Source organism: Mugil cephalus, chromosome 6, assembly GCF_022458985.1.
Source record: "Mugil cephalus isolate CIBA_MC_2020 chromosome 6, CIBA_Mcephalus_1.1, whole genome shotgun sequence".
Classification (NCBI taxonomy): Eukaryota; Metazoa; Chordata; class Actinopteri; order Mugiliformes; family Mugilidae; genus Mugil; species Mugil cephalus.
In genome coordinates this window covers 4,828,560-4,943,838 of record NC_061775.1, presented here as the reverse complement: position 1 = coordinate 4,943,838, position 115,279 = coordinate 4,828,560, and the positions used below count along the sequence as shown (strand labels likewise).

Below are 115,279 nucleotides of genomic sequence, written 5' to 3'. Positions count from 1 at the left end.
TGTGGATATTACTTAGACATGTACAACCCACCTAGACCAGAGCAGACAAGACACCCCGTCCCCATAGCAATGACACTCCTTGATGGCAGCAGGATGCAGCCTGACACACAGACACACACACACACACATACACAAACGGTTTAGGAACAACTCAAGCACAAGGTGTTGACCTGGCCTCCAAATTCACTAGATCCAAACTGATCAGGTATCTGTGGGATGATCCACAGAGGCCCCTCCCCTCAACCCAAAGGCCCCCACTAACAACAACCTGTTGCCAGGCACCACAGGCCACCCTCAGGAGATCGATGTCCATTCTCTGATGAGTCACAACTGTTTTGGAGGCACAAGGAACACCTGTACAATATTAGCAAAGTGGTCATAGTGTTAAGCCTGATTGGTGTATGCCTCAGCCATCATTCTGTAATCAGGATACTTAAACATTAGTGACCAGTGTGCTTTAAACTTCAAATAATGGAGACTGAGACCAGCTCACATTTCAGCAAATAAATGTTATACAACTTTGCCTCCTTTTCCTCCATAACTGCAACGAACACAAGAGTAGAGTCACTGAGAGACCACTAATGCTGTCCTCCTGTAACAACGCAGCTAACGCAAGATTACAGGTTGGGAGTTTTGGTATAAAAGACATCTGATGTATCTTATGCTCATGTCCATCTTCAAAAAAAGTCTCTACATCATATTGTCTGTAGCTCCACTGGTCCTGTGTATTAATGTCTATGTTTGTGTGTCGATGTCCACTCCATCACATGTTTTTAACTAAAGACATTAAAAGTAGTTAAAATATCGATCTGTGATCTGGAAGTGTCCACCAGTAAAGCCAGGACAAAAACAATCACGTTGTCCCAAATAAAGACACACAGACAATAGTATAGTCTAAAAATACATTTCAGTCATGTGATCCATTACACACTACATTCAACAAAACTATTTAACTACACGTTTTAAGATGGTATATTTCAGACAGCTTAATTATTTTTTTTATTGGCCACGTCAACTCCCAACAGTCAGTTGTCCCGTTTTATTACATTGCTGCTGTTTTTACTTTACATTTGCTGGTTCAGTCCACTGTTTAAATGAAAGAATTATCCTTTACAGGCCGATAGAAACTATGTCAATGGTGCGCGTGTGTGTTGCTTTTCAATTTCAAACCCGAGACTGGCTCTTGACAGGTCTGACTTGGATGTTTAAAACCCAAAAGAAGAAGCATTTGTCGAATATTTGTTTAAATCTTTACAGTCAGGGAACCCCACTCTCACAGCGAGATGCCAGAAAGCATCTCGGAAATGCTGAGATGAAAAATGAACGATGTGAACGACGTGCTCTGCCTCTGCTCTCCTGTGATGGAGACATTTCGCTCTCTCCGAGTAAACACAAAGCCTCTCTTGTCAGCATCTGGATCCTCAGACATGTGAGAAAGTGTCTTGGGATTCAAACCCACAGCATGAGCAAGTTATGATTCACAGCTCCTTTGTGACTGGAGCGCTGTGTAAATAATGCAGCCATACGGTTGTGTTTTTGTGCAGAGCTCGCTCGCAGTGTGGTGAGACAAAGGTGAGCTGCAGTATAATACGCTGTTGGATGGATTATAATAGCAGTAATGCCCAAAAGGGAGTTCTTCAGTGATTACAGGTGTCGTGGTGACTGTGTGAGAAGAGAACCTGAAACAGAGAGAGGGGGGGACAAAAAAAACAAGTGAAGCATTCATCGTCTGTCTAAAGTGGAGGGCTGTTGGCGTACTTGTAGATACTAATGCTTCGTTTAATTTCTTCTGGTGCAAGTCTGAAATGTAGGCTCTGACCCCTTTTAAACCTCAAATACTTCTGCTAATACCCATAATCGCATCAGTGATCTGCCTCGGGGCTATTATGGCTGTTGTATGGTTCCCAACTAGTGTGAACAGTGTAATGAAGTATTAAATAAAAAAGACTGGATAAAGGGAAAACATCTGACTAGTGCTTTAGTCATCAAGTTGAAACTTTGTGTTGGATTAATAGTTTTCAGTGTGTGATTAAAGCGGTACGGAGTAGGCCCAGTCTGCCGGCGATGCAGCAGGATGTCTCACTGGGGCTGATGACGTACGGTTTTTTGATGGAGCAGCTCTCAAAATATGCAGAAACTGAGAATCTCATTCTGCCAATTAAAAAACACAGCCTTTGAAGAGATTTGGCATGTCTGCTTTATCTGTTTTAAATTTATGCCCAGTGTATCGGCTTCTTTTTAAAATTCTAGGCATGTGGAAATGGATGGATGTAAATGAGCTCCAGTATCTGCTTTTTTTTTTTTTTTTTTTACATTTTTGATGTGTGCAGCATCTCTAAAGAGACGAGAAGAGACCACCAACGCTGGTCACACTCCAGGGATCAGAACCGGTCAGTGGGTACCCAGTGTTTAATGAGTTGGCCTGTTTTGCCTTGTCGCTGTGGGGAGGGCGTCATTTAAGTGAAACTGTTTTTCAGAGTGTGAAAGTGAAAGATTGACAGATTGTTCGGGGAGAATTGTTGGACATAACTGGTTCTCCATGTTGAGAGAATAAAGTGTTCATCTCTGGTTGTGTGGATTTTCCTTCAACGTCACATCGGCAACTTTGATGAAAGGAGTTGTTAAAAGTTAGGAAACCGAAGAGAATCAGAGATAGTGTCAGCTCATGACTCTTGGTCCACTCACTAAGAAAAAAACAATATCTGCTTTGCAATACATGCAATTAAATAAACAAATTTAGCGCAGCAACATTTTCCATCCAGTAGTTGGTGGAGACCAAAAAAAAAAAAAAACGAGCTAAATGTTTATTTATTTAGGTGGCAACGAACACTTTAAATGACTGATGGACAACACTGCTCTGCTAGTTGTGTCAATTGGCAACTGTTTGACTACAGCTTCAGAATACTAACTTCATTTATGACATGGTCCTGACTATCTGTCATTGCAGGTTTAAATTGATAGATTAGCTAGCATGTTGCTCAGCATGTTTACCACATTCTCTCTTCTCATAACTCAACAAGTCCAGTTACGTTTTTTGAAACACTTTTTGGTTTCACCAGCCTGGTTTATCTTGTTAGCACGCTAAGCATCACATCTTCTGGAATCATCGCATATCACAGCCGTTGGTCATAAAGTTGTCAGCATTCACTGTCAGCCACATCATTAAAACCAGGGAGAAGTGAAAGGAACATTAATAATCATGTTGCAATGCAATGTTCTGATGAGAAGCCCACAGTCCACCTAAACGTTACTGATCAGATACCCCTACCATATGACACCCCGGCAGGACAATGCAGCCTTCCACATCGCAAAAACTGAACAGTTTCAAATGACAATGAAAAATAGTCCAAGCTTTTAACTCCCCATACCCTAAACTGATCAAGTATCTGTGGGATGATCTGGAACAGGCCTGATCCACAGAGGCTCCTCTCCTCAACCCACATGTCTCAAAACCCAGACTTGATAGGACTCCTTCAGAAGGCCTGTGTCTATTACCCCGTGCACTCAGTCTTTGTGGGAGGCAAAGGGGGAGAACTAAGCAGTATTAGGCAGCTGGTTGTAATGTTGTGGCTGACGAGTTTGTAACACTTGAGAGTGGACCAAAGTCGCAGACTAACCACCACCCCACAGTGAAATGACAAACAAAGCAGACGCATGAAAGGATGAACACAAGTTTGGTTTATTTTTCACATATAGTATTTCTTGTACAGCACATGGGAAACGCATCAGGAGGGAAGACACAGTGCAATAAAAAAAAAAGTTCCTTGGCTTTTTAAAAGAGAAACCAAACATGAGCTTGTAAAATAAAAAAAAAAGAAGAGGGAAAAAAAGTTTTTACACTGTTGGAGCAGAGAAGCACAGGCAGGGGGAGAGATGTTAGAGATGTTGCAGAGAGTTAAAGAAGAGTATCAAATACAAATGTCCCAAATATTCACGCTATACCACCGGATGCATAGCCATTATACAGCGTCATTTTGAGTAGTATACAAGCTTGTGTATGAGGATATCATTTAAGTCCGCCTGTGGCTGTCACACAGAAAGGGAGAGAGGCAGGCAAAGGCATTAAACTGTACAGATTATCTCTGAGGCCATGTTGGCTCAGCAGCCATCACAGAAGTCCCTTGTTTTTTTCTTCTACTCTGCGTTAGTGCTGCAGCAAAAAAAACAAAAACAAACGAACAAAAAAACAAAAAAAAAAAACATGGACAAATCTTGCTTACATTTTGTACAGTTGAACTAAATTGCATACTGTTGTGTAAAATGTCCTTTCTTCTGTAAAACGGTGAGCTGTGAGACCATCCACGGTACCTGCTGATTATAATCAGCCTCATTTCTTTCTACCAGCGGTGGAGCTTTAGTGCAACGAGCATGCAGTAACAGTGGAACCTCTTCAGTGGCTAAATCTATATCGTCAGCCAATGCCTGCTGTACACAGACCACAGACTCAACAGAAACAGAGTTTAATACTACACAGTAAGGACTGAAAGACTGAGTAAAGTACGCTTACTACCACTTTTGAAAAAGGGGAATAAAATAAAAACAACAAACAACAGACAGAGGAGCTTTTCTCCCATGTTTTGAGGGTCTCATTTTTTTCTTTACATTGGATTGATGGTGTTTTACGTCCTCTGCCTGTCACCATCACCAAGGATAAAGGTACATATTAAACAAACAACAAAAAAAAAGGGGGGGGGGGGGGTCCAAAAAAATATTTTCCCTCCTGTGTTCCACTTGATCTTTAGTGTCTCCGTGTGAGCGCGTCCCTCTCTGTTTGCTTCCCTGAACCCCAAACACAGTCATAGGCAACCGCAATACATAAACATGTCATTACATAAGACGATCAATCACTATTCATAAAAAATGCTGAAATTAACGAGAGATAAGAAAATCTGGAAATGTGCCTTTTCGATCTACACACTGGTGACGCATGTCCTACAGAAGCAGAGAGCTCTGATATAGAGTTTGGCTGCCAGTTTGGAATATGATACAAGGAGGATTCAAAAGTACAAATCCAGTTTAAAGAATACATTTTTCTGAGTCACTTTCTTGCCAAGGATTAGAAGGAAAGAAACAGTACCCCTCTCATGTCCACATAGTAATCATGAAGCTGGTTAGCTAAGCTTAAAAGCAGAGCAGGAACGGGAAAAGGCAGCTGGGGTGACTCTGGCTGAAAGTTAAAAATGTGTCGCTAATTAACTGCTTGCTTCTCATTTGTTTAATCTCTGAAGAAAAGTGTAAAAATAGTGATTTGTCTTTTTGCTAAGGTTCATGAGCCAGAATGTTCCTCGCTTTGGACTTCCTGGAGTCTTAGCTAGCATGAGGTTTGCTGTTTCCCTCAGTTTTCAGTCTGTGAACGATGCTAAGCTAAGCTAAGCTAGCAGGTTGCTCTAAGCAGCTTCAAACTTACAGACACGAGAGCAGCACCAATCTTCTCATCTAAAATTTTGGTGGAAAAAAAAAACAATTTCACAAAAGTTTTACTTTAAGGTGTTTAGCGTCTCAGTGAAAATAAATCAATAGCTTATCAAATAGGATTTAGCCGGAGCACTTTGAGCACTAAGACATCAGCAGGCAGGCAGAGATGATAGGAGGCGATTAGAACTGATAAACATGGAATCTCTTCCGGTTTGCAAGTGAAAACAGCGACTAGTTGCATAAAATCGGAATCGGATTAGTCGCTGCTTAGTCGGCTGCTGATGATGGCGTAATCGCGTGGTGTTAATTTGCCCTCTTGTGTACCTTCCAGTGAAGCTGGCGTGCTGCTACTTCGTCTAGCTGACAGTGCCTTTAATGAGAGTGAGTGCAGCGCACGGTGTCAGGAGAACAATCCAGAGGAATTAGAAGGAACAGCTCGGCTGATGTTCTCTGTTTGTGTCTCTGGGCCCTGGGAGAATCCCATTGACTCGGCTGCTCATTAGACGCTGCCTTTGTCAGACCAAAATAAAATAGATATTAAGCAGTGAGACAGGGAGCGCGGCGATGAATGTTTAATTGGGTGCTGTGTGTGTTTCTGTCTTCATACAACTACCTCGAGGGGGTGTAACCGAGTGTGTGTATTCTTGCCCGATGACGTGGGGGCTCGTGAGAGTGTGTGTGAGCAGGTCTGTGTTTCATGCTGGTGTATGTGGATATCTGAAACAGCCTAACCCCCCCTCCCGCCCCCCACTTCCATCTCGGAGCGTCATCATTCCCCAGCTCCTGACACCTCTCGCTGGGGAGAACGAGATGCGGCGTCAGCCTCATTAAGGCTTCCACTGTCTGGCTAATGAATCGATTGTGTGGTATCAGTGCTCCTGGCTGGCGCTCCCACAGTGCCGCTCTACGCCTCCTCTGGGGGCCTCCCTTCCACTGAGCTCTTAATCAGGAAACAGCCCTAATTACCCTGCCTCCCTCTCCCCCTCCTCTTCCTCCCTTTCATTTCTCTTCCTTCCGCACTTTCGGTTTCTCCTCTCCTCGTCTTTCCCTCTTTCTCCTCCCAACTTTATCTCTCTGCTCCACCGCTCTTTTCCTTTGTCCTTCTTATCTTGCTGCTTCCCATGCTGCCTTTCTCTCTGCTATCATGCCTCATCCTTGGGTTGAAAGTGGAGGGAGCTGAGGGGAGGGGAAGGGAGAGGAGGGGAGGGGAGGGGGCATTTGGGAGCTTCAACGGTAGCTTATATCACAGCAAAAAGGGAGGAGAGGGGGTAATGATTTAGGGGTGAGGGTCGGGAGCACTGAGACGGAAGTGATGCAGTTGCTGATGTAATTAGGATCAGGAGTGGTCGGCAGGGCAACTACCCCCCCCCCCTCAAATAGAAAAAAAGAAAGAAAGAAAGAAAAAGAATTCTCCGTCTCTTCCCATCTCGTCACGGCCCTCAGTACACCACCTCATACACCGTGGCCTTCTTGTCCCCGGAGCCCGTCACTATGTACTTGTCGTCTGGGGAGACATCACAGCTCAGCACAGACGAAGACTCCTTGGACTGGGACCGGACGAGAGACAAAGGCACACACCAGGGAGAGAGAGAGAGAGAGGGAGAGAGAGAGGGGTGCATTGATGGATGGACGGAGACAGATGGAGAGGAACAAACACAAAGAGAGACAGAAATGTTAGAAAAGATATGAGTCATCACTTAACACTCAATCATACAAAGACATATTTGCATTTGAAAACAGTCGACAATTATTTCCAAACAGACAGCTCCAGGATGCTGACTCATCCGGCTGCTGCACCGTCAGACACGCAGCTCTTTTTTTTTTATTTTTTATTTCTTTTCAGTGTCTGGTGAGACGCTGCCTCATTAGCTGCAGGTTTAAGCAGCACAAGTCTGACGGCCCGCGTGAACTGGCAAAAATCTTTCCCTTTTTTATTTGCTTCATTTTATCCCTCTGTGTCCGAGAGCCATACCTGGACACCTGGCTTTAGATGATCTAAAGCTCCGTCTACTAACCCCCCCCGAACCCCTCTCCTCCTCCCCCCACCGAGCGCTCCGTCATCATTCATCTTCCTTCCTTTCGTCCCAGGCTCTCCTCCTCCTCCTCCTCCTCCTCCTCCTCCTCCACTCCCCTCCATCGTCTTTCGCTGAAAGCTCCCCTTTCACTCAGTCTCCCTCTATCATGTCGACTCGTCCTCCTCCTCCTCCTCCTCTCTAAACTCCCCCACCCTCGCTTCCCCTCCCTCCCGTGCTACAAGGCACAGCGGGGCTGTCAATCATCAAGGCGCCGGTGAGAGGCCATTTCACACAGGATCTCTCATACTGTACCAAGATAGCAAGGGAGGGAGAGGATTCATGAGGGAGAGATGCAATGACAGGCTAAAAGATGAGTTTAAAAAAGAGGAAAGTACACACAGGAAAACACTGGGAAACTTGGGAACAACTTATGAGTGAACAACACATTTGAACGTATGGGTATTTATGATGTGTTTTCTTCACTTTATACACTGGAGAGAAAACAACTTCATTAAATCTTCTTTGCTTAATGCGAGACCTTGAATGTGTGTCTAAAGACTGCTGAAAAAAAATGTACCTAGTGGGGATTTAATTTGTACTTAAACATCACTATCAACCTTCTGACCACTATAAACACCTTAGTATTGATGAAGCAGACAGAGGCACACAGAGATGATGACGTTTACTCTGTCGGCTGAAAATCACTGAAGCAAGTCCTCACCTTGGAAGAAATTACCTCAAAAGTATCCCAGCCTATGAAGGCCCTACAGTTCACTGACATAACTACATCTTTCTTTGTTTTTGCTTTTTTTCCCCAGTTCTGCAGATGATGAGGGCTGTATCTTAGAAGCTGCAGCACACGGCATCTGAGACAGGAAGCGGATTCCAGCAGAGCGCCGTCACTGACCACAGATCGAGCTCATCACCGTCCCCATGATACGTCCGCTAGCTAAGGCCACATGCAAAGCCACAGTTCTCTCTCTTGGGAATGACCAGTCTTACATATAAGGCGCCTATGTTGTGAAATCAAAGAGGAGTTGGAGGAAAAACACAGCTGAAATGCTTGGGCAAAAACACTATTCAATAAAGCAACTATTAGAAAAACAACTTAAATGATCATGAGTAATTATCTAAAAATGTTGCTGATCGTTTTTCGTCATTTCGGCTCCACTTGATGCCAAGAGCCGCCCAGGCAACATGAAACTAACACAGTGGTAACCTAGAAAACTTCAAGTGAACAAAACAAGCTTCACTTTCTCATTAAACGCACTAAAATATGTTAATCTAAGAAAAACTATTTCTAAAAGGAAAAAGTAAACACCAAGTGCTGGAGATGAGGAAAAACTGCTCTTTTGGCTGCAAAATAAAGAAGAACAAAAACCTCATGAGACCAACTCATTGTTTTTCTGTTTTCTGTTACTCGACATATGTTCATAAGCTTGTACTGTTTATGGCATCTGTCTTGTTGTAAATGTTTGAAAATAACGAGAACGAAACAAAGAGAGGATAAAGACCAAGATACCACAGACTGAGCAAGGAATGAACAACGGAGGAAGGATAAGGAAAACATGAAAGAAATAATTATTTTAAGGCATGAAGACACGAGAGCGATAAACAAGGTCAAAGAAGACAGTGAGGGTTGAGAAAGATTTGCAGGAAAGATAAAAATGATAAAATAAGCACAGAGAGACAACAGTAAGCAGAGAGACGAGGCGAGAGAAAGAGAGATAATGGGAGCGAGAGAGGAGTGGCGGTTTGAAAAGAGGAGCACGGAGACAGAAACAGGAAAAGACGGCGATAAACCAGAAAGGAGGAAGAGGAGACTCTGTACAGCACAGTGACAGGAAGGAGGTTTTTGGCAGGAGGAACGTTTGGCATTTGGATTACAAAGCCAGATAGCCAGCATTCTGCTTTCAGTCCACAGGGAGAGGCAGGATCCGCCAACCCTGCTGCCCACTGTAGCTTACAGAAATATGACAGGCACACTGCGCCCCCACCCCCCACCCCCCATCTCACACACACACACACACACACACACACACACACACACACACACACACACACACACACACACACACACAACATGCTCAGCTTAAACATGCCTTCATCTCCCCTCTCGAGTTTCATTCACACCCAGATGTACTGGCTAAGCTAAAAATACTGCATCCCTGCATATTCACGTTTCCTCAGACGGGGCAACTGAACTCGGCGGAATGATGACGTTTTGTGTGCTTTGTGTGTTTGACGGGTTGCGCCCTCTGATAAACCTCTGCAGGTCACCTTGGATCAACAAATGTGGAATTTTAAAAATGTTTATCGTTGCACTCTCCCTCTTAAACCCCGTCATCACTTCCGCCTCGAGGGCTCAGAGAGTGAGCGCGTGGTACAGGGAGAGTGTAAGTGCACGAAGAAGACACTATCCATGTCTCCGCAGATGCAACGTATGTTTTGAGATATGACGATGAATGTGCATATCCTGTATATGTATACAGAGAGAGGAAGAGAGCATAAACATCCCCAGAGCACTGCACTCATCCCTCACCTGGAAAATACTAGCTCCATATGGTGTCCTCCATGCATTCAACAGATTGTCTTTTCCTGTGCTCACGAACCACTTCCCTGAAATAACACACACACACAGTGCCACGTGTTAAACAAAGAAAGAGGGACGATGGAGGCGGAATAAAGTGCAAAAAATGTCCAGGAAGTGATAAAAGTGTGTGCTCGTACCGCAGTAGGCGAATTTGAGGGAGAGAACGCAGCTCTCGTGGAGGTGCAGCTGGTACTTGTCAGGCTTGGAGACGTGCAGGACTTCCACATTACTGCTCTCCATTCCCACAGCCAGCCACTCGCCTGTCGGACAGTAGCCCAGAGAGAAGATCTGGAGATGGCGGGGGAGGAAAAGGGAGGAGAACCAAAGGGGATGGGAGTGAAGGCAGAAAGTGAAGTGAGAGGACGAGCACGGGGCGCAGAAATGAAAACAAATGTGGAATGAAAAGAAGAAGTGAGGGGATGGAGGATGAGGGAGGAAAGAAGATAAGGTTGATGAAAGGAGAACAATGGGCGGATGTAGGGAGGACAGATGGAGGGATTAAGTGGAAATGAAGGAATGCAGGTTATCAGAGAGAAGAGATAAAGATGATGAGTGAGAGCAGGGGGGAAAGGAAAGATGGTGGAAAGTTGAGAAAAGCAGTGGGGTAAGGTAAACAGGGTAAACACGGAGTAATTTAATAAATAAAGTCACGAAGGGAATGAAATAGACAGAACGGGAAAGGAGAGAAGAAAAATGGTAGACGCAGAGAGACGGAAAGTGAGAGAGAAAGTCATTACACGGTGGATCGAAACTCATTTGACAACAGTGGTCAACTCTATAGGTCTGCTGTGACAGTGAGGAGGGGACGAGTGTGTGTGTAAACCAGTAAGGTGAGATCATGCTGGTGTAAGGCCAGGTCACGGTGTGTGTGTGTGTGTGTGTGTGTGTGTGTGTGTGTGTGTTTACTGTATATTTGTGTTGACTTGTCAGATATATGTCAATTTGATGCATGCCTGTAGATGAAATGAAGAATATGTGCGTTTGACCATGTTCTGCAAGTCTGTGCTTAGCTACTGGATGATATTATCTGTGCGCATGAACTATGTGGGTACTTGTATGTGTGAGTGTCTCGTGAGTGTCTTGTGTGTGTACCTGCGAGGTGAAGTCGTGTTGCTGCAGCTGGCGTCCCTCTCTGAGGTCCCAGCAGCGGACTGTGTTGTCCAGGCCTCCCGTCCACAGCTTGGTGCCGTCGTTGGAGATGTCGATGCAGCTCGCTCCGTCTGTGTGGCCCTGGAACTGCCTGCCGGGAGGACAACACACGAGACCTTCTGAGAACAAACACACACACACACACCTGCAAATACACACGAGCGGCAGAGTCTGCCTCCTGCGCTTCTTTTCTTTTGGATGTGTCAGAACAAATATATTTTAAAGCTTCCCTCCCTGCAGCACCCACTGCCCTCAACCCACCCACACCTGATCCTCTTCCCTCCCTTGCTCCCATCTTCCACCTTACCACTTCTCCTCCTTCTTTAAGCCCTACCTTGCAGATACCTTGATGTTTTATCCTATCCATATCCCCTATGGCTTGTGTATCCCCCTTCTTTCGACCTGACCATGGGGTTAGCTGAGGGAGCCCCGGGCTGCAACGATTATATCCATATTTTACCGTCTCTTCTCTCTTTTCCTGATTTGTCTTGAAGTTCCTGAAATATCCATGCTCCTTTACCTTCCTTCCCCCTCCTTCCTTTCTTCTCTGCTGACTACAATAAGTCTGAGGACGTGAAACATCTAATTTATGAGTCTCTCCTCTTACCTGACCAGCGTCTGGTTGTGAAGGTCCCAGACGACGATGTTGCCGTCGCTGCAGCAGGAGAAGCAGACCTTGTTGTCAGGGGAGATGGCCAGAGCATAGCAGGCCGGAGCGGACGACGTCAGCTCTGCCTTGATGCGAGGAGTGGGCGTGGCCAAATCCCAGATTGACAGCGTGCTGGCCTCCCCACCAACGATCAGGGTTCGGCCATCGGGGAGGATTTTACACGAGCGGATGTAGTTATCCCTGTTCTGGTTAGACAAGTTAAGGAAACAAGTTAGATTAAGTTCATGAAGCTTTTCTCAGGCAGATGGCGACACTGGAGACATTCAGGAAATTAATGTGAACATTTCGATGTCAGTTACCAAAACTGTGGAGGAGAAATGCCACAGCCAATAACAACAAATCTGCTCAGTCAGTACATTGTACATACACACATTTGTTTGCATGGACGTCTATGTGGGTGTTTGTCTGTGTACCCATCTCTAGTTTCAATGTTGGTGTGTGTGTGCCTGTCTCCCCTCTGCCCTCACGTCTCACCAGACAGTCCAGCTGGGCCATGGGGCTCTTGCTTCCTGGTTGGCTGATGTCCCACACCTTGACGCAGCCCTTGCCTCCGGTGTAGACGTGACGCGTGGAGGTGCTGATGGTGACGGCACACACCACCTCTCCGTGGTTCAGGGTGTGGATCTGACGGGCGTGACGGGGGATTCCTGGACCGAGCAGAGCGTCGGGGGGAAAGGGCACCGGCTGCATCTGACCGTCTGCACTCACATGGAACGAGTAGGCACTGAGGAGAAGACGGAGGGAAGGGACAACAAACGAATTGATTCTTCAAAACGACAGAGCATGAAGGAGACTGAGAAATATGATGAAAATCAATCCATGAGAAAGTGAAAGCAGAGCCATAGATACATAACTCACTAACATGCACACAGATGTCAGTGTGAAAGTCGTGACGGCATCATAATGGCCTTGAAATGCCAATAGTTTAATTATATCTTTTCCCAAATTCTGGCAATTACTGGGCTCACTGTAGCTGTGGGTGGGAATGCATAATGGCAGATTGTATTACAGGGAAGAAGCAGTGCGGCATTGCTAATGGCTGATCAATACCATAGCGGTTGGGAGCCAGGGTTGTTTTATGATTTCAAATTAGCGCTGCAAGAATGAATTACTACTCTGCAACAAACGACAAAAACAACATAATTCCTCAGTTGGCAAAGGCAGGTGAAAATGTGCTAATGTCTCAGAGTAGCTGCTGTGGACACCAGAAATGTCCCGGTTTTTCAGGTATGTGGGGTTTTCAGGTATCAAACAGAGTTAATGTGCAAAACTGTAAACTACTGGGTACAAAAGCTACTAAGGATTTGGATTCCCAACTGATCCTAATGTTTTTGGATTATCATTGAGCTAGTACTGAAGTGTGTGGGGCCATCTGTGCCGTACTACTTTTCTAGCCTGACATGATCTTATCCTGCTCGGCTTTCCTACAGCTTTGGTTTTTTTTTTTTTTTTTTTTTTTAAATCAACATCCTAATCTGCTATGTATGTGTAATATATACATTACGATACTAATAGCAGTACCAAGTAAAGATAATATGCAGCTTTTATCTCAAAATGAAAAAGTGTATGCTTTACTTGGAAACAGAAACACGTTGTGTCGTGATATTCTGGTAATTACATACTTTTCCTGTCCACATATTCTGCAACAACTGTGTAAATGTAAATGTGATACAGAAGCATTAACGTACGGCTTGCCACCAGAGGAACCAGGGAGAGACGAGGACAGCCCAGGGGCCCTTAGGTGAGACCGCGAGTCATACGCCACCTGGTGGGAAGTAAAGAGTGGATGAAGAATTAACAGGAATACCTAAAGTGTACCAGCAGATTTCTAGGTAATCGTCATCAAAAGGTGTAACAAGTACAGAGAAAATGAGAAAAATTCATCTGACTCTTTGGACTCTTTGGGCTCCTCCATGTTTATGTATGTACATGATTCTGACGTTTGGCATGTTAACTGAGACTGAAAACAATATTCTGAAAGTTAAGGAAAATCTAAGTTTTCTTTAGTAGTGCTACTCCACTCTAAGTTAGAATTTTGGATTATACATTTAATAACCTGCAAAGCTCCTCTATGACTGTCAGGCCCTAAATTAGAGAATGTAAACATGAACATAAACTTTGACTATACGACAAATGGAAAGCACTGCTACTGACAATGCAGAGTAGATTCATCAAGTCCTTAAATAGTGCGATGACAGTTGCAAGGTCGAATCTGGACAATAAATCAAACTTTGATAGAGAACTTGGCCTTTACTTACCATGGGGCTTCGGGAGTAGGCGCTGGCTGCTGCGCTGATTTGTGGGGAGAGAGTCAGAGCCCCACCGAAACCTCCTGGGCTGGCCAGCTCCCCATTCAGTCCTGCGTGGGACACCACGCCAAAATGAGCTGGGTATGAACCAGGGGGCACAGACATGGGACTGCGGAGAGCTGGGGAGGGACGGAAAGAGGAAGGAGGGATTGAGGATTGAGGGATGGAAGGAAATAAGGGACAACAATACATAAAACACAATCACAATCACAGAGGGGTTGAGAAGAAAGGGAAACCTTTTCTTTAATAAGACTATATCAGTTCAGACACCAGCCAACCAAGGTTCTGACTGGGGAGCTATCAAATTTCTTTTCTTTGCTCGTCACAGATGCAGTTAGCAACTTTGCTTAAAAGCACGACAGTAATGTAGTCAGAGAACCGTCATTTTTCATGGAGTCTTACCATTTAAAAAAAAAATGTAAACGATGCCTGCATGACTATGACTGTCACAGCATTAACAAATGTGGACATGGAAAAACTGAGGGACAAGAGGATGTATGGAATGAAGGACAGAGGAAGACTGGCTGCAAATATACTCAGTCATAACACTCAAAACTCAAATCCTTAAAAATATACAGAGTACTGCTTTAAAGTTTCTGTGCCCTGAAAATATGAGTGGATGTCCTGAAAGTAGACAAAGAGAAATGACATATTGTACTTCTTGTTTTATTTATTCAAGCATTCAAATTGGTTATTTGTGCATATCTGCAAACGTGGATGAACTCTTCTAAAAAGTATCTCAGTCCTTGTTTTTCCGACCCCCTTGTACTGCAATAACAGCCACTAAATGTCTACGGTAGTGGCTTCAGCTCTGAGATGTTGGTGGGTTTCCTCACATGAACTGCTTACTTCAGGTCCTTTCACGATTTTTTTATTGGATTAAAGTCCATGAAATTAACTTATAATCCTAAAAGTGCACAAACTTTTTAAACTCGCAGATATGTAATATTGACTCGTTTTCCCGAATAATCAAATGCTAACAAACACATTTATTAAGGGTTGTCATATCAAGGCCGCATTTTTAAAAGTTTTCAATTTTAGCTCAGCCAGTCAGACAAGTCTCACCAAGGGGGTCGGCACTGGTTGCTGCTTTGCTGACCAGGCGAAGGCAGGAGGTGCTGGGACCTGGAGCTCCTGGAGCTCCTGGGGCTCCTGGGGTAAGGGTCTCACGGTGGGATGGGGATGGAGTGCCAGACTTAGACAGTGGAGACTGGGACTTGTCCATCTGCAGGGAGGTGAAACAATTAAGATTAATTAAATTGAGAATTAAACACATGCAGTAGGGCGCTGCTTACACTGAACTATAGAATTACAATGAAACAGCTTGTTCAACAGTTTAACAGAATATGAATCATCTATGTGTCTGTCCTACCTGTGCAGAGTCCTTGGCTTTCCCTGGGGTGGGGCTGCGGGGATTTGGGGTGGAGGGGGCATCGCCGGTGCTCGAGGAGCCTGGGAGCTCTTTCCTTAGGGTAGGGGCCCGGTCTAACCCGTTTCCATGCGGCGAATGAGGAGGACTCCCGGCAGGAGAGTTAGGCTCCTGAATGACAAAGAGAAAGGAGGAAATGATTCAGAGTAAAACAGTCCTCAGATGTGTCATTCAGTCTCTCACCACACAGTGATTAAACCACTCTGGTGTTTGTTTTATTACTGATCCTCATTGTTATACTGGGACATTTTTACACTTTATACTGTGCAACATTTAAATCTCTACAGCCACCAAACAAGGGGTATAAACACATGACGAGTTGGTGTCTGGTTTACTTTCACACATTCATTAGGACAAAAACCAGCTACCAGGACTATAAGCTGTGATCATAAGATGTACTCTAGTTGAAGCAATAATGAAATACATTTTGTCACAACTAAGCAAAGCAATACCTATTGGTTACAAAGTTTGAAAATAAACTTAATTATGGGAGAATCTCTCGATTCTCTCGATGGATCCAACGTAAACCCTGGTCACAGACTGCGCTGTGATCTGTAAATGGACTCAGAGTTTAGGAGACATTACAGGAAGCGCCGGAGACTGTCACTGTTGCAGTAGTGTGTGTGTGGACCTGGAGATAATGTTGCTGTTACAGAGGCTTTCATCACTGGAGCTACTGTTGAGCCAGCGCTGCCTCCCCCGGAACAGAGTGCTGGAGTAAGCACTTCTCTCTGGGTCACAGTGATCAGCACAGACATTTTAGCGCTTATACACACACACGCTCGGACGCCCGCGTGCACACACACACACACACACACACACACACACACACACATAGTTCTTCTGCTTCAACTCCTCCTACAACTACACTAACTACACACACAGACATTTGGATGGTGTGTACATGTTAATCTCCATAGAAGAATACAAACATATGCACCCATGTATGTTTCAACACATGCATGTTTATTTTCTGTGTAACACACACACATACACACGCACACGCAGTTCACTGGAGAGCTTCCCTCCTTTTTTCTTCTATTACCCACATTTGTCACATTTTCTCTCTCTCTGCCTTTGTACCACTTTCCAAATCACACAAGAGACCAGTTCCGCTTTTGTGTGCAATATCAAAATACAGCGGGCTTGGGTGAAGCATATTTTTGGTACACTGCGTGAAGTATTTAAAGAACCAAAATATTCCAGAGGCATAAACGGCTTTGCATATATTAAATGAACTAGACTGCAGTTATCTAATGAGAGGAAGGAGGAGAAACAGGAGGGGAGTGGAGCGAGGTGAAAAGAATGGGAGAGAGGGAGCGAAGGTAAGGGACGCGGCGGAGAGAAGGAAGTGCAGAGTCTTCAAGAGTATGGAAAGAACATAGATGGAGGTAGATGAGGAAAGTAAAGAGCAAGAATCGGTTAGTGTGTGTATTTGTGTGAACAGAGGCAGCTGATAATGAGCTTACATAGGAGCGCTTCCTATTTACTAGGAAACTGCAGTGGAAAGCTGAAATAGCTACATACAGTACCTGCTGACTCGTTTAGCATTTCACACACACACGCACACACTGCACATATCCACACATGCACGCACCAAGGTTACTATACCTGAAAGACACTAAAACAGACACTAAGACAGCAAGTTTTTTGTGGTCAAAGGGATTGTTCTATTAATCTGAAGGATTTTCAGATTAATTTCAGACTTTTTGGAGCGCAACAGTTGGAGCAAATGAACTGAATTAAAAATGAAATAAATAAATAATCAACACATTTTCTATTAATATTAAGCCTTTCAGTAGAGTAAGACTATTCCTTAGGCAATCATCCAATTATGTGTACTCGGTCTAAAATGTAGCAAAAAATCTAAGCGAACCGAATGAAAAACTGCATCGTTCTACGTACGCAGACACACCAGCACACAATAGTTGTGAACGGCTGAAAGCCAGACTGACAGGGTTATGCAGGGGCTGAGGCAGGTTCCCAGCTGTGCCCAGTAAATCTATAGTTACTCTCAAGAGCAACGCAGGTCCTCTCAACGTTGGATTCATGCTTTATTCATGCGTGGGATGCAACACGCTGTCAAGAGATTATGTTGGAGGAAGTCTGCTTCTAACACGTGGCTTTGTAATGCAATCAGAAATATTTCTCTGTAAGAGAGGTTTGCAGCTTTTGCACAAGGACATGCAGTATGGGGGGGAGTTTAGTACTTCTCATAGTGGAGAGGGAAAATCCCAAGTAAACATTGCATGTGAGTATGGACTACTTGAAAAGCTGAGAACGGTATTTATCATTCTGTGGAAAATTTTTTGCTTTGACATGTTTATTCTGTGCAAGTAAGACTGTCCATGTATATTAAAGTGTGTGAAAGATTGTATGCCCTCAAACATAACACTGAAATATTTTTATCATTTCAGTCGATATGGTAAAACTGTTAGATGACAGTTCTCTGTTTTGACTCTCTTTTAGCTCTGATTTTGTTCTCCACCTCCTAAAATATCTGGGGTTTTTAACGGCTAGAGGTTGCTATAAATTCATAGGTTAATGGTTTTTTTGTAATGTAAGACGGGACAGTAAGATTTTTATCCACTGAGAACAGCTACCTATTACTGCCGAAAACAAGGCTGATGAGAAGGAGACTGAGATAAAACAGTAACAACTGAAATAAAACCATAGATTATGGCCACATCAAGTACAAGGGTCTCAAAAATCAAATAATACAGACCTCATTGGAGACGTCCACCACAAGATTGTCTTCGCTCTTGTCTCCATCGCTGTCCTGAAGAGCAAAGAAGACATAAGAACGGTAAAATGTAACATTTCTCCGTGTCCGTTAAGATTACACCATTTATTTCCTCCATCACTCACGAGGACACAACGTGTACTGTACGTGAACATGGAGTACTGAAATAATGAAGACCATAATAAAGGCAGCACGAGTGCACACACACAGATCGATATGTCAGTTTCACCGGCTGCTCCTTACTTTCTTCTATCCAGCATTCAACATTTAAGGCTGAGATACTGTATATCATATAGTCTCACCAAGCATCTCCTCTGTACAAACACTGATTCAGCCTCTTTCACACACACACACACACACACACACACGCACACACACACACACACACACACACACACACACACACACACACACACACACACACCCGTTGCTCTTTCTCCACCGATGGCACATTTTTGCTCTTCGCCTAGACATCTCTGTATCTCTCTTTTTTTTTTCTCTGGGGTGAGAACGATGGTACTTAGTCACCATGGCAACAGCGCTTTGATGTGATCATGGTCTGATATTTCTATTGACATCAGTGTGTGGAGTGACATCAGTACCTAATTATGCAGAGCCAAAACAGGACAATGGCTACAACCTATTTCTAGAACCAAACTAGGAAAACAGGCAGCGAGAGAGAGGCAAGAATTGAAAGAGAAAAGGGAGAAATAAAATTTTTTTAAAAAATGAGTGGTGGCATAAGAACTGAAAAGGAAACAATGTGAAGGCGAAGAGAAATTGAGAAACGGTGTTAAAGAGGCAGAGAGAGAAGAGATATGGAGGAGCAAAAGGCAAACGGAGAGAAATGGGAGGTGTAATACGGCTTGACAGACAGAACGAGAGGAAAAACATTCAGAAAGTGGAAACTATCCGCGCTCGCTCTCGCTCTGAACTAATGGGAAGATTTGGACTGTTGTTGTTGATGCCAAACTGATTTAGCTGGAGGCCGTCTTGCACAGACAGACTCCCGTTGTCAATCAATCCTCCAGACTGCAAACACATAGCCATCTAATTCATTACAGCTATCTGCCTTGGCCGTCTCTCTTCTGGCATTACATCGCCTCTGGCTGCTTCCTCCTCCCCACCGGGCCCATCCAAACCAAACACGACTCTAATTGGCCACGGGCCCCCGACCCCCGTGTGGCCTATAATGTCGTAGACAATGTTATATGTACACGCACACAACAGCAACACAGCTCCTCACGGGGACTTCCTGACATCTTGAGTACATTTATGTTTCTGTTTTCCTTCAAATGACGCACATGTGCACCCAGATAGCACATTAAAAGCACTTAATTAGAATTAGGAGCTGCATGTTTATTGCTGATTTACAGGTCCTCTTTATGTTTATTCTTCAGTTGTATCCTCTTTTATAGATTTTCTTGCAGACATTTTTGCCTTCAATTCAATATTGCACTCTTGAGATATGGACTATCAAAAAGTCAAAAAAGAAAAATGTACAATGTAGAAATATAAAAAAATAAATAAACAAAGGAACTGATAGGTAATAACAAAATAATTTAGGCATTTTAATTTATTTTCATGTGCTTATTTAATTACAGAAAACTATCTTTATTTATTTATATCTTTAATATGTTTAATTATTGTCGTTTAAATCATCTTTATTTGCACTTTGTGCCTTAACTCTTCATCTATCACAGCTTTCCTGTTCTCCATCCTGTATGTTGCTGCAAGTCCAGCTTCCTCTGAGGCATTATTTAAGGCTCGGTTAACCAGGCTCGCAAAGCACAAACACCTACATAGGAGTGTGGGGCGAGGGACTCTTTGTCTTCACAGCGCCTCCTCTTGGCCTCGGCTCCTCCTTGCGAGGAGGAGTAACCTCCTGACGGGCCCTGGCGCTCCTCAGCGGGCTGGCTGTCTGTCGATGACACTGACTTACTCTGGAGAAAGACGAGGACACAAACAAAAGCATGAACACACAAACAGTATGTCATATTGCAGCAACGTCGGTAACAAACACATCAACTTTTTACACACCCGGCGCAGTGAGATACATACACACATACATACGTACACACAGTTCTGCCAGTGTAGAGGTAATGGTGTGGAGAAACACAAACACACAGTCACTCTGCAAACAGAAGCTCAGGTAAAGACAAGGAGCAGCACACTGAACGGCCACAGGACCAGCAAAGAGAAAGCGCCATAAAAGCACACAGGACAACGTTAAGCACTCACACGCAGCAAGAAGAGCAGACGTAAGCACAGGTTAAGGCGTCGTCATAGCAGCACACAGGACAGCTTATAAAGCTAATTAGTGCTCTCCCCTCGACACACCAGTCCTCATGTAAAATATGACTCTCATTATTGGGCAATAAAGCTGTGCAGGCACATTTACAATGCAGCCTGTCCTGGTGCTCAGCACTCAGAAAACCCCATCAAAGCACTGCGCCGTTTTAGCATCGGGGCAGGGGCCAGAGGTTCGCTGAGGGCCACTTGTCATTCTCTGTCCCCCTGTGGGGAGGACAAGAACAGCGAGGGTTTTACACACCAGTGACTCACACAGGAAGGGGCCCACGGGAATGACAGGAAGGAGCACAACAGAGGAGAGGAGGAACCACACAATGGACCTCAGTGCAGCTCAACAAACTTCCCTCTCTTCTTTCTCTTACTCCTCCACCTTTTTCACTCTTTTAAAATTCTGACATGTTTTACCAGTGTGGGACTCTGTGATAAATGCCCATTGATATGCATCACTCCCCTGCTTTGCCTTTCTCCCCTCCTTTCCTGAATGCTGTAATGCTTGGCTAAGTTCAACCTCAACTCGCTCGTGAGAGAACTGTTTTCCTGGTGGCGCTCAACAATCAGCATTGTTTTTAGCAGTTAAATTATGCTAAGGATTTCACTGCGGATGGAGAGCTGCGGAGGGGAAAGTAAAGGCGGCAGGGCTCTTAAATCATTTTCATTTCATAATAAAAGCCAGAACAAAGACTTGCTGATATTTTTAACAGCGCTCTCCCGCTTCTTCAGCTTCAGTCTTCCTCGTTTCCTTTTTCAATTTTCACCCCCCACCCACACACAATTGTGTTCCCGCCGCTTTTCTACAGGGTCACATAGGTCAGTTTAATAGCAAAACGGTGGCATGATGAAAGAAAGTCCAGCAAAAGGGAAACTATAATGTCATAATGGCTTCCTGCTTTATTGTCTATCCGGTGCACAGAATGAGTTTTCATTAGGAGAAGGCGCAGCACTAAGGCAAAATGAAGCTAAACGTTACATTACGTACCACAGACTACAAGCTCAGACTGTTCATCCATTCGGGGTGAGCAACATTTTACTTTTCTGGATCAGTGATTTTACTTCACCACAGCAACGCGGTTGTGCAACTGTACGTTCAATATTAACTGCGGACTGGATTCTGTTGGGAAACATCTAATGAAATGGTTATCTATGGTATGTCACTGACCTCAGATATTTAAGAACCTCTGCTCTAGTTATTTGATGAATCGTATAGGAATTTATTTTGATTAGGATTTTTTTTACAGACGCTGCAATATTTTGGGCAGTATATCTGGGTTATAATCCTTTCACTTGTTCTGCAAGTCTTCCTAGATTAGTAGAACATTTGTGGTGCTCACGCGCAAACTGTTGCTTGTTTATCCATTAGCTCAATTTGTACATTCTTCCTGATACCAGTAAAACGAGTAGCGCTCCCATAGTTACTGTAATGTGGAAAACCTTGAGAGGCTGAAGGTTGACGGTGATGAGCAGCCATCGTGCTGGTGTTCAGTGGTGCTACTCCTGGCTGAGCTCCAGCAACACACTGTCTTTTTTTTTTTTCCAGAGGCCACTTTACAGCGCGTCTCCATTTCCCTCAGTTTATCACTGTCACATATGCACACGCACAGCGAAATGTGGGTGTAGAAAACACTTATATCAACGTACGCACACACACACACACACACACACACACACACACACACACTGCTACTCACCCTGCTGGGTGCTCCCTCTGGGTTGGGGTGGAGAGAAGGAAGGAAAGAGAACAGAGCAGAGAAAGAGGGAGCGATAGAGATGAGAAAGGGGAAAAGAGAGAAAGTTTGACGTCAGTCCTGATAATAATAACAGTCCACAGTGAGCCAAGGTTAGGCTGAACTATGACGGCTCTTCTCTAATAAAGATACAAGCGTGCTATTGTGCCCGAGTCTCCTCTCCCCTCTCTATCTTTTTTTTCTGTTCCCCAAGCAGACAAAGCTGGCTGTCTTCCCCTGCTGCCTCTCTCAACACTCGCTATCTTTTCACTCATTCTTCCTCTCATATGTAAGAACAGAAACACACACTGCAGCGGACACGCATAAGCTCTTACACAGATGCTTAACACGACAATATGAAGGCATTGATCTCTCTATCACTCTCCCTTTCTACCCTCACAGTTTTTTTCCTTTCCTAGCTCTCGCTTTACTCATGAGAAAGTCTCTCTTGGCTCGGTGCCTGAAACAGAGCACAAAGATAAGATATTCTATCGGGGTGAATGGAAGTTCACGGGGAGAAAGCGTTTCTTCCGCATTTACTCAAGCGCTATGAATATATCTGTCCATATTATGACAGCAGTCTAAACAAGAAAGTTCAAACACAGTCCAAAAGGTGAGATTCTGTACAAATTTAAACAAAAAAAAGCAGCTTCCTGCCACAGATGATGCATTGTATTACTTTGCATGTTGTGTGCTCAGAAATGATCTATTCCTCATGGGAACGGCTGTCTCATTCTCTCCCCTGATTGTTTGTGTCAGTTCCAGGATCAAATTAATTCAGTTGAAATAAACACGAAAAAGCACTAATGTAAATGCTGAAATGCAAACATTTAGGGAGAAGCTAATTATTCCTCCACGCCTGATATCCGACACTTGCATTCTGGAGAATTTCCCAGAGCCTTTTAGTCTTCCTCACTTGGGCTGAACTTGATAAACATCGTCTCAAAATGCTCAATAATGCCATTGATTTTCTATAAACAAACATTTTATGTACGCTGACCTGGAACAAAATCAACTGCACAGATTTTTCACAGTGGAACAATTATGGTACACTTCAGGGCTGTAGGAGGTTTAAGGGCAAACACATCCACATTAAACAACAAAAAAACAAAAAAGTGCTGTGATAAAAACACACTGTGTGTTTGGTAATATTATGCTGGGTCTCAGACTGATACTGCCTAAAAGCTTATATCCAGAGGTTCTGACAGTGTTTTTTATTGTCATTATACAGATGTATATCTACGTAGCTTAGGCGTTCAGAACCACACATAGTGCTTAAATCTAGTTTAAGAAACAAAACTGAAGTTCTGAAGTTCTTTACCTCTGAGATGTTCAGGGTCAAGGTGGTTGCGGTCATCTTTGGAGGCAAGGTGTGCTGAGACCCCCAAGGCCCCGGTCAGTGCCAGGAGCCCTGAGCCCCCTGCACCCAGGGACAGGCCTGATGGGTGGGGTGTCAGGGGGATGCCGGGGGCGTGGTGAGACAGGTGCTGGAGCTGCTGCTGCTGTGGCCACAGGGAAAGAAGGGAGTGGGGAACGGGGGGGGGACAGAGGGGAGGGACGGTAACACACAAGGGGGTGGGTGGTTAGAAAAGACAAAGTAAAGAACAAAGGCAGTGAAAATATTCAGGAGAAGGTGACAATAATAAACAAGAAGGAAGAAGTTTGGGGGGAGTCGGGGAGTGTTGCGGTTGGAAACGGGGGGAGTGAGAGAAACATGAGAAAGGGAGAAGGTGAATGTAATGAAATCCACATGGAGAGCTCGACAGCGAGGGAGGAAATTAAGATGAAGGCGGATAGGAGGTGAAAGAGATTAGTGGATTAAGAGGTGAGAGAGACGGACACCAAGGATGAGAAAGAGGAGACGGAAAGAATGGGAGAAGGCCATTGATTGGTCAGGGTACAGAGGGAAAGTAAAGGCAGGAAGTGATTGAATGAAAGAAGGAGAGTTGTTGAAAACAGAGAGATATTGAGGCAATGGGATTTATTATGAAAGAAAGGCACGAGAAGAAAGGGGTAGGACAGGGTCAAGGGAAAGCAGAGAGGGAAGAGAAGTCAGAGAACAAATGATGAGGAGACAGAGAGGGAAATCATTGAGGAAGCAGTGAAAAGTGAAGGAGAATTAGAACAACAGAGGAAGCACGACACAGGGAGAGTAAATGAGCGGAAGAAGAAAGAAAGTGTGCGGCGGAGAGAGCAAAAGATAAGACATTAAAAAAAAACTCAATGGGAAAGGAGAATGAGGAGGATGAGGACACAGCTAAAGTGAGACGAAGAGAATGATAAAAGATTACAGGAAAATCCAGAAAGCAAATGAACAGAGAGAGAGAGAGGCAGAGAGAGGAAGAGGAGAAAGATGAGGATGGAGAGAGTGGAGAGCAAAGGAGCAGCTAAAGATAAAGAAAGGTTATTATCCTGAGGAGAGCATTATGGTGTTTTTGTGTGTGTGTGTGTGTGTTGTTTTGTCAAGCCCGGCGTATTAGACACACGGACTCACACAGAAACGCACACCTTAGAGACAGCGGTGTTTGTAGTGCTGGGAGGAACAAAGGGCTTTAAGTAGACAGTAATGTGATCAGTGCTCTTACAAGCTGCGGAAAGCCCCATCTACCACACAACTCAGGAGCATCACAGTGTGAGTACATACTCTACAGCATGTATATAATACAATGTGAAATTGCTTAGATGATGTGCGCTATTACATGGGAGGGTTTCATTATGGCGTGATGGTCTGTGTGGTACCTTCCATTTAAAACAAATAAAGAGTTACATGTTGTTCGGATGGAGCTGTCGAACTAAGGTCCGTAACTAAGTTGTAATGAATGTTGCCTACAGCACTATTCATACAGCAAGTATGAACAGCTACTGCCACCTTTCAGAAATGAAAAGAAGGGACGCCCACCACAGCCAGAGGACCTGCGGGGGACCTGGTTTGTTTTATTTCCTGCGAGTGTTTTTAGTGAAGGGGTGATCAAGAAAGCAATTAGTCATACTTAAAGCATGGAATGCTTTATTACCGATAAACACGTTTCTGTGCAACAGATGAATATTTAAAATATAAACTAAATAAATAGAGAACTTAATGTCAATTTTAAAGTGCATAACTGTTTGTGCTGTGGAGACTCTTTGTGAACCTCGGGGACATTTTAAAATAGAGAAGAAAAAAACACTCCCAAACTCTGATTATTCAAATAAGATAAAAAGTGCAAAATTCAAAACACTCCTTCCCTCAACAGGCTTGGATTCATGAGAAACTCACTGAGTTGCTTCTTTTCCCATGTGTACTTCCTGTTACTCCTCACAGCACTGACTAACTCTTTGTCTGCCAAAGCACAGTGGTAAAGCTCTGAACAGGACTGCTCAAAGTTGAGAGTGATCAGGAGCTCTGTCCTCATGAAGCATGCTGTCTTATGTCAGACAGTCCACCGTGCGCCACTGAAAACACTCGCCTACACATTTTACAGTTTGCTTTGTGATCGCCTCCACTGACACTGTCCAGCCAAGGATGTGCCTCTTCCCGCTCGGATCGGTACTTTTGTACAGCGTTTTCACTTTTGGAGTGGGTGTGGTGGACACTTTGTAAAAGGAGCGAGTGTTGTGAGCAACGCTGATGACTGCTAACTAACACACGCAGGTAGCCAGGCACAGAGGACCGGAGAGGGGGCCCTGCATAGATCCTGTCATGACAGTTTTGCTGGCCTTAGTTTTTCCTGTGTTTAATTTTGTTCGATTTAGTGTTGAGGTGTGGGTGTGGCAGGCGTGTATTGGACATTTATCAAAATACAGAACAAATCGCGTTTCATTACGGAGGACAATTCCATATTTTACGGGACGGGCAGCAACCATAGCCACTGCTTAAAAAAGAGACAAGAGAAAAGGCATTGTGTTAATATACTTCGCTGGACGCCTTTAGTTAGCCATTTAAGTTTCTCATAAGTTAGCCATTACAACTTTATAAGTGGTTCATCACATCTAAGTAAAATTATACAAATGGGAGCAGATGCAGCAACAAACATGCCTTTAGCGAATTTAGTACAGCAAGATAAACCCCTGTATGGTGGGTGGATGCGACGCAGCTTAACATCTGAGTCTTTTGAAGTGAAGACGTTGGCTCACTGAACTGAGATTTGTCAACAAATACTCTTTTATTTTTTATGCCTTTATTGGATAGTTTGGTAGTAGAGAGAGACAAGAAGTAATTGGGTGAGAGAGAAGGGACGACGTGCAGAAAAGAGTTAGCAGACTGGAATCGTACGTGAGTCACAACAGAGGGGACTATATTCTCTGTTTTTGGCGCACTCCATTCTAAACTTAGCAGCTCTGATGTGTTCTCTCAAAGATTTACCGTTAAGTAAATGTCATTTAAGACACTATCTATGTCTGAATGAAATAACACAAGGGTTGCTGAACCTAAGGCCCTCTAATGAAGGCATAGCAAAGTTTCCATATTTACATTATTGAGAACTGGGCGTCTTTGGCGACATTCCTGGGGAAAATGCTGTATCAAATTACTGCTAATGTAATCTCTCTAAACACATGTCTGGATATGAATGCAGAATGCTAAATCATAGTCAGGTGATAGCTGATGGGGTTGGGGATTACCGCGAATGCAAACTGAACCACCACGGCTGCAGTTTCACATTAAAAGCATTTCACCGACAAAACATGTGTCAGCTTGAGGTAATCACAGGAAATCTTATGCTATGCAACGATAATCTATCAAAATTTGTATATAAAATATAACGACAAAAGTCAACTTCTTTTTTTATGAATCAGTCAAAAATAATTGGAGGGAGTTGTGACGCAAAAGGGAGCTGCCACAGTGAGCTGGTGGATGAAGAGCTCCCATTTCTCTGAGAGGTAATCTACTCTTTTCACAGCCCTGCTGCTGGTAGACATGTGTTATGTTCACCAAAAAAACAAATCACACTTCATTACAGAATAATAGGATCTTTATCTAATTTTTTATAAATGAGTAACACATTTATCATATTTTTTGTTAAATCTTTCTGAATTGATGTGTGTGTGTGTGTGTGTGTGTGTGTGTGTGTGTGTGTGTGTGTGTGTGTGTGTGTGTGTGTGTGTGTGTGGTAAATAAAGGTGACTCACCCCGATAATGGCGTTGAGCTCAGCCATTGTGACCTGCTTGGCCCTCTCCACGGCTTGGACCACCTGTTGCTGATGCTACACGTATGCGCACGTACAGAAAGCAAAAAGAATGACAGGTTACACTGTATTATCGTCAATAATCCATGTTACCACATCCAATGTAAACATAATGTACAGTATAAAGCATGTACAGTCAGTGAAGACAGGAGGACCATTACATTAGCCAAACTTGAAAGAGGGGTTGTAAATACAAATGTCTGGGTTGGGCAACCATGCATTCACACAACCCAAACACAGACAGAAAGCCACACAAACAGAAGCACACATTCTGTAGCCACACGCGCACAGATGAATGTGCACATCTACACACACACAGAGACACACAAACTGAGCTGCACGTTAACTAAAATCTCTGCCCTGTTTACTCAAAATCCCAATGTAATCAGGCACACAAACGCAAACATACATGTGTGCGATGGTGCTTGCACACATCCACACACAGTGTCAATATTGATCAAACTGACAAAGCTGTGACCTTGCTGTCTCCAGGTAGCACATTCATCAGTGCACACTCACACTTACAGACAAAAACAAGTGTGTGTGAAGTAGACACACACACACACTTACAGGTTGAAATGAAACTAATAGAATTAGTTCTATTGTCTTGCCCAGAGTCCTTTAATTTATTTAGGTTTAACTGAGCAGGTGTGAAACGTACCTTTAAGAAGTGATTAGAGGAAACAAAACACACTTGGAGAAATACTGATAATGTGGCTTAAAAAGCACTTAAAAGGTAGATAAAAAAAAAAGATAAAAGGATCTAAAAGTTCTGGAAAACAATATAATCTATTAGTCTTAAAGGCTTTTCATTCCAACTCTAACTCCAAATCCGTTCTGACAACCTTGTACCGTTTCCCTTGGATGGCTCCTTCAGTCAATCACAGGAGCATATATGAAGGTGACAACACCTTCACATCATGGCTTTCCTGTTCCCTCAAAGATCATCTGACAATGAGCGCAGCCACAGGGTCTTCTTCAGAAACCAAACTGGTTTCACACACATGCAATATGTAACTCAATCTTTATTTATACCATGCTTAGCCAGTTGTTTTTGTGCAACTTATATATCATTTGTTGGTTAATTTGATTTTTTTTTTCAATAGACAGGACTAATTTCCTTCAGAAGCAATTGACAACAGAATACCGAAAGCTAATGAGCTGCGCCATTACCAATACGTATGCTTCTAAAGTGCTTTAATATGTGTGTGCTTTGTATCAATTAACACTTTTATGCGGCAGTTTAGAACAACAGGGCGGAGTGTCTTTTAACACGGCTTTCCATCCATGACATATTCACTTTTTTATTGCTCAGCCTGTGGTGTGGGCCGCTGTCTCCCGTTTGTGTGGGTGCATATTTTGTGTACATGCGTAAGCGTGTCTGGCAGCAGTGACTCTTACCTCCTGAGAGAGGAAAGGGATGATCTGAGCACAGATGGCACTGAGACGCTTGACAATCTCCGCCTGGGATGGAGAGAGAGGGAGAGCGGGAGACAGACGGAGAGAGAAGGAGATGATATATAATCGTGTTGCATATTGTAAGACCATAAGTACACAATGAACGCAGAGCATACGATACACCTTTACAGCACATTAAGCCGGCGCTGCATTTAAACGCCGTCTTAATGAGCGAGGAGCTCTGTCGGCGACGACTGTGAGGCTGCGAGAGCAAAAATGTTGGGAAATGTGTGAGTGACAGGCAGAGGTGGAAGTGATAGCGGTAGTAGCATTACAACTTCACTCATCATCTGGTCTTTTAGCGCCTTCACACTTCAGTCTTCCCTTGTCTTCTCAAAAACACACGATATAACAAGCACACACTCACAGAGAGCAAAAAGAATGTGTCGCCCAGGCTCTGGTCACTGGTCATTGGTCATTGTTCGGTGACATTATTTTTGAGTTTTATTTCCTAAAGCTCAGACATTCATAAAACTGCTTTCTCTCGCTCTGAGAATATTGAATAACACCTTCTCTTTCTTAGACTCTGTACCCATTCACACAAACCAAATACTCATCCTCGGCATACAGCTGCCTAAACGCAAAAACACATAAAAACAAAAGAACACACACACACACACACACACTCTGGCTGTGTCTCTCACACACAAACACACACCGATCCTCTGCGGTGTGTCTAATTCTATCTGTCTGAGTGCCCTCAGCCTCATTTTGTTCTCTTCTTCACTCAGCCGTTCTCTCTTTTTCTACAACAGCTCTCACACTGAGCCATTATTACCCTATTCATCCTCTTCCTCCCATCCCACTCCCCCGTCTCTCTTTCTCTCTCGCCTCCCTCCCCTCGCTCGCTCGCTTTGTCTGATTTTCTCCCATCTTTCTATTTTTCTATATTATTTCCTTTCTCTCTATTAAAATGTATCCTGCCCTCTTTCCCTCAGCTGCCCTCTTTTCTTCCTCTATAACATCAGCCGCTCCCATCAGCTTTTTTTCTATTTGCTACTCAGCCGTCGCACTTTACCACGGACACAGCTTCATATATTTTTTTTTTCTTCCATCTACTGATCTTGCTTTCTCTCATTCTCTCTGCACCACCCCATCCTGACTAACACATGTTCCCGACACTTGAGGATGCTGGAGAGGAAGAGAAAGAGGCGGCAAAGGGGACAATGCAGAGCAGCATTGACTGACAAGAGACAAAGACTCGTTCGCGCACACACAGACACACACAGACACACACAGACACACACAGAATCAGCCAGCCTGTCAGTTACTGTTACCACTCTCATCATGACTTCATGAACAAGCCATCACCAGACACACAGCTCTGCTCCAAGGACACATACAGCCTCGTCACACCATGCATGTGTCAATGTACACGTGTGCTCCTCTGTGCTGACCGCAAAGAGTGACAAAGAGAATGTTGCCAATGTGAAACTTTTAGTACTTTAAACGGAAGGAAAGAGCCTAACAATGGGCAAGTTAGCTTTAACACTACCCAGCTCCCGTTTGACCCGACCTGAACTGCAACGCTTAGAATTGAGAAAGGATCTCTGATCTGTCCAACATCACAGTCTGTTTGGAGGAAAATTTGATCAGCAAATTGCTCATCTGTTAATCACCTAAACCACTGATCTGTGACAAACAGGAAAAGTGTGTACATACAAGGCAGACATTCGTTTACTTCCATCTAGTTTGAGTGCACTGCCCTTCTCCTGTTCTATCTCAGCAGCTACCAGATTGACTCCCTCTTCCCACAGATCAAATTACATGACCTGGCTCAGTTTTGGCCAGAAAAGAACGAGCTGATCGGGACTGATGCTGGACCATATGTCTGAACTGGCCTGAACAAGGTCGGTCGATGCCTCGGTTTACTGTTTCTGACTGAAAACCATGTGCACAAACCTAACTTGACAGACACAACAAAAGGTGAAGAGGAAAAGGGAATAAAAGGTACAAAGAAAGAAGTCATTTGGCTTGAAAATGTTGATGATATAACAGCATACCAAAGGAAGTAATCAATAAGTAATAACTCTTTCCTGTGTGACAACAGAAGAAAAATCAGGCTCTTTCCGTGGCCTTGGCAACTACAATAATATCCAGGAACAAAATACATTTACTCTTAACATCAAAGTGATGAGTTAATTGACTCCAAAGGGACCAAATATGTATCTGATACAGATGAACTGAAAGTAAAACGTGAAGACTGAACAGTTGAGTTAGTGCCCAATTGATAATTAGGCATAAATCTGTATTGGGGTTTTACTGTTGTGCAAGGCAAATGCAGATTAATCTTCCTCAAACTGCTTGGAGCTGCAAAGTTGAACCCTTTCATATTATATATTATCATCATATGGTTTTATTATTAATAATATTAGATTTTATCATAACAAAAATATCATCCCAATAACTGAATCTACAATTGATTATTTATTTATTGCATAAATGTGGAACCAGAGCCAACACAAGATTGAAGAGTCAGTTTCAACGCCACAGCAGCATCTCACCAGCTCCTGTTGAGAGGCACTAGGTGTTATGAGCACCAGCAAGACAATGAGTTTTACTACTGAATGAGCTGAGCTGAGGCAGACCGAGCCGGACCAGGTGTCACAGACACAACAACACAACACAGTCTCGTTCCACAGCTCGGCCAAAGCACAGCCACCAGGGAGCACTGGCAAAGGCTGGCCGGATGGAGGGAAGAACGGATGGAGAGATGAATGGATGAGTGGATACAAAGGGGAAGAGAGGGGGCAGGTCAATAAACACCTGAGGGCAGATACGCTGCCAGCTGGCATGGAGACCAACAGAGACACACAGAGAGGGAGAGAAAAAGAGATAAAACATAGGTGAGGGAGAAAGTGCGCATTGGCATTTAAATTACAAGAGCAAAAAAATAAAAAACAAAAAACAAAACGAAACCCCCTCCTAAACAGAGATGAAAAAACAATGAAGACAAGGAAGAAGTAGAAGTGAATGCAGAACAAGGACAGTCTGTTCCCGAGGTTGTGGTGAATATTAGCCTGTCAGAGCCTGAGGGACACAGATACACACATGCTAGATGTCTACGTATCAAGTACACACACACAGAGGCAGCCTGCTCAGACTTGCCATCTCGTCAGATCACTGACAGGATGATAATCATAACCAGTGAAACGTTTACGATTACAGTGCCTCGTTGCTGCCGCATAATGATCCAACCCGAGACGTGTAAAAAAGATAAAAGTTGTGCAGTGTTAAAGTCTCTGAAATCTTATACTCGCACCAATACTTTCCTCACAGAAGTGTTTTTGCAACTGATTAAGGATAACGGTCAAGGAAACTAACATCTACCTTCAAACCACATTAAAGAAATGTGGATCCAAGAAAGTGATTGATTTCAAATGATCACAAGGGAAAAAAGTTCTGTCTGTGAACATCTTAAGAAACAGGAGACGAGTGTGTGCACGAGCAGTGAGAACACACCCTGTGCACGTACGTGTGTTAGCACGCTGTGTGTGCTACCAAACACACAGGCCTGGATGTGAAAACACTGGGTAACATCAAGGCAAAACATAAGAGTCGGATCTGAATTACAGAGAAGTTCACAAAGTAAACATCTTAAATACAGAAGCCTGCTGCAGGTGGTCGCGTGTGCTGGCACAGAAATCTCTGGGTCGTTCGTATTATTGCTGCAGTACGGGCAGTAGCAGGCGATGTCGCGTCATGAAGAAAGGCATTCATATTACTTATACAGTTAGAGTAAAACAAATGTTTTTTGACTTGACATTTTGTCCTCGTATTTAGCTGTTAATCAAGAAGAAATGTGGGTGCAGTGACAGTTTCTTCAACATTTGGTTGAGTGGACTAAAATAAGGAGCTGCGTTAATAGAAGAAGAAGAAGGTGTAATTCACGGTGTTCAACTGAAAAAAGAAAAAAAACTAACATTTACTTTCCAATTGCTATCGTTAATGTTGATGCTTTCTCTCTCTCTCTCTCTCTCCACCCACATGTTTAACCCGAAGTTCAAATGCAACACGTTCTTGTCTGATCTGTGAAGGCTGTCAACAGGCATTCTGGGAAATGTAGAAAATGACTAACTGAAGTCTAAATAGTCGAGACAGGCAGGTAGATGAGGCAGTGGGATGTGAAAACCCACTAAAAAAGAACACTCTGAAAACAAGTATTTCCCATGACGTTGCACCAGTGTGTCATTGTTTCTTTAAATAATGAGACAGTCTGATTGTTCAAAGGCAAAGCCTGAATCAGAGGGACGGGGTATTATTGGAGTAAGATCTGCCCCCCAGGTGTTTTTCTTATTAGAATAACATGACATTCTTCATAAAGCAACTGGATCAAACCAGGCAGACTAGCAAAAGATAAAATGTGATTATGGACGCTCACATGTGAACTACAGATGATGTTAAGTGGAGAAATGAAGTGACAGAAAACAAAGTCATGTTTTTCCTTGCACACTTTTCACTCTTGACATTAAAGCGAACTTGAACTGGAGCAACGGGGAAGCCACTTCCCTCTGAAAGATCAGCATTGTATTTGGTCTCCCAGCATGTCGGCGAGCAACAGTGACGGCGTTCATGTTGCCAATAAAGCTCGGTGCATTTGAATGTGATGAGCGTGGGTTGAGATTGGCAAAGGAGGAGGAAGACGGTGCCCAGTGTGTTCTGGCAGTGCCAGCTGTGCCAGCCTCTGAATCTCACAATGACTGAGCAAGCCAGCTTCACGTGTGCGTGCGCGTGTGTGACGAGTGATATTCCTCTACTCACAGTAATTGCTCTCCACAAACATCTCTCTGTTGCTATTCCTAGCACCTATCTCTCGCTCATTACTGGAATAGTAGCTGATTTGAATCCTTGGACGTCAGTTGGCAAAAAAAAGAAGAAGAATCTAGCTGCAACAGACTATTTCAAAGTGAATGCATTCCACAGTGTGAATGTAATATTAATGGGGGGAAAAAGATGCAGTCAACTTCACCTTGATAAAAATAAAACTACAAAATGGGTTTAGCAGCGACAGAAAAGGTGTGCTGATGCTCTGATCCTTTGTACTTCTTATGACTGGAGGCTCGTCGCATTAGTGTGATCCGAAATGAAATCTTATTTTATCACTGCAAAATGCGAAATAACAATAGGGTGAACTTCTACACAGTTTCTGGTGATGTAAGTATACGTCGTGGGTGCTTCGGTCCACCAGCCGCCTGCGTCATCCACTGATACATTCTCTACTTGACTGACTATTTGATCAACGGCAAATATGTGACCAACTGCTGCATGACCATAAGATTGTCATGGGACATTAATCAAGACCTTTCTGCGTAACCTATAATCTCCATCATCATTTTAGCCAGCCACAGTTCAAGACACAGCAGCTCACAGCATTTGTATTTTGTGCACATGGCTGTAGAATAACTTCCCCTAATTTCAAGAGCCAGTGGGCGTGTACATCACACAAACACACACACACACACACACACAAACACAGAGCTGCAGTTTATCTCTGTCCCCTGCTTTCTAATTGGACTGCTCTCCCCTCTGTCAACAGTTTAAGGTAAATATTTGTAGCTGGTGACGTACTAATCACCTACTGATTGGGGTTGCAGACACAGAGCTGTTCAATGAGAACAACCATTCCTGAATCCTCTCTTACGGCACGGCACCTCCTCCCCTCTTTCCTCTTTCTCCCCGTGCAATCAGCCTTCTTCTTCCTCTGTTCTGCCAGCTCATTTTAACACTTCCACCGTGTCTCCCTCGTTCTCTATCCGTGTCCTCTCACTCCATTTTCCCTCAGTGTATTTGGCCTTGCTCTTTTGCTCTCTGTGCCCTCCTTCTCGTTCTCTCTCATTTCTCCCTGGTTCTTGCTCCATCTCTCTGCCCTGCTTCTTTCTCAGAGCCTCGCTCTCTTTTCTTTTCTTGCTCAGTCTTGTTTTTTGCTCTCTTTGCTCTCTCTCTCTCTCTGTCTCTCCTCTGGGCAGCATGCCAGCTCCTCTTCTCTGGCGATGAGCCAACTCCTCTCCTCCACTTCGCCTCCTCCCTCTCACTCCCTCTCTCCCTTCCTCTATCCCCCTTGCCTCTGATTGATGGCCCCTCTATTCTGGAAGGAGAGGAAGGGAAACAGAGAGAGGGAGAGAGGAAAGGGGAGCAGTAAAGGACACACACACACACACACACACACACACACAACAGTAAAAGACTCACACATGTGCATACATGTATGCACACTGTCAACTGTGCACACACATACATCTACGCACAAGTATGCACACAAAAGCTACTGCAAATACTGGTTTTCTGTGTACACTTTTTGCTTGTGTGTGTGTGTGTGCATTTGCACACACACACACAAGCAAAAAAACAGTCCAAACTGAGCAGAGGGGAGCACACACACAGATCTGTGTGCAGAGCAAGTAGCCTCCCAGCATGAGACCAACAAGCGCACACACATGCACACGCATCATCCGACACACACATAAAGACACTGATTCAACCTTCAGTGCAGAACCAATACAAGGCAGGCAGTGGACCAGGCAGCAGAAACATTTACAATGAAAAATATGGACAGACAGCTCACTTCTACTCTCTCACACAAAAACACAAACATGAAGTTGGAAACAATGACTTCACATAAACATGTGTATGGATTTAAGGACACTGATGCAAGGTGCTTTTGAACTATACACCCACACACACACACAGAAACACGGGGATGTTACCATGGGATACAAGTTGTGTGCCTCACAGTCAGGGTTGTAATTTTATATTATATGTTTTCAACATCTCTCTCTCTCCGACTATATTATACACTAAGCTATTACTCATATTCACACAGTGCCAGCTCACCAGCTTGCACTGACAGACTGCATACGGCTTCAAACTCATGTCGTCCGCAATGCAATCAGACACAAAGTAGCCACAGTGGCAAAGCTGGCTGCACAGTATGCATGCATGAAAAAGTGTTCACACACACTGACACACACACACACACACACTAGTGAATGCTGTTGTTGTTATTACACAGCTCATTGTTGTTTGTGCCTGAGAGAAGCTGATACATGCGCACACTGTGGTGCAGGGCAACACTGTATTCTTGTCTGCTTTATGGCCACAGGCAGTGCACACACGCACACACACACGCACGCGCACACACACACTGGGCACATACGTTTCTGAATGTAATTACGTGGCAATTCCTCTAATAATTTTCGAGGCGTTTCGTCCAAAATCATGAACCTTGCGATGAGTGGGAGACAGACACGGCCGTCCCTCGAGCCATGCCCAGCTTTGTATCCTTTAACAATACGCTTCCAGCTGTGAATGGGTTTTACCATTTTAAAAAATAATGACTTGCTCATATGCTCTTTGTGAGAGTCCTTTCGCACGGCAGTAGATTTCACCTGTTAAGATAAAAGCCACAATTTGGCAACCTGTTTGCTCCAGCTCAAGAAATGGCCACGAAGCACAGCACCACGTGGACCAGCTCTCATATGCGCATCACATCACACACAGATAAGTTCTGTGAAGCCACCCAGCGCTCCTCTGCTCGTGACAAAGCTATTACGCTAAAAGGCTAGCTCCCTAGAAATCTAATCACCTCTCACCTCTTTCTCTCGCAGTTTTTTTTTCTCTCAACTTATATTGCATCGTTCCTACATTACACACTACTATCCAGCTCTTTCTCTCTCTTTCTCTCCTCTTAATTCACAACTGAGCTGTTACACGTGTACGTATAAACACGGGCTGAAGAGAGGAAAGGAGAGAGAGGGAGAGACATCAAAGCTACACACAGCACAGATGTGACAACATGTGGAAAGCGGCACTGCCTATACCGCTGATCGGAGGGAGAGTAAGTACATACTATAAACACCCACACACACACACACATATAGAAAGCAATTTGACCTCTCCAAAGGCTGTTTTAGTTGACCCACATATACAGCCTCATCTTAATCTTTTAAATAAAACCAAACCGCGACCATGAGATTATGAACCGACTGGGTGGTGGGAATGAAAGAGGGCAAAAATACGAGGCATATGAGATGGAAAGAGTGAGACTGAGAAAAAGGGCAGAGAAGCCCAATCCTATTATGAACCAAAGCAGTGAGTTGAAGATGAAGGCATCTCTTGCTCGCGCTCTCTCCCTTTCTCATTCTCGTTCACTGCCTACCCGCTCCCCAATGAGACGAGGATTCAGGTCACAACTTCAGCCAAATATACCAATCCACACGGCGCACACATATCTGCAAGCACATGCATAAAAAGGCCAGACAGCTCAGGCTAATTAGACAGGAGGATGAGCGCAGGCACACGCTTTTATACAACGCAAGCAGATAAACATTCTCTCATGTGATCTCGCTCTCCTGCACTCTCCCTTAATCTGCCTCAGTCCCTCCCTCAGTTTTATTCCTTTTCTCAGTTTATGTCTCTGCTCTATCTCTTCCACGTCTTTCTTCTCCGCTCAATTCAAATACATCCGTGGGCTGCCAAGAAAATGCAAAAAGTGTTTGCTTTATAATGTGAACTATCACATAAAAGGGAGCCAAAAAGAAAAAGAAGAAGAAAAAAAAAGACAGTGCAGCTCACTGTTTTTTCTGTCGTGCAACAAAACACACACATATACTCCCACACCCTCAGCCTCATATGTGTGGTGGTGAAATGAAAGGAGGGAACAGGAAGGAAGGACAGCCAGCTGCTTCATCTGTCCTCAGGAGTCCACAGGGGAAACAGTCTGGCTGCCGAGCATCCTGACTATCAAACACAGCCTCCTATAATATCCTGCCTGGTCTGTGAGCCACGCAGTCTCTTTATCAAGCATTCTGATACGGTATGTAAAGGCCAAACACTATATGTCCTAAAGACACTGATACTTACATTAAACCTTTCACAGTGTATGTGTAAATGTGTCTTTTTTTACTTGTAGCGCTGTTAATTTGCTGTAAAAGAAAGAACATGCTACACTTCACCTTACTGACTTCTATTTACATCAGTGAGTCTCATACTAAAGTTAAGAACACAAACTCCTGTAAGACAAAGCACTTGGTCTCCGGCCAGTTGGTATTCTACTGTTCAATATAATGTGTGTTTATTATGTTTTCAGTAATCAAATTCCCAGCTGTTAATTTTCAGGCTTTTATCTCATGTTGTTGATACCGTAAATGGCTTAAAATTAGTAACCAGCCAGGGGGCCGCGATCCAGCTCAAGGACACACTGAAACCTTTCACTAATGGAATGCTTGCTCTCACCACTTGGCCACCTTTCTGCATGCTAGCCTGTAAAATTATCGTGGAGTACATTCAAAAACTCAAATATCTGGTGTTGACGGAATTTTATCACTGGGTCAGTGACGCAATAAATGAGAAAAGAGAATCAGTAAGAATTGATTTATTCATGATCAATTAATGTGAGATAGCTGTCACATTTCACAGATTTCAAGTATCAAGTAGTATTAACACCGAAATAACACTTTAATTCGGATTAAATGAATGTGAATGGGTCAGTTTCCTGTTCGTTTACAGATCTTGCTTTAATTTCATTTCTTTGAATGCAGTTGTCAAAGACTTACAAACACGATGCCATATGATATTTAGTCTCCATCTTTATGTTATTACTGTCAATGGTAATGGGCACGAGAACCCTTCTGTTTTACTTGTATTGATTTCATATTGCTCATATATTCTTGAGCAATTCTCCATTAGTTGCGAATACATCTAATAAACTACTGTACTTTTTTATATTAATGAACTACATATTATATTCTTGTGCACGGCTGCGTTGTCTTTTTCCGAGTCTAGCTGAAATGCAAAAAGCTTTTTTGTCATCCTGCAGCTGTTTTCTAAATGCATGTATCCCATCCACAAGAAGGCTGGCAACTTACAGCAAGAACTATTAAAAAAATTCAGCAGTGACCCAGCTTTCAACTGCACAAGCCCCCTCCAGGTTCCTGCTGTTTAATCCTTAATTAACTACCCTCCCTGCCCAGCAGCCTTGTTGCCTAGCATCGTGTTCTATCAAGCTACTAAAATGCATACAAATATACAGTTTCAACCCCAGCAGCCCAACAGTTTAATAACATGAAGGATTTCTCTAGCAGACGTAAAATTGGTGTCACAGCTCAGTGTTTAACCTTGTGTAAAAAGAAGCCCATCATATATTTTAATCATCCAGCCATGCAGGTTTGACTTCGCTGCTGCTTGATTCATCTGGTTATTGATTTCTAAGTAAATCAGGCAGTCATTTATATACACACACCTAAAAGCGGCAATCATTGTATGCTCATAATCATAATGAATCTCCTGTTAGCAGTGATATGATTGTGGACTGACTGTTGAGGAGGAGAGTAGCTACGTGATGCAACAGGAGCTACAGCCACGTATGTTTCGTACACTGCTGGTTCATGCCGGGTATAATTCAGACCCTGAGTTGTGGTGTTTATTTCTGGTAGGAGGTGATATGATGCATATGCAGAGTCTAAGGAATGACCCCCGATCGTTTTTTGTGTTGCATCCTCAGATCCCAGCCCAGTCGTAGGGAAACACTTTACATAGGCAGTTACTGAAATGCTACCATGTTAACTTCCCTACCGGCCCCAGGGGTCTCCAGAGGGACACTGTCCCAGCAAAGAAATAATGGACATTACCGCTGAAATGGCCTCCCAATATCTGTGAAGACGTGCGGTTAATGTGTCAGAATGAAACCTGCACTAGAAAACAGATGGAAGACATGCAAGTATGTTAGCGGCCATATCAGTCTGTTAGGCGTTCAGTAGAATAACGTGCATCAGGACGTACCTGCACACAAACACGTTGACTGTTACAACAATAGAACAAAATTAAATGACAATAAAAATGTCACCGTAAAAGATGAAGTCCTTGCAGAGTGCATAGCATATCTCTGCTCCTGGCAGTGTGGGTCTAAATTGTTCATTTGTCATTATGAGGTTACATGGGATATGATGTCTACTGTATGCACTTCAGCATACCACAACACAAAGCGTTGCACTTTGATACGTCTTCATCTCCAGTTGCACATCTAACTGTGTAACTGTATTTTACATTTTGGAGTTTCCTCAGGAATTAAAGGTCACAAATGAGCACACCCACACATTGCTTTCAGACAGTGTCTGATTAGACCTCTAGTCAGATTGAAGCTGAGTGTGTCTACAGACTATACAGTCCCTCACCCCCTTCTCTCCTTTCAGTGGTCTCCAGATGATAGAAACATCAGTTGTAATGGTTCTTTTGAATGCAAAGTTTCTTTTTTATCTGGAGCATCACAGACTTTTCAGATACATTCTCCGTCCTCCTCTTAGTCGCTGTAGTCTATTCTGTGTCTATTCCTACGGTGGGGAGGAAAAAGTACAGGTATTGCTGTTCTTGTTAAATAAAACCAACTAACTTTATAGTTATCCTTATTTTGAGTGTTTCCTTATTTTATTCTATTTTTAATGTTGGTATATTTTACTGTTTTTATATATTAAGCTATTATTTATTTTATTTTATTCGTATCTGATTCTGATATTGATCTTTTTACTGATCTTTTTGATCCTTTTTACAGTGGGCATCAGTCTCCATGTCCTTTTTCTCGATTCCCTCGTTATATGTATCTTTTGTCAATCAAAATGTAAAGCACTTTGAATGAAATTCATTTGTTTTGAAAGGTGCTATAAAAATAACATTTGACTGATTGATTGATTGGTGTCTGCCGCATTTGGGATAAGATCTAATAATACTTGGAATTGCTTGATCTGATTATATTTTGCCTGTTCTTGTAATTTCCCTGAATTGCAGACAGATGAAGATTCTGTATGAAATAAACATGTGGCTTTGCAGTTATGAAATCTTAGCTGCTGTTGTCTGGTACCGGCTTGACTTGCTTGTTTTCTTGCTCCTGCCAAGTAGTTGTTGGATCTGTTTCTATTCACTCCACGGTCTTCCATATATTCCCATGACGCATTCAGGTCACAAGCGGTTGGGCCGCTGCCGCCTGTTGCTGGTCACAAGTCGAGCAAAGTTTCTCCTCTCCTCGGCCTGTCGATGCAAAACCAGCTTCGATCCATTCAGCACACACCTCACGGCACGATGGCGCCTGATTATATCTGTCAACTGACCCATCCCAAATACTGCAGGCCCACGGTATACGAGTTACAAAGTCACTGAATATGAATGTTATGCATCGGCACATGGCTGGTGATAGAGGCAAAGCTTCCCAGGCCCCAGAAGTGCTATATCAATGAATATAGAACAACCACAGAGAGCAGCATAAAGTCCTTATAGCCCCCCTCAGTCCTCCCGGGGATACAGCTAGTATATATATGATATGATAATGGAAGAGAACCAAGTGAGATAATGTGATGGTGTGTGCGTGCATATGCATACATGTCACTGTATCCATACAGCTTAGGGAGAGAGGGGGAGATGTTATCGTTCTAGTGCCTTCATACTGTGCAGATACAAGATCGGGGGAAGAAGAAGAGAAGAAAGGAGAGAGAAGGGGGGGAAGATAAAGAGCAGGTGTGAAAATTAAAGAGGGGAAGAGAGAGGAAGAGAAGGAAAGAAATCAAAAGCGTCTGAAAGGAATGGTAGGAAGGCAAGAGATGACTGTTACAGCTCAATTAATGCTGGGACATGAGATGGCCCTGCCACTGATAATGACAGAGCGTGTGCTGGAGAAGGAGACGGAGAGAGAGGCAATAGCAGTGATCTCGACAGGATGTTAGGAGGAAGCTGGAGGGGGGGGAGAAAGAGGAGGAGGTGGAGAGGAAATAAGAGCAGATACTGTTAAATCTATTCATGATTCATTATTTCTTGCAGCAGCTCAAAGCTCCCCTCCCTTCCTTGATGTCTCTCTCGCTCTGTCTCTTTCGCTCTTTCTTTCTTTCCCCTTGCTGATCTCTCCCTTCTCTCTTTCCTTTTCCCTTCATTGCTTTTCTTGGCTCTCATTTTCGGCTCTATCTCTTTTTTCCCCCTCGTCTGTTCTATGAGGTCTTTATCCGTCTCTTCTAAGGCTCCATCCTTCCTGTTTATCCTCTCCTCTTTCATCCGTTCAATTAATCTCTATCTGCTATTTTCCTTCTCCTCCCTCCTCTCACACTTTTTCCAACATTAGCACTCCCCTCATCTTTTTTTTTCAGATTCTCCATCTCCCTTTCTCCAGTAATGTGAGCTCTCCTTTTCTTGCACAGAGGTCTCATTTTGAATTATCTTACTTTTTCGAACTATCCCTCTCACTTTTAACTCCCTTAGTAACGTCCAGTTCTCAGTGTGTATTCCTTGTCCACTTGTTTCTCTTAAACAATCTTATCCTCTTTCTACCATTCTCTCTCTTTGGTATAATTTTTAATAGTTGTTCCTTTTTCTACTTTATTGTGTCATATTTCTTCTTCATATTTCTTCTACAAGTAGGCGTCTTTGTTCTCTTTTACTATCCGCTTCACTGACTGTCCTTTCTTTTTCTCTGTTGGTTTCCTTTTTTTCCCTCCACAATACTCAAATAGTATATACTTCTTCCACCTCTCGCTCATATTTCCCCTGTTGGCTCTTCCCTGGCCCCGTTCATTGGTTCCTGACAGTTCCTTCTTCGTCTCGTTCTCCCTTTCTTTAGTCTCATTCGTCTCCTTCTGTCATTCTCACCACCTAGCCTTTCTTCCCCTCTCTCCTTCCAGTCTTCCTATTTTCCACACCTTCCCCTCCCTTGGCCTCCCCTCTGTCATCCTCCCCACCTTCTCCTCCTCCTTCTCCTCCCCCCTCTCTCCATCTCTCAGAGGTGCAGCCAGCTCCCTCAGTCTATTTCTTCTTTTTGGCGACAAGAGCTGACAGACCAGTTCTGCCTGGCTTTGCTGCCAGGCATCTTTCTCTCCCTCTGTCTCTCTTTATCTCCCTTCCCTTCCTGCTGAGTAATACTTTCTCTTCCTGTGATTAAAGTACAACTTTCGACGCATTTTTCTCTGTGGCATTAAATGGCAAGGAAAGCATGAGAAAACAACCGCCTTTAGATAATCTACAATTTGTAGTAGGTCATTTGGTCCTAGATGAATAGCAGGATAATTATTCTCTCATTTCTTATTAAGAGCACTGATTTATAATGTTTTGTATGTTTATCACAAGAGTGCTAATCACTTTTGTATAATCTTAACCCTTCCTACACTTAAGAAGAAACCTCTCGGATATTTTTCTCTGTAGTCTGAAATTCGCACACAAGACAAGTTTTAAAAATGACAGAGAGCATTGAATGCGTCGTCTGAGGTGATCTCATGAGGAAGTAGACGTAAAGAAAACAGAGACTGTGGTGCCACAACCCCCTGTAACTTAGTTTAAGAGGAAACAAAGCAGAAGGCTAAACGAGTGGGGATGGGAAAACAGCTGGGGAGACACAATCAACACAAAGTGCATATTCTTGAGAAGGGGAGAACTGGAGGTGAGATTTTAAGTGTAAATGACTATCCGTCAGCGGTAGCGTGCTAGCGAACGTTGGCATCAAGGACTAAATGTCTACTGTGGATTCAAACCAGCAAGCTGCTCCTTCTCCCTGTAGACTCATTTATTTCATTCATGATTTACCTGATGTAAGTACACATATTTTAAATCCTATAGATCAAACAGGTTTGATGTTAACTGGGGCGGCAGTTCAGGAGGTTTGAAAGCGAATCTGTAAACCCTCACCTCACATTACCAGACCAAAGAAGTCTGGGCCGGAACGTCCGAAAGGAGAAACCAGATTTCTCCTTTCAAAGTTGTGAGGTGCGAAAATAGGCAGACCAGAATTCCTGTAGTCTGAGACTGACTTCTTACAAAAAACAACAGAACCTAAGAGACGGACCAAAGCTGCAGAAATAACCAGAACAGTTTTTGCTCTATTACAATAGTCTGTTTTTCACAGACACTTTCAGAAAAAAAAAAAAAAAAACACAAAATGATCTGGTTTGGACTTTTAATATAGCTGATTCTGATCAATAAACTCATTCCTTATTCCTGACATCAAGTATGACAACTTTAGCCAGAGGTGGAGTCTGAAACAAGTATGTATACTGCAATCAGTATTTGGACAGGAACCAACTGTTTGATGTCTCTGTGCTATAATTACCTTGATAGCTAAGTGACACAATGATTATGAGGTTAAAGTGGAGAGGCTTTCATTTGAAGGCATTTTAGAGATCGTTCCCAACACTGAGATGCTTTCTGGACGTGTATGGCAGCATGCTGATAGATCATTGTACTCACACACTGCCATGACAGTGTGCGAGTCCACCACGGAGAGCAAGTTAGCATGACAGATAGATAGATAGATACATACAGAAAGAGAGAGGGAGACACAGGCAGTCACCTTAAAGGAAATGCTTTTCAACTGGATAATGATTCTGTCTGTGTGCACGGAGGTCTGTCAACACTGCTGAGCAGGTTTCGGATCTGCTGTCTGTCTGTCTGCCTCGACATTTATCTGACTGCGTGTCTGTTTTTTTTTTTTTCTGCATGTAATTTGACTGTCTGCCTTTCCTGTAGCATGACCCAGGCAGCAAATTAGCAGCCAGTGACTGCTCGTCAGTCCCTGACTGCTGACAGAGCACACTGCTCATCAGACACACGTCTTCGCTCCAGAACACCAGATCTCAGCAAGGACAAGTGGAAATGTTACACAATTTAAACTGACCTTCCTTTAGTGTTTTCTACCTGCTGTTTGGTCTTAACATCGCTGGAGATGAACCACCAGGTTGTAGATGATAGCTAATCCTTGTCAATATCCAGCATCAGTTAACCACAGCCTGTCAGCTCTGTATAACATACATTTGCCATGGTAATTGTGCCTCCTCTCCCCTGCTGCAGCCACAGTTTGTTCTACTTCATGATAACCAAACAACACATATTATCATAAATCCACACAATTCAATATATAACGGGGATGCTTGTAATTCAATGCACTTTGCATTTTTTCTAGCATCTTGTTGCACGCTTGTGCATACAGAGTAGTGGGAAGTGATCCTTAATAAATCCAATTTTGGATCCAGTGTAAAAAAAGAAGGTTGACACACACAATGATGAAAAGCAAATGGCGTGTCCGATAAGAACAAAGGCAGTCAGTTTCTCAACATAAAAGTCACATTTCATAGTAGATATCGAAGCTATTTTGTGGCCCTGCTGCATTAGTTTGTTAATTATTTGCCTAGCCATTTTGTTTTTATTTATTTATTTTTTTACATATATGCAGGTATAATGAAAGCATAAGCCCACCTACACAAAAATACAGACACCATGAAATAATACCTGCTCCTTCCCCTGCTTAATAGATTCAACATTTACACAGTCAGTCACAGATAAAGTACACCATCAACAACTGGACGTAAAGAAATCCAAACAGCCTGAATAAAAGAGTTTCTTACCTGTTTGTGCATCTCAATGTTGAGACCGTAGGACATTTCATAATACTGTGGAGACAAACACAAAAGACGGAGCTTCGTTAGTATTTTATTCACAGCACACATTCAGCCTTACACAATACGTCCAATTGAACATCTGTTGCTCGGCGCACTCGCATATGTTGCCGTTTGTCACTGTGGTTTTAATGAAAGAAAGAATAGATGGAGTGGAGAGATGGAAAAGATGGAAAGAGAGCCTAGGTGTGTGTGAGTGTGTAGGTAATGAGGTATTTATGCCTTGGTGTGAGTTATGTGCGATCGCTGTCTCTGGGTGTGTGCGTCAGGGGGTTTCTGCAGTGTGACTGTATGTGTCTGTGCACTGCTGCCAAACGAGCACGGGTTTGCATGTGCTTATGAAAACCAATGCAGGATATCATAATAATGAGACTCTGTGAATGCTTCTTATGCTGTGCTCTGTGTGCGCGGATCACTCTGCTGTGTGTGTGTGTGTGTGTGTGTGTGTGTGTGTGTGTGTGTGTGTGTGTGTGTGTGTGTGTGGTGCATAGTGCATGCTTTTTATCAGCTAAACACCTTTTCATGCCTCACAATTGACTTGAAATGACTGTCTGGAGATTTTAAGTAAAAACACGTGGTAACAAGAGGTGGAAATAAACACTAAATACGATGTGTCTGGGACGCGATCACACTGCCCAAGACACAGCCGGAGTCTCCTGTTGTGAGTATATCTGAGACAGGTCTAAACAGGAAACAAATCCACCAACAACAAGCTGATATGTCAAATAATAGACCACAACGCAGATTCTCTTAAGAAAGATCCAATTAAGAAAATAACCAGCACACTGATGATGTGTAGCGCTATGATAATGTGTCCAGGTCAGCCGTTATTCCGGACGGTAAAGGACACCAGTAACACAACCAATCGTTGCCATGTGTGTCATGCTCCTAGCTGAATGTGCTTTGTGTGTATTCCTTTGTATGTTTGACGCCAGCACAATAAACATATCTGTGCATGTGCGCTTGCGTGCCCTTCCTAAATATGTGGTCCTCTGTGTGCGTGTCTGTGTGTAATGTTCCTGTAATGGTGTTGGCGGCGAGCGGCACACAGACAGCGAGAATCCGTCATGGTGACAAAAGCATCCTCTGCCACTGGATGAGCAACGCTCTGACTGATGAGAGTGAGCCATGGCTCTCTCTCTCCTCCCCTCTCTGTATTCTCTTGCTCATTTACACTCGATCGCTCTCTTCTCTCCATTTATTCCCCGCCTCATTCAGCCCGTCCCTCTCGCTCCAATCTCTATCTTTCAGGCGCTGTCAGTCCGTCTTTTCTCCCTCCCCTTGCCTCTCTATGCTTATTCCTTCCTTCTTTTTCTAGCTGTCAAATGTTCTTTTTCTCTCCATTTCAGTCTATTTCTCTATTTCCTGTCTCATTTTGCTCACTTGCTATCTTTGTCTGCCTGTCTCCATCCACGCATGTACCTCTCCATCTAAATTCACATTCAACATAATTAAATGTAGCACAGCTAGGTCGTACTGTACAAGGTTTGTGCTAAAAATATAATAAATCAGAATAGTAAAAAAAAAAAAAAAGAAGAAGAAAACATGTAGACGTCACAAAACTATATATAAAAAAGAACATCACATTCAGTCTACATTAGATCAAATGAGGATCTAAACAGAGGAAGCAGATGTTGAAGACTTAGAGTACAGTATCATTGTTTTGTCATTGTTTTCCCTCAGCCGTCGTCATGCTCTCACATACTTTCCTGCTTCAGTATAGATTTTGTTTGAGTCTCTGAGAGTGTATGGGATTCTTAGTAGAAACTTGTTTTGTCTTTCAGTTGTATAAAGATGTTTTTTAACTTCAGGAAAAATACATCACTGTAAGCAGAAGTTGATATTCAATACTGAGAGTCAATGTATCAGAATTTGGATTAGGAAAGAAAAACTCAGTCATCTTTACCATTTACCTAAGGGGCTTTATTAGTTTTGCAATGGAAGACGTTAGCCCTGGGGATGTCGTATATATATGTGTGTGTGTGTATATATATATATACATATATATGTATGTATGTATGTATGTATGTATGTATGTATGTGTGTGTATATATATATATATATGTGTGTGTGTGTGTTCTTTTTTTTTAATTCATATATTTTTTAGAATACATGAACTACCTGTCAGTAGGATTATGACCTGTACCAATGTGATGAACACATTATCCAACACACAGTTTCGACACATTTTCTCTCTGAATTCAGTGACAAAGTGTGTCCAAACTTTTGACTGGCAGTGTATGCTGCCACATATGTCATCCATCGGATCATCCTCGCGATTTTGTTCATCTGGTGGTATTGTGCTTCTTTTCTGTTAATTTGGTTGGCGGCACGATTCTTGACATTATAACGGTAAAACATTTAGGAAAGGAGGTTAGAGTGGATGAAATGTGTGTCTCTGTGAGTCAAGCTCATTAAAACCATGACCTGAACCTTAGAGTTTTTATCTCTCACTGCGATTAAACCATACACAAGTCTATCTGTATGTCATTCCTCTGTCGTCGCCCTCTTGTCTTGTCTCTCCCTCGTCACCTCCTTCCTCCTGTGCATTCTCTCACCTTTCTTTCCCACTTCTTTCCCCTATCTCCTCTCTCTCTTCTACACCCTCGTGTTTATCTGCTGTCTCCTTCGTTTCTGTCTCTTGCACCCTCTCCTCTCATTTTCTCTCCCTTTCAGTCATTTCCATCAATCATCTCTCTCCTTTATGTTCTGTCTATTGACATTTTCTACTTTGCTACATTGCTTTGTATATTTGCTCTCTCTCGTCCTTGTCAAGCACTACATCTGTACTCTTTTCACCTCCGCTGTGTATTTAGCTCTCCTTTCTTTCATTTTCTCTCACAGACAGACTGGCAAAAGAATATATAAAATAATGTTCTAGCGAACACAAAAAACATACACAAGCATGGAATCTCTTTCACATGCAAAAACACACGCCAGAAAGCACACATTAAAGCACACGCACATAAACATACTAGAGTAGCTCTTTGTGTTTCCATGTGTGCCTTTCCTCCAGCCCTCTCAACATGAAAGACATGTGACATCTCTCTTTGTTCTCTCTTTTTCTCTCTCTCTCTCCATATCTCATCAGCCTCTCTCTTCACCTCTCCATCATTACACCTCTCCTCGGCCCTGCTCGTCTATTTAACTCAGTTCCTGTCGGCCTCTCCTTATTAATTCTCCCTCCATCGCTGCCATCAGCTTCTCCACCCCTCTGCCATTACTCTCCGTTTATCTTTTCTCCTCACTTCTCTTTCATTCTGTCCTCTCCCTGATTCCCTTTTCGTGTAGTATCACCCCCCCACCCCACCCCCCCTCCCCCACTACACTAACAGCTGAGTGCTATAACAAGGGCACCGTTTTTTGAATACAACCTTGCAAGTCACTACGTAGCTCACTTTAGCTACTAGCCTCAGCAAGGGCCCTACACTCTGAACCACTATGAAGTGGCTGATTGTTAAGTTAAAGTATATGCCAAGGTTTTGGCACCCTTAGGCAAATTGGATACTGTGTTGATTTCTGGAAGAAGAAAAAAAAAAGGAGGAAAGGAAAGGGAAAAGACTAAATATAACCCTGCGGCAAACAGTCGTGAAGAGAAAACCAAAAGTCGAAAAACTTAAAAAATTGTACGCCCATCTACTTGTAAAGTTTCAGAATTTCATTAACTTTGTAGGACTTGTGAGGCAAGTCAAGAAATGTTACTAGCGATTTACAGCCGAAAATTCTGAGGTTGCTAATGTCTCTGACACTTCAACAACCACGGGCTCCTGTAAACAATGGACAGAGGATTTGGAAATGAAGCTAAATGCAAACACATTCAATGCAGAGAAAGCTAGAAACAGATGTCAAAGAGTCTCTTGAAATGCAATGTGTAGAAAACCCCTGGAGGACTAAAGCCCCTTTCACATCGGGTGAAAAACCCGGGTCGACTTTCATCCGATGGGAAAGTGTCGACCCGGGCAATCGACCCTGAATTTTATCAGCTCGGCTTCGATGTGAACAGGACTGCTGTGTCCACCCACTAATTTATATGATGACGTTGATGTACCTGCCTGTCACATCCTGACTCTGTCACTGGATGGCTTGTCAGACTGTGTCATGGTGGAAGCTCCAGGGCTGCGAGCAGCTCAAAATCAGAGCAAGGTTTTGGTCTACCCCTATAAGAGACCGATCTCTGAAGGGCAGAGATTTTTGCCAATCAAACAAATCAAATGTGTTGTTACACAATCGTTAATGGAAGGCGAATTAGCCGTACGTCATGTTCGGGAAATTGCACCTAACAGGGAATGCATGTGTGACTGTGTTTATATAGAAGAGGAGATTGGCAGATATCGAGCACAGTGCAGGACACAGTGATTTATTCAAATATTAGCAGCAAGAGCAGTCCAGTCCATTCCTCAGGTCATCAACAAACTGAAAGTGTTAAAAAAAAATACACCGTGGTGTCCATTGTTTATCTCACTATATAGCGTACTTAAATGTATACTGATGACATTGTGGACGTGATGACATATGAGAGGGAGGAAAAAACAGGCATGCAGCTCTCACAGCAGAAGGTTAGACCTAGTAATACTGGCGATGTGAAAGCCACCAAAGGCGGGTCGACCCAGGTCTGAATATTCAGCGCCAACCAGGTATTTTTCGATGTGAAACAAAACTTTAGCATCTGACTGTCAGCAATGTCTGATCAGCAGAAAAGCAAAACAAAAAATCATCGGAAACTTCCTTGGAATCTCTCTACAAATACAACTCTCTGGACTAAAGTAAAGACTGGGCTATTAGACACAATCACCAAAGGTGGAGAAAAATCTCAATTTGATGATAGCAATGCCTTGACAGCTGTAAACCATAACGGTGGAAGCACCGTCTAAGAGGAGCCAAAAGGTGCCAAGCATACTTTAAAATCCATCAGCGAATTCAAGAAATGCTTTTGGAGTGGCTCTTAAGGCAGCTGACATGAACGTTATTGAACATCTATGGGTGGTTTTATACATGCTGCAAAAACAAGAACGCCTAAAACGTAAAAATGATGAGAGTGGTTAGTATTTCTTTTTAGCTGTGTAGCTCAGATACCTGCTGTGATGCTGCTACACTTTTAAGCAGCGAGAAGAACGGTGGCCAAACGTTACAAGTTTCATGTTTTTTTTCTGCGTTTGGGTCATGACTTCTTTTCACTTCAAATATAAAAAAGAGAATGTAATTTATCTGGTGTGGTCAATGTTTGAAAACATACAACCAACAAGTCACAGAAAGAAATGTCAAAAAAAAAGATGGAAGAACAGCAAGCAGGTTTGACGGTAAAAACTGTCGCTGGACTGAATGGAAAAGTATTAAGTTCAGGTCTGGCATGTTTTGGAGCCTGTTTAATTAAAAATATCATTCACGTCAATGACTTTCACTGTCATTAAGAAGGAGGTTTTTCTAACTCTATTGAAGTGGTGGAATGAAAGTATTTTCATGCGATCTGCCCCCTCCTACTTTATATCTCTACTGTGCACAGTTTCAGAAAGCTCAGGAAACTTGTATCCTTTAGCATTTAGCAACTAAAGCTGTACGCAATGAATAAATCATTTTAAACACAATAATGCAGCATTAATAATTAGCGTGTACAAGTTCTAGAGGGTGGCATGAGTAGAGGGTAGTTTTAACAGATAACAGTAATCTGGAAATACTAAATACTCAATTTTAAAAATGTACTCGTATTTGATTAAAAACAATATTTCCTGTTTAAAGGGTCTTGTTAAGGCAAAACTGGATGGATGTAAAGTATTCCCAGATGTTTTTGACACACAACATTTATAGCAGTGGTGACTGCTGTTATTTTACAGATTAAAACGTATAGGCTTATACCAAGTTTGTAAAATTTGATATATTGCTCAATATTAAAGAATCCGAGAACACGATGTAAATTAAATTGTGTTACTGCAAATTCGGGTTTAAATACAGGTGAAAGAAATACTCCGTAATATTTTACTGACCAATAATGAGCCGAGTTCTAAATGGGCCCAAGGTCAGTGACAACATCACTCAGTTACAGTGGTAACTTACTTCATCTATTAATAGACTCTTAAAACGGGACAAGCCGTGAGTCCAATAATTGGCCCAGGGTTTCCCTCGAAGTGGTAAAAAAAAGAGAAGCCTAAGTGAGTGAAATGTAGTGCCAGTTGTCCTGTGAGTGTCGGCCAGACAGAGGAGAAGTAACTATTTGTGCCATCCGTACAGCACTCTAGTGACGACACTTGCACTCTAATGGAGTCTGTTAAACACACACTGTTAAAGCTCATACAAATGGTGTCATTCTTCTAATACAGACCACTGCTAATGTTTTGTTTTGGTAATATTCAATTCAACCACTTCACAAACAAGCTCAAATATTCTCCATAGGCCTGAACATAGGTTACAATGAGGCAGTATCATATTGTATGGTGCGTGTTCTCCAGTACTAACAGGTGCACTACACAATCCACTACAGCAGGCTCTGTGACTTTGCACTGTGACTAATAACAGTTCTCTCTGCACAGTAGAAATTGCAGTCGTACAGTATGTGTTTTGTCTGCTGTAGTCACATTTTTAATAGGTTCATCCCACCTTAACTGCCAGCTTCCCCAAATCTCCAATTATACCCCCCCATGCCCGCTCCTCTGCATTATATAATCCTCCTGTTGTGTCAGTGCGATCTTATACGACACTCAGTGTACGATTTATGACCTATGTGGGGTTTGTGTATGTGTATAAAGCAGAAAGGCACATGTGATGGATGTGTATCCATGTGTCATGCTAAGCCTAGCAGAGATCTGATGTTACTTACCCGGAACACCCACAGAGCACAGAAAGAGAACACTGTGCGCGCGTGTGTGTGGACAATGTTTTTTTTTTTTCTTAATCTGGTATGTTAAGTAATAACACAATGGCAATGTCAAGGAAGACTGATTCCTCACAAGAATGTGAGTGTTCTTTATAACAGCTTCCTAACAATCTTGAGTGTCAAGAGAAGACGGAGTGAGGTAAGTGAGCATATATCTACATACATCACTGGGAATGTGATTATGACAAGAATACACTGATATCATTTCACTTAGTCAATGCTGAGAACGGTAAGGGGAGGAAGTGAAAGCATGGGGAAAGTGAGACAGACATTTATTGGACTGTTGCTGCATATTTCCTACGTTTGCAGCAGACTGACATCAACATCAACACATGTCCACCAGGTAGTACACAGTGCTTTCAGGTGAAAGCAAATCAATGTAGACATTGCTGGCACCGGTGGCTTTAACTTAAACATGCTACTGTCTGTCCACATAAAAACAATTACATGATAAGTGGAAGTGGCAGTGGAAATGTTACCAACCATCAAGGAAGACTGAATTATTGTAGTGGTTTTCTTCTTTTTAACTTTCAGCGGAGTAGACATGAATTAGCCTATTCAAATTATAATTCAAAGCCAGAAAATCACTCCTAGCATTTATGAGCTTGCTTTATTTAGTGAACTGTTTGGAAGCTACCCCACTTGCAGTATTAGTGTGAATAATATTCTCTTAGAAGTCTACACTGAAGAGGTAACTTTGCTATTTTAATGTCGGATCCATTTCATATTAAAACTGCTTTATACTTCAACTGAACTAATATAATAATATAAATTTTGTAATATATTAAAGATATTAAAGAAAATCTATCATGTGTAAATGTATTTATTGACAACTTAAATTCTATTTTATGTGCACTTGACTTATTATATATGTGCAACTCTGCTTGCAACTAAAGACTTAAATTTCTAGTGCATCTAAAAAACAAAGAAATGGACGCATTTCTTTGCACATTGTGAATGTATACTCACTGGCATCATCATCTCCACGTTCATTGCTTGCTTTTCGGCTCATTATGTCAGCTCAGCAGGCACACTACTTTAGATAAATGGGGTTTTAGTGTAATTCTTGTTTATCTGATCGCAATGTAACATTGCCCTCTTCTGAACATAGTTCGTATCCGACGTCTATATCCTGCTAATAACATACACACTGTACTGTCACCGTGGGGGCAAAACAGACAAAAAGCATTCCTGCCTTTCTCTCAGCGAGCTGTTCTCTCTCACACTCCCTCTTTCTGTTTCTTTCTTGCCTCCCTCGTGTTTCCCTCCTCTTTTCTACTCTTCCATTCTTCAGGGAGTGTTTGCTCTTTCGTTCCCCCTCCCTCCACCCCTACAGTGTTGAGAGAGTGTCAGACCGCGGTGCCAGACTCTCTCTCTCCTTCTATCTCTTCGATGCATTCTGCAAAGAACGCTGGCAGACTTTAAAATGTGCTTTAGGAAGTGGGTCTAATCCAAGGTGATTTATCTAAATGGGGCATTTGTGTGTGTGGGCAACTCTGCACCCATGCATGCGTGGCTTTGCAGCATGTGTGCATTCATACGGTGTGTGTACAGCTTTCTTGTGTGCACTCAGGTGTGTGTTTACTCGAGCATTTATTATTTGCGTGTGTGTGTTCATCGGCATTGTTCATCAATGTCTCTCGGGTGAGCTTGTCTCTTTCATCTGCCCGCCCACACACACGAGCGTACACACACACATACCACCACTGTTAAAACATTTATTAGCACGCTGTGCTAACCCACATCAGAGGTTAGCTTAGCAGACTCTGACTTCTCCATTGTGTCCTGTCAGTGGGTGATGACTAAATCAGTCACAGCAGACGTTCAGGCTCTCCACAGCGTCTCTTGCAGCTAGTTTCATCAAAGGGAGAGACGGCAGGACCAACTGGGTAGCACCGACCTGGAATATCTTTCTATCTATAAAAGTACAGTGTGTTCTGTGAGGCCATCTTTATGGACGCTCCTGTCCTGTTTGTTTTTCCAGCTCCAGACAGTTCAGACAGGTTTAAGACTCTTAAAACAGACTCAATCCTTCCCTACATCTGGCCTTGCTTAAATCCCCTGGCCAACTCCCACTGACGGATGGCAGAGCAACGTTTAGCTTAGCAAGGAGCAATCCCTGTCAATATTCTTTCCGGTTCCTCCCTGCTATCTTACATCAGTTTCATTTCCACTTCGCTCTCCCATTCTTGTCATTTCTCTTCATCTGCCCCCGCCTTCATGCCCTTTTGCTCCATCGTACTCATGTACAAAAATGTGCCCTTTTTGTCTTTGCAGTGTTTCTTTTCCCCCCACTCCCTCTCTTTGTCAGTGTCCTTGCTATTATTTCGTTTTACTTTTCTCTGCTCTCTCTGCCAATGCCCTTGTGCCCCGTCTCTCATATTTCTCTTTCATCTGTGTTTTACTCGCTCTTTTTCTCCCTATCTCACTGTCCCCATCTCTCCCTTCACTTCCCTTCTCATATCTATTGGCTCTCCTTCCTTTTCTCTACACCCTCCATCCCCTTTCCTAAGCAGTCTGTGACTGTAATGTTGCTGAAGAGAACACAGTGTGTCAGCCTGAATCAGACAGATGAGCTGGGAGCAGAGTAAGAGGCTGAGAGCACTGCATTAATCCACACACACACATGCACACATACTTCATTCCTGCCTGGGGGATGGACAACGCGCACACATACACACACACACACACACACACGGATACCACGAATGCACACAATCTGACAGTGTTCCAGAAAATGACCGCATAGCAGGCATGAGATAAAACACTGACTCCATGATGCAATCCCCATACACATGTCATGATACTCACTAAAAAAAAAAAAAATGTAAGCACTTTGAGATATTCAAGTAAGAGTAGTCTACTGGACCACTGATAATTTATTTTAAAAAAACAAAAATGTGACAAAAGAAATCGTATGAGACATGTTTTGTGTTGTTAAGCTTTAAATTGAATGATAAACTGAACAGCACTTATATATATTTACATATATTTATATGAAGCAACAGCAGGAAGCGTAAAGTCAGTAGGGCCTAGCTTAGCTTAGCTTAGCTCAGCTTAGCTTTCAACCAAGGTTAGCAGTTAGTATTACCAGTTCTGTGGATAAATTTCACACACACACCTCTTTTAGAACCTAGTACAGGTGAATGATAACACACACCTTGTGCCTGTGCAGTAACATCCTAAACTATGTTTTAACAAACTGATGTTTATTGGTTCTGATTATCAGACTAACCAAATGTGGTGGTGATATGAGTCAACGTCGCTTTATCGTCTGTTTGGGAGAGTCAGGAGAAAAACATCAAATTTTTCATACTAGCAGGAGTGTGGCTGTGATTTAAAAGAGGAAGCTCCTGAATCGTGCCATTTAATTGCTCTAAACTGTTCTAACTTCCTTGTTATCGTGAAAATATTAATTGAGATGAAAAATGGGAACTGCCGCCTGTGTGCACCCCGTTGACAAGTTGCTTTCTTATTTTAATAATTTCCATTTCTCATCTCACTGAGCTAAACAACCACATCACAGAGCTCTCTCTCAAATGGCTGAAAAGTTGACAGCAGGAGTTTCACAAACACCGACGGTGCAGCACCCACTGACACAACGTTCACCATTGGCCTATACACAGTCATTATATTTCGATCTATGTGACACATGCACTGACACCCTTGACCATTTACAAATATAAACAGCATATCTCACACAAAATGGACAGCTCTATAATTTTCCTGCCAGCAAACAAAATATGGTTAGAAAATGTATAATTTAATATTCACTATTATTTTGTATAATGAAATTTGATACACCAGTATTTTATGTCTTGGCAGCAGCATGGCTGTTCATTAACACTGGACCCCTGCAGCTCCTCTGTACCTCTCTTAAACACACACACGCCCACACAGAGAAGGAGAGGCCACCTAATGTGACTCCCGACTGTGAGCTGTCACCCTCCAGTAGACATGTCTTTTTTATGCTCAGTGTTAAAGGGGCCAGGCGGTCCACCCCCTCCGCCCCCTCCACCCCCTGTAAGAGTTTTGTCTTCTGTCTGACAGTCGGGATGAGAAGAGAACAGTCAAGTCTCTGGGTAAAAAGAGGATTCTGAAGACATTAACTCCTCGAGAGAAAAGAACATTTAGAAAACCAGGGCAGAAGCCCTTAGTTTCCATAGAACCTTCAGGCATAAGACCATCATCAAGGATTTTCCTATTTTACATCAGCAAAGTCCATTACATCTTGGCAAGGGGAACGAAGGAGAGAAAGGAGAGTTTAACACAAAGGTCTATTTGAATTAAAATGATGACTTTGGGGGGGTTTATGATCCAAGACAACAGTTCTATCCTTCCCCTTTTTTTTACATTCCACTGAGCCTCGTGCTAATGTATCTGCTCTTTTCAAGATTCAGCCTCAGTCCAGCAGGGGTGAACGCAGCTCTCCAGGCGGGAGTCCTGCTTGCACTCTGTGTAAGCATATGACCGACATGTCTACGCCCCCTGATTAACCAGGGCTACAATGCAACCTTATTTAAAAATACACAGAGGAATTCCAGGGGAGCAGTGAAATCTGAGAGGCATGAATTATAAATACAACAGCCAGAGAAGAGCGAGACGCCCACAGACGCACTCAATGTGTGTGACTTGACGTCTGTGTGTGTGTGTGTGAGTGTGTTTGTAGGTACCACTGGACTTGCGCATTGCCAATGTCTCTCTACAAATACAAAGAAATGAGCCAGGATAGCAGCGCAGCCAACAGAAAACATACATTCCATCCAAAAAGCTACCGTTAGCGGGTTTGACAAACACACAAATACATATTATGTCCAAACCTGGCTGTGGCGTTTTACTGGGGTTGTGGCATCATCTCTCAAAGTGTGAAATGTGTAAAACTAACCAACTGCCAACTGCAAAATTAAAGTAGCAAATAAAAAAATAATAATAAAAACAAACTTCTGAAATTTGAATGTCACAAGGGGATATTTATCAACAGTGACTTAGAGGCAAAAATCTTAACCAGATACACTATGATAACCAAACAAAAAATAAAACATGTATACAGAAAACTAAATCTCTATAAGTATGATGCTATTACTTTCTCCCAGCACTATTATAAATGCAGTGCAAGTCTTGCACTTGTGCCTCATCCACAGAGGTGCAGACCAATCCGTATCTTGTGAGGTAAGGCTGGAAACTGTGGGTGTGCTTTAGATGTGACGATGGTCAGTCTTTGAGCACATTTTATGAACAAATTTTACTGACATCTGCAACTACAAGCTGTTATTGGCCAGACTGACAGTTTCCCTTCCAATGAATTGTTCTGTTTAGACCAAGCAGCAACCTCTAGGGCTGACAAATGAAGCCAACACAGAAGTGCAAAAAATGCAGCCTTTTATAGCCACTTGAGGCCGGCTCCAAAAGTAACTCGGTCTCCATTAGGATGCGAATTGATTAGATTTTATCAAAATCAATGCCATTGTTGATTCTGTTTGTTGGTCCAGTTCTTATCAATTCCTGATTTTAGACACCAAGCCAGTTATTTTATTATCTCCTACAGACACTGATAAAATAAAACAAGTCTTAACATTTGATATTAAATTAATTCTATTTAACGTTACCCTTGTCAACCAAACGCACACAGTCAAAAACATGGCCTCATTTGAAATGAATGGCATGTCAGGCACACAGCGTTGTTTCAGCGTGTTGCTTGTATTGGCACCCTTGTACTTACTTACTGGATTTGGTGGGAGTGACTCAGACAATTTTCATTTTCACTGCTATAGAGATTCAAATTAGACAGTGGTGGGTCACCAGTGCAGCCAAGTCATATTCTCTTGATTCTTTCTCTCCATTGTTCCTTGTTAAACTATATCAATGTCATGTTGTGTAACACAGAAAGCATTGTTTAGGAGTAAATAATAGTTGGATGCAATTTGGGTGGACTGTAAATATGGAAGGCGGTTCTATGTTTTTTATTCAGTTCTGGACCCTTATCCCAGACGTGTCCCAGGCATGTTAACAGCCTGGTACAAAAAAGCAGTTACGGTCTTTCATTTTTCCTTTTATGGCAACTGTATGGAAATTAATTTTACATAACTCACCTCTTTATGTTGTATCAGTGCTTTAAGTTGTCCATAATTTTGACAGCAGTGAGTGACACTGTCACAGGTTGGTACACTGTATCCGCTGGTAGTCATTTTCTGCTTTAGTCATGGCAGTGTACTTTTGTGGATTACATCAAATTACACATCTTACGCATCTGATTAACCTACTATTCTTATACAAGTGTGTGAGTTAGGTTTCTTTAGGTTTTGTTTTTGTGCGTCTGACGTCTGGCGTTTTCTCCCCATCCCTCAGCCAAAAAAAGATAATCTCACTCCAATTTAAGTTCACAACTTGAGAGCTCTGTTGCAGAGGCTCTGGGGCCGATGCAGACACTTTCCCTGACAGTGGGCGGACCTCATGGTGTCGCTGACGTGCACCTCTCCAGAAAACCCAAGAGCTGTGATTGGTCTGCTTGGTTGTTTCTGTTTTAGAAGTTCTGGCTTCTTCTCCATCTCCCTGATTTTCAAATTGATTGATTTGGATCAATAAAGAATCAGAAATGTCATGACATTTTTTCTGCATTTGAGATTTGAGCAACACACACGCTGGCAATGTGCCACATTATGGAAACACATGGAGGAAGCAAATTGAACCTCTTTTGGATACATATTGGACCCTTGTATGGGACGGCACAGAGGCTCTTTTTGGAGTTTGCATGTTCTCCCTGTGGTTTTCTCCAGGTAGGGCGCTTTTTTTCCACCTCCAAAGACATGTTGTTAGGTTAATAGGTGTGAGTGTGAATGGTTGTCGGTATCTGTGTTAGCCCTGTGATAGACTGTAGCTTTTCCCCCGCCTGTGGCCCAGTGACAGCCAGGATACTCCAACAACGGACACCTTAAATTTTTCATTGTTTAGAAAGTATTTAAATGTATTTAACAACCTAAAATTACATACTAAGTTTACCATGAAAGCCACTTTTCCTGAAACCGGACAATTAGACTATTTGTTGTTAAACTACAGTATTTTACTTTTGGGCAAAGCAAATAATTGACTTGTAAATTAAAAACTTCTAACTGGATGTGCCTTAAATTTAAGTTGTATTAATGTAAACTGATTTCAAAGCATTCAAATTATTACTCAAATCAATTGTGTTAATCTAACTTTTAAACTTAAGCAGAAAAAACGTAATTAAACTGCGTGTTACCAATTGAAGTAACTTTTTTAAGCTGGTCCAACAATTTTCTTTTTTCAGTGTAGCTTTCTACCTCGGCTTTGCCCACCCACAGAGATAAACACAGTTTGTACAACCACCTGTCAAGAATTTTATTTATTTTATTTTTATTTTTTGAAAGTGCTGTTTCCAGAGAGATTCAGATGAACAATAAGCCACAGCCGATGTCATAAGAAGAACCTTAAAAATCCTGACTGATGGCTGGTAGAGAACATGACGCATACAAATTCAGTGTTTTGTCGATCCACTGAAACACTTTCAACCTGAATGAACTGTGTTGGTTTATAAAATCATGCCATGTAGTTTGCCACAGTATTATACAGTAGCCACAGTAGTTTCTTGATGTTTCTTAACACTCGTGTCTTGAACGATAAACGATAGAACGATAGAAAAAAAAAAGTCCTTATGCATCAGTTGTGTATAACCCTGTATAACTATCTCCCTATGTTCCAGTCCCTCGCCCTAGCATTTAAAGAGCTTAAAACTGATGAATAGTAGAGGCAGGAGCAGTGCAGCGTGGTGAGCAGAGCCCCAGCCGGTGGAAACAGGCCTCAGTGTGGATGACAGGCCTAACGAGCTAAATATAGCCTTCTGGGTTATCTCCTCTGTGGGCGCAGCGAGTCCGTTGTTGCTTCACATTATTTACGTGTCTGTGCGTGCACCCTCTTTCTCTCTATCTCTCTTTCTTTCATTTCACGCCCCCCCACACAAACACATCACTATCTCTTTCTCTTGCACTCTGGGTTGCATACTCTTCCTTTTATTCTCTCTCTTTCTCTCGCAGCATCTTTTTTTTTCACCCTCCATCGCTCCTCTCTGCAATTCTGTCCCCTGATATCTCTCACTTTCTCATTTCTTCTTCTCTCTCACTCCTTTTTAGCATTTTATCACTCTCTCTCTCTCTTTCCCCCCCTATTCCTCTTTTGTCTCGTCACTCTCTCCCTCCCTCCTTCTTTTCTCTTTATCTCTGCCTCTCTTTGTATCCCTCTCTCTGCAGCTCCCTGTTTTTTCTGTCTGACACTCTCCGAGCCTTTTTTCTCTCAAGCTATCTTTCCCTTTGAGCCTCTCTTTCTCCCCCCTCTCCCTCTCATTTTCTCTCCCCCTTTCCCTCCCTCTCATTTCTGAGCCATGAAGTAGCATAACACTGTTTTAGTCATCCACAACACCGCAGTGAGCCCTTGTTTAAATAATATAGCCCGGGGTTCTAACTGTCTGACGTGCCAACCTATATGGATATGTCATGAGCATCTGCAGCTCCGTGACCTCCCGCCATAGGGACCCGTTAAGGGCCAGAGTTTAATCTAAATGTACGGTGGAGGATACTCTTCTCCCCCATCCCCAGTTTGCCAATGGGGCAGTGGTCACAGAGGTTGACATTTAATATGCACAAAGTTCAATTAAATGTCACCCATTGCCCCTGTCTATGGAAAGACACAAAAATGCATCTAAGCTGGCGCGCCACTGCTTCTATTGTAAAAGAAAGGGCGGAGAGGATTTACAATAGAGAAGGTGGATGTTTGTCTGGGCTGTTTGCTCCACACTGTAATTCTGTGAAACCACGGCTAAAATGGGGAGTGCCTGAGATTAGTGAAGTGGGTGTTTTTGAAAATCTGTGGCTTTCAGGGTTTTCTTTTCTTTGTGTGTGTTCTCCGCTGCACTGTACCGCATTTATGTACACATGAAGCTTTGTGTGTTTTTCACATCGGGAGGCACAGTAAAGAATTGTTTTTCGTATAATTAGATCATATTTAAAAGATTTGTGTTTACCTAAGGAGGCTTGGGAGGAAGACCTCAGTGTCACAATAAGTGATGATAATTGGGAATCCTGCCTCACCGCCATCCACAGCTGCTCTATAACCGACACCGACTTATACATTTTGAAGTGACTCATAGACTGCATTCCCTTTACCCATCTGTCTCTCCAATATGCCCAAAATGTAAGTCAGCAGAAGGCACTCTGGGACACCTTTTCTGGTCTTGCCCCAAACTACATGTATTTTGGACAGATATCGTCAAGTGCCTCTCTAAAATGCGTGACTGTGTTATTTCACCAGATCCATACACTGGTATACTGGGCAAGTCTTTCAGCTCTAACCCCCCAAACTGAAGATAGTACAATACTGCATGTCACTGCAAAAAGGAATATTTTAACCCTTTGGAATTTTTCTTTTTTTTTTTTTTTAACGCAGCAGTGATTAACATATTGCATCTGGAGTTGATTCGACACAATATTTCTTGAACCTCTGCATCCTTTGACAAAATGTGGCAACCTTTCTTCTTATATCCATCAACACTGACCTGAGCAACTGCACACGTAACTCTGTGAATGGTCTCACTCAGTTAAGTTGACAGTGTGGACACTTATTTTGCGGTTGGAACTAAATACTCTGTTAATGCAACTAACTCGTATTTTCTATGAGCAAGTTCATGTGTTTGTCTTGGTGTGGGTTATATGAATTTGTTGCTGTGCTCTGTATTCTATTAACTGAAAGTTGTATTTATGAGCTCACCAAAACACCATAACCATATATATGTGAATGCAGCCACGTTTTCTGAAAACTGAAGCCGATGCGAATGAAGTGTGCAAAATGCAATACCGCTAAGGTTTTTAACTTCTCTCAAGAAATAGTGGATCCATAAACGTTCTCCACAAGTCATTATATTCACCTCTTTTCATCAGTGCGCTGGTGATCCTTCTCAAAATAAATCCAGGAGATGTCAGGCGTCAAAGAGAGGTGCGCTCGGAGGAACAAATACGTTTCTTGAGGAAGCTCAGCATCAGCAAGCTGACTTAGCAATGTCACGTATGCCATGCTCTCACTACAAGTGACAAACGTTACACAAACCACCAAGCGTGGCCAGCTACATTGTTGGAGAGTCTCCATTGACTCACCATTGTTGCTCAAACACTTGTTGACATTATGCAACTGGCGAAACAAAAACATGATTGGCTTTCACTTCTAACCCATCACTAAATGAATGTGCCCTGTAGACTGTTACTTTTTGCTGTTAATAAACACAGTTATTACACAGCATCATTTGTTAACTTGCAACCACGGGATTCCGGTCTAGCAGAAACCCTGAATGTATGCTTGATCTTAGAAATTCAAGATAAATACATTTTTTTCCTTCTTTCATTAGTTATGTGGTCCCATCTGAATGACTGTGAGCCTTATTAATAACTACTGCAATGCTAGACAGACTTATCACTGTCATCAGTCGCAAAAATCACTTTTAACAACAACAAAACTACAAAGGTATCTCTTTTGGAGGAAAAGTAAATGTGTCATTTTCAAAATATCTGGCACTTATTACATTGACACGGTCCTCATAAAGACACAAGAACAAGAATGTGTGTAAGTGCGGATGAATGAATGAGTTTGCGGTATCTCCTGTGTGTTTGTGTGTGTACGTGTGTTTATCGGTGAGCTTCTATATCCATTTGTCTGCCTGCCAGTTTGCCTGCCTGCTTCCCTCTTTCCCTCCGTCTCTCCCTCTTTCCTCCTATCCATCTGTGTGTCTATCTAGCTTACGGCCCTGATCCTGCCTGCTCTCCCAGGTTTATGAAATGCGAGCAGCTTAGCAGATGGTGCATATCGTATTCTGGTCGGCTCTGTGTGGGTTTTGTACCACAGACGAAGGCTTACAATACATGAGAGCCTTTAGTCGCACAGACACACCGACACGGAGAGCTCAGGCTGGTAGCACAGGAGAGGAAACGCCGAGAAAAACAAGGGCTAAGAAATATAGTATAGGAGGAAGGAGGAATAAAATATGGTGAGAGATATGGAAATAAGTATGCACTAAGTATGCGTTATGAAAAAACAAGACAAACAGTGAGACACAAAGGAAAAAACTCATCACAGCAAATGTTGCCGCGGCTACAATCATTGATATTGAAGATACTGGCCTCTGCATATGACTTGCTTGTAAGTGGATAAATAATAGATATTAGAGATAAGAGCGTTCGTCTACAGACGTTGAGTCTTGTCATTTCAGTATCATTTCATGGAGTCCACTTTTGTCAGTTTATAAAATGCATAAATTAGAGATGCTCTTACTACTTTTGAATGTAGAAAGTAAACTGAAAAGTGAACAGAGAGAGATGCCCTGGTCCTGGGTGTCCTGGTCAGACTAACAGATTTCCGCACCGTAGAATTGTGAATGGACTCACCATGATGTAGTGCCTCTGCATCTCAGTCTTCTCACTGGCCAGCTTCTCACACTCCAGCTTCAGGCTGCGCGAGGACGAAAGAGGACACACACATGGCTTAGACCTTTTATTTGCCAATTCATTTAAATTATTTCCACAGGACTCAAAAATTTCAAGGATCAAACTTTAGTTTAGGGCCCTGGAAGGATTTCTAGCCATAGGGATTAGATATCTCTTGCTGAAGTGACACCTTTATGGTATACCTTGGTCTCTACTACAATTCATCACACATAGTGCATGAGTGTCTAATTCCTTTTATTATGTTTATTTATTACGTCCCTGTGCAAACAGTTTTTTTTTAACTTATGATGAACAATGATGTGGTTTCTGTGAGTTGAGCATAATGGGAAAACCAGCAAACTGATGCAGTATCCCAATCAAGTAGCTTCTTCAATTCTAAATGACTGGTAGGGGACCGGTTGGGGGTCAAATCTGTGGTTGCTGCTCATGAGCAACTTAGACGAGTGGAAAAGCATTTTCGAGAAAACCATCAAGTCCAGTCGCCCTTGTTTCAGCCATTTTTGTTGCATCATTCTTTATTCGTGAAGTAGTCATGCGTTTAGAATATATCACATAATCTTTTGTTCCAATGTTTGAATATCAGATGGTTTATCATAATGTAAATCTATCGCATCATTCTGCATGTGTGTGGGTCCCTCAGATCCACCGGTCTAAACCTTGTAGCAAACTAGGGTTGCTCTTGTATCACAGCAGGCTGTTCAAACTGCCCACTGAGGTGTGAGCAGGAGGCTGGACTGTTTGTCTTTCTTAGCCAAGGTCACTTCTGGTCAGCCATATGACAACTTGATCATCAGTGACCTCTGGCTGTGGGCAATAAAAGACCTTAATCACCTAACAGTTCATTTAATATGATGGAAATTATAGAAAGATATATTTGTTTTATTTTATTGATGGCGGAACCTTTATTGACTTGTCTAATTACAGTATAGATTATAACAGAGGCAAGTTTATAGCTTTAGGTAATGATGGTGAGACTGAATTCAGCATGACAGGCCACAGCTATGGGTTTCCTATGTGCACCCATCGGGCATAACATTATGACCACCTTCCTAATATTGTCTAGGTCTCCCTTGTTCCTCCAAAACAGTTGTGACTTATCAGAGAATAGACATGGGTCTTCTGAGGGTGTCCTGTGGTGTCTGGAAACAGGATGTTGTTAGTGGGCGTCTTTGGGTCCTATGGGTTGAGGGGAGGGGGCTCTGTGGATCATCCCTCAGATACTTCATCAGTTTGGGAATCGAGTGAATTTAGAGGTCAGGTCAACACTTTGTGCTGTTTGTCTGTGTGTGTCGGTGTCAGGATGCATCCTGTTGCTGCCATTAAGGAGTGTCATTGCTATGGGGTGGGGGTGTCTGGCCTGGTATAGGTGGGTGCTACATGTTTAAGTAACATCCACATAAATGCCAGGTCAAAAAATTTCCTGAAAGAACACTGAATTGTCACAAGGTGGTTAATGTTATTTAATTCTCCTGTCAGTGGTTTAATGTTGTGGCTCATGTGTGTATTATGAGGTTTTGAAGTATAGTATTCCGACATGTTTAAGGTAAAAGGACAGCATGATATGATGATTATTGGCTGATATTATCAGCAAGTACCGCTATTATTTCTACAGCAAAGCAAGTGACAATCATATCAATTTCCCCAATGTAACCACATCATGAATGTGTGAATACATTTCTGTATGTACAGAACTGTCTATAACTGTCTCACTCACTTGAGTGAAAATGAATGCACTCTTATATAACAGTCCTGCACTAAATCTTGACTTCATGATTGCTATAATCAGTTGATGCTTAAACCGTTCAAAAAAAAAAAAAAAAAACCCTGTAATTCAACTATGATCATTTTGGAGGATGGAGTTTGTTGTGTAGTTACTGAATTGAGCACATAGGTGTGTCCGTTATTTACACCACCTAAAATGGCGCAGTCAATATAATGGCATAATAACATGTCTTGGCGCAATATAATATGCTTCCATACAGTATAAACCACGACCTCCACAATGAAAACACAGTTGAACAGTTGAGGAGATATGACTTAAGGCAGGTTTGTTGTATTAGGATGCATTCGTTTTCAGCAGTGTACCTAATGAACTAGCCATTTAGAGTTTGTGTCGTGTGTGTGTACCTGTGATATTGAGCCTGGAGGAACTGGAATTCCTCCTTGATACGGTCCAGAGTTTCCAGGACTGTGAACTTGAAAGACTGGCCAGGCTGCAAGGGGACCTGCACAGGAAAAATAGAGAGAGAGAACGGATGAAAAACAGATAATGAGGCATGAATGTGTGTGTGCGCCTGTTCAGGGGAAGACTGTATGCCCTGTGCCTTGTGCTGTATGTCTGCAGGTGCATGTGAACCTCTAAGCACCATACATTTGAGGGTGTGTGCGCATGAGTCTGTGTGTGTGTGTGTATGTGTGTGTGTGTCAGGGAGCAAAGCAAGGGGAGAAAAAAGCCAAGATGAAAGTGAGAGGGAAGGTCACTTCCCCTTCCCACACATCATAAAGCCTTGTCCTCTCTCTCTCTGTTCTCCTCCTCCACTAATGACTCTGCCTCCTTCCCTCCACTGCCCCCATCCTTTCTTCCACTCCCTCTCCCTCGCTTCCACATTAGCATCCTCTCCACTCTGCCAGGTTGCTAATGTATTCCAGCCTACAAAGAGCTGAGAAGGGAGGAAACATCAAATGAATAACTTATAGGGAATCACGGCACCGTCTCTCACCTGCTAAAAGCTATAGAAGACCCAACAAAACAATCCCCTCCCAGGGGTCCACCACCAGCCCTCCATGTCTGTCTAAAGCGCTTTCAACAACAGCCCTCCTCCTCTATAGTCTTCATGAAGTTTGAGAAACAAGGGCACTGTTGATGTTTTTGACGCTGTAGTTGTTTTGTTTGGAATTTGAGATAGAGTAAGCAGCAGTGGTAGGGTGTTTTTGAAATTGACGATTCCCAGGGGAGATTTTTCATGTAACAAAATAGAGCCTCCTTTGCATTCTTCTCCCTCTCCCTCACAGTTTGGATTGGCTAATATCCCCTCCCTGTGGGACTCCCACTGCCAGTCTAGGGAGGATACAGACTGTCAGGTGTCAAAGCCACTTTCCATCAGTAACTTAACTAAATCCAGATCCATGGTTCACAACAGGTGCGACGGGTCCAAAGTACATTTCCTCAGTCATGTCTACAACATTCATTCACTTTGACTAATACATGAGCTGCTTACTCCCAGTCACCACTCTTTGAACTGCACAGTCTCAACACACTGAGCTGCATAATTATAACATGATGCTGACACACCAGCGCCAACGTATAAATGCTTTCACCAGCAAAGCCTGAACAACTTTGATACAGTGCAACTTGTCGGCTTTCACCTTGCAATGTAACCTACTGTGACAATGAGACCTCCAGCCGAGCCAAGAGCATCAGAGCCGGCAACACAACCCAGATTCTTGCAGCAGTGGTGCAAACCATTCTTCCTCTATGTTTTCAGTCTGCATTACAAAGTCATGCAGAGAAGATTATGATTATCATCTGATGTGGCCATTCAGAACGGGTTCAAAGACACTATGATTTGTGATGGAAAATTCAGCGTTCTGTTCATGTGGTTATTTATACATCCGTCAGTTCATCTACTCATCCATCCGTCCAAACTGAGCTGCACTGTGCAGTCGCTACAGTGCAGCTGGGTGGCTATCGGGCCACAAGTACGGCTAAAAGATTGGCGGTTTCAGTGGCGGGGCTTCATTAGTCTAGACAAGCACAATTCAATTAGATTTCAATTAGTCCGACGGTGGAGGTCAGAGACGCGGTGGGTTTCCCAGTAATTAATCCGTGGAGCCGAGCTGAGCCCGAGCTAAACTGAGCTGAGGCAGGCATAGTGGGGACATCTAGATGGCTGGATGGGTACACTACACACAAACCCGCTGGGTGTGTGTGTCTGTGTGTGTGTGTGGGAGTTAGCGATTTGGGGGGTATGGGGGGGAGGGGGGTGTCTGCCAACAGATCCCCGCTGACCTTGATTCACACCACACACACACACACAGAGGGGGAGGGGAGGAGAGGAGGGAGGGGTGGGGGGAGAATAGATAGTGATCTGGCACACGCAGATACGCACGAACCCACCCGCGCAGCCATAAGCACACTGAAAACACAGAAACAAACAAACACAGCGCATGCAGATTCACACTTCACGTACACACACACCCGCAGAGGGAGGGCAGGGACACAGGGATGGACTGACGAGGGAAAGAGTCAGAAGAGACAGATTCTCATCTGACAGGCAGAGAGATGGATGGGCCGAGGGATGGAGGGAGTGATAGACTAGGCTGACATTCTTACAGAGAAATGAAAGAACGAGCAGAGAGACAGATGATGAAAGAGCGTGGTGGCTGCTGACTGAGAGAGATAGCCAGCCATTCATCCGTCTGACACTGAGGGGAAGAGGACGAAGAGAGAGAGAGAGAGAGAGAGAGGGAGACAGTCATGCTGTCTTTGCTGTAGTCAACACAGCCTTGTCGCTCTACCCTCTCTGTCCATAGGCCTGTGGTAATACTGCTCCCACCATCTGCTGCCATGCAGACATGAACACACGGACATGTGAATGCGCACAGACAAAGCGCTGCTGGCGCGTTACATCAGCAGCACTAAGTCATATAACAAAGCCCATAATCACAGATCAGGATTATACAAGAGATCTGCGAGTCACAACCGTCGCTGTCGTCCTATGTAGTGCACTGATGAGAGAGATTTGAATTCCTTTCATCCTTTGGACTAAAAGTCTTTCTTTTGATTTGCCAGTTGCACCTTTTTGAATGAGTTCCATAGACCCAGGAGCAATAAAACTTCTTATGAACAAAAAAAAAAAAATGCAAAAAATAGTTATGAGGTCCACAGGCAGAAGGAGAAATATTCCCCGCTTGAGTTAAGCTCTGCCTGTCAGGATAAAGAGACTAGTATAGAAAGCTGGTATCAAATTAGTTCACGCTTAATAACAAGAGACTTGGTGTCTTACATGAGCTGTGTGTGTACAGTTCTGCAGTGTTTACAAAGATGGAGGCATCAGCAAGTTGTGCCGTATGTCCACCAGGACAAACATTTGTTGTTGGAGTGTATGTGTGTTTCATCTCTCCTGTATTGTGACAGATGGCAGCACAGACTGTTAGGGGTCCAACAGTACGTCACAAAGGGCCAAAAAAACAGCCAAGCACCTCATGTGTTTTTGTGAGTATACATGTACATGTGTGTGTGTGTGTGTGTGTGTATGTGTCATATCATCCAGCATAGGGGATTGTGAAACCCAAAACTGATCCGGTTAATCTAGGAGTTGGAGGTGGAGGAGGGGGAGAGGAAGAGAGAGAAAGGTCAATACAGCATAAACACACGTAGACACACATACAGTACAGTACGTGTGCGGCAGCAGTCAATCACAATTTGGACTATCTGGCACGAGGGCAGAGAATTAGGGAGGATTATACGCGGGAGGAGGAAGGGGACAGGAGGGGGGCAGTGGGGATTGGGGGCTGTTTTACTGTATCATATATCAGGTTGGAGTTGAGACACACGGGCTGTGGTCCGTCTGTTGTCTGTGTTTAACTGCCTGTCAGTTGGACGCTTCAACTGTAAGACTTGATTAAAGTGACATGATCACGTGCAAGCGTGTTGGTAAAATGACGCTTCAGCCAAGATGATGATCACAGTCAGCGTAACGAAGAGGAAAATTATTCACTGCACATAATTTATCTGAGTTTAAGTGCCACCCTTGCCACAGTGTCCCGTAGAGTTTATATGTAACGCTACTCCAACTCCAATAACACACTTATGCATCCCACCGTTTTAAATCATTTCCAAAATTCTCAAAAACCATCTACGAATCTGTTTTACATCTGCGGTGCATTGCTACTCTTCTTTGCGAACCACTGCAGCTAAATGTCAGTCTGAAGTGTGAAATCAACTGCAGGATATGAATCACGCCATCATGCTTAGTACGTGCGTTCATTTAAGTGTGAACATTACCAATCCCATCGGCTATCGACTGCTGTCTTAGGCTGCGTGGGCCGGAGTCTGGTCACACACCATAACCAATCAAAGATTAGGATGCTACAAAGAACAGGGATGCACACATAAAAACAGCGTCCCTCTGACTTTTTTCTGTATTGCAGAGAACCTCTGACATAATCAGGCTCATTACCTTTTGATGGTATTACATGAAAAAAGCAGCACTGCCATTAATTGTGTGGTCAAAAAACATGTTTAAAACTACAGCTCTCAGAAAAGCTACAAACTTTATCTTTGATTAGTATTTTAAATGACATGGTAACAGTTTTGCTGTTTGCCATACTTACGACCAGAGAGGCTTCATCTCTTTCTTTTTTTTCCACATTCTGTTTGATTATTAGGTCAGTCTGCTCCTATTTGTCTCTGAGTCTGTCTGTCTGTCACATGGAAGTCTTCCCTTCAAGCAGCTGCCTGTTTTTCCACAACTGGCAGTGGCTGCACAAGAGAGGCAGCAACTGTGAAACAGATGCAGGTCTGGAAGTTATTGGGAAAGAAATGATTTTATCTGTCTGCTTGTCTTCTCCTTCTATCTATTTAGCCGCTGGCACACTTTCCACCAACACATGAGCATTCACTCCATGGAGGCAGGCATGCCTATGCATGGGTGTATTCATTACAACAAAACACCCACAAAATATTTTCTATTTCCTGTGCCCTTTCTCTTGTCACCTCATTCCTCCCTCCCTTCTCTCTTCTTTTTGTTTTTCCGTCTCACTCCCTTTGTTCTTTCTTTTGCCTGTGTCTCTCTGAGACAAGCAGAGACACATTCAGATAGCACATGAAATAATAATTGGCTGGTGAAATATTTAGGGAAAAGGCACATGAATAGATGAGAAATGCCAAGTGTGGCAGAGGAATGTCAGTGCCCCTTGTGTACACGTCTGAGTGTGTGTGTGTGTGCAAGTGTTTGTGTCTGGTGAAGTGAGCAGTGATGAACATAAGCAACTGCTCATTGGTTTGGGCTGTGTGCAGATGATAGACTGAAGAGAGGCTGGATGGAAGAATGGGAATGTGACTTACATACCAGCCCCCTTTTCATGAGCCTGGACAGTATGGTACGCACAGTTTTTGCTTCCACTTCCACTGGCCATTCAGCAGTCATGATAAACATTCATGACCAAACAAACATCTTTACTGTCAGTTCAGTATCACTATCACTAACCCTAACCCTAACCCTAACCCTAACCCTAACCCTAACCTTCAGTCAGTCACCAGCTAGCCAACTAGTCAAAAGTTGTTCAATCAGCCACCCGCGCCTCTAGTTAACAGGTCAGCAAGCTAGCCAGTTAATGCTGCAGCTTACTAGTCAGCCGCTAAATCAGCAGTGGATTACAAATCGGGGAAAGACTGGCAGCCAAATGAGTCTCTGGACTCCATCCAAGCCCCGCTCTGATCATTTCTTTTAACGGCAAAGAAAAGAACACAGGATTTGAGGATAGAAAATGGCCTGTTTTTAATCAGAGAGCAGAGTTAATCTGGGCTGATGCAGACGTCAGATCAGACTTTATTGGTTGCTTGTATGACTTTTTGTGTGTTCTGTGGTCGGTCTCGCTCCAGCTGTATTGTTGTTACTTGACTTCTTGCCATTTTAAAAAGGCTTTCTTTGAAATGCCGAACAGAATCAAACCTAAACAAGACAAGGACAGTCGAAAGGAGGGGAGGATGTCATCTGTGGGAGGCGACAAATATCCACTGTGCTGTTTACCGTACATGGCTTTCATTACAGCCACAAATGTTTGGGGAAAACAAACTGCCTGACACAGACGTACACCAAAAGAGACAGACAGGTCCAGTGTGTGCGAGAGGGAACGCCTCACATCTGCACGTCTAAGAAACTCTACACACACGCATTGGCAAGCACTCATTCAACACACACTAATAACTGGTTAAGTACTGCCACTGAGACAACAAAATTAAGCCCAAATTACATCTCATGCACATTAACGCACACGCATCAAAACCCAAGTTTAAGACACACGGTAACACTCTTAAAGGGTCCCTCATTAAGGAAACCCACGTGACTGCTGTGGCCAAATATTTGGCTTTAATTCGTTTACTCGGCCCTTTTCATGGCCAATAGGAGAAGGAAGCTCCACCTAAACACACACATGGATGATTATACACTTTGGTTGCAAGGATTTCTGTAAGTTTAACCACACACGCTGCCAGCATACACTCTTTGGCACATTTTCTTTTATGCTTCTCGTACCTCTCAAAACACATGCCTCCTAATAATAACAACCCAGCTGTTATATTAGTGTCATGACAAACATTTCCAAAGCAGCAACTGGCTAAATGATGTACGCACACAATAAGATAATAATTATCAGACGAATCTCCGCATGTATCTATAGTATTGTTGTGAATGTGGCATTGTTGCTATAGCTTTATTTAAACTGAAGCCCAAGGTCCACACTTCCCTCTCTTTCTCTTTCGAGCGTGCTCCGTCTCACTTTATTTGCACGCTTGCAGAATAAACTCTGTCTGATCCTCCAGTCTACAGCCACCGCAACTGCTGGGGCTGGCGAAAAATGTGTAGCGTACGCACAGAGCGACAGCTTAAAGTGTGCACGCAGGCCAACCTTTCCAGATTCTGCAGCTTTCTGTAAATGTGCAGGGGATAGAGCAGAAGGCCGCGCGTGAGGGGAGAAGTGTGCCCGTTTGTGCTGGTGTTGCTGCAGGATGATTAGGAAGACGTACTGCGTGCGTGTGCGCCAGTGTGTGCATTTGAGCGTAAGGGTGATCAGAATAGTGTGCAAGCTCACAGTTATTGACATCTCTGTTAGCCATGAAAACACACTCTAAATTCTCGGTGTCTCACTGGGGTGTGGCAGCTAATCAAGGGCTTGTACATTCACAGCAACAGTCGAGGTTGGACTGGGACCTTATTTATTGTTATTGTTGTTGGCACACAGTGAACATTCCCACACACATACACCCACTACCACACTGCTCTCCTTTCCCTCTCCTCTCCCAAATCAACACACATGCACGGACCTCCTTTAACGGCCACACACAAGTTCTTTTACAGGAACACAAAGACAAATACAAACACGCACAAAAGCTTCAGGCACCGTAGAGATTTAGATTCTTATCCATCACTCAAAATGAGCAGGGAGGTATCTGTTAAGTCCCAAACTAACCCTGCAGCTGGACAGTGACCCCACAAAGCAGCCAGAGTTGTTAAGGACTATCTTCAGAGACAAGAAGAACAAGAAGTCTTGCAACAAACTCCGGCAGAGCCCATATGTGGAGTGGGGTGTGGGGTTAGAGTACGTGACAAAAGACACTGAGATGTTCTGAAGCCACAGGGAGAACTGTGGCAAGAACTCCTAGATGCTTGGAGCAAAGCACCTGGTGAGTAGTTGTGCACCAAGGCAAGTTCAGCATAAAGGCCCTTAACAACGGACCTTAACGTCTCACTGGAAATAAAGTATATAAATCCACAGGGACAGACCCACATTTTCACACATCCACGTCGACAAACACAGCGCACAGCTAATACAAATATGTATGCACTTGCAAATAGAAGAGAGACACGTAAATGGAAAATCACACACCACAAAACTACACATTAAACAAACACACACCTCTCACACACACACACACACACACACAGTTCTGATAACGCTTCCCACAAAAATCCAGTGGAACCAATTACAGCTCTGCTCGCCTGGCAAATCAGCCCTCAGTTTTTAACCCTTTCCCACCCAGAGAGCAAGCAGAACAAAGTCTGAGTTTCTCTCTGATAAAACGAGAAAAACAACAAAGCCGTTCGAGCCTTGGATGCACACTTTATTTACACTGCAGACACCTTCCTTATCGCCTTCAAAGGGACACAGAGGGGCCGAGGAGAGCGGCATTCAAGGCACGGTGATGGAATTAGACCGTGATGTCCGACTGACTCCAGCAAGCATACATCAGGCCTTCAGCTAAATCAGCACAACACAAACGACAGGTATTTTACAAGGCTTCAGGCCATTTTCACACAAATTGTCATTTTTAAATAGACTTTCTTCTTTTCTTTTCAAGAGTCCCTGTGAGTGACATAAAAGAAGATGCTCGACAACAATTTCATCGGTGCCACTTTTCAGTCAAAGTCTCATTATCGTTGTGTAGTCATGCAGCTCTAAATAGAGACTATTTTGAAACGCGTGCAACCAAAAACAATATCCAACTTCAATCTTTAACAAAGTTGGTATTGTATTTTTACAGAGTGTGTAAGGGGGCTTCTGGTTTGGCTTCTGGTTTTATTTTCTGGCAACATGCACAGGACTGAAACAGATTACCTGGCTCAAGGAAAGTTCAGTTTCTTGACATATTGAGATGAATGGAAACTAATGAACAACACATGAAAAATTACAAGAATGTAAACAATGAACTGCAATCAATAAAGCTAACTTAATAAATTAAGCTAAGCTAAATTAATTACACTTGGAAAAACAACAAGACTGTAAAAAACTTTCAATAACAATTCCCTATTACATACACACTGGTATATGGATATTAATGTGTACACACACACACAATCTGTAACCACAAAAGCACACTAGTATGAATAAGCAGGCAAACACGCACATTCATGTGCAAACACACACACACAAACACAGTTCTGTGCACCCTCACACCTCTCCACAGATCACATTTCATAGCAACACTAGAAATAAAGTTCCACCGGCAGAGGAAGGAGGAGAGAGAAGGAAAGGAGAGAGGGAGAAAAACAGAAAAGAGGCAGAAAAGGCGAGATGGAGGCTATCGATCGGTTGGAGTTGGCTCAATCTGGGATTGAACTTTATCACAAACGCAGAGCATCGCAGCAGGAAGCTCTCTGATACGCCTCTAAAGGAGAGAACAGAGGAATGTTCACACTCTATTCTTCCTTCGTATCTCTCATTCATTCTCATTTCTCTTTCCACCCCCGGCCCTATCCCTTTTAAAGGATTCTTTCTCTCTTTTTTTTCTTGGTTCTTACATCTTTTACTTTCTCCCTTTGTTTTTCACTTCTCGCTTTCTCTGCCTTGTTTTCCAGCGGCTGGCTTATTAGCATTCCCTCTGTACATATAATTGATTCCTCATGCCTTCCTCTTGTGAAAATGTCATTCATAATTCTGTGTGATAGCTGGCTGGCTGGATGGATGGCTGGCTGGCTGAGTGGTTGGCTGGCTTGCTGGCTGACTGTGAAGCAAAGTGGCCACTGACCCATTTGTAGCAGATACAAAGAGACTGAAAAACAAATCTGATTATAGCAACCAGACCGGGGCCCCCGTGAAACGAATGGCCTAAGCCAGATTGAGCCTAAGCTGTCATTCATCCCTCAGTGTTTTTCAGTCTATGTGTTTAACCTTTATTTTACCCTGGGAGGTAAATTAGCAGCAAATTCTCACTGCTGACAGAGGGTGAAACTGAAGGAGGGAAGGGACTTTAAAGAGGCATTTAAGGGGAAGTACTTGCGCTCCCGCAACCTTTCTTAGTGGTAATGGAAATGAATTAAGTAGAATTAAACTATCAATTAAATGTGTGTGTGTGTGTGTGTGTGTGTGTGTGTGTGTGTGTGTGTGTGTGTGTGTGTGTGTGTGTGTGTGTGTGTGTGTGTGTTTGCTTAGCAACAAAAATGAGCAAATGGTCGGACAGAGCCTGGCACATAGACGCACACACACACTAATCTATTCTCAAACATATATTGTTATGCACTCCACACACACTGATGAATGTACAACAGTGCACACACACGTAAATGCATATACACACTCAGTTGAATGCCACCTACACAACCAACCATCAACAAGGTATCAAAGACACCTGGCTGCAGCTGACACGGACGGGAGGCATGCGTGTGTGTGTGTGTGTACATAACAGGGAACCTCTTAGCCCAAACACCCAACTTCCCTCAGGTCATGTCTCACTCCTCATGTTACAGTACAGTACCTATAACTACACAAGAGACGGGCCACGGAGACACGCTGAGAACGACAGACTGAAGGACATACACACAAAGACGTGGTGAGACGTGAAGACCAGAAGGAAGTAAAAGGAAGCAACGGCACGTAATGGGAGAAGTGCATGAGCGGGAGAGAAAGAGGCAGGTAGTGGTGGCAAGCTAAATCTGAGGCGTAAAAAGCCACAGAGACATTGGAGGTGAGAGGCGGACGTGGAGAGAGATGGAGAGACAGGCAGAGAAAGTGAGACAGACAGGAAAAAAGAGACATGAGGAGGTACTTACCGGATGCCTGCCCTGAGGGTACATGATCCCAGGAGAGGAGAGGCTGCCAGTCCGTTTGATGGCCAGGTTAGTCCCCTGGCCCTCCACTCCTCTGCCCTCCACCGGTTACACAGCCACACACACACACACACACACACACACAAACCCACACACTCTCACACTCAGTAAGTCCAGTCCCTGCTCCTTAGCCGGGGTGAGCACAGAAGTCTTCACTCTTCTATTTCTTCTGCTCTCTCTTTATCGCTTGATGTTGACGTATGACTGACGAACACTCAGTCCCTCGATTTGTTTATCCAACAATGTCATGATAAAATGGAGCGGCAGACTTCACCTCTTCCTCCTTTTCCTTCTTCTCTCCGTGAAGTCTCAGTTTGTCCTCTTGTCCTCGCCTTCGTCACAGTGACTCCTTCCCTTCTCCTCACCCTGTGTTCAGTCAAGGTCCACACGCAGTGACATGACACAGAGAATTTCATCCAGGCAGGCTCCCATCTTCTACTTCTCCTTCTCCTCCTCCTCCTCCTCCTCCTATCCTTGTGCCCCTTCACCCAACGGTCCAACAGCGAAACATACAAACACAAACACACACTCAGCTCGGTCAAATAGTCTTCTTCTGTGCTTTCCCTCCTCTTCACCCTCTCTCTGACACACTGAAGCCTCTTCCTTGACTGCTGCCGCAGAAAAGAAGGAGAAGAAGGAGAAGAAGAAGAAGAAGAAGAAGGAGGAGGAAGAGGGAGGGGAGAAGGAGAGAGAGAGAGAGCTTTGTTTTTAATCTAAATGTGGAAAAAAACGCAAGAGGAAAGCAGGAAAGAACAGCAGGTCAGTGGAGGATCCAGCGGGCTTTTCAGCAGCAAGCCCTAGACTGTAATATATTGTGCCTGTTGGCTTCAACACAAACACGACAGGCTGCTAAAGCTCCTCTTAAGGTGGAACTGAGTAGATAGAGACACCCAGTCACAGAGAGAGAGAGAGAGAGAGCGGGAGCGGGAGGAGAGAGAGGCAAGAGATGGATCCCTTTTCAATTGTGGTCAGACAGACAAAGCAATCAGTCATGCACAAAGACTCAGGCTCAAACTGATATGAATCGAGACTCAAACACACAGACGCTCCGACGCTCACACACAATTTCATGACAGCTCTGTGGACACGCTCAATATGCAGCACAAACACACACAGAGTAGCACATAATAGTTACCCAGAGTGATAAGTCTATTAGTCGCTTTACACCTCACATAAAAATGTGTCTTAGGTGGCTGGATCACATTTAATTGCCTACAAATCCAGGTGTGCTGCTGATATGGTTCCATAAAGCTCCTCAGGAAATGGTCTGAGAAGCCCTGCGTCCAGATGTTTGTCAAGTGCAAATGGGTCTCATTCCAAACCACAAATCCACACGGTATCGTTGGTCCTCACTATAAATAACTCACTGGTATAAATCCAGGTTAATCCAGTTAATGTTTGTAGAATAAAAACGGCAATTGTAGTTTACATTTTAAGCCTCATTCATTATTGGTTCACATGCAAACCTTCACAACAACACTGAAACAACTGGATCCACATCAGTGAATAAGTTCTTTAGAGCTATTCATTGTTAATGCTCACGCAGATTTTGACCTGAATATGATTGTTTACAAGCCAGCATCATCTATAATGAGTCTGCCTTAATCCGATTCTTATCAAGGACTTAGTGTGTACTGCTTGACTTTCAGTTCCTGAAAAGATTGTAAGACATCAGTCGCACATCGCAGAACAAAGCCGGTCCACATTTTAAATGTAGACCAACCACATTCAGGAGAGGCCGCCTCTGTACGACCATTCATAGCTTCCTAGCGTCAATGCTAACAGTAGCTCTTCAAGATTCCCTTTCTGCATGACAAATATGGACTACTGCCACCTGCTGGTCTGAGGAGATATTTCCTTTTACGCAGCTGTGGAATGTAGGCGCAACAAGTGCAAACCGGTCATTTGCTGTACTCTTTGCAGTGTGTGTTCAAGTGCAACATTTGGCCTAACCCTCACATTTGACAAAAACGACAAGAGAGGATGTCGGTCGGTTTGGTGCTAAGTACATTGACAGATGGAGCCTGATGGGGATCAGCCATTTTAATAAAGAACTATTTCATATAATGTGCTCATTTTGTAGTAAAATTAAAAGATTAATAATGTTGGTTTTGTTGATCTTTGTTTTGGAAGAAAACATTTCAGAATTGTACAGCGAAAACAATATATATCCCCTTTGGATGACTCAGACGTTTTCAGTTGAGCTGAGGATTAAATGTTTCTTTACTGTCTGATCTCTCAAGGCAAAAAAAAAAAAAAAAGATTTTTTTCCTTCTTAGCTCACTAGTTTCATATAAGAAGTGATATATTTTAGTCTTTCAGATACTGATTACTTTGGAATAAGTGATCAGTTACCCAACAGAAATCACTAGCCACCAAGAATCTGTTCCACGTAGAGAAACTCTTAACCTACAAACAGAAATTTCGAAGTAAACATATAATTTTGGGTACACAATCTGAAGAAATATTTGTCAAAATTGTGGTGCAGAAACACCACAGCAACACCCACTTAACACTAAGATGTCATCAAAACCAATACGTTGAATACCGGGAGGATTACCAGTGTTACAGCCCAGAAATATCCCTGCCACAGCAAGATAAAAACGTCCGTCTACCTACTTTTGACTGCTGGCCCCGGTGCACATGTTATTTACAGGAGCGCCCGGAATGGAGCAGGACCAACTAAGACGTGGAATTTAAATCTGTTCTACGTACTGTACTGCAGTCTGGCTCGGGTGTGTTTTGGTGCTGTTAATAATGAGTTTATCCAGGGCAGCTCTCCCTTTGAACTTGATCAAGCGACTATTAATCCGACACTGCAGAATCGGACACAGTCAGCCTTGGCAACCGTGGAGGGTTTCCACTAAGACAGAAACTACATTTGATAACTAGAGGGTTAGTCAGAGGGCAGCTCCAATGCCTCAATTAAGGTCACATACTGGCATCCTATTATCCACTGCAGTCTATTACCACACTACAGATCCTTTTCAGGAAACCTGAGGCTTCCTTATGCTCACTTCCACTGACGATTTCAACAAAACAACAAAAGCATACGTGACTGAAAGGTTTTCATTTGATTAATACATTTCAGACCATGTAATTAAATCAATCAACTTCATCCTCGACATGGCCATGTAACTTAAAGATTAAAAACATTTCCTTGAACATTCAATTACACTGTATTCAAGTAAATCCTCTCTGATATTTTCACTTCACAGGCTTACTGGCTCTGCTATGACCTTTAGCTTACAGTGACAAATGCTTGCTAATAGCATAACTCTCTGCTTGTGCTACTGATGCACTACATTTTTAAATGTCACAAATAAAGACTTCGCTGAAGTTAAACAAGGAGCAAAGACATTTCACCGAATGCACTTCACCATTTAGACATGTGTGCCTTTCCCTGTGATCCGATGAACCTATTCCAATTCCTATCATTCAGCTAGAAGAGGACTTGGGAATCTAAGGTCACTGGCTCAATATCCGTGCTTGAAATACCCTTGAGCAAGGCCCCCAATCCCTAAACTGCTCCCCTGGGCACGACTTGCATGGCTGCACACTACTCTGAATGTGTCACCAATCTTTGCGTGTACAAAAGGAGAGAACAAAACATTTTCGCACACTATGTGTGCATACAATGGAAACAATGAAAAATCAATGCGCTGGTGAACAAAAACAAAGTTTTGGAAGCTTTGCCACACGCTTTAAAGACTAAGAAATTAACAACAAACGGGGCACTAAAAGGGCTCTGACTGGTCAGGAATCAGTCAGGTTTCTCAGTCCATCCTCCATGATATTACTTTTGTGGCACTGATTGACTTACAGGCTTTGTAGAAATCATATGTGGAACCAGAAGGCATCAGCAGCCTCAGCATTACCCAAGTGCCAGCACCACTTTCTTGGTCAAATTTCCACTTGTAAACATGCATAAATGGTTCACATCCAAATCAGTTAGAGGTTAGACCCTCATCATGTCACCACAGTGAACCTTGCAAAGACTTCTCACTGTGAGGCAACAGGGCTAACGGTCTCTTACTCAAAAGAAACATTACAATCCACTTGGTAGATTGCCATGAAATGTAATTTAGAAATGAGTCCATCCCTCAGGATAAATGCTTTCCATTTCTGACACTCTTAACTCTCTGTAAATACTTTTCTCCTCCATCCGTCCCTCCTTCGGCCTTTATTCTAAAGCTCTCTTTTCTATCAACACAGACACACACCGTCCTTCAGTGATGCCCCCATTACCACCAACACCCTCTTTCCCCATGTAGTCCATCGCACTAATCAGCATTATCTAATTGTCTAGAATGGATTATGCAGGTAATTATTCCCCAGACTCCTCACTCTTGTGTTTCAGAGAGACAGATGGGCAAGCATACAAGCACATAGGGACGCAAAGAGGCAGACGTCAACAAGGCCCAGTACTAACATAAGTTAAAAGCTTGCAGTTCCTTCTGCTAGAAAGCCTGATGATACTGATGTTGTTCACACAGCCACACAACGTGTTAATATGAACTTTGGATAACACCACCAAGTCCATCAATCATGGTTTTCTATCCCACCAGCAACACGTTAAAGCTATTGCATGCGCAACACTGGAAGCAGAGTCACTATAGTTATACACTATAAGGTTCAACAGTTTACAGCTGTAATAGTAATAGTCATGACACACCAACATCGGCCATTTTCCAGTGTTAGGCCATCGGCAAGTGTCTTTGGCCCGAGTTTTAGCAGTGTGCCCCCCCAAGTAAGAACTGTCAATTCAGCAAAATCAATGGACTTGACTGATATTTCCATATAACTCTCATCAGTACAGTCAGAAATATTTTCACAGAAACACAAACTAGAAAACAAAAATCTAGAATGAATAAAGTCCAGGGGTTCAGCTGAGGCCAGCGCCATATGACAGTTTACAGCTCTGCATAGCCTCCTAGCTAGTAGATAGCAGCTCTTGATATTTTCCTGTTGAACGACAAATATAGGCTACTGCCACCTGCTGGTGTAAATTGTTATTTATTTCACAGAAGACCATTTGTGCCAACTGGCCATTGACTGGAGTCTTTATAATGTGGTCAAGTGCAACTTTTTTAGGCTCAGACACAGTCAGCCTTAGTTGTCAGTTTGATGTGTTCATACCTTAATATTTATGTCACACAAGTCTTACACTACATCTTGGTTGAAAACAGTACAAGAGAGATTTGGAAAATTTAAACAACACAGTAACACAAATAGTCAACTAAATTTGTCCTCAGCTCCTTCTATCTGAAAGGCTTTTTTAAACAGTCACATTTTATACGCCAGTTTCAGTTCCTGAGATGGTGGTAAACTGCCTGACAACAAAGAGGCAGCAGCTTCACAATACATTTTGAGTTCGTGTGTGTACCTCTGCCCTGGTAGTACACGAGGAAAAGGCAGGACAAAGGCTGGAAGGATCCACCAATGGTGTGATGAACAACATCTAAAACACAGAGGTTTTGCTCTAATATAGTGACATTACACACTTTGATCTCAGCTGTCGAAGGCCTGAACAGCCCTAAATGTTAGCTGTTGAAAATGAATATGGACACATAACACTAGTAAACATTACTAGCAGAATAACATCAGGTTGTTTATGGGATAAAATTGCCCCAATATGGTCTGCTTTATGTTGACTATAAATGACAAGAGCCAGAATTACATTTGAGAACAATGAGCCTCACAGCTTTAGTTACCAAACTGAATGAAGTGGTTATAACTGAAGGTTTAAGAGGTACACAGAATGAAACTAATATTATTTTAATATATATATAAAAAAATCTATAGATTGTAGACTGTGTGAAGCTATATAATTGTGCCTCAAGACAACCTCTTAAGTGACAATAAACGAGCTCAACTATAAAGTCTCTTGTTTGACAACCACTATTTTGAAAATGTAGATTTTGCTAAACAGCAACACTGAAGTAGCTATTACTGCTAGTTTCCTAAACTTAGCCTGGTTAAATGAATCATGAAATGAAATGAATCATGTCTGGAGTCCTTAATAGACTAAACCATTGACTGTATATAATAGTAATAAACCAATAGAAAGGGAGACCAAAGCAACAGCATGTTTACATGCACCTCACAACCAGCAGACAGCACACAGTTGTCAGTGAGGACCTCATGACTTCCCACTTGCCCTGTACACTTTGTCACACCAACGACACGCCCTAAAGGTGAGGGGGAACTCAAACTTCACGCTTGCACATCTCAATTTAGACTGCAGAGAACGATACCAACAACTCTGGGGTTCCACCTTAAAAGCTCTCGCCTGGCTGTGTGCTTTCTCCGTGCTCTGATTGGTGAGCGGGTCGCCTCCACTAACCAATCCCCTTTAAATAACCCCACGTTGGGTCCCGATGTCGTGGGCTAAGCGGGCCAATCCCGGGCCGACCTGGCCGTTGAATGGGTGTGGGCGGCTGAGGAAAAGAGGAGGGTGGGAGGGTCCTGAGGGGAGTTGAGGAGTCTGTGGGGATTGTGGGCATTGAAGTTCCAATTATTCTGCGCGCACACACGCACGCTGTCAGTCACGCCACATAAATGCTCGGTAAATTCTGCCGTTAATTTCCCGCCATTTCTATTGCGCGCACACACATACATACACACCCGAAATATGAGTTAAGTCCACAACCAAACGGAGGACAGTTCTTTTTCTTGATAATTTCTTTCATTCCACTTTAAACAGTGGAAATTAAAATAAGTAAATGAGTGGCCTGATTATGTGCCATATTAAAACAAATGTCTGTGGAACTACATAAATCATAATGTGCAGGGAGATGTCAGCTGTGAGTAACAACCTGTGTTGTCAGGGTTTCAGCGTTTCAAATACCACAGTCAGTTCAGCTTGTTTGCATGTTTTCCTGTTTAATTCATTATTGTTTCTTGTTTATATTCTAATTCTGCACTACTTGACACAGAAATGTTTTATGTCTTTGCCTATAATAGTAAATGCATTTCTATCTTTACACAATGAAATACAGACGTAACTCAATACAACACACTTAATAGAGAAATCACAGTTTTCTATACTATACTATACTACTATACTATACTTTTCCATATGTCATGCAGATGCATAAACACATACCCTCTCTTGGTTCTTTGCTTGTTGCATGCAGCTCATTTCAGGGTGATATCATTGTTTCATGCTTCGCCACGATGGCTTCCTTCACAGTCCACATTTTATAACTGCTGCTAGAGAGCAAAAATAAAAAAGGCTGCTGACTCCCGTTTCCCGTGTCTCGTCTTTACTTGTGCGGAAGGCTGACATAAAGCTTTGTGGACGGGTTACATGTATTTTTCCCCCAAAGAAGACTCGTGTCATATTTATAAATGTGTGGCTGAGGAATGCAGTACGCATGGTGAAAAGGGGGCTGAGCGTAGCTACTTATTATAGGAAACATACATACCGGAGAGCACACGCACAGACTGGGATGGTGCGTTTCTCCTCGTCTGCTTCAAGATATTTTGCAGTAATGGCTGTGTTGACATGTGATTGGGAGTTTCCTCAGCAGGTTTATCCCACATTGTTCGTCTGCATAAATTAATTCAACTTTGCTTGACATCAAAGTTCTTTTGTTGTTTTCTTCTTAATGTTTCATTTCAAAGCTAAAAGCCTTTCAATAAAACACGACCTTGGTAATTTAAAAGGCTGACCAACAGTCAAACAAGTCAAATAGTTTAGTCAGTTTGTGTTAGCTTGTTTAGATCTTTCTTTAGTCAGCAACAGTAAACGCATACTCTAGATCTTCACAGGCTGAAACTGCACATAACCTGACAGAAAAGCTGTAGTCCGTGCTTATTTAAAAGGCTGACAAATGATTGAGTTTGACAATCAAACTGAGCAGGAAAACCTTTAGGTAAATCAAAGGACACAAACATGTCCTGCTTCTTATTTTAAAATGTATTCTCTTAAAAATGTTTCTATTTCATTCGGTCCACACAAGATTCAGAATTTGTTGTTAAATTCTGAAATAGACGTTGGACAAAGAAATCGTTGAAAATGCTGCTTATTGATTTCATTTCAGTTTTCAGTCATGTCTCAAAATCTTCAACAACAGCAGCAAACTTAATCTACAGATGAGCCAAGGAGCTGGTTCAGTTGACTTGCATGGGATCAGAGTCTTCACTGAGGGGCAGGTGGACTCCATCCACTGAAGAAGACAATGAAGAGCAGCGGGTGGTTCTTGAAAAAAGCTACTAAGTGGACTGTGTTTTTTGTTTTTCACCTGAATATTCTAACCTATTTGTTGTCTACTCTGTTTAAAAATAAGATATGCAATGACAGAAATCCAACACACACCCCTCCACATACACAGTTGTCAGTCAGTGAAGTGAGCTGCAGATCCACACTGACTAATCCATGCAGTAATAGGAAACGGCACAGAGAGAAACCCTATCCCTGTGATGTGGGAGTCTGGATAAACTCCGGTCCGGTTGACGCTGGATAAATAGACGTCTATTCACACACTGGCACGCACAAACAGAGGAAACTGTGCACACATGCATACAGGCAGACACACACACACGCACACACACAGGGTGACTGAAACTGCTGTGTGTATGTACCTGCAGTGTGTTACAGGTCCCTGAGTGCCTGCAAACACATGTGATCCCCTGACCTTGTAGTGCAAACATTTCACTATATTGAGTATGGATACACGTGTGTGTGTGTGTGTGTATGTGTGTGTGTGTGTGTGTGTGTGTGTGTGTGGGTGTGTGTGTGTGTGTGTGTGTGTGTGAGTGTGTGTGTGTGTGTGTGTGTGTGTGTGTGTGTGTGTCTGCTTTCGCATGCATTGACGTGTCTGGGTGTGATTGTGTATGTTTTTGCAGGATCAGTGTGACTTCCTGGCTGGTTGTGTGGGACATGTGCAGTAACACCCTGAGCCATAATTAGCTTCTTCCAACTTATTTCCTGCTCCTGGCTGCAGCAAAGAACTGTGTCACTCATTTATGTGTGTGTGCGCTTGTGTGAGTGTGTGGACGGTGGCATAGTTTTGTGCTGGCTCTGTATTCAGGCACATGGGGTCCTAAATGAAACCATGCATATTGATGTCTTAGGGCAGTTTGATGGTGTTCACAGGCAGAATTTTGCAGGTCTGTGAGGGTAGGCAAACCTTGGTCAATATGAAAACCAGACACACTGCTTCCTGCACTAGCACTGCACATTGGCAGTGGATCACAACCTTGATGGTGATGAAAATTATAAAGCTCAAACACAATTTTCTGGGATTCTAGCTAACCTTTATATATTAAAGAAATCACAAATTCACAAATCTGGGCTGATAGCTCTTTCTGAAGACCAGGCAGAAGACAAAGATGTTGAATCAAAATAGGAAATGATGCTAGCTGTAGTACAGACCAGAGAGAACCAGTGGAAATTTTGATTTGGAAATTCTGGTGGGGCCATGCAGGAAAATCTTCTGCAGTCCAGAAATACCATAATCAATGCCCTCACAACAAAAACACCCACCCCAAAAGCCATCCAGAAAGGCCAGAGAAAGACTCAGACTTAGCGCCCCTCCCTGGAAGGCATCATTGCTAAACACCACACCACTGTGCCAATAACATCACCACTGTGCCAACAATCATCACATCAATGGAACCACCAAACGGCAATGTTCACGATCTCACTATATCAATTATTCATCGAAACAATAATGCAACAACAATAAAAAAAAAAAAAAAAAAATGCACTCATTGCGTGAATGGCACACCCAATACACAGCAATCAATATACAAAGTCAACACATAATATACCACAGTCAAACAGTCATTTCAGCTTCACAGACAGGTAAACAGCTCCGTGCAGTTGTCCCCCCTACACACCCCTACACATATATCGCCAGTTAGGCATTACACAAATGCCGTTATAATTCAAACAATATGTAAAGTAGATTATCAATTCCATTTAGAGTAAAACTAAATTAGGCTCACCAAGCCCTTTTTGACAGCTCCAATTAACCAAGTTTTCTGCTTAAACTCCTGGACTCCTGCAGTTCTGGTTGAATGACCTAGTTTTGTCTTTTCCCTCTTGATGAATGATTAAATCCTCCTGTCACTGTGGTCCCAAACCTTTTATCTCCAACTTCTACTCAGGTGGTAAACTCCTAAATCACATGCTAGCCATATAGCCAACTCGATTAATCACGCAATTAATGAAAGAAACGTGAATTAGCTCCCATTAGCTCCTGCCGCAGGTATATACAGGGACGCACTATCAGGGACAATTAACTATTCACACACAACTACACTACAACAGGGGGAATCGCATTCATCAAATGAAAACTGCAGACTATTAATTTGGAGAAAAGCTGAATTTATTAACTTACACCGAAAATGTATAAAAGTGTATAAGCCTCCACTGCACAGCAGTGCCATCTGGTGGGGCCATGCCACTGGGGAACACATAAGGAACATGCCTACTGACATGAATGGTTCACAAATGCCTTCCAAAGCTGCAGTGCAGAAATGTTCTGATAGTAAGAGCAATCACATAAACACATTCGATGCAAGCATTGATATATGCCTACACTCTACAATCCATCACGCGTCTGCTTTTTCAATGTTTTCTAATGTGGAAAAGCAGCATCTGTTGTAACCCATGGAGTCCTTGAGACTGAAAATTCCGGTTTTAGGCTGGAAAACATCCTCCAAATGCAACGTTTCTTTCTGATCTGGAGCATCAGCAAATTGTCTCAGATGATTCATAAATTTTTATGTCACATACCTCACCAAATTCATAGATGCTGATAATCCTCAGCTCTTGCAAACCAGCATTATTGGTTGGTGAAATATGCTTTGCTACTGGTACCCCAGTGACCGTATTTCCCACAGACAATAGATTTAAAACAATGGTACACTACAAAATACAAAGAGATTTACTTGGTACAGATTAGCTTAATCTCAATCCAAGACTCTCTCTTTCCTTAAAAATTAATATCAATCAATCAACCAATCAGACTTTATTTGTTAAGCACATTTCATACAAAAAGTAGCACAAAGTTCTATATACAAAAATTCCACCTGTGCCACCCAACTCCCTCCCACTCCCCTCCTCCAAAACAGACACACACCCACACATGCACAGACACACAATTTAAAAATCCATTATGCAAAATAAATAAAAACAATATTCATTAAAACAGGAGCAGAAACTGCGGAAACGCTATCGTAGGTGAGGAAACACCAGAGGCTGGATAAAACCAGCACACTAAAAACACTATAAATAGTATTTAATAATAAAAAATTAAAAAAAAAAAAAAAAAAAAAATATGCAGTTTAAAAACTCTCTTCTACCATACAGTTTTTTAGGCAGTGGTCTTCTGTTGGTATTTTTTATCCATTACTACCACTGGAATAACAAAAATATATATCACTGTAACTCCTGCTTATACTTTCCCTATTTGCACTTTGTTCACTCATTCACATAAAGATATGTTTAGATCCTTTATGGATGGTCTAAAATGGTTTAAATATTTATAGGATAGTTTTTGTGTGTATTGTAAATTGTTCTATTTCTCATGTTGTTTTTCTTGTGTCTTGTTTACCACGTCATGCTACTCACATGTGCTTTAAATTGGGGGACAAATAAAGTTATCTGAATCTGAATCTGTACTGTGTGAACAAGTGTGGTCAGTGGATGACTTTGACCAATGTTCAATTATAATACATCCACGTATGTAAAAACAGAAAACAGCCGCACTCCAGCTTTAAAATCCCCATGAAATCAAAGTTGATGTTTATATACCAGAATCACACTTTCACTGGAGAGCTGTTTAGAAATGTTGATGACCTGCACTCAGGACCATTTACTAATATCAGGTCAAATAAAATACTTTCTCAAATCCCCCCTCCTCCTGCATATTTTCTTCACTAGTAGCTCATTGAAGCTGACCAAGCTCAAAGCTCTCTGGTGTTTTTGGGAGGTGGTTGGCCTCCCTAGTTCCTTTTACACAGAAAATACTGAAATATGAACTACTCTGTGAGTTGCTTCATAGGGAGTTATTAAAACATTATATATGAGACTTAAAATAAGACTAGCTGCACCCAAGCAAATAATGTTGTGGTGACTACGATATATCACCACCACTCTGGCTGTGATGCTAAGTGTAGTCATAAACTCAAAAGACCTCAGAGGTCAGTGACTCAGTTATGTTCCTCCATAACATAATACTATTGGGGGATTTTAATATACATGTGGACAATATCACTAATATACTCACCAAAGTTGTACATCTTGTTTGGATAGCTTTGGGTTGCAGCAATATATAGATTCCACCACTCACTCCAAGGGATGCGCATTAGACTTGATTTGCTGCTCTGGCCTCAACCCACATGATTGCACAGCAGTTGATCTTCCCAAGCTATCTTCAATACGAAGCTAAACCTATCCTGTAAAAACAGTCACACCTACTCTCATTTTGTATGAAAAATATTGACTTATCTGCTTGTACCGCCGAAATCAGCAGTTTGCCTGCAACTGAGCACTTAGCCTCAGCTGACGATCTAATACTACTACGATCTAATACTAATACTACTACGACCATCTTTACAGCCTTTTAAATACTCATGCTTCACTAAAAGTCCAGACGCTCTGCCAACTCAAGGCTAAAGGTCATCCACAGATTATTCTCTTCATGAAACCACCATCATTTGATTCTCATCACAAACTAGACTTGTGCACAAACAAATATCAGAACCATCATCATTATATTACTGTATCGTGATTTGATTTCCTCGTATGTGTCATCTGTATTGTACATGGGTGGGGGATTTCTATTTGCGATGCCACAATCTTGCACTTTCACTCATGTAAACAGATAAAGGTGGAAGTGAAAATATTTTAAAATCTCTGTCTGCACGAAACTGGGATGTCTGTCTGTATCTAAGTTGGTATATGTGTTTGAAATATATACTCCATGACTTGTACAAGTATGTAAACTCTTCTTTCTGTGCATGTATAATGTATTCTCTTGTCTACATACAACATAGCATTGTGTGTGTGTTATTTTGAGAGCAGCCACATATGTGAGTGTATATGTGCCGCACAGTATATGTTTGCATTTTCATGTGCATAATTTATGTGTGTGCATGTGTCTTCAGTTTCTCTAGGCTGTAGTGGACTGTGCTAGGATAAGCCGTCTTGGTGTCATCAACCCAATTCTATGAGTAACTGGGACCGAGGTGGAATAAAGCAAACAAAATATCTCCTTCTATTCCATCATTACTGTCATTACCTCCCTCTCTCTATGCCACTATCCATCCTGAATTCAGTGTTTACTGTTAGACATTTGGTTCAGACTGAAATATCTACTGTGGATAGATGCTGCCTTTAAATGGGGTCATGTTTATTGTGTTCCCAAGAGAATCCAAATGAATAGCACACTCTTGTGATATTCACAACCTGGTTAATGGAAATTTTCGGTAAGGCTAGAGTTTACAAATTGAGATGTGTTTGCTGATGTTTTCGGAAGTCGCAGTGGTTGATGGAAAGTTAAAAAATTGTGGTTCAGTTGTATAGAATTCTATGTCAATTTTATAATATGTCTGAAGAAAATGTTGATGTTGGCCTTGTCCTTTCATTGTGCACATATTAAGTTACCTCCTCGTTAGTTTGCTGCTGTAGACTCTTATCCTCGGTATTTTCTAGATGCCAATAGTTTCCTACCAGTCATGCATCTGTGTTTATTCTTACAGATATTAGCAATGTTAGTAAGCTAACATCATGTCTACACTATATTGCCAAAAATATTCCCTCACCTGCCATTACAGGCAATATGAATTTAAGTGACATTCTTAATCCAGAGGGTTTAATATGACGTTGGTCATAAAAATGTTTTTAAAAAATATGAAGTTGGTCCACCCTTTGCAGCTATAACCCATCTGGGAAGGCTTGCCGTGAGTTTTAGGAGTGTGTTTATGGGAATTTTTGACCATTCTTCCAGAAGCACATTTGTGAGGTCAGACACTGATGTTGGACAAGAAGGTCTGGCTCACAGTTTTCATTCTAATTCATCCCAATGATGTACTACTGGGTTGAAGCCAGGACTCTGAGCAGGCCAGTCAAGTTCTCACCAAACTCCCTCATCCATGTCTTTATGGACCTTGCTTTGTGCACTGGTGCTCAGTCATCTTGGAACAGGAAGGGGCCATCCCCAAACTGTTACCACAAAGTTGGGAGCATTTAATTAAATCTCTTTCTTTTCCTTTTAAGTCTCTTTCACTGGAATTAATTGGCCAAGCCCTTGGCACAATGCAGGTAGACGATCACTGTTCTCCTGGTAACCACCAAACCTAGATTGGTCCATCAGATTGTTAGATGGAGAAGCATGATTCATCACTCTAGAGAACGTCTCCACTGCTCTAGAATTCAGTGGCGATGTGCTTTACACCACTGCATCCCACTTTGCACTTGGTGATGTATGGCTTGGATGCATGGAAAGCCATTCCATAGGCACATGTGCACTTCAACACCCTTTGACCCTGCTCTGTCATTTTACGAGCTGAGTTGATGTTGCCGTTCCCAATCACTTCCACTTTGTTATAATACCGCTGACAGTTGACTGTGGAATATTTAGTAGAGAGGAAATTTCACAACTGGACTTGTTGCACTGGTGGCATCCTATCACAGTACCACGCTGGAATTCACTGAGCTCCTGAGAGGCACCCATTCTTTTACAAATGTTTGTAGAAGCAGTCTGCATGCCTAGGAGCTTGACTTTATAAACCTGTGACCATGGAAGTGATTGGAACACCTGAATTCATTTATTTGGATGGGTGAGTGAATACTTCTGGCAATATAGTGCATCTGCAAAGGACTATATATAGAGGCTTGCACCTCTATATAAATGCACAGTCTAAGGCAAACATGTGTACTCATATTTTTCACTGATTTATAAATTATACTAAGTAGCAACTATACTCCTCAGTGTTCAGAGTTGATATGAACAGTTCCCTACAGAGCTAGCACTGTGTGCTCATGTATAGTATATGAGCTTTAGTGTGCGAGATGTCATTTCATTTGTGTCTCTGCATTTTTGTCGCCTTGATCATTTCCACTGACACCTATATGGAATATGAAGGCACGCATCTCTTTACTCTGTGATAGCTGGTCATTTATCCAGCAGCAGCTGCACAACACAGTCGCTATGTTTTGTTTTTCATCTTTGTGTGTTACTCAATACATCCTGCATACCAAAGCCTTCCCTTGATCCTCCATCATACACTCTTTATCAAACTCTCAGCTCTTTCCTGAATACAGTGTGCCTCACTGGCCTGGAAAAATGGTTTGTTTCTCTATCAATAATACTAAACAGCGATGTCAATACCTTTTCTAGCCCACTTTCTCTTTCCGCGTCCTTCTTTCTTTCTGCCAGTCAAACATTTTGACAGTAGAATGCATTAGGCAAGTGTAAAATGTGCTGGCAGGGGTTCTTATGACCAGATGCAGAGTGCTCAAAAACACACAGAGAGGAAGAGAGAGGTGAGACGGGCTGAAAGAGAGCAGATGCATGTATGCGTGTGAAGAATGCTGGATTGGTTTGGTTTGTGCATGTGTGCGCATGCATGCGTGTGTGTGTGTGTGTGTGTGTGTGTGTGTGTGTGTGTGTGTGTGTGTGTGTGTGTACCCTGGCCGGGGTGCAGATGGCGGATGTCAGTGTTGAAAAATTCATGATGCCATGTTTGGAGATTCCTGGGGGATATCTTGTTGTTCAACTGGCCTTACAGAGCAGACACACACACACACACACACACACATCTGTTAAAATACCTGGAATCAAAGAAAGAGTTGGAAGTTAGAAACATGTGGAGAGACACAGATGCAGAAACGGAGAAAACAAACGCCTAGTGATTTTGATTTTCTTTTCTAAGTTTCTTCTTTTTAGAAGATGTTTCGTCTCCATCCCACTTTGGGATTTCTTTGTCTCAATAAGAGAACGTTTCTCAAAAATTCCTCAAGGATAAATGTGGATTATGTGAATTATGTACACTTCTGACAAACGTATTTAAATTTCAAACTACATCTATTCACAGCAGGTATAAAGTAACAAGTTTAATTTAAGAGAACATGGATCCTGTTGTAGTTCAACATAGGGCAGGAAACAACTCACTGTATATCTCATCCCAAATATCTCATCGTTGTTTATTTTTAATCAACAAATTTTAGCTAGTAAACTTACATTCTAACCAAAAATTACTCATCCTGCACTCAATAATAGCACTTAACAGTTCTATTATTATAACATGCACTTCTCCATTTTTTTGACACAAAGTGTGCTAATATTCAACAGTTTAAATTGTTAATTCTTGTTTTGTTAGTTAACAGCTACAAGGACAAAATATTTTAAAAGACTCTCATTACTAATGAACTGATATGACTTACTTTTTCTTTTCAGATTGTGCATTTTTTTCTTGAACCAATGAGGTAAAAAATTATGGGATCTAGGATACACTGTGCGTTCACAAGGAATGTGATCAAATATATTGCAGACAACTTCCCAACGTTATCCGAGATAAGAATGGATGCTCAGTGCGTTCTGGTGTGTTCAGACCTGCACTTGCAGCTGGTCACTTGGGATTGGGTTGCCCATGACAGAAGTCAATGCAGGATCTGAACTGGACTTATGTTACAAGTTTGTGAGACTCATAAACTGTTAGCCTTGACGACTGCTAGATAACAACAGTCTTCTAGAAGAAATCTTCTCACACTGACAGCTGACGTTATAATTTGAACGTCAAGCATTTTGTGAACGCAACTTCCCATGACGAACCCACAAGCTTCATCCGAATGGCAACAACCTTAATGCTGGCTGCACTCCACTCTGAGGAGGTCTTTTGTTCTACATGCTGTTATGGCTTTCTGGAAAACTTAAAGGTATTGAGCCATCATTAATACATGTGTGCTCCCCCTACAGAGACCATTCAAAAATGTCAGAAATAGACTAATTCAGTTAAGAGTAGTTGTTGAATGAAGACTGAAATATAATGAAGAAAGGAGAAGGTAAAAATAAAAACAATTTGTCATGACATTTCATTGTTTGCATCCACATCGTTTGCTTGTCTACATGTGTGATGTATGGTTGTGCATGGATGTTAACTAAAAAGAGGGAGACAGTGACAATGAGTTGGGGGAAGTGTGATAAAAAGAAATGTGTTTCCCTTTGCTCATGAACAAAGTGATCTTAACTCCCCAGTGCACAAGTTATTCTGTGGCCGCTCCCTTGACACAGTGTTTGTTGAGTGAGGTGTTCTAGACATTAGCGTGCCAAGACCACTTGAGCAAACAGAGCTCTCCGGGCCCAAGTGGAGCAGGTTCGGACTCTGCACTTGGTAATGGAAACTGGCAGCGACCAATGTGACAAACCCAGAGCCTCACACAGAACTGAATATGAGCCAGACTTCTCGTTAAAGCCCAATTTACTACTCTATTTCACTTTTTTTTTAAGTCAGAGACTGCCGTGTTTAGAAAGAGATATTTAAAACAAAATGCCCCAATAATACCTTATACAATTCAACATAATGTTATTTGCTTTGGACCTGTCGGGTTCTCTGTGTACATAATGGAGGAGAAAGGATTTTACTGTTGTTTTACTTGCTTTACAGTTCATTTGTACTATCGCTGCTTTTCAAAAAGTAAACACTAGAGATTCCACAAGAAGATTTATTTTTGTAATGAATCTATAAATGCATCTATATGATAATACTTGTCTTGGAATATAGGAGTTAGAAACAATGTTCAATTATCAACTGGTTTTAGTTGGGAATAAAGTCAATCCCTGCTTCCTTGATGTCAGTAAAAGACAGTCAGACAGAAAAGAAAAAAATATGTGACCTTTGAGGTGGCTTGCAGATAGTGTTCTACCTTGTAGAGTTAAAGGCTCAAATAACGTTTTCATTTTCAGTCAGTAAAGTACTCATAAGCTATATGTAACACAAAGAGAGTTGCCCATGTTCAAAGCTTAATCTTCTTCTGAAGTCAAATCCATTAGGTCTCGTAGTCACAATACAAACCAGAGCGATGCATTAGTGCATGCCCCAAAATCTGTTTAATGTATGGTCCTCAGGTAGGGAGACAGTCAGTTAAAAGACGGTGAGCACAAGTCAGAGCGTCCTGCTAAAAGTCATAATCACATGACCTTTCATCTGACTTATATAAGCACAGCATGTCCATCTCCTCCAGCATTATGTATATGGATATGTGCCATTGTCAGAGATACAGTCTCAAGACTTTTCAAAAAGCAGCAATTAGCAGCAATGGACAGGATAGTTGAAGGTCCTCAACCCATCAGCAGGACCCGTATCTGCTCCTTTGTGGAAGGAGGAGCAGGGTGAACACCACTCCACAAATAATCTCCAGCAGACCACTGGTATATGAATGTCTCTGACCAAATTATGAGAAACAGAGTTTATAACGGTGGCCTAAGGGCACAACATCCATTGGTTGGCCCTGTGCGCACTGGCCAGCACCATGGAGCTCGACTGGACCACGAACAGGAGAATTGACAGATATGCCAGTGGTGACCTGTGTCTTTCACAGAAGACAGGATTATCCTGAGCACACGTGACATGCATGAAAGGGTCTGGAGCAGCTGTGGAGAATGTTATGGTGCCTGTAACATTGTTCATATTGACCGGATTGATGTTGAGTCAGTGATGCTCTTGAGAGGCATATCAACGGAGGGACACACAGACCTCTATAGGTCTAATGTCATCCTGACTGTCATTAGGAATTAGGACGAAAACCTTGAACCTGTTGTTGGATGCTATGCTGGCGCAGTGGGTCTAGGGTTCCTCCTGACAATGCCTGGACTCATGTGGTGAGAGTCTGCAGGTAGTTCCTGGAGGAAGAAGGAACTGTTACCATTGACGGCCCCCATACTGGTCTGACCTAAATCCAATAGAACGCCTCTGGGACATTATGTCTTGGTCCATCCAGCGTCGTTAGGTTGAACCTCAGACTGTCCAGGAGCTCAGTGATGGCCTGGTCCAGATCTGGCAAGAGATACCCCAGGACACCATCCGTCGTCTCATTAGGGGCATGCCCTGAAGTGTCAGGCATGCATACAAGCATGTCGGCGCCACACAAAATACCAAGTGACATTTTAAGTTGCTGCAACGGAATCTCGCTGTGCTGTATGTCCGTGATGATGGCGACATTGGCTGTTGGCTGAGTGGTGTACATGGTGAAGAGGAAGACAAGCAAAGCAATGATGTAATGGTGGAGTGGTAGTACACTTCACACCATTGTGAATCCGATACATGAGAAGCCAGGACCATGAAGGGACTGAAACTGACTGAAACTCTCAAGCTTCTGATCCGAAGTCTGAGGCCTCGTTCAGTAGGCCACGCAATCTACGTCTCCAAGGCATCTTATTTCAGCTGGAATCCAGCAAGGAAAACTCTCTTTTCCTAGTTGAGCTCAATGTGGAGATGTATAGTACATATGGTGTAAACACCAACATCACAAAGCCTGGAGAATTTTCCAATGGGTAACCTAACATTTATATAATCTATCTTGAGGACCTTGCAGCTAACCTACACTCACTGTTGAAGTCACATCACATTTTTTGGTCAAATGTGAGCTGCTTTTGTCCTAATTAGGTTTGATATTATCAGTATAAAATGTAATTTGGTAGCATTTAGTTTATTAACTAACGTGCAAAGAATTTCCAGTTGCAAAAGAAGTCTGTCAAGAAGAATTTGAATGCAGATCTTGTGACACTGTCCTCTGACTTTTAACTGAACATCCTCAGCATTTTAACTAAATGAAATCAGAGACAAAGACAGTAGGTATTGTTCCCATTTCGTTGTACCAACAGCCTTTACATACCATGCCATTAATGTCTGCATACAAACAGATGCACACAAAGGATGTCCTCATACACAAAAACTTTTTTCGCATGGACAAATACTGCACTATATTTAAAAGCAGCAGCACATGCAGACCTACACTCATACTGTACGTCCACACATATCAAAACATGTATGAACACACACACAAACAGAACTTGGCACACTGCCTGGACCCTGTCATGCCAATTAAGTTGAGACTGTCAACAGCGTTCCACTGGGGATTTCCACCCTAATCCACAATATTAACCCTATTCTGATCTGAGACCACTTTCATACCCTCAGACACACTTCTGCCTATCATCAGAGTAGTTCAGTAAACAGCTGAGACACAACATGCAAACCAGCCATCAAACTCACAGCTAACCAAACATTAACCTAGTTTCCTACCAGATGGCACTTACTCCCCTCCTGCCCCACCCTGCCTTCAGCCCCAACATGCTTCTTTTCATACAAACTGAAAAGAACATGGACATATATGGAAGGACGCAGGAGAGAGGGTGCAGAGAAGTGCAAGAGTCAAAGGATGTCAGAGAACCGAAAGGAAATACTGAGTTTTCTATTTGGTCATCAGGCCTGGCCAGCTGAAAATTTCTGCACTTTTCAGCTGTGGGGTCTGTGGATTATCCACAGTAAGCATGACATTGTTTGTGGAAAGATGTGCGCATGTTTAGTTTTCAAACGGGATGTTTCCAGAGCTGTGAAAGCCAGAAACAATCTTCCATTCACCTCCATTGCATAAGGACGGAGAACAAAATAAAATAAAATAAAATAAGACATTTGCGCATGGGTAGGGGGGAAGTGGGAAATCTTTTTTTTTTTTTACATATATAATTTGGGTCACATGACCCTTTAAATAACATTATTAGTGTAGACATTTTTTGCTGGCAAATGGGGACAGAGCAACCTTGTCAGGCCAAATGACACCATCTGGCAGGAAGCTGGGACAACATGGTCAGCCAGGGACTTGGTGTATATACGTGCGCTCATGTGTTTGTGTTTCTATGATAGAAATTGTGTGTGTGCATGCATCTGAAGAAAAAAAAAAGAAAGGGGGCATAGTTCATAAGACTTTCACATAAACCACTGAGTGTATATAACAGACATACACATGGTGCTGTTGTTGTGTTTTTTTTTCCTGTTTTTTTTTTTTTTTGTTGGTCTGTGACTTTGGCAGAAATTAAATCTGTGTATCTGGCTGGATGACTTTCTGCCAACACAAGTGGGACGTTCAACTAAAAACAATTGTGCAATATGTTCCACATCCATCACTCTGAAAAGGGAAACTATTAACAGATCGTAATGGAGATCTGGATTTTACTGCCAAAATGTCTAAGTTGAAATTATTACATCCAGTCCATGAATCAAAAATCTCCAACTCGATTCACATTACTGGCTGTGTGTAGTGCAGAGGAGCCCTGTAGAAAAATTTGCCTGAGTTTTATGACACGTCGTCCTCGGTGACAGCAGCGTTCCCTCGGAGACTAAATGTCAAAGTGACATTGAGCGAGCATCAAGCCAGTCTGGGTCACAGTGTGTGTCTGCATGTGTGTGTGCGTGCGTGTGTGTGTGCGACCTAGTCTGACGCGGGCTGGCTGACTGTTCCCAAGGTGTCACCAGGCATTGACTCAGAGGGCTACACACTCACCATCGACACGCTGACTCTGTCCATCCATCGAATTCAAAAACATATTCAGGGAAACTTTGAATCCCACCTGGAATGAAATTGGCTTCAGCTCCCCCTGAATAGAACGATGTTAAAAAGGAGCGCTTTTCAAATCTCTCGCTTGTTACACCTGGAATTGGATTTGTTTTCAGGAAATATTTGCTTATTGAACTCCCTATCAGCAAGTATTGGTTCCTATTAAGGCTTCAATGATTTTACCACTGTGCACTCACAACACAAACAACTACACACTGCAGCAATACTGCCGTCTCTGCCTGCATCTGCTAAATGATCGCTCACTGTACTTTGTCACGGAGTTTGAGAGCAGAAGAGATGTTATTGACTGACTGGAAAACTATACCACCAACACAACCCATCATTTCCAGCTGATATGTCTGCTTCTCAGCTGTTAGAGACATTTTCAGGCTATTTTTGGCACCAATTCTGTGAGTGACTGTGAAGTATTTTGTCACTTTTCGTCCAATCATGTCTAAAAGGAAAAAGAAGTCCATACCTGACCTCTGTCAGGCCTCACTCCAACATGCCAGCAGAGCCTCTTCTTCTTCTGCATCAACCTGCCTCCAGGGATCTGAAAAATTGAAACAGCCTTTCTCAAAGTCATCTCTGTTCAAAAATGGAGTGTTTGAGAAAGATTGAGATATTGCTAGAAGTAGCCCCCAGTTCAGATGTGGCTGTGGATGAAGAGGGTGTGAGTTAGGTCAACAAAAGATCATCTGACGGCATATACAGGAGGCTTTAGAGAAGAGGCAGCTTAAACGTGTAACCTTTACCTTTACCTTTACCTTTACAAGATAACTTACATGTGTGGTGGTGGCATCTACTGAGGTAGGTCAGGTATTATCAAGAAGAAGACAGGAAATTGTCACAAACTGTGAAATCAGATGTCTGCATGGCAATATACAGAATCTGTAGGACGAGATTTGGGTACAGAAAGATTTCTAGTTTCTATTTGGTGTCATGTCAACAGCATGATAAACAGCAAAAGAGGTATAAGTGAGCAAGGAAAGCAACCTAACTGTACAAGCTACTGTTCAGAGGCAAAAAAAAAAGAGCTGTATAGTAGAGTGAGTCTGGCCAACTCAATTCATAGGCGCCATGTTAGATAAATTGGAGGGAAGATGGGGCTGAGGTGCTATGATGAAAAAAATATTGTTTATTTTCACTATTAATAGGCCTATAAATATTATTGCCAATATCTGTCAATATGTAAAAGGCCCTCACTTAAATATCCCAGCGTCTACTTACTCTAAATATCTTAAATGAGCCTGAAAAATGCTTTGTAGCCCAATCACCTCATCAGTCACAGAGCTGTGTTTACCTTCTCCTCAGTCTCTGTGTTCATCCATCAATGTTAAGTTTGAAATTACTCAGAAAAAATATAAATACTGAGAAATAGTGAAGATTAAACTAGTCTTACTGTAGTTAGTATTATCATTATTTTTATCATTATAACATTAGCTCACTAGCCATAATAACTTAATAGTAACCGAGGCAAAGTCACCTGTCAGTTAAAATCTACATGGACATAAATTACATGCACACATGGGTTTCACCATATATATATGACAGTAGCTGCTATTTTTCTAAGTATTTAGTCTAGAAAACTAGCTAGCATAAGCCTAGCATAAGGCTTGGTTAACTTCAAACTTCATTCCTTTGTAAAGCTGTGTTGGGTGTTTTTGAGATCAAGCTTCACGTTAATTATGGCATGACTTTATTTTTCCGATATAAAATCTTAACAAACATGAAAGAGAGACATTGACATTTATCTCACATAATACAGAGAAATCAGTTGACATCCAGTTCTTCCTTTTAATCTTCTGCTCCCATAACTTTCTCGGTTTTTGTTCACTGGGCAAACGGTGGAGTTTCCCTTGCGCTTTCCCAATCTTGTGCTGGAGCCGGAGGCATAGTTTAACTTTTAATACAATTTTATTCTTTGTTATTGCCACTTCTCTATGGGTCACTATTAATTAGACACATGACCAGCTCAGAACCAATCAGCATAGTAGGATAGGTCAGATAGTCCCACCCAGGTCCAAGCCCTAGTTGGCCAAACTCTCTCTAATATGCTGTTCTGGCAAAAAAGCAAGTCAAGCTCCCCCTGGTGGCTGGCTGCGGTATATGTAATAAGCTCCACCCCCAACGTGTTAGTAGATGGAGCTTGGGCCAGACTTAAACCCCGATGGTGCTTGACAGATCCTTTGACTGTGAAGTTTTCCTGCAGCAGCACACTCCTTTTTTCGGGAATTCAATTTAGATGGTTTAATCTTCATTCTAAATCCTCGCAAAGATCTTCTGCCTGCATGAAACTAAAGAATTCCCAAAAGTGGCTCTGTGCTTGTGGTAGGTTGTTAGAGTGTCAGTGTTCAAATGTTTCCATTGAGGAAAAAGTTGCTCCAGGGCTACGCACTAACACTTGAACATACACTGAGTTACTAGAAGAAAATGCTAAGCTTTTAGTAGTTACCTCATCTGAACAGCAACATGGCACATTTCTGCTCTGCTCTGCAGTGTTTAGCCTCACAGTGGTTCTTGGGATGTTGTACTCAACACTCCCGGGAATTTATTTATAACAATGCCACAAAGTTTCACTTTTTAAACACTAGTTAACTATTTGTACTGCGAACCATGTGTTTAAGTGTAACCACAGAAAGTGTGCTGGACCAAACCAGGCATTAATTTCGTATTAGTTGCAATAGATAAATCAAACAAATGACAAAGGCAAGTTTTAACGACACTGTCACGAGGCAGATTAGCCCCTGGACTTGGTGCGTCCTTTCTAAAAGTGTGTTTTACAGTCTAATCCGAGGCCTCCCGCTCTGCCACAGATCTGTGTCGGTGTTGTTAAAAACTCGGCAGACAGCACTGTACAAATATAGCTGAGTAACTAGGCCTACTGCAAATAGAACAGAACTGAATTTAATCAAATCAACACAGCACGCTCTATGTTCCAACATTCACCCTCTGGCAGCAGCCCTCCTCCTGCTTCCTCTTCCTCTCTCTCCCTCTCTGTCTGCTCTCTGTCTGACTTAGTTTCTCTCCCTTGCCTTCCCACACGCACTGAAACACACATTTTAACACGTATTACCTTATTACTGCGCCTCTCGTCTCACTCACAAAAACTCACCCTCTTGTTCCCATTGTATTTCTGATACATGTAATTGTTTTATATATTCCATCTCCTTCCATGTAAGTCTGCCTGCCTAATATCTCCACATACAGACACAGGCTGCACCTGCAGTCGGCCAGACTAACACATAAAATACCATGAGTCATCATGTTAATTACTCTGGGCTTTATCACTGTCCAGATTTCTGCAGGTTGCAGTTATTGGATGATGAATGGCTTTCGGTGGTATTGTCAGAGCATTTAGACAACAGGGAGCATTAAGCAGGAAAGTGAGCAGCTACGGGACTGTGACGGCTGGCCTGTGTCTGCAGTGACACACGAGGATAGTTTATGACAGGCTTGCGGTAGCAGCAGTGTGTACGAGTGTGCATGCATTTGCTCTATACCGCCTCAATTACGCAGCAGTCAGTCAACCACCCGGCAGACCAGCCAGGCAGCCAGCCGGGTCCAGACAGGGTGAAGCAACAGGCTGGTAAGCAGAATGAACCGCAGTGGCAGTGCAAACAGACCACAGTCAGACCACATCACAACCACACAGCACCCTGCCATTTACAGAGCTGCATATGGCTGTCTGTATGGGAGGGGAGAGGAGGGAGGAGGAAGGGAAAGCAGAAAAAGCAAAGAAGGTCGGATTGGAGAGAAAGATTGCAAAACTGAAGGTAAGGGCAGGTGGAGATGGAGGGGTCAGAGGTTGAAACAAGAAAAATGGAAGAGAGAGGACAAAAGTAAAGGAGGACCAAAGTCAAGGAGGAAAGACAACAGTTGGCAAGAGGGGATGAAATGCTGTTAGGAAGGTGGGAACGGACTGCTGAGGGAAGGAAAAAAAAAGGGAAAGACAAGCAGAAACGCAGAAATGAAGGAGGTAGACGTTTACACAGACCAAAAGCCCAATTTGAGCAATTTAAAAAATGTAGCTTTCCATCTTCCTTCAGTCTGTGTAAAGCCTGCTATATTTACCACTGACAACTGAGTAATTCAACTGGCGGAGGATTCACTGTGGAGAGAGTATTTATTTTAATACAACCACCTACATGCAGTCTTTTGCACAGGTAACAAGAGATATACACAGGCAGGCAACCAGATGTTGCCTTTCAGATTCATGCTCACATTGAGACTGTATTTTTTGAAGAGACAATGTATCTGACATTAAAGACAGAAAATATTAAATGCATGGTTTAAGGGTTTTTTTAGGTTATTTTTTTATGGATTTAAATATGTTGGTACACTCTTAGCATCTCTCTCTCCTAGCATCTGTAGGTATAAACAGCAGCAATACACAAAAGAAAATCCAAATCACACTGACATTTTATTTATTTATTTATTTTAAATCACTTCACTGTTGTTTTTGTGTAGAATGTTTCAGGCATGGCTGTACCAATGGTCAGGGGAGATATATTAAGGGAAATTAGATTAGATTTTCAGAAAATACATCATATAAAATGAGGCAGTGGGGAGCTAATTTATCTCATAATAAGTCAAGAAAGATAACAATTACCTCAGGTTTATGAATAAGTTAGTGTCCTTGTAACAGTGTACATCCAGGCTGGCGATTCAAACAGGTTAAACGGCGTAGTATAGTACATACTTAATGTATGTTAGCACCCTAACATGCTCGTGTTTGCCAGGACAGATGGTTATGTTTGCTGCATCAGTTTCATATTGCTAGTTGGGTTTAAATACAAAGTATTCATTTATCGGGAGAAAGAAACGCTTAATGAATAGTTGGAAGATTATCAAAATGATTACAGTTCTTCCCATGAAACAGATGGTTTTTAAGGAGCTATGCACCCTTGTACAGTCATGTGAATGCATGGGTGAACAATCTCAAGGCCCATCACCATGGCAGACAAGAAAATGGCCTGAGTAGTTGACCTTGTAACGTATGCCAAGAGTTTTGAAAGGGTCTGTATTAACAGAAAACTATGACCTTTTTAAAACTTAACCAAGACGTTAAATACGTAATAAACCGAAATCACTTACATTTCCATGGAAAATGAATAAGTATGTAAGAGAATTTAATTTCTGCAAACATTCAAATATTGTGTTTTTGGATATGAAACGCCGCTGAAAAGTTTTCACGTCCCTCCGAATGTTCAAAATGCATAAAATGACTCTCGCGCAATGACAGCTGGGATAGACTCCGGCAACCCCCGTGACCCTAGTGGGGATAAAGCGGTAGGGAAGATGAGATGAGATGAGTTATGAGATATGGGCAGCACAGTGGCACTGTGGTTAGCACACCTCCCAGCAATGTGGTCTGGATTCGAGTCCAACTCAGGCCTTTCTGGGGGGAGTTTGGGTGGGTTTTCTCTGGGTACACCAGTTTCCTCCCACCACCAATGACATGCTTGTTAGGTGATTCTGATTCTGAGTAGGTGTAAGTGTGTGTATAATGTATATGTAAAGTATAATGTCTCTGCTTCGTCTGTTCTCTTTGTCTACTTTCAGGAATTGTGTGAAGATTCACTGATATTTTGAGTCTATTTTTTTTTTTCTAGAGAAATGTAGAAAATTTGGAAATAAATCAACAAATGAGGACTTGTTGGTTCCCTCTAAAGTGTTTCATGAGTTAGCTGTCAACACTAAAAAACAGAAATGTACATCCCCCGGTGTTGCAAGAAACAAAGTCGGAAGAACGCCAAAAGTCAAGATTTCTTGGCAGTCCATGGGATAGTTGGCAAATATTTCACACACTCTGAACTGGACTGTGGGACCAACCAGTCAACAGAGAGACAGTGATATCTCTATAGCCACGCTGTTTCTGTGAATAAAGTCCCATGTGGATAGACTTAAATGGATTTCTGACTGTAAGGATGTGGGCTGGCATGCTTTACATGGGTAGCACACAACAGATGACAGATGAAAACTCTTGTATCATTGAGGAATCTGCATTCCAGCAAATGAGCAAAGCTAATGTTTCACAGGCTGACAACCATGCATTTATGAAGTCATACAAAGGACTCTGAATGGTTCCCACAGAAAAACAAAGAACACTCTTTCAAAAGGACATCAGAACCAAAACTGAGAAAAAGTCTCATAATCCAAATATGAGCGAATATTTTTCACAGCATGAGCAGCAGTTCAGACTCTTTGTATCCTTGATCTCCAAACAGCAACAGAAGAGTCAAAAAATTAATATGAACAACAAAGGAGAAAAAAAAATAATAATAGAAAACCAACAAAATTAGGATTCTGAAGTACGTGTGGGCAGGAATATATTTGTAAAGCACACAAAGGGGCTGAGAGGATCTAACATTAGCATTACTGTGTTTAGGTGACTAACTACAAGGAGGTCATTATCTTGTCATTGGCACTTGCTGTAATGCTTGCTTTTAGAGGAGAGCTCGGGTAAATGCAGTTAGAAATGAAAAACGGGACGAGAGGAAGAGGCAAAAGAAGAGCATAAACTGGAAATGTAAGAGTCTGAAAATGAAAAGGTCTGACAGAGAGACAGGGATGTGGCTCAAAGGAAATATAAGAAAAAAGTGAGAAAAGGAGAAGAATTTTATATCCAGGGACTCTTCAGAGTAGACGTCAAGAGTAGGTTTCGTAGTGCGAAGAGGAAGCCAGGCCACTATTGTTAGCCTGAGGTGTTTTCATACTTGAGCTCGCGCTGATGGATGGAGGTCGTAAGCGAATGAATTAGTGATGAGGATCAAGATGAAAGTGTTTTCAAGAAACAACAGGCCCAACCAGACAGAGCCAGGGCACATGGGACAGGTGAGTCTAGGATGTGAAACTGGACTAGAAAACAGGAGAGGTCGGCCATGAACCCACAAACTGTCAACACACATCAAACATGCCAACAGCGCCTCGGCCCTGTTCAGTGCACTGGGCGCTTTCATAGTTTTTCTCTTCTTGTCTATTTATGTCCTTCCATCCGAAGATCCTGGCTCAGTATCGGCTGCTGGCTGCCATTAGAGGTAATACAAAAACAAGCTAACAAATTAAACAAGCTCTGATGAATTAGATAAAAGTGTGGCAGGTGTAGCATTGTGGGTCACATCACTTTCTGAAGATTAAAAACAACACTGATGTTCACAATAAGGAATATAGAAACGAATGGGGAAAGGCATTGAGATAAGACATAAGACAAACAAGGTTGATCGGTGAAAGATGTGGTCATAGTATCAGGGGTGACTTAAAACTTAACACCAATTTAAACTTAAAACAGTCTAAAGAGCTCTAACAGTATCAAATGTTTGCTTTAATTTTTAATTTGGTGCAAATCTGACCTGATAACTCTTATAGAGCACATATAGAATGATTGGGATCTGCACTTTCAGGTTTGTATGAAACTATCATCATAACAACGCCACAGAGGAACTACCAGCAATGAAGGCCTCACTACGCCTGTGGCAGAAAAAACAGGGACGAACAAGATGAACACACTAAAAAAGGCCACCGCCAACAACGTTTTAAGCCTGCACGAAAAAAACAAAACAAAACAAAACAAAACCCTCCATACCAGCAAGTGGCAGTAGTCTACATTTGTCATTTGAAATGGGAAACTGGAAGCACTAGGACAGGACACAGAACAGGACACATAGATGATCTCCATTTTAACTACTCTTGAAGATCATATTATTGTGACAATGTTTCCATTTGAGAATAATTCAGAATGATTAAAGGCTCTGCCGGACACAGACGCCGTAGTTTACGCACATAACCAGCACCGGTCCAAGCCATGTGCTCCATCTGTATTGATCCGAAATAATCAATTTGAAAATTGCGGAGATGGAGAAGCAGCCAGAAATACTACATGTCAGTTATGGCGCTAGGGTCTGAGCAGGGTGTGTGTAGGGGTCTGTGCTGTCACCGTAGCTTCTGCGTCAACTTAACACAGAAGTCTGAGCCGCCCACAATGTGCATCATGTCCTCTCAGACTAGTGAAAGTGTTGTACCAGCCGAAGCTCATGTCCCCAAACTGGAAGACTGTCGCCCTGCTGAGACACAGACACACACACACACACACACACACACACACACACACAACTACCATTACAGCACAAATAAAAAAGAAGCCAGAATTGTTTATGCATAACAACAGTGACATGTGTGTTTTACAGATTTGATTCTTCTTCTTTTTTTTTTTTTTTTACTGATCCCCATGGCAACATTTGGTCACTGCTGCAGCATAAAGCAGCAGATTACTTCAAAGAATAAAAAAGGTATTTCAATAGAGAGCATGGGTAGTAAAAATAATAATAATAATGTGTGAAACAAAAAGACTGCATAAACAAATAATAATGACACGCGGTGAAAGAACAGCATCCTTTATGGCATACATTTACATATATGTTGATAGTGGAACGTACTGAGGGAGACACAAGTTAAGTCGCGCCTCTTTGTGGATTAAGCACTTTAAAAACAACAAACATGATGAAAGTGCATTACTGTATTCAAGCCCCCCCGAGTGTTTTAGTCTAGACAGCCAAGCAGCTTTAAGTCAGGAGACCTCAGAGATCTGGAGGAAATGAAATCTACAGTGAGACATGTGCATTTTGACAACGATAATGGACAAACGACAACTGATTGTGATTGTTTAAACGTTGTGGATTAACTTTTAGTGAGCAGGCAGCCAACCAGTGCTGTGCTCCTAAGTCAGAGTATCCTCCATCATGGGGACATGGTGGGGTCACTAACCACAGACGGCTTTTTGGATGTCAGCCTGTCCCTAAATAGTCTCAACTGAAAACTCACTTCCTAACACTGCCTTCAAATGGAACTCGTGGTTACAAAATGGGAAGTGGTTTACACAAAATGGTTGACCTTCAGTTGTGAGAAGACCACTGCTAGGGAACTGTTGACGCCTGTTAGCCTCCGAGGCTAGCAGTTGGAAAGGTAACTTGATGTAAGAAATGTAAATGTATAACCAAAAGATGAGGCTGTTTTTATAAAATCACAAACAACACAATTGCATTAATATAGTGTCAGTAACAATTCAAATTGTCTCGAGATGCATTACTGAACCAGGAGCCAGTAAATGAACGAGAAGAAAACACTTTCAATTCAAATGTCACAAGCACTTAAATCTCCATGACAACGAGCATCCACAGAGGAAGTCTGCTGTTGGTTTCCATCAATGCAGAACCAGTTGAGTTTTTGTTCCTGATTTGGATCTGGATCCGTTCTGAGCATTTTACACAAAACAGTAAGGTTCAGGAACAGAGATGCCTTCAGTGAGAGTACTGTGTTTGACGGTTGATATTTAATATAAAGATGCATGACCCATAGCATTCCTGAAGAGCAGTTTTGAAGCTGAATGAGGCGTAAGCCGTTGCCATCTTGGAAGTGCCTGACTCAAAACACTCGAGTGTTTGGGCAAAGAGGTATTAAAAGAGCTCAGGCAGGATAGATGGCGTCTAAGCATACCACTGAAAACCTCTAACAACGCTCATTCATACTGACCGTGTCCTTATAAATCATTTTAAACATACGTTAAAAAAAAAATCACAAAAAAATCACCAAAAAAACATTTTTGCTGTAAACACGTTAATTTGTGGTATAAAGCTGGACATTTTAAAAAGGAGACGCCTCCTTTTTTTTGCGCTTGAAAGAGTGGCTGCATGTTGCCAGTTGTTCCATGAAGGTTGTTCTTAGTGTGTTAATGGTTGTTCTTTTGTCTGACTTGTTATTTTGTCTGTGCCTCGAACCGATCTAAATAGTTTTTGGTTGTTTTGGTCTTTTTGTGCTGGTTTTATTTTGTTTTTCTCTGTATTTTTTGTTTTTTGGCTGTATTGGTCGTTGGCTGTGGAGTTCAGTGGAGCAGCCGTTGTGTCCGGTGGTGTGTTCCTGCTATCAATTGCTAACGCTGTCCCTGTCCCCTAGAGTGAGTCCTAAGTGCTTTGGATGGAAGAGAGTAACAAATAGGCCGCGCCCCCATTTGGGTGAAAGCAAACCACTAGCGGCTGAGATTCCCACTAAGCCTCAGAAGAAGTCCTGGGGATGCAAAGATGGAGTTGGCGGTGGAGGTGCGGAGAAGGAGCTTCGGGTCAGTGGTCGGGTCTGGCCTCAAGGGGATTGTGAGGTTTTCAGCAGCGGGATCGATGGACTGTGTGCACTTGATGGGACCTACAGGGAGTGTATGAGAGGTGCTTTGAACATCTGGTTCATCGGACCACAGTACATCTGTACCTGGATTCAGACTCTACAGGCGAACATGCTGCGTTTGAATTTACATCCCTCCCTCACAAGTACAAATACAAGGAGATGCCATTCTGTTTTTTGCCAACTTGTATATATTTTATTTTTCTTTAATTTGATCTCATTTGTTTTATCTTCCTTGTGTTTTTTGTGTTGTTTACTTCTATATGGAACAAAGTTACGGTGACAAAGTAATTTCCCTCGTGGATCATTCAAGCCTGTCTAAGTCCTCAAGTGGTCATTCAAGAAACTGCACAAGCTTTATTTTTAATTTTTCAGCCCCGGAAGCCGCCTCTTTACTTAAAAGGGAAAAACTCTCATGTATAAATACTTTTATGCTGCATGTACTCATGCACATCTGCACAGTTAGCTCATCTAATTAGATCGAAGGAAATACTTAACATCAGTCACTAAGATCTTCGATGTAAACAATGAGAAGTCTGTTGTTATGGCAACACATTAATTACGGGCACGAGAAGCGGCTCTAGTAGCAGAACTGTTTTGGCTGAAATGCAGTAGGACAGATGTGGATGAAAGCAACCTGCAGTTAATAACAAACTGTCTTTGATCACCTGATATATGATATGAATGTAGCCCGTGTGAGTACTGTAAGCGCTTGCTCTGTTGAAACCGAAGGTAATGTATAGATGTGAAGGAAGAGAAACATGAGAAAGAAGGTGGAGGAAAATAAAAATAAAGAAAGACTTGGTTTGTCCTCTGATAGCAAGGAGAGGAAGAAGAGGATGAGGGGGAAAAGGAGGTGCAGTGTGGCAGGCTGCAAATAAAGCTGGAGAGAGGGAGAGGAGAGAGAGAGGACACTCGCTAAATGAATTTGGCTTTCAGCAATGGGGAGTCTACTTCACCGCTCCGCCAGTGTGTGTGTGTGTGTGTGTGTGTCTGTGTGTGTGTGTGTGTGTGTGTGCAGGCACATGTGTTTCTACATTCATATCCTCATATATACACATGTAAGACTGCCAGCATGTGTTGAAGTGTTTCATTGTGTGTGTGTGCATGCGTGGGTTCCTGCAAGTCTGTCTGTGTGCCTCCTAATGGTTTCACAGGCTCGTGTGTGGAAAACATTAGCGTGCATGTTTGCGCATATCTTTTGGACGGCGACTAAATAATGCTCCTAAACGCTGGTGTGTCAGAAGAAGACAAGGCATGTGTATGCGTGTGTGTGTGTGTGTTTTAGGCGCACTGTCACCAGGATTGGAAGTGACAGGCAGGAAGTATCAGAGGCAGCTGGGTAACAGCCCACTAACCACACAGGGGAGGGCTCCACACTGAACAACATCACCAGAGAGACTTCAGGCGCAGGGAGAGGGGGAAATCAAATTGAAAGAGGAAAGAGGAATATAAAAAAAAGCATGTAAAAAGCAAGAAGTATCCTCGCATGTTCTTTAAACAGAACGGTTGGATGTTAAAGGAATAGTTTCATATTCATTGATAGGGTTCACACTGGTGAAGGTGTTGTGATATACTGTTTGTTCCATGGTATGATGTGGACGGCAGGACAAACTTGATGGTAACATGGACGGAAGAGTTCAAATACTGGATGTACAAGTGTTTGAGGAGGACAGGAGTGCAAACATCTTTGGAGAAATGTTGGAATTTTGCATAAGAAGCTTATGTAAATGCACAACTGCTAGCCTGGCTCTGTCCAGTGGGTACAAAATCCACATTCTAGCCACTAGAGGACAAACAAACGAACATGCACATACGACAAACCAAGCTGGGGGTCAGCCATTGTCAGTTGGAGAACATCTGTGACCCCTTTTTCCGGTACCCTTGTTGCTGGCTTTTGAGACATCAGCATGTTGCGAAAATGGGAAAGAGGCAGAAAGAGGCAGTGAGAGACCATTCACCTTTATCTAATCTGAGCATTTAAATACATGATTTTCAAGAATGGTCAATGGTTTTGTTCTTTTATCGCACCTTTCTTCCTGTTAGGACTCTTTACAGTCACACAGTACTTTTACATGCAAATGGAAAAAAAGTAATTATTGCCTTAATCCGACTTTAACTGGACAACTTAAGTGCGTGTAAACACGTTACTCCAGCTAAAATAGGAGTTCTCCTTGGAAATCGATTTTCTCCAGCATGTATACACTTAATCAGACATTGAACTGGACAACATGTGTGCACAAGCTCCACAACCACTGCACTGCTGTATAAACCCGGAACAAAAACATCCAAGGAAGCCAGTTGCAGAAGAAGAAGAAGGTGAACAGAGCCGGTAGAAGAACCACCTGATGGATAGCGCACATCTTATCTGCACCATAAGTAGCGCACATTACGTACGAGATTAAAAGAGCTGTACAATTACCCATCTGGTTATTGTTTGAAATGCTGCCCTTGTTTATATATGACGTGTAAGGTCAACTGGAAGGGGGGTTGTATTAACATGGTATTAACCTGCTGACAAGACACATATCACCACCTAGTGTGGAGGAGGAGGACATGTTCCCGTCAGTTGTTTGATTTTCTCTGTTGCATGTAAACTGGGACAAGAGCTGCATTCAGAAAGTCGAAATTCGAGCATAGCTCTATTAAGCTGTGCATGTAAACGCACTGACTGTGACACATCTACCCATTCGCTCACACAAGCACACACACTGGGAGCAACTGGGAGTGGAGGGCACTTCGGCGTGTCCTGGGGAGTAAACTGCCTCTGGTTTGCGGACAACCTGCTCTACCTACTGAGCCACAGCTGCCCTATGACGGGAAGATGCTATCATCTAGAAAGAACAAGCTGTAGTCCACCTGATTAGCTTACAGGAGAGGCCAGCTCTGTACAGTGATTTGAAGCTCTAAGCTTCCCAGATGATAGTAACTCTCATGGTTTCCTGGAATTATTTCCTTTTGCACAGGTGCACAACATACGGTATGTGTTATTTGGCCATTAGCTGTAATCTTGTGTGATGTGTTTAAGTGCCACTTTTAGGTCAGTCAGAGGTGACGTGGGGTGACATCACAGTCACTCTTTGTTGCGGCGGCATGGTGTGTCCTTATCTTTAAGAAAAGCAAAGGAACAGATGATGTTTCCAGTCTGATTGTATTATGGATTTCTTGCATTTTTAAACTTTTGACAATAACGTTAGGAATTGTATTTCTCAAAATGTCTGAATACTCTTTTAAATATCAGGATAAGATCACGTTTAACCTAGCTGGGAATGTTTCCTATTGTTATCTCGTACACCCACGCAAATGTACAGATGACATCCTGCATCAAACCATATCCCGATGAGAAAAGAATGTTTTGAACAAGCCAAGTCACAGCTGTGTTTCATCTTTATGCAGAGCTAAGCTATCGGTGTCGCAGCATTTGCCTCCGTTTTCCCTGTTCGCCTGTCTGATTCCACTCTGCCTCTTTGTGCTGCAACTGGGGTCATACACCACCTGTTTCAGTGCCAAGCTGGGCCCGGCTCCTTCTCCATAAAGTCCAAATACAGAGTGATGGTGAGAGAAGAGACAGTGCTGACAATATTATCAGTCAAGGTTTTCTAAACCGTTGTCGGGGAAAAAAGGAAAGCGATGAGGCACTGGTTGAAGACTTGGAAAGAACAAAGCGACAGAGATAGACGGTGAGTAATGGGTAGAGAGCGAGCCGTTATGAGTCAAACATGGGCAGGGTGTGACATGAAAGATGAAACTGAAAAAGAGGGGCGAGAGAGGAATGGAAAGCGAGCCAGGAGGAAAGATGAGACGAGCAAAGAGAGGAGAGACAAATTTATAGCAAGGCAAAAATATTAGAGGAGGGGAGAGGTGAGAGGAAGCTATAGGTCAGGAAGGTCAGTGACGGAGAGAAGAGGACGGAGAGGAAGAGAAGGGATGTTTATATCTCGTATGACTCCATTAAACTTCGAACAGTCTCTCATCTCTTTCTCTTTCTGCCGCACACGCCCAGACGTATCAGCAGGCCTCACGCGAAAGTTCGGACACAGTGCGAGCAAACATGCATGTCTGAGCTTCACCCTCATAAACAAACCCACACGCTGAGAACGGTGTGTGGGTTTGTACGTGAGCTTGAAATGGGGGGGGGCTGTACTGAGAGAAGACAAGATTAGAAAAGCAGGCCAAGAGACGGTTTCCCAGGGTGCATCTCTGGAAGCATCTGTATTAGGCCGAGCTGTGTCAACAGTCACTGTTCCTCCAGCTGAGGCTGAGAGAAAGGGAGAGACACAGAAAGAGACGGAGAGAGGGGGACGGAGAGAGAGAAGTTGATTTCTCTTTGTGTGTTTGCTTCTTTCCATCTCCGAGTGTGCCTGACAGACACACACGGAACAACAGATCACTCTGAATGCAGCAGAGGGGAAAAAAGGCTAAGATAAATAGAGGGGGCCTTTGAAGGGGGAAAAGAGAACATTTTATATATAAAGGAGTCGCAAAGTGGCAGGAATGAGGAAAGAGGGGGGGAAAGAGTGGCAGTAGATGGAGTGGAGAGACAGATGGATGGATGGAGGGATACATGAAGGGACGTGCGGCGGGTTAGAGGATGGAGATGCGGCAGGCAGAGATTGACAGCCTCCTTTCCTGGGGACGGATGAATAAACTGGCACAGCAGGGTGGGAGTTGGAGGGAGCGGGGTGGGAGCTGTGGGGGGAGGAGGGGGTCATATAGAGAGAAAGAAAGAAAAGATGAAAAAAAGAGCGTGAGATGGAGGAGGGGAGGTAATGAGAGATAGAGTACGTCTCTGTAATCAAGCCGTAAAGGAGAGCCGGAGCGAGGGAGGGAGGGGGAAAGACGAGTGGGCTCTGAATGAGTCAATCATGATTAATCAAGACGCTTCTCTCTCTCTCTCTCTCTCTTTCTCTCTCCATCCCCCTTTCTTCCCATCTCTCTTTTCGCTCAGACTCATCATCATATACACAGACGTTTGTTTTCCAGTGCAGGCTCTGTGCATTCCCATCAGCACTGAGTACACACAGAGAGGAGATGAATCCGTGCCGCCGTCTTCAAAGAAGTGGCTCCATCCAAACTTGTTGGCTCACGAGTCTTTCAGCCGGGACTCTGGCAACCCTCTCACGTATGATGCATTATGATGTAAATGTAGAGAATGTAAAGTCTTAATGTTTCTGCTCTGACTTTGTAACCCCCAAACAATGAAGCACCAATCTGAAGCCCAGCAGGGAGTGACCATAGGCGGCAAGCGACAGCGTAAATCTCAGGCAGGAAAAGAGCAGAGCGCTGGTGCCTTTAAGTACACAGCCATAAGGAAAAGGGTGCGTTGGATTTATGTAGTGGTGACACTCAAACAAGAAGAAGAAGGAGTAGGCGGTGGTCTGTGGTCTTTCAGGAAGCTGGTCCTTTGTGTCCGATTTGTGTTGATGTTCACAAAGTACTCTGCACAGACTGAATGGCTGTTTCCTGACGTATCCCATCCTACTACGCACAAGCCAATTGTTAATTTCCCGTCGCACGGTTTGATTCCAGCGCACAGAACTGTTTGGTCCTGTTTGTGGCAGCGTTTCCGTTCCTGTGAGAATCGAAACGAGGGGTGATTGGCATTGGTCTGGCCGCTGACGTTCGCAACAAATTTGAGCCTTTCTCAACTTTCCCCCCGGCTGGAGTGTCGCTGGGCTCCTTTCAGTTCTCCGGGGCTCAGCGGGAGGTAATTGACAATAGGGCCTAATGCTGTCCCTGCTTTTAACTTCAGTCTGTGTGGAAACACAGAAACCTAAAAGTGGCTTCCTCTGCCACAAACTGCTCCATGTGACATGTTTTTAAGGACATGAAAAGGTCAACTAATAAAATGCCATAATTTTTGTAATTTCGTGGGTCAAAGATTGCACAAAGGGAAATAATTATTGGTGGCGTCAATTCGCTCTGGTCAAATTCAACTCAGCCCCGTTCTCCTCCGCGGCTGCGTAGCTGCTTGTGAGGAGCATGCGAATCCTCAGACAGACAGAGGGAAAAAAATAGGGCACTTTCATATTTATTTAAGTGTCAGATCCAGAGCCGTCTGTAGGGAGAGAGAGGAAGGGAGGAAGAAGGGCTGCAACCACAGGAACTCAGAGGGTTCACGAGCCCTTCCTCTCTCTGTCCTGTTTCTCTGAACACACACACTCAATGCACTCATCTGGCTGCACGGACACACAGGGGAAAGGCAAACAGGGGGTGAGAGTGACAGGCAAGGGAAGAAAAAGAAAGTGAGACGAGAGTAGAGGAGGAAATGAGCCAAGAATGTGCTGTCATTCACACTGGAAAAAAAAAATAAAAAGATTATCCACACAGTGATGTGTGTGTGTGTGTGCATGTGCGTGTGTGGAAGAGGTGCAAAACCAAGTTGTGTCTCATAGCTACCAGACAGGGCATCTAAATGAGGATTATGTGCAGGTGCTGAGGAGGTCGTGATCCAGTCCCAGATATGTCATATCGGTTCCGGTACAGGCAGTGCAGAATAGATAAGGCCTCATCAGCGCAGCCTAAAGAACAGGAAGCTCCCCCTCCAGCGTGACACACAAACCCCGGAGCACACGTGAGAATACCTCAGAGCAATTACCTGCCGCTTTCACCTCAGATGGCAGGTGCTAGTGAGCGTAAATCAACACTTCCTCCCTGTGGATCCCACGTGAACTACAGGCACCCTGAGGCGGTGCGAAGACATCGGACCGTGTTTGAATTTGTACTTCGCTATTTACGCTTCTGTATTTCCTCAAAATACATCAGGGAAATGGTTGAGGCTGGACTCTGGACTAACAGATGCAAGATGAATCCTTCAGTCATGTGTTGAGAGCAGACCTGTGTTTGTTATGATGAATAACAGCTTCCCCAAGACAGACAACATCCTGCATGGAAAAGTACTGGAACTAGATAAATCCAGACCAGATGTATATGACACCAATCAGCCATGCTGGGATCACTACTGGTGTCTGCCTCTGGTCCTGTAACAGCTGGGACTGCTCACAGGGATTCCTTCATATAATCAGTGTTTCTTAATTCTGTAATATTTGAATCAGTTGTTTTTCACATCTGGTCTGATAAACTAAAGGAAATGAACATTTTCCTATGACTATATGACTTTTTAAAGTAATCTTTATACACAAAGTCTTAAACTTTCATATCAGCGTGGAAAAGAAGTCATTTAAAGGCTCAGAGGGAAAAAAAAGCAGCTATTGAATGAGAACATCATCTGCTAGAAAGTGTCTCACAATCAACGCCTGCAGGACAGAACGTGGTGTGACTGATTTCTGTCTAAGTTCCTGCTTGTCTTTGGGTTCCAATCACCTCCAGCGGCTTCTAACACATTCAGTAACTGAATCTCCCATCACAGTCAAAGCTGTGTTAACTGTGCCTGTTGTATCGTGGAGATGCAATTTAAGGGGTACTAGCGAACTTACAGTAAACGCTACATATTGCTAATTGA

At 42.7% G+C, this 115,279-nt stretch overlaps 1 protein-coding gene across 3 annotated transcripts; it reads right to left on the bottom strand.

Moving 5' to 3' along the window:
- Positions 1–3,657: 3,657 nt before the first annotated feature.
- Positions 3,658–76,885, bottom strand: tle2b (TLE family member 2, transcriptional corepressor b). Of its 3 annotated transcripts, none has more exons than XM_047586505.1 (20): positions 76,020–76,885; positions 65,878–65,975; positions 63,691–63,754; positions 45,337–45,381; positions 28,922–28,984; positions 27,464–27,538; positions 23,679–23,859; positions 22,322–22,338; positions 20,126–20,266; positions 18,306–18,359; positions 15,524–15,691; positions 15,217–15,376; positions 14,101–14,270; positions 13,531–13,607; positions 12,317–12,566; positions 11,780–12,027; positions 11,116–11,263; positions 10,161–10,311; positions 9,973–10,049; positions 3,658–6,962 (listed from the first exon to the last, which is right to left on the bottom strand). In XM_047586505.1, exons 1-20 carry the CDS (start codon positions 76,041–76,043, stop codon positions 6,855–6,857), a joined length of 2,319 nt encoding a protein of 772 aa, XP_047442461.1. In that variant the 5' UTR covers positions 76,044–76,885; the 3' UTR covers positions 3,658–6,854. The 3 variants fall into 3 exon arrangements, with proteins under 3 accessions (XP_047442461.1, XP_047442463.1, XP_047442462.1); XM_047586507.1 differs by having other exon boundaries at positions 14,101–14,201; XM_047586506.1 differs by having other exon boundaries at positions 23,679–23,856.
- Between the last annotated feature and the right edge of the window lie 38,394 nt (positions 76,886–115,279).

Excerpts from the sequence above, each read along its gene's own strand:
- tle2b (XM_047586505.1), bottom strand. The coding sequence starts at position 76,043 with ATGTACCCTCAGGGCAGGCATCCG. Across the intron at positions 23,860-27,463 it reads AGCTCAACGCCATTATCGGG|CAGCAGCAGCTCCAGCACCT; the intron begins GTGAGTCACCTT and ends CTGTGGCCACAG. Across the intron at positions 18,360-20,125 it reads CCCTCGCCCCACACTCCTAT|GACAGCGATGGAGACAAGAG; the intron begins GTAGGTGTTTGT and ends TTTGCTCTTCAG.